Raw genomic sequence first — 103,789 nt, forward strand, 5'->3', positions numbered from 1 at the left:
GTCTGAGAAGTGTGTGTTTTTGTCAGATTATTACCTCTGTTCCTCTGAGCAACTCTTGTTGTTTCTCGTCTAGTCAAGTTTGTTCCACTCACCTCGATGTGAATAAATAGTTAAAATGTTATTTGTGTCTGCGTTTTTGGGATCCAACCTTAGCACATAAGAAGCATAAACAGTATAATAAAACATATTTAGTATTTGTTTCTGACAAGGAAAATAATGTTTTGATTTAAAAGTGAGAACAAATATGGACGATGAAGTTGATATTTGCACATTATAGCTTCCTCTTCATGTAGCTGCGTGAAAAGGAGCTAATATTTGCACAATTTATTGGCGGCAATATTTACTCCCAAATGGTGGGATGAGCCAACGGGCATGAAAAATTCTTGCCGCTCACCTCACAGGCATGAGTATATGCGTACATATGAATTATTCAAATGCTATATAAAAGCGCATGCCCAAATACAGTATATGTAAGTATTATGAAGACATCCATAATTGATTCTAATGCAGCAATGGAAAGTGACCACGGCCGGATAAGAAGGAGATAAGGACCCGAGTCTTTAATGCAATAAGCGCATTGTGTAATGTGTTTTTCCAGAAGTGGTTTAAGGGCGGGAGTTAGGGGAGGTTAGCCTGGTTTAACCCATCATTAGGGTGAGAGCGTGGCATCTAAGGGGGCACTGGGCACCTTCATGTGCAATTACACCCCAAGACCATGTCTTTAATTTCACCCTGCACATTTTTTGCGCGGCGCTTCCCAGTGAGTGACTGAGATGGGTAGTCCCCTTCTTTACTGTGTGGCTTTGCGGTCATCGTATTTTGGGACACTGCATGCGGCGAAGACATACGATAACTTCAGCTGCTATTTCTTGCTAGTGGGATCAGTTTATCTGTAACACCCCTTTCACACTGTTCGTAAAGATGACATTTTCTTCCTTTCTTCTGTGTCATTGTTCTAGATCAGGGGTCAGCAACCTTTGCTGTCAAAAGACATTTTAGGCCAAATAAATAACAAAAAAATTCTGTCTGGAGCTGCAAAACATTTGAATATTGTGTGTTATATATTGGATATAACAAAACAGTGTGTTAGTGTAATGTACTACAGCTGCACAATAAGAGAAAAATATGCAGTATTCAATACTTTGAGATTAATTTTCTTCTACCTTTCATCTAACGTTTTTGGATTTAAAAAATACTGAATTTTTTTCTTTTTGTCAAATTTCTGACATTTTTTGGCAATTTTGCCATATGGTAATTTTCTGGATTACTTATTTTGTTTTTGGACGTTTTATAGCACATTTTCTTTTCTGCCTTAAAAAAAATAAAAATAAATAAAGTGAAATAAAATGTCTGACTTTTTCCCCCCAAAGACATTTTATGGTCTTTTTTTCCTTTGTTTTTGTTTTTTGTTTTTAATTTTTTTTAAAAGACATTTTATCATTACGTTTTGAGCATTTTCTTTTCTGCTTTTTATTTTATTTTGTTCTTTTTTATTTTTTATTTTTTTTTAAAGTCAATTCTCTGACGGATTTGGCAATTTCATGGACATTTTATTGTAATTTCCTGATTTTCATCTTGGACATTTTATGATCACTTTTTGGACATTTTTGGATAAATTTTAAAAAACCTTTTCATCTACCTTTCGTCTCCCTTTTTCTGACAACTTAAAAATTTGGACTCTGACATTTTTTTTTTTTTATATTTAATTTTTTATTTTTTTTATTTCATCATGAATTCACTTAAATAATACGCCAAAGCCTTAGGTTGCAGAGCCCTGTTCTAGATAGTGAGACGAAATGTGAGGACGAATTTCTGCCTTCTGATGTCATCTCAATAGGTGTTTTTCTACCTTTTTTTCCCCATATGCAACTGTATTGAAAATCAACCAGGCACTCTGCGGCTGCCTGTAAATCCTGAAGTTTCTGTTGCTACATAGTGTACCCACAGACTTTTTCAGAGGACTGTGTGAGAAAGTAAGATGAAACCAGTGGAAAAGAGTTTTTCATCAGAAGATTAATGTAATTACAGAAGATGCTTGACTTGATGCAGCTGGTGTGTATGTTTTTTTTTTTTTTTTCTTTTTTTTTTTTTCTTTTCTTCATGTTTAATGCGGTTATGGCGTCTTTCAAATGATTCACGTTTGTGTTTTGGAGAAAGTTTTCAAACAAAGCAGTCCTTTGAAAAGATAATTTTTTCATTCAGATGAAAGATTCAGATTGGTAGTGGTGCACATATGCAAATATGAGCATGAATTCATACTGTATGTGCATGAAGATGAGGGCTGCCTGAGGTTGACGTAAACAGTTTACATTAATATCATATTCATACGGGTGTAAGTGTATGTACAGTACAGTACTGTATATAATTGCACTTCAAGGGGTGCACTTTCAAGTTGCATTAGCTCGTAGTAGTTTGCTTTTCTTTTGTCGAGTGCAACTGCAGATGCTAGCAAGTTTGTGTGCAAGAGAGAAAGTGTTTAGTATGTGAGCGCACTTATTAGCAGACTTCAATGCATTTCTGTTTCAGATCCATTAGCGCTCCTCGTATCGACGTGTTCGCCACCGCCTCCACTCATCTTTAACATGGAGGAAGAGACATGCCCAAGCACAGGTCAAAGTTTACGCACAGCTAGCTGACATTATGGCAGGTTTCACTCTGGAAAAGGCACTTTTTAAATACTGGATTTAAACAAACAAATTACTTCTCAATTTACAGATCAGGGCTTGTCTTCATTTCTGGTGGTGATTTTGTCCTAAACCCGCACCCATCCACCCCCCCCCCCCCAGCCTGTATTTTGCCATTTTGTGTTTGTTTTGTAAACAGCGGGACGTTTCTGTGGAAAGACAGTGTTTACAACCCTTCAGCCAATCGCAGAGCGGGGGGGTGGCGTGTCGCAAACGGGGCCAGGCAAATTTGCCGGCTGCGTGACGTCACTCCTGCAGCAATTTGAAAGCACGCACGGATTGTTGTTGTTTTTTTGTTTTGTTTTTTTCACTCACTCACTCACAGAATCTTACATGTGTAGCCTATCTTTTTTTGTTGTTGTCACGGCTCAGAGCTGACCGACTGAAATACAATCCGTTCACTTCCTGTTTGCTTTGGAATCAATAAAGGTGCTCGTCAGTTAGCCAGGAAATTACTCGGATGCTGCGTAAGTGAGTTGGAAACCATTTTAACACGATTAAAAACAAGGAGGAGGCCGATCATAACCTGAAAATGATCAAGCATAAAAGCTTTTATGGACATGCACGCTGTTGATTGATTGTGAGGCTCACCTGGTCACTGTTAGTACTCATCCCTCACTACACAATGTAATGTTAAAAAAAAAAAATCTGAATGAAAATGTCATTTAAATACTGTCCACATGACATAACATATACATGATACATTTCTTCGTCAATGACATCATTTCCTGGTCTGACGTTACCTGGACTTTGTCTTAGGTGGTTGCTAAGCAAATCTACGCCAACACGATAACACATTTATTGAACAGTCTACATTTTTATCATGCTGGCTATTTTTTACAACGTGCTTTAGCTTTACTGGAAGCGATTATGTTTTAATGCCAGTGTTTGTGATTATGAAAAAAAAAAAGGGCACTTGCTCTCAAACAAACAATTGAGTCCTAAAATGAGGCCTTACGTGGCGTAATTAGTGTAATGATGCTAATATTTTATTCCTGCTGTAGCTTACAGTGGATATTATTTGGTGTACTCTTTGGTGCCATAGATGGCAGAATGAAAATCCAACTAAGTAGTGATTAAAATATAAAGGAAGGTTTTAAAAGAAATCATTTAAATGTCCAACCTTTCATTGTTTTATGAAATCTAATCATTAATAATAATATAGAATTTATTAAATCATTTTTTAATCGCCAGTTTAATTATTTAATAGAATTTGAATTTATTTAGTGATGTTTTAATATTTTCTATTTATTTAAAGGCTTTTAATTTATTAAACTTAGTTCATATTTATCTAATGTTTTTTTTTCATTTATTTGATGGAATTCTTATTTATATCATGTATTTTTAATTAGCTAACAGCATTTGTATTTATTTAGTAGTATTTTTAACATTTATTTATTTGAATGGAATTATCAATTATTTAATGGAATGTTTGTTCATTGGTTTTTTTTTGTACTGTATAATTTGGCTATTTTTGGTGTTTATTTTGTATTTGATTGACATTTGTCATGAGAACAACATTTTAAATTATTAAATGTAATATTTATTTTATTTCATTATAATTCAGTGCCATTAAACAATTACACACGCTATTAAATTGCATTTTTAAGTTTTAAATTAATTAAAAATGGTCGTGAAATACATGCTTATTAAATAGGTTCATCGACTCATCGTAGTTGTTTAGGATTATATTTCAATATGTACCCAAATACTGGCTTTATTTTTTATTTCATTGACGTACCAAAAACTCTCTTGGTGAAATCTTCTCTATGCTAGAAATGAATGTATAAAGTGCGCGCGTCTTGTATGTTATGTTGATGCACATTTGCACATCCTCGAAGGAAGTGGGAGAGAACAATGTGCTTCAGGTTTGACACGCTCTCTTTGGGGACCTCCAGCAGGAAACAGTTTCTAAACAAAAGGCCTAGAAAAACAAATACAAGAGTACACCAGCACCTTTTGAACATAATCAAACAGTAGAACAGAAAGTAGAAAGTCAAGTAACCTTTTGAAGCGAGCTCTCTTGCGCCACCCTAAGGCGCAAATACTCATTACATTTCAAAGGTGTGGGAAAGGGTTAACCCAGATAAATTACAATAATATATAATTAAATGCATTATTTCTAATGTATATATTTTCCCAAATGATTTTTATTTGCTTCACTCTATTTTTGATTGGTTGCATTGCACCTCTTTTCCACTAGAGGGGAGAATGACCCCACGAGAGCTGCCTTAATGATCCCAAGTAGTCGAATATTGCCTTTTTCTGACTCTGTAAAATATTAATCATGCAGTAACAGACTATTTTAAATTATTAACAATATAATAATGTTATATGACATACATATGATATTGGATTCACTCTTTTTCCATTCTTTTATAATCAGCAGTAGAAAAATAAAATGTAGGTTGCACAAAAAGCAGCCGTTTCTCCCATGGACTTGGTTTCTACCAGTGGATTCACAAACTGTGCTGAAATATATTTAAAATGAATTATGATTATATTATTTTAATTATTGTCTCATGTTTTGCGTTTTTTTTTTTTTTTTTTTTTATTAAAGTGCTATACAAATAAAGATGAGTTCAGAAGATGCTAAAGTGCAATAATGGAGCGCTTCCTATATTTCAAAAGTGGAATTAATGTTCGATTTCGACCAGTATTCATCTGCTGGAAGCATTTTTCACATTCTCCTCTGCACTTAACTTAAAAATGACAAAAATAGAGTTAGCCTAGTGGCACCTGTAACAAATTAGTGATGTGTAATAATAATCAATATTTAAATCTAGAGTTATTAATAGCTAATACTACTCAATTTATAAAACAGGTAAAACTATTATTTTAATTTAATTTATATATGTACTGGTCCTATTAATCATAATATATCTATGCAGTGAAATAAAGCTCCCACACCAGCATTAACATGTCGTGTCTTTATAAAACATTTTGCAAAATATAGCCAAGGCTCATTCATTTAAATACGCATAAATAGCACACAAAAAAACAAAATAGTATTTTTTTGAACCTCCATTTCAAGTCAAATAAAAGTGATTGTGAAGAGTCCATATGGAGACACATTTTGTTTTATTTACGAAACATTGATTTGTGTTTCATTCATGTAGCATCAAAGTCTTTGGACTCACTTTTTTGAATGTGCTATGTACAATAAATAGTGCAGTAGAAGAAGAGTTGTTCCCATTTTGTTCACTTCAATTGTTGTGTATATCCTTTTTAGCCTTAGTCGTGATTCATACATAAATATTATGATACATTCATCTTTGTCAACTTTTGATTTCCCGAACATATGAATGTATCACTGCATGTTCCCTTTGAGGTCGTTATCAGAACTGTTGCATTTTTTACAGTTCTATCTTTAATGCTTAGAAATTGTCTATTAGTTTTGAAAACATCCATTTTCTATAATGCTTATCCTCACCAGTGTCGCAAGTGAGCTGGAGTTTATATATCCCAACCGACTTTGTGCGGGAGCTGCGGTGCACTCCGGACAAGTTGCCAGCCAATCGCAGGGCACTTGTAACGCTAAACAAACACACGTTCACATTGAGCCTACTTTTGGAATGTGGGAAGAAATCCATCTATATATTTTCTATACAAGGGATGACCAATTGGCGGCTGGTGACAAACCCTGAGTGGCCCCTGATTCATTTTCACCAATCCCAAAAATGTTGGGATGGAAATTATAAACATGTTTCATCTACTACAGTAACCCGCATACTTGCAGTTTGGCATCCGTGGATTCACCTACTTGCAGATTATTTTTTAGTATTAAAATAATAAAAATTTGTCAGTTTTTTTTCCTCTTTGTTTTTTTTTTTTTTTTTTTTTTTTGTATTTGCGTCAATTCCACTTTTTCATGAAAACTCAGAGGATTATCAGAATTTTTAAAAGATTTTTTTTAAACATTTAAAAATGTCTCAGTGCATTTCAATGAGCATGAATTATGTGCAGAACTTTGTTATTCGAGTGCCAGTACGAATTTTGGCTTTATTTAAAATGTCATTTTTGTCATATATTTGATTAGGAAGTGTCTGGTCCTATGTGGCCCCCACAGTAGCTCCAATCAAAAATAATTCGAAACTTGGGACGCTGAAAGGTGGACCACCAGGCTTCCCGTTAATAACTGTGAGAATTGCCTGTTTAGTAATCAATAAAGTAAGAATAATTCAAGCTTCCCATCCCTGTTGCATAATGCTTAGTCTCATTAGGGTTGAGGGTGTGCATCCATGACAGGTCACCAACAAATCGCAGGGCACATCGAGTCAAAACATAGACAAATGCGTATTATGGAATGTAAGAGGAATCTGTAGTACTGGGGGAAAACCCACCCAGTCAGCAGATCATGCTAACCCCACAAAGGATAGCCCGCACCATTAATTGTACAACCTCTTCCAAAGTGCATGTAAACATTCACAAGGCTTCCCAATTGTGACATGAAGGAACATGATGTGTTTTTATTGTTTTGTAACCGTAAAAATAGAAACTAAAAAGTCAGGAAGTTCAATGATTTCTCTCTTGGTGCACTTGATGTTCATGTGGCGGTCTCCGGAATGGGCGGAGCCCGCTCCAGTCTGACGGTCCAGGGGTCCGATGCGGCCGCGTAAAAGGGCGAGCGGGCCAGTACGTCGTCCCCCGCCAAGGCGAAGGCGAACATCCCTCGCTGCCGCTCTGCCGCATCCTTCTCCTCGCTGTCCTGGTACGACTTAAAGCCGTTCCCCTCCAAAACGCTCGCGGCGGGGGAGGTGTTGGGCGGGCACAGGTAGCCGGCCGTGGGCGCCGAGCGCCAGGCGGTCGGCTTGCGGCCTCGGCGTGGGCGGGAGACCCGGCAGCTCTGCCTCTTGAGGTGGCGGTGCAGGTGGTCGGAGCGTGTGAAACTCTTGTAGCAGTGCTCGCACTGGTAGGGCCGCACGCCGGTGTGGATGCGTAGGTGGTTCTTCAGATCGTAGTTGTGCACGAACTTGGAGTTGCAGTGCAGGCATATGTACGGCCGCTCACCCGTGTGCTTCCTCATGTGGATCTTAAGCTTGTCCTGTCTGCAAGATGGGATGAAGCGTAGTGTTAAAAGCGACAAGTGAAGAAATGGCAGCGTCCTCGAGATACCGAGAGTTACAATTCGGCAGAGCTGAGCAAAACAGTCGTTACATCGGCCAATCAGTGACGGAGGCCCATTTTGCGGTAACCTCATTCTGTGTGACAGGTAGCAACACGCTCTAAAAACAGTTGGGTCAAAAGTAACCCAATTGTGGATCAAAATGGACTGATCCACTTTATCAGTCAATTTGACCCAACTTTCAGTGTTGTTTTATACAAAATGAACCCCCCCAAAAAAGTTGGGTCTAATTGACTCATCGAGACGGCCTGACCCAACTTTCTTGGTTGTTTTATACAAATTATTTTTTTTAATTTTTTTTGTGTGCAAAATGACCCAGAAGGTTGGGTCAAATTGACCCAACTTGACGATCTGACCCAACTTCTTGGGTTGTTCTTAAAACATGACCCATTTTTTTTTGGCCCAAATTTGGGTCAAATTAACCCAAGTAGAAGATCCGACCAAACCGTTATTATTTATTTATTTATTTATGTATTTATTTATTTATTTTTAACAGAATGACCCCTTTCCCCCCTTTAAAAAAACGGGGGGAAAAAAACAAAACAAAACTGAAAGTTGGGTCAAATTGACCCAAGTTGTTTTATAGTAAATGACACTTTTTTTTCTTTTTTCTTTTTAAAACCTAAAAGCAGGTCAAATTGACCCAAGTAAATGATCTGACCCAACTTCTTGGGTTGTTCTTAAAAATGACCCTTTTTTTTTTTTTTTTTTACCAAATTAACCCAAGTATAGGATCCGACCAAACAGGTTTTTTTTTGTTTTGTTTTTTAAACAAAAACAAAACAAAAACAAAAAAAGAAAGAAAGAAAGTTGGGTCAAATTAACACAAGTAGAGTCAATTTTTGACCCATTGTGGGTTATTTTTGATCCAACTGTTTTTAAAGTGACAAATACTTGTGTAATATGAAAGCAACCCAGAAATGTTTGATCCATTTTTTTCTGTTTTTTCCCCCCGTCTTGTTCTTGTGTCAAAGGTATCAGCGGAAATGGGGACAACTCAGCAAATCTCCATCATTTGAGGCAGGCAGTATCAGAACACAACCATCAAAGCCAAAAGGTAAGAACAAATACTTTCTCAGCTTCCTTCACACTGGTCTTCAAAACTGATGTTAGATAACGTGGTTTTCTCCAGGTCGTTGTTCTATGTGAACGTTATCAAAACAGAATGGGAGTGACCCAAGTTGTCACACAGAATTTATTACCTCAAAAAGTGCTACGATAAAGATTATTACATATCATTCACACCAGTTTGAGTCAATGATACAAAAGCGTTACTTTTTTGCGTCGAGTCGCATGATCATGATAAGAGAGGAGAATGTCAGGTTAAGGTTGCTGGTGGAAACTGGAAAGTGTGCCTAAGCCGTGGGTGGGTGCCACATCACCCGCAGATAAAATAACAGAAGGGGCTTTCCGTACATTTGAAAAATTGACTTGAGATGATCCTTAGATTGGTGGGTTACATGTAAGGTGGGTGCTTCATTTTCCATCAAGTGTTTGGTTCACTTAACAACAGAATTCATTTTCAATCATCATAAAGGGTACTGACATATTCTGGGCACACTTTTGCCGTGAACCAGCCGAAACCAAAAGCAGATTGTCCATTGATTGGTCAACTGCGAGTTGTCCTGTTAATGTTCAAGAGCGACTCTCTTGTTCACTTGCCTGACCAGAGTTCTGCTTTCATTGCATATACCCTGCACCAGATTAGGTTTGCATACAGATCGTACCTTGGTGAACCAGACTTGAGCTGTACCACTTGGTGGAAAGGTGACTCTAGTCATAATGACACATGCACCTGTTTGTTTTTTTAAATGAGCTGGTGCTGGTAATCATGGTCCTAATGCCGTTTGATCCCGAGGTATCTAAGGTAGTGTCAGAAGCGCCTTCTCTGAAAAGCTTTTCCAAAGATGGGCACAAGTATCTACGGCCAAGTCCAAGTCAAGTCTCACATCTTTGACATACGAGTCCCAGTCAAGTCCAAGTCTTTAAGTTCCAAGTCCAAGTGAAGACCCTGACCACGAGTCCAAGTCCCTAGCCACAAGTTCGACTCGCTGGATAAAGTCTCTGGATTATGCTCCGAGTTTGCCATGCTGGTGATTGTTTGTGTTGTTGTCGCACTGGTCTATTCTACGTCATTAACGTCGGCCGTTGCTTGGGTACACGGAAAGGTCGGGAGAGAGAGAGAGGGATTTGGAGAAAGGAGAGAAAATGAGAGCAAGCAAACAACACAGACTTGTAATGCTCACGAGTCCCAAAAGAAGAGTCTGAGTCAAGTCTCGAGTCGTTAGTGGACGAGACTAGTCGAGCTACAAGCCTCAAGAAATAGCGTCGCGAGAGAGTTGTGAGTCCCCATCTCTGACCTTTTCCCTTTGTCTTTCTATATAAAATGTGCCACCGCAGAATGGGGGATGACCTGGCAATGTCTCAGCATCTGAATATCAGAAGCGCTCCACTCACCTGGTGAAGCGCACCTCGCAGATGGTACACATGTAGGGTTTCTCCCCTGTGTGGGTCCTCATGTGTCGCGGTAGCTTCCCGGCCCCTTGGATGATCTTGTTACAGATAGGACACTGCTGTGAAGACTTGGGCTTCATCTTCCTCTCTTCCTCCAGCCGCCAGGGAGGGAAGAGTGACCCAAGGTGAGACGCTGAGTTCAGGAAGCTCAGGTATGAGCGGAAGTCAGCCTCGTTCTTGACTACGCCCAGGGCGTGACCTGAGGGCGACATGGGCCCTGTGGAGCCCATGGCCCCGCACAGCCCCGAGCTGACAAACTCCTTCAGGAAGTTGCCGTGGAGAAGAGTGGGCAGCACTTCCTCTTTCATTTCCTCTTTGATGATCTCTCTCTTCACAGCCAGATCGAGGGGCCCGGGCGGGGGGACGTCAGGCATCGGGTAGGTGGCAGGGACCCTCGGGGAACCTCCGTCTGTGCGAGAGTGCTGATGCAGCCCGGGCTCCAGGAAGTGCTGTGGAAAAGCAGGGAAGTCGGCGGCCCACATTGAGGGGTAGAAGCCGGGTAACAGGGGGGAGAAGCTGGCCCTCCTGTCCAGAGCAGACATGCGGGGGTACAGGCCATCTTGGAGGAGCGACTCAATGGAGAAATCCTTCAGGGCGCGGTTCTCCAGATTCTCCTGCAACAGGACAAGAAGTTAGCTTAGTGTTAGACACAGTGGGAATGCTATTTAAAAATTTGGTGCTAGCAGTATGTTAGCATGGGTAAATATCATTCTAAGCGATTTCACTAGTCATGTTGTTATCTTGTTATATGTTTAGCATGTTAGCATTGACCATTTCCTGTATCCCAGTAGTCATTTAATGCAAGGCAAGATTGGTAAGTAATCGTTATCTTATCTTTTGACACAAGAAAATATCACTCTGAGCCTTGGCAGAGTTCTACCTGCTTTCCACGCATACTCTCAGGCGACCGTTCTTGGTAGGTGGAGGTGCTGGGTGGCGGCGACTCGTCCATCCCCAGAGGCTCCCCCCTACTCTCCGATGACCGTTCGTCGTCATCCTCCTGATCATCGTTCCTCGACCCGTCTTCCTCTTCCTCTTCTTCTTCCTCGTCTTCCTCTAGTTCTTCTTCCTCCTTCTCTTCAGACCCACCTCCTCGTCCGCCACCGCTGTCCATGATCTCCAGGCACACGTTGATGATGCAGGGAATCTCCAGCATTTGCGCTGCATTGAGGATCTCACTGACATTGGACGCCGTCACCGTCAGCGTGGAGGTGTAGGCGAACTCCAGGATGGCTGTGAGCGACTCAGGGGCCACAAAGTCAATTTCGTAGATGGCCGCGGAGGGCGTGGGGGCTGCGGTGTGGTGTTGGTGGTGCCCGTCCTCGCCGTTGGCCACCGTGAAGAGCTTCTTGAAGTAGTGGCTGCAGGCGGCCAGCACCGAGCGGTGGCTCCGGTACTCCTGGTCACGCACGATGAGGACCACGTCGCAGAGGAGACCGTCGCGACGCTGCTCATTGAGGCTGCACAGGACATCGCTGCTGTGATTGGGGAAGGGGATTCCGATGCGGTCTTCCTCTCTATGGTGGACCATCCTCCGCTCTCTGGGTAAGAACCAATAGAGCAATGTTAGTTTATTATACTGGCCAGAGGTAGATGATCCACCCTCATTAAAAATTGTACCTGAATACATGAAAGACCTAAAACTATTTCTGTGCTCAGTTTATCTTGCCCTATGTTAGCATACATGTTAAATCTTAACATTTTATCATTTTTGAAATAGTTCAGGTACCATTTCTACAAGACCAGATAATGAAAACTCACATCAGTTTACCTCAAAACTTTCATGTTAGCATGGTATGCTAACATGAAAGTTTTGTGCTTGCATGATAGCATCTTAGCATTCCCTGTTCGAAATTGTTCCTGAATACACGGCAAGATGAAATAATCAGTACTTTTGGTGACGTTTGCATACCAACTGCTAGCTTGTTAGCATTTAATTAGCATCTAATTAGAAACAGTACCTCACCTCAAGGCTACTCAAAATCAATTGACTTCAGAACCTTTTTGATATATCTTAACATGTCAACTGCTAGCATGTTAGTATGTTAGCATTTATCATGAGAAAAAGAAACTAAACGCAAAGACATCCATCCATCCATCCATTTTCTTGACCGCTTATTCCTCACAAGGGTCGCGGGGGGTGCTGGCGCCTATCTCAGCTGGCTCTGGGCAGTAGGCGGGGGACACCCTGGACTGGTTGCCAACCAATTAAACGCAAAGACATATTTTAAATTTATGTTGGCCTTAGTGCATTCTCTAACCAGGCTGCTGTCTTGCTATGTGTTATCAAACCAACTGTTAGGATGTTAGCATTTCTCCTCTTCTTGTTAAAAATAGCACCTCAATACAGAGATATGTAAAATTCATATCAATGAACCAAGCTATGTTAGCATACCAACTTGTTTTCAGCACTTCTCATTATATTAGCACTTAGAAGTTTTATGACTTTTTACAAAAAAATCCAAAATGTAAGTCCATTATAAATATTACAATGTGATTCCTTGTCTGAAAAGAGCTAATGCAATGTTAAAAACTTCCTGGTGGTAGGTCATCAATTGAGATGAAAGAATGTTTAAAAATGAGAGAAGAACCATGGTCATTTTACAAGAACAACAACAATCACGGCCATTCAACAACCACCAGTTTGTAAAAATACTCTTGAGGCTTTTTTGATGACAGTATTTGACAGTGCATATTTGAGAACCTGCTAAATGAGAGACGCAGCGGTCAGTGTACGAAAGCCTCAACATGCTCTCACGTGTCCGTACAAATACTTAGCCTTGGGCATATGTATTATGCCTAATTCTTAGGTGCTTGCATGACAATTTATTAGAGACTCTTACGCAATCCCGTTCGGCCTTCTACATGAGAGGTTTTTTTTTGTTTTTTTTTAACCGTTCAGCGTTTCCAAATATGCTTGCAGTACTGTATTTCAAAACACTAAGTAATTAATGATCTCTGAATGTTACTTGAATGTTACATCTGCAGTTGACTTGAACTGCCTTCCTGATAAAATGTCTTTTTACAACACAAAATGACAAATCATAACCATTTTGTTTATTATTTTTTGATTATTTTTGTGACTTTAAAGAATACGATGACCCATTTGATTAGCACGCGGCAACGGGAGAACCATAAAAGAGGTCAGATCATTGTCGAGATCATCACATCCTGTCACAAAATGCTCGCTCTGCACTTTTTCTTTCAACTCTCATACGAGATGAGGTGCTACCAAGTTCTGCCTCCCGCCTGTTAATCAGCAGCTCAGTTAGAGATGATGCAAAATTGTCGGGTAGAATGGGAATAAAAAATGACATAAAACTTCATGAAGATGATAGCAAGCATCACAAGTGTTGAGCTAAGTGAGCATCCAAGGATGAGTTGTTCAGATTGTTATTTGCCTTTTTGGGGTGACCCTATTCCTTATGCATGCTGTTAAGAAAAGAATAGACCACCAATCAAGGCAGGGAGACTTACTTTTTAATTTTTATGAGGCTACATGTGGTTAATTCCTTCATGCACTTGTATAACAGCAAGATTTGCTTCTTTGTTGTGAATTACTTTCACTTATTCCCTTTGTTGTTAACGTCAACACTATTTTTACCAGTTTTTATATTAATAAAAAAAAAAAGGTTTAAGAAAGACAACAGTTTGATCTGATATTACAGATTTTTTGGACAGTGATAAAGAAAATCCACTAATTTAAAAAAAAAACAAAAAAAAAAAAACATTTACAATACATTTACAATATTTGGGGTAAATAAAAAACAATAATGGTAGAAAATATAATACATTTAATAATAAGAAAATAAAATAAAAATACAAAATAAAAATAAACTAATGAATGTAAGAGTAAAATAAATAAATCCACCAAAAAATAAATAATAAGGAAACAATTCAAAAACAGAATTCAGAGTAAAATAAATAAATACGAAAAAAATATTAAATTACGAAAACATACTGTTAAGTAAAGAGCAAAATACAATAAATATTTAAAATGCAATATATAATATAAATACTTTTGAGAAGATTTCTCCAAAGACATTTTTCTGTGAACCAATACACAGTCTGCATGGAAGGAGAATTATGATTATAATAAAATATTAAAAAATAGCACATTATGTTGGCGCGTGGATCACTCCAGTCCAGATCAAATAAATCAGAGGCTTGACGAAGATGTTGATCGCTTATTTTTGCACTTGAATGACAGTGAAGAATATTCAAATTGCAGTTCAAAAGGTTTGACGCTGAACCAGATGACTTCCATTATTTCCTACTGGAGGGGAAACAATCAAAGGATCCCTCAGATCACCTGCAGCCACACACCTACGTCTTATTTTATTGTCTTGTTGCTAGGGAACGGTTGCTATGTTGACGCCATTGATCGAGTGATTAACAGGTCCATGGAGGACGTGGCTTAACCGGATACAAGCCCTCGGGCCTGTGCAAACACCCCGTGGGAAAAAGTGCAACAAAAGCACAACTGTCCAGTGACAAGACACTATATGATAGATTTATTACATTAACTGTTAACTCGGGTAACACACCTTGCCCACAAGAGTACATTGAGATTTGGAACCATATTTTCCTGACAAAAAGTCAAGGCACTTAAAGGAATCACAAACCTGTGATTTCTTACAACCAAAGTGAAGAAAGGTGATGTAAAAATGGGAATTATTTCTATATGTAATATACCATCCATCCATCCATTTTCTTAGATGTACTACCATTTTAAGAAAATTATATGGACTCGCTACTTGGGTCAATTCAAGCCAACAGTCCAAGTTGGGTCGAACTGACCCTATATATACACAACATATATAAAATAATGATTAATATGTTATAATGATGATATATTAAAATGGTTTATTACAAAAAATACAATCATTTTAATAAAATAGTTAAAAAAAACAAATTAAAACAAATTTAAATACATACATAAGATGAAATAAATAAAATACTGTAAACATAACTAATAAAAGAAAAAAAAATAAGAAAAAAAATGAAAAATAAATACTATGCTGAGAAAAACACAACACAAATGAAATAAAATGTAATAAATAGCTAATCAAAACACAAATCCACATAAAATATGTATTTAAATAAAGCAGTAAAAATAAAGTAAAAAATATATAAATAGAAAAGAAAAAATGAAAAAGTCAATATCTAATTTACTATTACTTCTACTGCTACTAATTATTTTTATTTTTATTATTATTATTATTATTATTATACAATGGTAAATAAATCAAGCAATGAAATTAATTAAACATTTGCAAAAAAACAAGTAAAATAATCTTCTCAATTAAATAAATAAAATCCCTAAAGAACTACATAAAAAAAATCTACCAAGTAAATACATAAACAGCATTATTTTTGTAAAAAAAAAAAAAAAAAAAAAAAAAAAAATAATAAGAAAATACAAATATTTTATATTTTAACTAAATAAAATCCTGAAAACAAAAAAACAAAAAATTACAAGTACGTAAATAAAAATAAAGAGGAGACAACAAAGTCATTGAGGGCCTTCATTAAAAGTGGTGCCATGAAAAGTTCCCTAACAGGTTGCACAAACAGCAGAGGAGGGGCCCCTCCCTGCAAGGCCCCCGCCAAGGCAAACAATAAAAAGACAGGACCAGCCAACCCGACTGGGAGGCGCAACCCTCTGTCATTTTGTTTGCTTCGAGTCCATCCTCATACTACCCACTGACCCCCCACCCCTCTCACCCCCCTAACCCTCCCCGTCCTGGAATGACGGTACACATGCTCCCGCTGTACGCCTGCTCTGGCTCGCAGTGGCCAGCCCCTAATTACAACGTGGAGAGGATCTAAGGAGGATGTGCCACATGGACATAGGGTGGGGTGGGGTGGGTTGGCGCGGTGGCCCTGGCTTCCCCACTGTCGACATTTCTTCAGCCACACGCCCTTGTTATGCCTTTAGCCACCAGGGCGGCGACTCGTCTTATTTAATCATCACTCTGTAATAAATATAAAACGCTCTTTGGAACTCAGATTCACTTTCTTGGCTACATCGCTATGCAGAATTCATAGGGCTTGATCACAACTGTGCCGTAAGACAGTCAAAAATATTGTTAGCCTGTTAGCATAATTGTCCACTTGACTTCTCATTGTAATCGGCAAAGGTTAAATTGAGGCAATTGTGATCTTCTGGTTTCCGTTTTGAAAATGTTCAAACATGACTTGGGCAGTTATGCTAGCAGTCTAACAAAATAGTACATGCAAAAAGAGGAAGTTGCAAACACAAGGAAGTTATGACAATATTAGACAAATATAACCTCTACATTAAAAATGCATTTTTGAACATTGATTAATAGAACTATTTGGATTTCTTTTCACAGTTATGATATGTTTGTTTGGTACTAATTGCCCAATGAAAATAATTTAAAAATATAACCTGACAAGAAGAGGCACATAGATATTATTTTAATAATTTAGTCCCTAGCTACTCTGTATTAAATTGAAAATGCATATTTATGGCTCGAAATAAATATTTTTTCTTTGCAGAGAAGTTTTGTGAATCAATGACCTAATTTTAGGAGCGACTTTCTAATTTTGAGGTTTTGTTTATTGCAGGGACCTAAAAAAGGGATTTTATTAACAATAAAAATATGACAACAATGACACCAGTTGGTTTTCTTTTTTTATACGATCAACTGTTTTAATGTCTTAAATTCACATTGTGTATAGCAGCAACTGTATTTTCTTGTTTATAAATTTTCATTTGGGCAATTTCAAACACAAATATGAATTTCAGCTTCAGCTTAGTAGTTTTGAATGCACGTGTCCTTTCGCAAAGCTATAAATAAAAAAAGATAAGATTAACTGTAATGTTAATTCTGCACCATGAAGGCGATTACTGACTTTATAGGAACTCCGCAATGTTTTAACCGCATTAATGGCCAGCTGTAGCTTGTTGCTAGCTAGCTGCCGTGAAATAGCTTAACTCGACCTCTGACTACTCGCGTATAGGTGTAGTTAGCGAGTCCAGCCCAGTTTTAGGACCGTCTTAGCAGTTCAATTATTGGAAAAACTCTGTGATTCTCAGTTTTGCTCTTCAATGTATTTTGTTGAGGCGCAAAATGCACATTTTAACTCACAAACTGTGATGCGAAATCGCTCATTTTGAACCTTGCATATGGGAATGTAGCAATGTAGGTGAATTGCTGGGATTTTTTTTTCTGCCCTCGTCATATCACATGTGTAGCCACTTGTTGCTAAGAAGAATTTATAGGGCACAATCATAGATGCTTCTTTGTACCCTTTGTAGGGTATTTTTATTGTTTTCCTTTTTGGAAGTCAATTCACAAAAAAAAAAAAAAAAAAAAAACGATTTTACACTAGTCATGCTGTCTGTGCTGTTTCCAAGGCAACTTATGGGGCTCAACTTGGGGCACAGCACAGCAGATGAAGGACGGGGACAGTCAGGTGGAAGTCGGACGTTTCTAGACATCCGCTGGGCTAATTAAGCCGCACACATTCTGTACTAATTTCACTATTGTTCTATTACTTACTGGCTCCGGTGGGGCACCACCTTACTTGCCCCAAACACAACACTCAATAGAACGTGAGCTTCTTGGTGACAATCTAACTTATTAAAGCGGCCACCAGTGTGTCACCTCCACCTCTCCCTCCTCATCACCACCACGAGGTCCTGACACTGGTCGGCCAGGCCCCGCAAATCATCTGCCCGTGTCACAAGCGGGCGCTCGTTTTGGGCTTAAATGACTAAAACGCTGTCAGGCCAATGCAGGAAATCATTCATTACGAGGCAAAAAGTTGACGGCGAGGGGCCAAACAAGCCTGTTGTTGCTCGCCCCACCTTATTAAAAGAACATTTGAGCTGCTGTGAAAGTTGTCTGTGCACAAATTGCTGTCAATCACATCCCGGTTAGCTTTAAAAGTGGACGTTTATGCCTTAATCTACAGTTTAATTGGACCGCAGGTTCACTTGTGTTTATTTGGACACATTTCTCTACACCACTTACACTATTTAAACATAAATGGTTTTATTGGATTGTGACAAAGCCAAAATGTTTTGAAATAAGCAATAGGCATGGAAATAATGATTAAGTTATCTAGTCAGACATTTCGCCTTCTTAAATAATTACACTAATAACTGTGTTTCAAACAGAATTAACCTGTAAACAGATATTAGAGAAACACCAGTCATTAGATGTACGCAGCGTACGCAGCGTGCCAATTAAAATCCTTGACTGATCATAAGGTTCATATAACATAAACCTGAAATGTGATAGAAAAGCAACATTAACAACAAAACAACATTAATTTAAACAAAAATTTCAAATTTAAATAACAAAAGAGATATAATTGTAATAATAAAAAAAATAAGAGAATAAAAATAACAAAATCAAACCCAACTCGTGAACATCTTTGCCCCCCGTCTAGGCAGCATGAACTTAAAGTAAACGCGCACGCCACACACACGTGTTCTTCACCACGCTTGTTCGCGCCAACTATCACACAAAAACACAGCAGAAAAAAAACACACAGACTCAAAAACTTTTGCGCTGCATCACCTACCTCGCTTGTCTTTTTTTTGTCCAGTCTAGTGTGAACTTCTGGCCGCCCTTTCGTGACCTCTCAGCATTTCCCCCTTTTTGAGTGCCAATCAATCGGTCTCAAGCTCCCATTCATAAAAATGCACACGAAAAGATAAGCCAGTGAGGAGAATCCAAAGGCGAAGCAGCCGTTTAGCGCAGGTTGTTGGGTCTGTGTGTTGTTAAGAGGCAAGCACGGGACTCAGGTTGTGTTTGTGTGTGTGAAAAGGAGCGCTGGGGAGAGGAAAGGGAGGGGAGGGCCGAGCAGCAGCACTGCGCTGCGGAGATGTCGCACCGCTAGTTTTTATAGCAGGGTGGGTAGCTGCAAGATAATAATACCCCATCCTCCTCCACAACACAAGTGTATGTGCACCGTGTAATAAGCCCCATGGCGCAGACACCCTCTGATTTAGGTCAGACAAAAATGAATTTTTAGTCGTGTTCGAGGGGACCAGGGGCAAAGGAGCTCCGAGGGGTTGTTTGGGGAGATGGAGGGAGGCGGCCGAAGGAGAAAAAAGAAAAAAAGAAAAAAGAGAAGGCTAGTGAGATTTGGGAAAACTATTTAGCTGGACTAGGATGTCTGACAGCATAGAGACGGAAACACAACTGTAATTTAAAAGTACTTTGTAGGAATGTTTTATGACAATGCTACACAAGATCAAAATGTCATCTTTCTTTTATCTTTATTTTAGTCAATTTTGAATGACATAAATGTGATGCAAAGGCGGTCCCTATAGACGTCTCCAACATACGAGCCGTCACTTGGCTGATTTTTATTTATTTTTATCTTGAATTATGAGCAAACATTTGAGTTTTGAATGCTAGTTTACTCTCACCCCCAGATGAAGTTTACTTTAAAACTAAACATAATACAGAAAATTAATTACATGTTGTGCATTTTACCAAGCCACATTAACTTTCTTGTGAACGTCTGCTAGCTTAATGCTAACACACAATGCAAAACACCATAGATGGGCGAACAAAACAAGCATTGCTACTGAGGTTCAACTCATATTTAGTATGTAGTATATCTGTATGGAGCGGCACGGTGGTCGAGTGGTTAGCAGTGGTTAGAATTTATTCTCAGTCCTCTTCCCATCATGTGTCTCTGCCAATGGGTCCATCTCCTCTTAACCACTCGCTCCACCAGCCTTCATCAGGACAGTTAAATTGTTATTACTGTACGATTTTATAAAATACAATACTGAGTAGTGCTATTTTTGTTTTTTAAAAATGTAACTTTTTTTTTTATTTTTTATTTTTTTATTTTTTTTTTATTTTTATTTTTTTTTGCATTTCCATTCATTTCCATAGGAAAGGACGACAGTGTTTTGAGTTACAAGAATGATAATTGAACAAATTTAATTTATAAATCAAGGTGCTATTGTATCATATGAAAGCGAGGACTGCAGATTAGGGATTAGTGTTGGGGTTTAGGCTAGCAATAGCGCTTAGCGTTTTAGTTGTAGGGTTTCGGGTAAGTGTTAGGGTTAGGAATTGGATTAGAAATTGGGGTTAGCGTTAGGAGTAAGGTTTCCACTAGAGTTCTGTTTCCGGATTGAGAATAGGATTTGGGGTTAGGTGTCGAAAAAGGAGTTAGGTGAAGGTTGGGGTTAGGGCAGATGGTAGCTTGGACACTTGATGAAACAAAACACACTCAACGTTATCGCAACAGAATGCGGTTCAACTGAAACAAAACTGTCAAGTGTGAACATGCCTGAGAGATTTCTTTGTGTCCAGTAGCACTGATACAGTGTGACCGTGGTCCAGCTGGCCGGCACAAAACAACACAAGACGAGCCCACTTCCCCTCCGCGGCAGAGCCCCACGCTCCTGCTGAGTGACACTGCTGCGGCCGGCTCACATTGGCATCCAGTATATATAAACGGAGGGTTAGCCACTAACTGCTAGCAGGCCGGCCAGACGGCCAGAAAAACAACATAAGACGGCCCGGCTATTCTCGCGCCCTAAGTGGCACCTGCGTGGAGCGCCTTCTTATGAACCCACACCCGCTTGGGGGTTTAATGGCGCCATCGACCTGTGTGTCACTTTGACGGTGGACGCGTTCACTTCCCGCAGGGCCAATCAGGATGCTGCATAACAAGAAAGCGTCCAGACTTAAATGACGGACGGCCATCGTTGTAATTATGAGGTGAGGAGCACGGGACGTGCCAGACGACAAAGTAGTGGACTGTATATTGTGTGTGATATCGCTGCTCATTTCCTGTTTGCAGCTTTGAACTCAAACACCTGGCTTTCACTGTACAGGTCACATGACTGCTGTGCCGCACAATACAAAAACAGCATCACGCTTGAGTTAGAAATCGTTTAAGTTGGTATTTTTATACCTTACTGCTGTCATACAGTTGAACCTTGATTTAACGGACTAATTGGGGGAAAGGCTTATCTGTTAAAATTGAATGCTCATTTCATCAAAGTTTTTCGTGGCCTGAAAATGCTCAGTGCAAAGAAAATACTGTAAATACTGTATAATTTAGTTAGTTTTAATTAGTTTTCAGGGCGGCTCTGTTAATTTTAGTTATTTAAAAAATGCTTAGTTTTAGTTAAAGGCCCAGTCTGCCGGTTTCACTCTGGAAAAGGCACTTTTTAAATACAGGATTTAAACAAACAAACTACTTCTCAATTTACGTATCAGGGCTTGTCTTCATTTCTGGTGGTGATTTTGTCCTAAACCCCCACCCCCCAGCCTGTATTTTGCCATTTTGTGTTTGTTTTGTAAACAGCGGCACATTTCTGTGGAAAGACAGTGTTTACACTCCTCTAGTCAATCGCAGAGCGGGGGGTGGCGTGTCGCAAACGGGGTCGGGTGAATTTGCCGGCTGCGTGACGTCACTCCCTCGGCAATTTGAAAGCACGCACAAATTTTTTTTCCACTCACTCACTCACTCACTCACTCACTCACTCACTCACTCACTCACTCACTCACTCACTCACTCACTCACAGAGGCTTACATATCTCTTGGCTGGTGCTAGATGACGTCCCTTCCGTGTGACACACATTTAATCATCCTTATTCCAGTTAATATTAAAATAAATATAGTTAAATAACATTTGAAACCAATCCCAAAGTATTCAATTAATTACCGAAGATGAAAACTAAAGACTTTTGTAAATGTAAATGTAGTTTCAGTTAATTTTATTTATTTATTTTTAAATATTTTTGTTTTGATTTTATTTCATTAACAAAAATGATTTTTGAATTTTAATTTTAGTTATTTTGTTAGTTTTAGTTAACTAAAAAAAACCTTGCTAGTGCCTGAGTAAAAAACAACAACAAAACAAAACAAAACAAAACAAAAAAAACAGATATAAATAGGTAGATAGAAAGTGCTCCTTTTGCTCCGCGTGCTGACTAACTAAGCTAACGTGCATGCTTTCCATTTCGATAGGCCAGTCGCCCCTGGTAACATGGCCGCCACATATAAACATGCATTGCTTTTAATGGGGAAAGTCGCCCCTGCCAACATGGCTTCCACATTGGCGCACTTTTTCGCCTGCTCTAGTCTACTGCCGGCGCTGACCAATGCCCCAACAACACTAAAGTAATTCAATTCTTTATCAATGCAAACAGCAGGGTTACATCATCTTTTAAAACTTGTTCTCAAAGGTCTAAAGCCGTTTGGCTCAGTGTCAAAGAGTCACACGGAAACAGGAAATGATTGGTTGCCAGAATGCCCATATATGGAAGAGCTGACGAAGCAGTCCACCAGGAAGGAAGTAAACATTTATTTGTTGTTGGACAACCCTCAACGAGAGATAAGCAGACATCACAAAAAATTCTGCTAAGTCAGCATCGAAGAGATGAACTCCACAGGTGTGTTGTAGCTTTTTCTTTGGCTTGTTTTACTAGAATTGCGTTCGCGTGTGCGCAATTGCGCATGCGCGGTTGTGTGTGTCGAATGAGTGCTAACGAGGACTAGACCTTGCCGTGGTGGGACAGCCTCCGTCTGCCTTCAGGTACCGTGTGTGTGCGCGCATGTGTGTGCGTCAGCAGGAGAGCCCCGAGGCTCCATGGCACCTCCTAATTAAAAGCAGTCAGGCTGCAGGGCAGGCCAGACACATGCCTGTCAACACACACGCACACGAGGCAGACCGCACTGCAGAGTGCTCACACGTGCGCAAGGTGTGAGCTGTAGGTCAACTATTTTGAGTCCAAGTAAGACCCCAACCCCCCAAACTACGCACTCACACACTAAATCATACAGATACATGGTTAAAAAAAATGTCTGGCTGCTACCATTACTTACTTTGGATGTGTTGTTAATTGGGACCAAGGAAACTTTAATTTGTAAGCAGGTTTACATGGAATCTATATGCAACCACGAAACAGCAAGATTCACACAGGCAAGTAGAAAATAAGCACCCTTTCAATTAAGCACAATTAAAGCGCATGCTAAACCACTAATTAGCCTACAGTGTATGTTTTTGTGAATGATACTTGTTATTAGCTAATTAGCTTACTTTTACTACTCGAGCCACAAAACGTGAAGTGAAGGGATACATGTGGAAGTTGATGATGAGCAGTCAGCAGGATATTTTGGTGTGAATATGGATCATTTTTGTTAGATTTCTATTTAATTTTCCATTTCTATGTTTTTAGGCTTAATACCTCATAGGGCACCCATTGAACTTGTCTTGTATAAATTATACCCAATGTAAATGTTATTTTTGAACAATAACTGTTTAAAATCACTTTTATTTATGTTTTATACTCCAGTGGTAAAATATGTCATGTTCGTCCCAGTGGACTTGTAGTGTTTTAATGTGCGGCACAATTGGGATAGAAACTGAAAAAAAAAAAAATCAAGAAGAAGTTGGCTTTGAGCACAGATTAAACTCCAGCTCAGATTCCAAGAAAACTTAATAAAAGAAGAAAAAAAATAATTATTGGAGTGCATGCACGAGCTTGACACCGAGACTGCAGTTCCGCTTTAGGCCAGAGATGGCAGTGTTGCTGGAAATGCTAACATGCTAACTGGCGCTGGCGGCGGCCAGGTGGGCGGATCGAGGCATGCGGCGACGGAGTGGCACGAGTGGGCCGAGCAAGGACGTCCCACACACCCGTTCACGTGCTCTACTTTCAGGTGGGTGGACTCACTTATTCACACCGCAGTTTTCTTCTATAAAGCGTTATGAAAACATGCTTGTTATTATGCCGCTTTCTTCTTCTTTTTCTTCTTCTTCTTCTTCTTCTTCTTCTTCTTCTAATTTTATGCGACAACCCAACTTGGTTCTAAGTTTAATAAACGTTACTAAAATATATGCACATAATGTGTAAAATACTAGTCGTTAACAAGAACAGACAAGTAAATGTAAATAAAAAAAAAACGAGATTAATTATAAATTAATTAATTATAATTATGAGTACATGCAATTGAAGAAACATACATTAAATTGCATTTCTGTTCATTAATAAAGATATGACATTACAAAACAAACACATTTCATGTGGTTTTAAATTCTTAAAATAAAATGTTATTAATATAAAATTAATTTAATACAGTTATTTGTATGTATGAATTTAATTTGTTGTTTAATGAATTAGTAAAAAAAAAACAATGCAGACAAGTACATGTACTTTATGAAGGCCATTAAGAATTAAGAACAAAATTAATGAAATACAGATAAAAGCATGTAGTTAATGTAACTATTGAATTAACTACTAATTAAGTTACATGAAAACAGATTGACAGCTATATTGATTACATTCAAGTAGAAAAAAATAATATTTTAAGAAAGCCATGATAAATAGAGTAAAATAAAATTTTCAAATGTTCAATTTATAGAATAAAAAAAATTGAAATAAAAAATAACAGCGCAACAAGTATAGATTGGGGGGAAAAAAAGGATTTGGGGGGGTTATTGTTATTCGCAGGATTTTTTATTTTATTTTTTGCATTTCTATTGACAGGGCAGTTGAAGTTGTTGGATGTACTTTAAGAAATTCATCAAATACAATAATATACAGACCAAAATAAAATACTATCCATCCATCATTTTCTTAACGGCTTGCTCTTCAAAAGAGTTGCCGGGGTGCTGGAGCCTATCCCAGCTGGCTTCGGGCAGGAGGCGGGGTACACCCTGAACTGGTTGCCCGCCAATCCAGGGCACAAAATAAAATAGGACACAAATGACATACAATACTTGTTGGACCTTGACAATTGCTTTCAACAGGACGGGAGAAGTAATTGCAACTTTACAGCCCAACCCAGCTGAAGTTTCCACTGAATATTACGAAAACAGTCAAAATATTCCCAGTATGCTATTGGGAAATAGTGACAAGTGACGAGGATGAGGAGATACTGTAACTACTTCTCAATCAGCCGACCTCCGGGAGCGCGAGCTCTCGCCTCCCAGTCAGCTGCTGTGTTTTTTAGTGAGGAATGCGAGTGTACACAAATCCAAGCTTTTTTTTTTTTTGGCAGGCAGGGCCTCCCACCCACCACAGCCTCTTCAAGCCTCCGCCCATATATCCTCTTTTCATCGGCTTAGTCAGCCAGCCAGCCCCACTCCGCACAAGCAACCTGGACTTCACTCTTGTACGGGGGAGGAGGAGGCCGACACGCATGCACACACACGCATAAACATAACTGTTCGAGGCATGCTAAGACACACTCGGGCTACTGTATGTCCGCACTTATATAGTGAATCATGAAAATGATTTTTGTTTTTCTTTCACCCACTTATGAGCTTCAAAGAACTGTCATTCCATTCCATCCATTCCATTCCATCAAGTGCATGCTACTAATGTCCAATTAAGGCACATAATGTCCAATTAGAGAAAAATGGACCACCTCAATGGCAGTCATGGAACTCGTAGAAGCAATATCTACCAACGTAGAGAATACAAAATTTACTGTTGGGATTTTTATGGATCGAAAGAAAGCATTTGACCATTCTATATTAATGAATAAATTAGAGAGCTATGGTATAAGAGGTTTAACATATAAATGGATGAAAAGTTATTTGGAAAATAGATATCAGTATTTGCAGTTTAACAATATACAATTAAAACACTTCAAGATTACTCATGGAGTTAAACAAGGGTCTGTGCTAGGCCCTAAACTATTTATACTGTACATAAATGATATCTGGGCGGCACGGTGACCGAGTGGTTAGCATGTCCGCCTCCCAGTTCTGAGGACTTGGGTTCGAGTCCAGACTCTGGCCTTCCTGGGTGGAGTTTGCATGTTCTCCCCGTGCCTGCGTGTATGTGTTAAAGTGCAATTGTTTACACGAGCAGGATTATACATTTTCTTTTATTGAAATGTATTAATTTACTGTATTAATAATGAAATAAGTCAAAAGTTAAAAAAAAAAAAAAAAAGGGGTAGGACTAGATAAGTTTTTAAAGTAATCAACTTTGAGAAAAAAAAACCTGTCACTTGTTGCTCGGCAGAATTCACCTCGCTAAATTATATGAATTAAAAAAAAAAGCACACTGAGAATTGTAAGTCAAATGTATCTCTATTCATTTCACTATTTCTACTCTGTATTAACTATATAAAAAAAACAACAACATTGCCATGCAAGACCTTGCCGAATCTCACAAGACTTCAACAAACCTTGTGAGGGTCTGATAACAAGGTGCCTCAATAATGGTATCAAAGGGTGAATATTTTTAGCCTTTAGCCAAAACATTTACATCAAATAACCCCACCGAGTCCGCTCCCGTTCACATTTACTGCAACACACCTGAATGATTTGCAGCGCACAGCGTGAGATGTCAGGCAGTGAGTGGATCTCGTGTCGCGGACTATTGCCAACACAGATTGTGCAAACATGAATGCAACACGCCTCTGGTGATGTTTGCCCAAGACAAAAGGCCAGCGCGGATCAGCTTGAATTCCCATCATCCCGCTGAGCTCCATCATAATGCGTGTACAGTATGTGTGTGACTGTAGAGTAGGTGCGGTTGTGTCTACCGATGATGTCCTCAAATGACCTCCACTGAGACACACCTCCACTGTTCTTCCTCTCACATGTTGTCACAAGTACGCCCACTTCATTAGTGTCATGGTTGGGTTTTGGTTTAGTTTTGGGTGTTTATGTTGTGTTTTGTCTCCCCTATAGTCTCGTCATAGTTAACCTCGTCCACCTGTTGCTATTTAGTGCCCTCTTGCTGCTGTGTTTCCCAGGTGTGTCTTGTTAGTGTCTCGTTAGTGTTGTATTTAGTCAGTGGTGTTTGCTCATGCGTCATGGTGGCATTGTCTTGTCTTGTCCAGTTGAGGTGTGCTAAGCTGTGTTGGTAGTGCCTACGTCTAGTCAAGTTTTTCAACGTCTGGTCAAGTTTTTCAATGTCTGGTCAAGTGTCTGTACGTCCAGGTCAAGTGTCTCTACGTCCAAGCCAAGTGTCTCTACGTCCAAGCCAAGTGTCTCTACCTCCAAGCCCAGTGTCTCACCTCCGGTCAAGTTTCTCTACGTCCTGTTCAAGTGTCTCTACACTTGACACTGTTGTCAAATTTTAGAATGAAATACGATGACATGCACCATCCACATATCCATGGAGCTCAGAATCTGTCTGCCTGCGCCTTGTTCAGATCACCACCTGCGCCACAACTTAGACCTGCTTATATTGTAGCTTGTCTATAATCTAGTCTACTTTTGGTCACAGAGGCGTGAATACACCGGGAGACCTATCAGTCTACCAAATTCACAAACTAGACTTGCCCTGGCACAAAAATGAAGATGCATCCATTTTTACGCTAGGCACTTTTGTTCCTGCCTACGAAAATGGGGCCCAAAAGTCGCACCAAATTGTGTGAGATGCACAAGAATTAATTAGAGTCTAGAAATGACAAGTAGAGTAAAAAGCAAAGTTAAGTTGAGTTAATAATGTTAAGTCAATAAAGGTTTGTGAGGTCGAATAACGCAACGCCAAGTAGGTACAGTTGTGCTCATGAGTTTATATATTGCTCATAAATTAAGCAGAACTGTACATGTCCAGAAGCTAATCATCACTGAATGGCACAAAACTGCTTTGAATCATCATCCAAATTCACATGCACATTTCTACTCATGTTCACTTCAAATACTGAAAATATCAAAACAATTGTCATAGTATTTTGGATATGGGCATGAAGCGTGTTTCTCACCATTCAATTATGCTCATGAGTCTACATTCCCCCTAACACAAAGCCAAAACGAGTCAAGTAATACCAAAAAAGTAAAAAAAAAAAAAAAAAAGTCAAGCCTAGGAGAGTAAATGTAAGCAAAGTAACATTAAGTAAAAAACAAACAAACAAAAAAACAAAACGTAATGTAAAATAAAGCAAAGTCAAATAATGGCAAATAAAATAAAACTTAAGTCAGTGTAAGTCACGTGAAGTAAATGTAGATACGTAAACATCCCATGTATGTTTTTTTTTCTTTTTTTTTTAAATGAGGTGCGAAAGAATTTGAATGGCAACTGGACACAGATCACACGTGATGACATCATCTATTACGATAAGCAAGCGTGTTCTTGGAAATGCAAAGAAAAAAAATAGGGAGTTTAACTTAACTTCCCGTAGGAGAGATGTAACAAGGTTACTTAATGTATTACTGTCATATTAATAATAGATATGACCAACGCACGCATACACACGCACACACACATAAAGGGCTGCTATTAGCTGACATATGCTGCATATTGTGAACCTCCATATTAAGTAAGTATGAGGCCTCCCAAACACATCTTCTACAAGTATGGCGAGCCCTCACCTTTGCACTGTTTGGACACTTTGCTCAATATATGAAACAATTAAGATTAAAACACTCAAACACATTGAAAAAGACACTGACCTTTCTCCAAATAGAGAACTCTTTGATTCACTTCCTCTGCTCAGTGCTCGTTCAGGAAGTCTGACAATTTCACTCACTCAAGTCAAGAGTGAAAGAGGAGGAGATTTCAGGGGTGTGTGCGTGCGTGAGTGTGTGAGAAAAGGTAGTGCTGTAAAAAAAAGAAAAGAAAAGAAGTTATCTTAGAAACATAACATAACAACAAAGAAGTGTTACACCCAACTAGGTCCTCCCCCTCCTCCTCCTTCAAAACCAAAACTATTTGGCAGTCTTCCACTACAAGTCCACCTGTGCTCAGGGGTAAGGGAGTGACACGCACACATACACACAAGCCAAGCCTTGAAAAAAAAAAAAAAATGCTAATGGCAGGCTGGTTACAGCTAAGGAGAAAGTGATGACTCATGAGTGCACACTGATAGTTTAATATTCTTAATATATTGCAATATGGTGATAGAGAATGAATAGTAAACAAGCAGTTAATGTTACTTTGTGGTTAAGTTAACATTCTTATCTGTCAAACAGGTGTAAAAATTAGGAATCTAATTAATTGTATAGTATTTAACTGTATACCGCAATATAATATGGGTAAAAACAAAGAACAGTAATTTACTGTATAATTCGGTAAGATTTTGTAAATTTGACAGCAAATATGTTTTGTCCTGTATCATGAAAATACTGTAAAGATTGTCAGATTTTAAACAGGCAATACAGTTAACATTCAATTATGCACTCGCCTGCAGAATGGGGATTTATTTGACAATGGTAGTTGACTGGTTAGCACATCCACCTCCCAGTGCTGAGGATGTGAGATTGAGTCCGGGCTTCAAACCTCTGGGGTGGAGTTTGCACGTTCTACCCATGCCTGTGTGGATTTCTCTGGGTGCTCCGGTCTCCTCCCACATTCCAAAGACATGCATGGCAGGTTAATTAAGTTAAGTGCACTGAATAGTCCCTAGGTGTGACTGTAAGTGTGGATGGTTGTTCGTTCAGGGTGTACCTCACCTACTGCCCAAAGCCAGCTGGAATAGGCTCCAGCACCCCCGCAACCCTTTTGATGAATAAATTGTTATTAAGAAAATGGATGGATGGATTTATGACATTCTGTATTAGGCTATTTATTTCCTGTAAATTAGAATACAAGAAACAGTTGTAAACTAGATTGCAGTGAATTGCTAGTTTCTTAAAAAAAAAAGTAAATACAGTACTTGAAATTTGGGGGTGTTTGATGTCATTTAAAAGAAGAAGAGGAAAAAATATAGAATACGCACAGAGGTGCTACATTGTGGTTGTTGGCCACCAGGGAGTCTAGTAAGGATTTTTAGGATTGTGCTGAATAAGCATGTCTAGCCTTTGTTTTTGCAGGTTACATATGTGTGCCATAACCCTTTTAAAATGGCAAAAAAGAGAGAGATCCGCAGGGTCGACATGTGTGACTCATGTTAGGAGTCTGAAGCAGACATTCACGCCAAACTGGCAGCAGGGGAGGAGAGAAAATGCTGTACGTGCAAAATTCCCATCAAGTGTCACAACAACAAATACAAGAAAACACAAGCAAGCGTTTGGGCAAAACATTAGTTACTCCTGATTCACATCATGATATCAAACAAATGATATAACTAATATGCTTATTATTGTGCTGCGCATCAAACCAAGCCGTTCCTAATAATCTGACAACAACAAATCAAGGCAGCGCCCACATGCTGCTGCCGCTTTCACACGGCCACCTGTAGAGTAGGAGTGGGAGTCGCCATCTCCATCCACCAAATGTGTCCATTTATGCCCCCCCCCCACTCCTTTTATTTATTTTATGTTGGCAGGTTGGCTCTCATCTGCCCGCCGACGCGTGTTCTTCATATAAGCAACAAAGCCAGCCAAGGATATTACCACAACTGTGCGCAGTCAAATAGTTGCCTGACGATGACAATTGCTTTCAACGCGACCCGGCAGAAGAATTGAGGCTGTTACCCATCCCCGTAGTGGGGAATTTCCAATGAAATGGAATGGGAATTACTGTACATGAGATAAAGGTGGAAAATAAAAATGAAAGTTTTGCAGCTCCTTCATCATGACTTTAAAAGTACCTCTGAATTTGGAAAACAGACATGCTTAGTCCATTTGAGGTTTGGTTAGCTAGGTTAGCTTAGCATTTAGCATGGCTTCTCCGTCTTTTTTCATCATCTAATCATAAGTATGATGACACTTGTCAATTGTAGTAGCGCATTCGCGCAGGTGATGATTACTGACTGACGTGTTTAGTAGCACTCGTAGTCATCCGAAGCGTTTGCTAGCTTGGTACGTCTGCGTAGCACAGAGTCTCCATCAACCGCTGACTACCTGCGGGAGGTAATGAGAGCCCAGCAAAGCTTTTTGGGACCATCTTGGTGTTCTTCTTCTTCTTCTACTTTCTTTTGCCGCCTCTCTTGCTGTTTGATTCTCACTTTTGCTATTCAATGTGTTTTAATGGGGTGCAAAAATGCTAATTGTGACCCACAAACTGCAAAGTGAAATGCTTTTTTTGAGCCTTGCGCTTGACACAAAATACCGCCTCTTTTACAACTCTGAGACTAACCCCGAAGACAGAAACTCGTATATTTGTAACTTGGTATACTTTGACCAGCTACCTTTTGTTGTTGCTATTTTTATTTCGTGTTGTGGAAAAAAAAGGCTGTGAAAATGATAGCAGTGTCGAGAGGGCTTCTGGTACAACTTCATCACTTCAATCCGTATTTGTGGTGTACATACACAACAGTGTGGGAAACGGTTGACTTCTGCTGTTAGTGTGACAGGGACTGTGATACTGATAATCTGAGGAGCTTCTCACGTCTTGCTTCTGTTATGGCTCTGATTTCACTTCTTTCTCTTCAGCCTCTCCACCCACTCCCTCACCAATAAACCCCCACCCACTTAAACACGATCTCCCAAAGATATTACCACCTCCATCTTGAAGAGAGAAGCACACACTCCCACTCTTTGCTTCGTCATACCCATGCGTCCGTTCCCCCTATCCCACCCGTCCTTGCCGTCCTCCACGTCCCCCCACACTCCTGCCAGGCTGTGGTGTTTTTCTTAGCCTCTCCTACACACATTTCACATAGCTCCCCTCTGCCTGAATACACAGTGTCGTCCCACACAAGCCGGGCCCAGATGACCCACTGAGAGGAAGAGAGAAGAGGGGGTGGGTGGAAGAGCTCAGGGTGGGCAACAACATCGTCAGGTGCTTTCAAGGGTGGGTGGTGGTTTGGAGGTAGATAACAGCCAACACAGGATTCAAATCATTTAAGTGGGATTTTGGATTCTCTTGCGGGCCTCTTTTATGTGACTGCATTGAGTCATTGTGTCGGCCATCTTGGGTCGGGAGAGCCATAGTGGTATTGTCAGCTAGTTCAAAACTGTGCTTCAACTCATCTTCCTTTTAGTTTGTATTAACTGTTATCAATAAGTTTTGGAAACAATTATCCTCTGGAAAAAAAATCACACAAATAAGAATAATTATTAATTTTGCCTTGTTAAATGTGTTATGTTCTGTGGTTGGATCCCAAAAACGCATACACAAATAAGATTTTAACGCTTTAACGCTAACAACAAGAATCGTGAGACACTAAGCTAACTTGGGCTGTGGAAGTACACAAAGAGACAGGGTTAATAATCCGACAAAAACACACTTCTCAGTTTGGCTTAAATAGACGGTGAATCGATCTCATTGGTTGTGGCTGGACATGTGGGTAACAGTACTGACATGGAATTATCTGGTTGGCTGTTGACCCAGTAAAGAGATTAAAGATTCTTGACATCACATAGCTCCTGACATCACATAGCTTAAAACCAAGCTTCTAGATTCCCTTAAGTCTCTGAACCCCAGTATTGGTCTGTCTTGCTAAAAATTGAAACAACATTTTACTACTATAGATGTTGTTTTCAATATAAGTATGTCGTCAGAGCAGACAGAGGAGTTTCTTTGACTTGTTTACTCCCCTCAGGATGGGGCCTGGCAATGTGGGACAATATAAAAGTATATTTAGTAGATGATAATAATCACCGTGCTCTATCAATATCCACATGATGATTATGGCCGGCAGAGAGGAGAGGGCGCTGGTCAATTGTGGCTCAGAGCGGCTAAAATAGCCACGGCGCTGGTGACAGCGAAGACTAGCGAGGCGACGGTAGTGCGCTGGCGGCGACGTGCAAACCGCGCGCTGACACAAACGATACAAATGACTGGCCTGCCGTGGCTTTCATCTCGACGGGGAAGCCGAGGCGCTGCTCAGACACAAGCGGCGGCCCGCCAAAAACACACACACAAAAAAAAAGTATCAAAACATACAGAGCCCAAAGGCCAGGAAGCATTTTATTCCAGTATCCCTGTGGCGGCTTTTACGGAGGAAGACGTTCGTCTTTTATATGACACGCTGACTTCACAAACTGTTTTTATAAGCCCGAGTTTATTTAGTGTGCGCGATAGAGCACCGCAATTTACATAACTGCAGCTTGTGATGAAATATATCAAGCGGTGATGATTTTTGTTGCCTTATAAAATAACTTTATGCTAACCTAACGAGTAATAACATCAAATGTGATCCAATTTCAAGAACTGTATTAAACATATGGCCTTTTGACCCAAATGCAGTGCTTCTCACTTATTTTTTTGCTATGTCCGGTAGGAGGAAGAAAATATTTTGCGCCCCCCAACTCTCCTCCACGACTATAAATAGTATCATTTAAATGAACTTTATTGTTTTTCCAAACCCCCATTTGTTTTTCTGTTTATTCTTTTATTTTCTGTTGTTGGTTTTTTTATTCTTGTTTTTATAAATGCAGAAAATCCCCAACTTTTAAATTCAGGTCAACATGTATCACTTGATTTTTTGAGGGCCGGTTTTTAACAACATTAATTGATGGTGTGTGACTGTGCAACATAACTAGTATATAGATGCCTTATGGACTTATACACATGCATTTTTCACTACTTTTATAGCTTTATGTAGCTATCTGTCATAAGCTCTCATAATAATCCAATGCTGTTTTTTTTTTGTTTTTTTTTTGTGCGTGTATGTGTTTGCCAGGTCAATGTGCCCACTCAGTAGGGATGAGCAGAAGAGGAGGTGGGAAGAGAAGCGAGGACAAAGGAGGATGAGCGGGATAATATCATATTGGTAATATATGACGCTAACGATAATATCACATCGCAGCTAATAGGTCATAATCGACACACTGGAAGAAAAATACTGTATCACCATCTATGATGGCTAAACGGTATAACGGTATAAAATCTATCTCAAAATTGTACCATATTTGTGTCATTGTGTACTTCGTGTGCTTCTGGGTGTACTTGTCTCCCAGGCTACGATACATTTGTCCTTGAGTCAATTTATACTTGTGTCCTTTGTCCGAGAGTAGTAGGCTACTTAGTGCCTGTTTGCGCTCTCTCTCACTGTCAAGAAATGGGAGAGAGACTTTCATAACATCACTCGCTCACACAGATCTCAAAATAAGGGGCAAAGTGTGCCTGATTGAAACTCTTTATTCGTCACTCCCTTGTTTTAATTTGACTTTAAACCTACCACAAAAACAAAAAACAAAACATACTAGCATAAACGGATGTGTAGCATAAACAGTGTATTTCAACCAATCCATATTATGTCTAACAAAAGTCTGCTACCTTAATGCTAACATTCCAAAATGCTATAGACGGCAAAGGGAAATTGTCATTTACGTCATTTTAAAACTTTAAATTGCTACAAAACAAAACAAACAGCGTATGTTCTCTCTGCTCTATGGGAACCACCAGCATTTAATATTTAAGTATGCTGCACCTCTTCCATTAGACCTCAGTGCTGCCCGACATGCAACTCTAAATTTGCAATTGCTTGTGTACTGTAAAATCCCATAAAAATGATCGCTTAAAATGTTTAAAATGTTTGTAGTGGGCCGAGTTCACTGTATTTATATTTTACATCATTATATCGATACTGTGTTGTAAGAGATACGATGCCTTCCAATATGGATGCTGTCCGACCCCAAGCGCATGTGCACGGCCCCTGCCTAGCAGCTGCCAGTGTGTAGCACTCAATCCGGCGGAGGCGCAGGCCTAATTACAGGCGCAAGGCTACAAATTTAGCCAGCATGCTAACCATAACAGAGGCGGCAGCAGGGAGGGGATGGCCCGGAAAAGTCACAGGCCGGACGGGAGCATTCATGAGAGCGGACCACAGGGACCAGGAGGGAACGGGGGGTGGGTTTGGCGGTGGTGCGACTCTATTTCAGGATGCGCCGCGCTCGTTATTTATCATCGTCTCCAACCTACAATTGACTAGCGAGCAAACCCCCGCCTCAGACATGCGCTCCCGCCCCGACTTTTATGTCCTGCCAAACTCTCAAGAATATCCAATTAAAAAAGGATGAAAAAAAAGAAGTTCACTTTACAATTTTGTAGCACACGTCTCTAACGAAGCTCACACCCAGAGTCAAATGCTTACATACACGTGCGTGGACAGTTTAGCGAGTGCGCGTGTTGGCAGTTCAACTCAAAGCTCACCCACGACTCTACCACTTCCACCCACAGTGTCCTCTATACAGCTGCTCTCGCTGAGCCAAACTCACACCTCAGCCTCATCCCTCACTCCTCTCCTCGACATGCCACCCTCCCTTCATCGATTTTTGGTTGGTTTCAAAGAGTGTTAACAAGATTGATATCGAGGTGAACATACATCCGACTCCTCTAACAGATCATAAGGCCATATACATTAAGTTAAATCTATCATCTTCTCAACATGGTGCTTTTTGTTCAGCATATTGGAAACTTAATAGCTCATTGCTATCGAATGAGGTTGTGAAAAAGGAGGTAATGACACTGATCTCTTACTTTTTGTCTAAAGCTAAAAAAGAAAAACAATTTTGTGCCAACTGGGAACTTTTGAAATTTGAACTTGGTAAATTTTTCAGGAAATTTAGTAGTGATTTAGCTAAATCCAAAAGACTTGCAGAATTAAATTTAGTTTCAAAAATCACCTGCTTGTCTACAAAAGCCATAGACACTTTAACAGAAGGGGAAAAAATTTGAACTTTCTACTCTGCAAACTAAATTAGACGAACTATACTATCAAAAAGCTAAAGGGGCATTTGTTAGGTCCAGAAAAAGATGGCTTGAGGAAGGGGAACAAAACTCACACTACTTTTTTAATTTAGAAAAACATCATGCCAATATCAATAAATTAGATAAGTTCAATGTTGATGGGATGCTTACAAAGGACCGTAATCTTATAGCTAGCTACTGCAGTCGCCTTTATGCAAACCTGTATAGTTCTAGATATTGTCAGGCATCCACTGAGGCCCTTTTGGGTCCCTTAATTGTTAAAACACTCTCGAAAGATGACATAGAACTATGTGATCAACCGATTACACCTGAGGAGGTTAAGGAAGCAGTCATTCTCTTAAAGAACAACAAGTCACCAGGAAATGATGGATTGGTTTCGGAATTTTACAAGTCATTTGAATCTGAACTGACTCCCTTCCTGTATGAAGTCTATGTAGAAAGTATTAGAAAAGGGATGCTTCCGACGACAATGACTCAAGGTCTAACAACTTTAATTCCTAAACAAAACAAAGACATTTCTCTGATTGATAATTGGCGTCCCATATCTTTGATTAATAATGATTACAAAATATATGCCCTGATATTTGCTAGAAGATTAAAAACCATACTGAATTCTATTATTGAGGAGACTCAGTCAGGGTTTATGCCCAAAAGACACATAACAAACAATATTAGGCTTGTTTGGGATGATTTGGATTATTCTGATGTAGAAGAGGATAATGGCTTTATTTTGTTTTTAGACTTCTATAAAGCATTTGATACAGTGGAGCATCAGTTCTTAATACATTCTGTAAATAAATTTGGATTTGGTAACTATTTTTGTTCTGCTATGGAAACCCTCTATAAGAACGGCAATAGTTCTATTAAATTGTCTGGTGGCACTTCTCCCCGATTTGAGATCTCTAGAGGTATAAGACAGGGCTGTCCTGCCTCCCCATACCTTTTTCTGATAGTCGCGCAAATTATGTCTTATCATATTAAAGCTAGTGCTGTTGAAGGCATCTCTCTTCTTGGAAAAGAATTAATCCTGACGCAATTGGCGGATGACTCAACACTTTTTCTGAAAAATGAAAACCAAATTCCTGTGGCCATCAAAGCTGTTCAGGAGTTCTCAAGAGCCTCAGGTTTATGTCTGAATATTAACAAATGTGAACTTATTGCTATTAAGGACTGTGACAAGTCTGAATTGTATAGCATTCCCATAAGAGCTGAAGTGAAATATTTAGGTATTGTAGTATCAAAAGATGAAAGAGTGAGATGCACCGCAAATTTTAACTCAATTATTAAAAATACACGTACTAGATTGAATCAATGGCTTTTACAAGATCTGTCGCTGAGAGGTAGGGTTTTACTCACCAAAGCAGAAGGACTCTCACGTCTCACATATGCGGCTATGGCTCTTCATGTCGATAAGGAGATTAGCAAGAGGATTGAAAAAATGCTCTTCGACTTCATTTGGAAAAACAGGATTCATTATTTGAAGAAGACAGTTGTTATGAATTCTTGTGAAGTTGGTGGATTAAACTTCTTGGATTTTTCTACCCTGATTAAAACCTTCAAGATTAATTGGATAAAACAAATCTATCAAAACCCCACTTCAATTTGGAATATTATTCCTCTCCATGTATTATCAAAGCTAGGTGGTATTGATTTTTTTCTTGCCTGCAATTTTGACATTGACAAAATTCCTGTTAAGATGTCAGCCTTTCACCGCCAGGCCTTTCTTTCATGGTCGCTCATCTACAAACATAACTTTTCCCCGCATAATTATTTGATTTGGAATAACAAGGACATTCTTTATAAGCATAAGTCTATCTTTTTGGAATATTGGTTTCAAAACAAGATTAACTGGGTAGATCGATTGTTTAATGATGCAGGGCTTTTGTTAACATATGAAGAGTTTCTTCAGAAATTTCTTATCCCGGTGACTCCTGGAGATTATGCTAAGGTGTTTGGAGCCATCCCCTCTGGTGTGTGTATGCTTTTCAAAGGCCAAAAGGCTGTTTTTGGTGCCAAAAGAGACAACTGTAGGGAGAATATGTCTGTCTGGTCGTCCTGCAAACAACAATAGACATATACGAATCTTGTTCCAGAAGGAGTTTACAACGTTACCATATGTTATTCCGTATTGGAATAAGTTTGTGGATGATATACCATGGAAGACGGTCTGGCTCATGCCAAATACATTTCTGATTACGAATAAAGTCAAAGAAATATCCTATAAGTTGATCCATAAATTCTACCCAGCAAAATCTTATATCAGTAAGAAATTTAAAAAAGTTATTGATGTTAACTGTAGCTTTTGTGACGAGTGCCCTGAAACTGTTGTACATATGTTTTGGTACTGTCCATCTGTCAATTTATTTTGGCAGCGATTGTGTGATTTCATTCACGCTAACATTGAAAAGGATGTTGTAATTGCTTGGAAGAATGTATTGTTTGGTTTTTTTGAAAATAGTATAGAGAAAAATAATTCGAACTATCTAATAAATTTATTACTTTTAATGTCCAAATATCACATTCAGTTGTAAATTCCGCGGAGGGAAGCCATACTTTACAGCCTTCTATAACGAGTTTAAACAATACATTCTCTCAATCAAGTTCTCTGACAAACAAAAAGCTTTGGAAATAGTGGAGATTTGCTCAAATTTAAATATCTTTGTATAACTAATTGTGCCCCTATCATGTAGCAAAACCTTTTGCTATTTTTTTTGTTCTCTTTTTCTGTTTGTTCTGTATTTTCTTGAATTGTTTTAATGAGTAAGTTGTATTGTTTGCAATAAAAAAAAGAAAAAAAAAGAATGGGGTTTCAGATGGCAGGAGGAAGACAAGAGTGGGAGATGATGTGTTGCTAACACGTGAAGTGGATTTCATGCGCTTGGAGTGAAAATGATGGGATGCTTATTGAACGCAAGAATAAAAGTTGTTTTTTCAATTCGCACAGACGCAGCACGACCTGATGAAATGAGTGGAGACACGTAAGGGATGACATTCAGAAAAGATGAAGGTGATGAGTCATGTGTGAACAGATTTTGACCTACTTTTACCGTGTTAGACATCGTCCTCATGTTGCCATCATAATCATCTCTCATCTCTCTGTACATTTATATATCCATCTATATGTCCTTTCGCAACGTTGTACAGTCATCTGTCCAGGTATCCTTCCGTCCACCATTTGGCCACCAGTTCGAGTCAATCAATCTTTCCATTAACATACAATCAATACAATCCATCCTTTCCTTTATATGGACGTTTCATCCATCCATTCTTCTAACCACCCGGACCACATGTACCCAAACTCCTGCCTATTCATGTTGCCCTTGGGGCTAACTAGTACTCTCTGGAACCTTTCATCAGATCATAAATAATACCAGAGTCTCCTTGTATCATTGTGTCAATATATTTCTGTCCGAGTGCACTTCAGACCTTTTGCCTTACCGTTGTAGTGTATTCCTTTCCTACAGTCCTTGTGTCCTAGTGTATTTGTGTATTTGTGTTCTATTGGTCTAGTGCAGGGGTCTGCAGCCTGCGGCTCTGAAGCCACATGTGACTCTTTAGTCCCTCTCATATGGTTCCCTGTGGATCTGTGGAAAAAAAAGTAGAAATTAATATATATATATTTTTTACATATTGTTTTGTATTTTTTAGATAAAATATTCTTCAAATGCCAAGAGTCCAAATTTTTAAGTTATCAGAAAATGTTTTTAAAAAATTACCTAAAAATGTCCAAACAGGACGGAAAGCAGAAATTTACATGTCCATGAAATTGAGGCAGAAAATTACCATATTTTTTTGTGGGGGTTGCCAAAAAGTCAGAAAATGTGTTTAAAAAAAAAAAAAAAAAAAAAAAAAAAAGCAGAAATAAAATTCAACACGTAACTATAAAATGTCCAAAAACGAAAACAAAAACAAAGAAATTTCGGGGAAAAAAATTGGACATTTTACGTTAATAAAATGTCCCAAAATTGCCAAGAATGTCAGAAATTTTCTGGTAAAAAAGGCAGAAAAAAAGGAGAACAAAAAACAGTCATAAAATTTCAAAAATAGGAAGAATAGAGGCTGAAAATTACCATAATATGTCCATACAATTGCCAAAAATGTCAGAAATTTAATAGCAAGGCATAAAAGTCTGAATATACTTGTCTATAGTGATACCTTGGTTTAATTGTGCTCATGTCTTTCAACCGTCATATACTTGTGTCCTGTCGACCTAGTGCACTAGTTTACTTGTGTCCACAAGTACCCAAATCCCTATATCTTCCAGACTTGTTCATGTTTCCAGTACTGGACAACCATAATGAAAAATTCCTCAGATGCGATCTGATGTGTCGCAAGGTCATCTGTGACAAGTAAGTGATCCGACCTAAGCAGAAACCCAAATGCACCCGTATAAGTCGCTGCGATGGCCAAAGTAACCCCGGTGCTCACCTTTCATAAGCGACGCCCACCGCCGGTTGGAGCTCCACCGTGTCAGTGGTGCATTGTGGGGAATGAGGAGGAGTGGGCGGGTGGGCGGTCAACCTCTGTTGACCTTTCAGCTAAACTGGCTCGGGGCTGCGTGTATGTCTCCCGATGCCTATCGATTGCCCTCAACCTCCAAACTTTATTTATTTATTTTTTAAAGGGCCCCATACTGTACACACCTTCTGGGCTTCTTGTACTTTTACACAGCTGGCCTCCAGCTCATTCAATTCCATATGCAGTGGTACACTATAAATCCGAGTGGTTTTAATGAGGAACAGCTATATGCTTATTAGCATAAAGCTCTTGCCCACACACTGTAGCAATTTAATCCAAATGTCGACATTTTCAATATTACATGATATTGTGTTATGTTTGAGTTAAATAATGAATCCATATCATCGAGCTGATGAAACTTATATCATCATTTGTAAGTAGGAAAGCTGTACTTGTGTGTATTAAGTAAGAATACGTAAAAAAAAAAAGAAAAGAAAAAAAACTAAAAAAAAACAAACTAAAAATCTAATTCTCAATACTACATTTTTTTTTCAGACCGATACTAGTAGGAGTACTCAACTGTAATGGTCATCGATACCGATACCAATTACCGAGGCCAATAGTATTCTTGATATATAAAATTTCCTTCAAAAAACAATGTCAAATAATTTTAAATGAAGACCTATATAGCATTTTCCTCAATACTGCATGAAATGAATACTAATACTGGTATACTGGTATCGACCACCATCGCAAATACTGATATCTTGAAATAAGGTTGGGTATTGGTCCCATACTTACACCTGGTATCAGTACTCGCCCATCTCTAAATTGTATTTGTTTTTGTTTTTTTGTTTTTTTTTAATAATATTTGATAGTACTTTTTTTTTTTTTTTCCAGACTGATACCAGTACGAGTACTCAACTCTTGACTAGTCACTGATAACAATGCCAAATATAAATGGTACTCGGATGTAAAATTCACCAAAAAACAAAAGCAGATAATTTTAAAGAAACACACATATATCCCAATACAGCATTTTCCCTTAAAAGTTGCGACACATTGCAAATCTTTATTGATTCTGTGTCATTACTGAATACTGACACATCTTCACATCACATCTGAATATTGACATCTTAAAAATCCATACAGGTAACCTAGACTCGACAGACACTTATTTGATGACATCAGACAATACTTGAAGTCATTGTATTTTCTCTTGTATTAATTTCTTCCTTTAAATTCAAAATGTTTTTGATATTTTTTGATACAGTCACTAAATAATGTGGACATGTGACAATGTTACGATTTGAATGAAGAATATGACGGCTCATAATTCAGAATTGTCTAATCCAATTCATGTAACTTTGGTTTTTGTTCCTTCTACTGTTCAGCCAATGATACAAAAGCACCTCAACACTTTGCATCTTTCCAAGCATTACACACGCACTGTGTTGATATTAAGCATTGGTCGTAAGTCGATGACTGTTCCGTCCCCCCCCACCCTTTTCCATGTCCTCATCCCTCCACCCGTCCGCCTCTGATTCCTTTCCTGGCCGCCTGAGAAGCAGAGGCGTAGCTCGAGGCGCTGACCTCGCCCCCGAGACCCCCAGGGGGGACGCTGACCATTACTTGTCTTCCGGGTGTCTCGCTGTTATCCCACCTCGGACGGAAATAGAATAGAGCCGGTCGTCCTCGCTGCCTATTAGCGCTGTCACCGAGACTGCTGGACATGACAGGAGGTTTAACATACAGGAACTAATGATCTGTTCAAGTCTTCAACAGTGACATCATTGCCACTTATGCTACATGACGACATGATGGGAGGGGAACAGGGAGGAGGTTCAGGAGGTGCAACATGTGATGATAAAGACGTTAGTAAGACATCCGAAAAGCCGGATATTATTAGTGTGAAGTGAGTGCAGGTTCATGTCGGTAACTACAGGAACTACAGGTTGGTGTACCTCGTGAGGCCATTACTGGCGTGAGAACCAAGGTGGTAAAATAAACAGCCATTTGTACACAAATTATCTAATTAGTGTGACGTTCTGCTCGACAGACATTTACAGCAGTGTGATACAAATACTGTACACTTGCATGCCTGCACTTGCGCTGAGCATGCGGTCATTGCTGTTTTACAGGCTTTTTTTTTTTTTTTTTTTTTTTAATGTTTGCAGTAGCCAAACAGCCGTTTATTTTGGCGGAACCAAATAAGAAGCTAGTAGTTAGAAGGAAGAGGAGACCAAAAAAAGAACAAAACTAAAAAGGTTTTTTTAATTACCATCGAAAGTGGACTTTGATTTTGGACGTTTGTTTGTCATGGTAAACTTGAAAGGTGATGTAATTGTGGTGTGAGTGTTTTGCAACTTTAATCTTGCTTGTTTCTCACAAAGACATAATGAGTAATTTGGGCCTTTATCTTACACTGTAAAAATTATAAAACTGCCTTGAATTAAAAAAAAAAATAAAATAGATGTCCAAGTCAGATATCACATCTAAAATATTTGACTTCACACAATCTAAATTGAGTGATTGATCATTTTATGTTGATGTAAACAATAATTCTTCATTTGAACCAACCTTTTGGCTTGATTCAAATTATTACAACTAAAGTAAGGACCACCGTGTTAAGTAGGGAATTTTTCCCTTTCCCAACATTTTTCAAGTAATTTATAACTTTTTGCTCAGACTTACACTTATTTACCGATGAAAAACCACACATTATTCTCACAAAGTCTTCTTCTAACTTTTTCTGATAAAAAAACAAACAAACAGTTTTCTCCTTTGAAAATACAACCTTTTCTTGAATAAAAATGCTTTTATTAGATTTCCATAGTAAACCGTTCCATTAATAAACTCATTAAAATAAGAGTGGTAGTGTACGACCTCCACATTCAGCATCTTCTGTCCAAAAAGTGAAGCCAATCAAAACAGTTTAAGCATTCGTCCCATCCGCTCCACATTATGCATTGCAAATGGCGGGTGTACGTGAGGGGGGGGGTGTTTAGGGGCGTTCGGGGGGTGCAAGTAATGAAGCTCATGCAGCGTGCGAAGGCCAATTAAAGCTTGTGTGTGGTGGCCACCACCGCGCTGTGCTTGGGCTCCCTCCAGGCTAAAAGACACAAGCTGGTAAACACCTTCTCACACACGCGCACACATGAGATCCAAAAATTTTGATTGACACTCTAGATTTTTCTGCCTCATTTAGCAACATGGTAATGGCAAAAAATTAGGAACAGCTCTCAATATGTGGCAGTGCAGTTCAGCTAGTTGAGGTTGGATGGGTAAAATCGACTAAAACCGTTCAACGTACGTCATCTATGTTAGCCAAATAAACGGCTCCCTTAAATACATGCCTCCTTTTATGTGATCAGGAAAAAGAATGCATGTGAAAAAAAAACATTCAGAAATATTATTGTTTATTCGCAGCATTAAAGCGTTAATGCCGAGCCCTTTGGCACTTTGTTGCTAACCAAAACAGCAGCACCTAAACAGATGGGTTAGCATGCAGCCATTGCATAAACATTTTTTTTTTAAAGATGATCATATATGTTATGCACAGTGTGTTTTTAAAATAAATTAGCATATCAGAAAGAATGCTTATAAGTTATCTATTTAAAAAAAAACATTATTTCTAAAAAAAAGTATGATTGTCTAAATTTAAAACTTGTGAATTGTTGATTGATTTGACATGTTCTGGATTTTTCAAGAATGCTTACTTTACCTGTTTCATAATTTTTTAAAACGTTTTTCACAAGTCAAGTTTTACTTTTTGAAAATAGTATGACTTTCTTGAGATTTTTTTTTCCAAAGGATATATATATATATATTTGCCTGCATCTTGCATCATTGCACCACCTATGTTACCAATTAGACCTGTTTTTACCGAGTCTAAAATGGATTCTAATTCCTTTAAACAAATCGCCAGAAGCACCGGGACTCGCACAGCTCGATAGAGAGAGAGAGAGAGAGAGAGAGAGAGAGAGAGACTTCAATTTTCTAAAACCAGTTCATTCAAATACATTCTCGAGCATTTTGTTTAATGTTTTTATTTGTTTTATTTTCACAACAGTGCATTTCTGCCAATCATACCTGATGATCTTTGAAAAATGGAAAACTGGATGAAGGACAACGTGAAGGTAGAATGAGGAGGCGTGGCAAGGGTCCACCTGCGTCAGCCGTTGCACGGGGTCATCGTGGGGGAGGTGAAAATTAAAGCACGCGGGCGACGTCTTGCACCTGCAACCCCCGCCGCCCACCCTTGCTACCTTGCCCTCAGTGGGATCACTGACTTCTATGTGTGTCTATGTAAGGAGGAACACACATGCAGGTGAGTCACAGGTGGAGCTGCTGTCGCTGCATATTTGTGGCCTACCATCATTTGGGTGGTGAGAGGAGACCGATCGTATACAAACCATTCTGTTGGGAGTGTGCGTCTGTGCTTGTGTGTGTAAATTAAAGGGCCAACGCCACTTTTTTGGGGGGTTGAAGATGTCATTTTATGTGCATGGCTATCATCAGACTTTTCCTCTTTGTCATCACTGGTATCCTTCTGTGGTGATGTGACACCAAAAAAAGAAGAAAAAGCCAAACACACTTGGAAATGAGTTCATGCCATGGAAGCTAACTGTTGGGACTCCCCCTCCCAAAATATGACTTCATTCTCCAAAATGTTGACTTTATTCTTCTAAGGCAGTGCTGTCCAAATGATGGCCTTGGGGCCATTTGTCGCCTCGCCTGACATCCATTTGTAAGTGGCCCATAGCCTTTACTAAAAATGGCATCTGCTACTAATATATTTGTTTAATATTGTAGAGCTTTTGTAAATTTGCAATGATGCAAATGATAATTAAGATGATGGAGCTAAACAAGTAATATTTCTCTTCAAAATTGTCATCTTACGACAGACTGCTCCTATTTCTGAATGTGGGATTTGGCTACTGTTCTGTGCAGGGGTGGATTTTTTGGAGGGTTACAGGGTGTTGACCCCCCGTGACATTTTTTAAATCCTTAACTATTTGCCTTACAGAAAGCTGTTTACTTAGAAGTTTAAAAAAAAACACTAATATCTAATTATGTAAACAATGTGCAATTGCTTGATTGACTGGTTGTAGACTATTTGACAAATTAAAGTAAAAGAAATGTCAAAGTGGCCCTTGCATGCTTCGACTATTCTGTATGTGGCCCTCAGAGGAAAAAGTTTGGACAGGTATTTTTAGGGATTTTTGTTCTTCCTAAAAAAAAACAAACAATAAAAACAAACAAAAAAAGAATTTATTCTTTTAAGTTACAATTTATTTATTTTTTATCAGAAACGTGACTTTTCTTTTATTCAAATGTTACTTAAAGCATTGCCTGTAAAAATTGAGATGATGACGATAGATCTTTGTATTATTTTCTTTTGGAAAATTCCATTTTACAAAATGATTTAACAGCATTATATTGCAAATTGCAAATTGTTGAGTCATCCTTTGAGTCGTTTCATCACAGTTCACAGTTATTGGTCAAAGTGATTTTTTTTTGTTTTTTTTTGTGTGTGTGCTTCTAAAATTAGCCCTTGCCAAATTAAAATGCATATGGCGGATGAAAATATCCTAAATGTTTTTTTCTGTTTTTTTTTTTTTTTTTGTCTATGCTGCAACCATGTGCGTGCATGTTAGTCGCCTGTATACGCGTCCTATCGCAAGCCATGTGACTCAGCGTGGCTTTCGGCGGCCACATCATCGGGATGTCCTGGCGCGTAGACCATAATCATCTCCTGACATTAAAGGCCACTCTCTAGTTTTTCTCTAGTGTGTAATAAAGGGGGACTTCCATCAAAACAGCTTATAACTTTCTACAAATCACGAGCTTCCGTGTTGGTGTTTATTCCCACTTTGCTGTGTGAAGGCGACTCGGACGACATTCTGACAAACTTCTGCTCATTTTTGGCTTCATCAAGTCACTCAGTGTTGGCCCAAGGTAATCGTTACTGTAATTTTAAAGTAGTTATGATATGCGCTACTGTAAATGGATATCAAGACTGACATGTTGATTGAAAAGATGACAGGACAGTCCAGCTAGAAATTAAGTTGTCAAGCACCTCAGTAAACTCGTTGACTGGTTACCGAGTTTAATGCTTGCTGTTGCGTACGACTGACATGAAGAGCGCCCAATGTATTAAATGAACAGTAACGAAAAGGCCGATCAATGATGGTAGGGTCAAACAATAAATGACCTTTATTTGCCAGGGTCCAATCTTTTTGAAACTGGGAGTTACTTTCTGGGTACTGATTAATGCCATTGGCTACACACGCCTGAAATAACAAATTTGCTCAAATTACAATTAGTGTTAATATTAAAGGCCCGGTCTGCCGTTTTCACTCAGGAAAAGGCTATTTTTAAATACAGGATTTAAACAGGCAAACTTCTTCTCAGTTTACAGATCTGGGCTTCTCTTAATGTCTGGTGGTGATTTAATGATTTCGATATAAACTGCCCATTGACTGCATGACCAGTCACAACATTACAGTAGATTCCTACTAAAAATTACAATTTATTGTCAACAGACTCCTCAAGTAATCCTTGTTTCTGTTTATAATAACATTATGACATTAAGACAGCAACACTGCATGAACAATGCCTGAAAAGCCAGCCAATGACAAAAAGCACAAAGCCATACATGACTGTGATGGAATTTCTCCCAACATTGGTCAGTGGTAACGCTCCAAACGAGTGGGATGAGGATGAAGAAAGGACGAGCGAGACAGATAAAAAATGGGGGAAAGTGAGAGAGCGAGCCAGTGAAGGTCATCGTTATAGACGGGACTCTGAGAAAGTCTCCAAATAAAGCACCCAGAGGGGGGAGGAAAGAGAGGGAGGGTGTAATCTCTGCCAGAGAGGAGCAGAGGGTGGGGAGGGTTTTGGACCTTGCTTCACACACGCACGCACAAACAAGTCGGCCATGCCAGGCGGTTAGGTGGGAGGATGTAAGGGAGAGGGCTACACCCTCGAGCTGCAGCTTTGTTGTGTGACACATAGACAGCCCACCCTTGCATTCCCACCCCTAAATTTGGCCTTGAATACAATTGCAGGTTTGAGGGCGACAAATCGGACCCGACCACGTGGGCGGTACCGACTCGGCCTACGACTGGCCCAAAGAGAAATGACTCCACGATGGAGGAGGAGGGGAGGTACGGTTATTTTATTATTTTTTTGTTTTAAACTTTATCAAGAAAGTCAAAAAATACACAACCACTGCATGGTACCTACTCGGCGCTACTTGATACAGTTTAATACATGCTGATTGACGTGTAGGCTTACTTGAAGAGTGACTTTCATTTCATTCAAAAATGAAAGCATGCAAGGGCCGCTTTGAAATTCTTTGACTTTAATTTAATAAACACACTGAAATTAATCAGTCTAGAAATTATAGATCGTTCTTATTTTCTACTTATTAAAAAAAATTCTATATACCAGCTCTCTGTTCAAGGTGATCAGGCAAATAGTTAAGGATTTTCAAGATTTTGGGGTGATGACTGAAATTAATCACAAATGAATGCATCAAGGTACAATATTCATCTTTTGTAATACAATATTTATAATATTTTGGAATACTGTGCATGCATTATCATAAAAATAGCCCATGGCTGCACTTTCACTAGGCCGGACCGCCTCGTAAAATGTGCAAACTTTTTTTCGATGGTGAGATGCGTCTTTCATTGTGGCTTTTGCGGAGATTTTTTATTTTTTTTTTTTTTAATAGCAGAAAAGTGTGCGGCTGCAACTATACAATTTTTTTTCGTGACCTCTATGGCTGCACACATTTCTCTCCCCACCACTTCATACTGGCTATGACATGTGTGCTCACGCACGCACACACAGTGTTTATTCTGAGTGCGCATCCCACCCCGATGACCGCTTTGGGCTCTAAGTCATTCTCCACTTAATTTACTGTCCTCCACCACTGGTCCACTGCTGTGTAATTACTATGCAGAACACATACACGCGCACACATACACAGGTGCATGGAAACACAATTATACACTCATAATGATACCCATTGCACACTTACATGCACTCATACACATGCAGAAAAGATAACAAGAGCACTAAAGATGAATTGATAGGACAACAAGAGGGTTGGTGTATACAAGGTTTGATATCTTTTCTTTACTTGACATGCAACCCACACATGCTTCATTAGGGGACAAAAATATTCCAATCAGGTTAATATTTAATTTTCATTCCTATAAACAAAACAGAACACAAAAAACCCCAACTCAAATTCTTTGACAAGTCTATTTAACAGGCAATATAATATTTATACATACACATAATTTAGCCTGTGATTGGCGGGCACCCCAGAGACGTCAAGAAGTGAGGACCCGCTCGCCCATTAGGTAATTTAGGCAGATGCTAAGTGCGTCGTGGACTCCAGGGGGCGCCAAAAATCGAGTAAAAATTTACCTGTCGTGTAATTTAATTTGAAATAATTTTACTATTAACTCTTAATTCCAAATCAAAAGGAAAGAAAAGCAAATTGGAATGAATATAACCAATTCTAAGGAAGAAGAGCAACATGAATGAATTTGAAATCAGCTTTCCGGACCTTGTGGCAGAGCGGTCAAACTTACGAACTGTGTGCCAAGCTGCGTTGAATTAAATTAAGTGCTCAGGTTAGTTACTGCAATTATGATCAGAGGTGGTCACTTCCGTCTCTCTGTCCGGTCTGTCGTTGACACATTTTCGGCAATTTATAAAGCGCTCGCTTAAAGGGCATCCGTCAACAATGGGACCAATACAGAGATGGAAGGGCTCGTCTCTGAAAATAAGTAGACAAAAGAAAACCGCGTACTTGAATCTTGATCTGGAAATGAAATCCAAATCAAATCTTCTGACGTTGAAGTGGGAAGTTGTGAGTATTTATAAAAACTTGACAATTTTAAGTCAAGCATACTTGTAGATAGCTAGCATAGATTAATTATAGACAGTATTTTTGGCCCCAAAAAAATTAATAATAATTTTTAGTAGTGATGTGCAGGTCTATTTCAAGGTATCAGTACTCGTGATGGTGTCTGATACGAGTATCTTGTGGCTATTTTAACTATATCTACCGTAACTAGAAATTAGAAGAGCAGAAAAATTATTACTTTCATGAAATGTAAATGACAGAAAATAGCAAATATTGTGAGTTTTTCTGCAAATAAAGTTTTTTTTTTTCTTTTTAAGTCAGCTGATATGTGTGGGAACTGTATAACATTTCCTTTGTCACGTGTTGAAGGTCACCTCTCCCACCCTGTATCCTTCCTCCCATGCTCTCTTCCTGTAGTCCTCCCTGCACCTGATATCATTTTCACCCCCCACCCCAAGAGCCTCAACTCCCCCATGCACGTATCCGCCATCACAAACCCCCCCATCTTTCCAGCCTCCCTCCTGTTTGCCGGTTGAACTTCCCTCTGTGTTCCATCTGCCCCTTTGCCACCTCTCCCACTGCCTCGCAGCAGACCCACCTACTCAACGGGTGCTCGAGCGCACACGCAGGCAAGGCATCGCCACTGTGGTGCACTAACTCAGCGGGAGGGGGCTGTCGGACTGTCGGGTGTCAAGAGCTTTGGGCCTGCAACTTCCAAGGAGCAGATAAAGTGTGGACGTAAAGCTCATATTAGGGATGTTGTGTTCATATTGGTCATGTGATCGCATCACTATCTTGTGTTGTGTTTTAGACTTAGGCGAGTTGTAAATGAGTCCCCTTACCATGTTGCATTACTATATGTAACATAGAGGGTTTTTTTTGTTTTTGTTTTTTTTAACAGCAACAAACTGGTTACAGTTGCCTCAAACATACTCCACAATTTCGTGTGCATGTGTGTCCTAGCTAACCAAAACAGCAGCATCTACCGAGATGTTAGCATTTTCTAGGACATGGGTCGGCAATTTTTACTATCAAAAAGCCATTTTAGGCCAAATAACCAAAAATTAGTCTGGAGCCACAAAATATTTGAAGATAGTGATGAAGGAAACGGCGTGTTAATGTTAGTTTAATTTACTGAGGGACCAAGACAGTGCTAATTTGAGCTACACCATAACATAAAAATATGCAGCATCCAATACTTTAAGATTCATTTTCTACTACCATTAATCTTGAGTTTTGAGATTTTTTTTTGTAATTATTCAGACTTCGTATTTTTAGACTTTTCTGCCCTTCCTATCAAATTTCTTACATTTTTGACAATTTTAAAAAGTATATTATGCTAATTTTCTGCCTTTTTTTTTGCTATCACTATTGTCGCTTTTTTGGGGGGGCAATTTTGTGGACTCTTATGGTAATCTTCAGGATTCCTTCTTGTTTTTGGACATCTTATAGTTACTTTTTGAACATTTTCTTTCCTGCCTTTTCTTAAAATCAATTTTCACACCTTTTTGGCAATGTTGCGGACATTTTATGGTAATTTTTCAGGATTTCTCTTTTTGGGGGGGACATTTTACAATTACTTTTTAAACATTTTCCTTTTTTTTTTAGATTTGATCAACTTGTACCCTAACAAAAAATCATTTGAATTTACTTAATTAGACCATGTCACGTGGTAAAATGTGTCAATTTGGGGGAGAGTGAGAAATTTGATCAGTTTACCACATTTTAATAACGTGCAAATGATATAAATATACATTTAAATATTATTATTATTTGTCATTATTATTATTATTATTATTAGCAGTAGAAGTAGTTGTAGTAGTAGTAGTAGCAGTAGTAGTAGAAGAAGTCGTGGTAGCAGGAGCTTTACTGCTTTATGTATAGCAGCACGTTTCACCAAATTCTAAATACAGTGACGTAAAGGGATTGCTGTTTGCCTTTGATGGAGGTTTGTGTTCGCATTAATTGTGAATTTTGAGCATATTGTACACGTTTGTGATAGATTGTTGAAGTGTTACCTAATGTTGTGGCTGGTGGGATTATCAATTAAATTATTTGTATTATTTTTTGAAGGACATTGCCCCCCCCCCCCCAAACTACCCCCACCCCCCACCCCCTTGTACAGTTTATGATGTTTCGGTTGCATGTGTGTGAGATTTATTATGTTTTTGTTTTGGGTTTTTTTCCACATGAAGCTGCTCTGTCGTGCCACATGTTTTGTAATGATGATGATATAATGAGCTGACACCCACTGGAGTATGTTGTATTGTATTCGATACAGTGCGCTATCTCTCAGCTTGTGTGCTGCCCCCACCTACTGGCTGCGAATCTAACATTGTTTTTGTTACTCAACAACATGGCTCCGGGCCCATTTGTCTGTGGGCAGTCGCTGCCCACACAGACACACGCCACAGTCAAACTGCATTGCAACACTGCAACATGAGGCCTAATGAACTATTTTGTTACATATACATATTTTTTTGTGCGTATGTATGTGAGAATAGGAAAAAAAGGCAGATGACAGTGTTGTGTGGGAAGAGGCTGTGACCTCAGGAGCGGCGTGCAGTCTCAAGTTCATGTTTGTGGTCTTGCCTTTTATAACGCACGAAGTTGCAGCCACAGGCACACGGAAATATCATCGCTGCTAATTGGTGCCTTGGTGGTACAATCCCTCGGCCTGAGGAGCAATGAAAAATAGCTACTTCTATGTCATGCATGTTTGTTTACTATGAAGGGCGGCACAAGTGGTATAAGCACAAATGCCTTCTTCACAGTTTTGAGGTTGGAGGTTTGAATCCGAGATAGGGTCTTGCATGGTTTCCCCATGCTTGTTTGGGTTCTTCGGCACGCCGACATTCCAAAAATGTATGTAGGTTCATTGAAAACGCTAAATTCTCCATAGGTGTGAATGCACAGTTACAAATGAGTTGCTTTTAGACTTTATGTGAAAAGACTCACCTTATACAAGCAGTAATGAATGTAGGTCAAGGCCAAGATGTCACCACATTATCGTTTCTGTTCATGTTTAAGAGCAATTAACTAATTTTTACACGTGTTACAGAGCTAAGTGCTTATATGCAGCATCGTTGGTTCTTTTGAGCAAGCTCCATTTCTCATAGGGTCCACAAGGGGTCATGATTACATATTTTAGTGCTTCTGAAGTGTGTACACTACAGCATCTTTTCTATTATGATTCACTTTACCATTTAATTATGTACACCTACATAATCCAAAGACCTTTCTCTAAAATTAGACATGTACAATACAGTATTGGATGTCTGCAAAAGTGTATAAAATAACAACTAAGTGTTGATTTCATATTAGTAATATCATACAAGTAGTAAATGTCAACCACAATACATTATTTTTCCCTCACAATGGTGTATTTAATTTAACCTATTATCTCTGCTTATTTTTTAATCATGTACAGAACAAAAGCATCAATGAAACACTTTTGTTTTTGCTTCCATTTCCATGAGTGGAACTATAAATAAATAAATAAATAAATAAATAAAAATCTAACATTTTTTTTGTCCATGTATTCAAAAGGTTTATTTGTCTTAAATGTTGCTCACAAATCTGTCTAAATCTGTTAGTGAGCACTTCTCCTTTGCCAAAATAATCTATTGACCCCGCGTGTGGCATATCAAGAGGTTGATTAGGCAGCATAATTATTGCACACGTGTGCCTCAGGTCAAATATAAACGGCGACTCTAAAATGGTCAGTTTTCATGAATTGGGAGGGTTGCTGGGATTTTTGTTAGGCGTTCGCCCGTCAAGATTCTGGCGTTGTCCATTGACTACATTTCCCATGATGCACACTCTCCGGCTTGCACGTGTCAACACTGCCAGCAAACCGGACCAGACGTCACATTCCTGCATTCCCTTTTTCCTCTCCGGTTTTTCTACGTTGTCATTAACACCATAGCTAACCCGCTCCCCTTTTTTATACACTTATTTCCTTTTTTTTAAAACAAAAACACTCATGGCGCGGAATGTTTGACACGAGAAGGAGGTGAACCCGGGTTTTAGAGACACATTCTCAATTCGGGTGAGCATTAATCTCATTATAAGCCGGTGTATGTGTCTGTTGTTTAGTCCGGCGCTTACAAGCACACATAACAAAGCTGACGTGTTAAATGTCATCTTCTTGGAGTCTTCTTATGCTATGACATTTACTGTCAGGCTAATAGTGTGATTTTAAATCCATAATGTGCGCTCTTGTTGTCTTGCGGTCGTTAGCATTAGCCGGCTGGTTAGCCGCAAAGTTGGCGTCAGGTCAGCAATGCTGTGTTCCTCCCGTGTGTTGACTCAGTTGGTGGATTTTACCTTCGTCTGTGCCTCGACTTGGCGGTTTTGTTAACGTTATAGTTTTGTTGTTATTGTTGTTGTTGTTGTAAAGGTGTTGTGGGATGCTAAAGCTCGTGGCTAACGGATGTAGCTTTTCTGGCAATATGGGCGTGGTTATGGTACAGTAGAGACAATGATACTGACGGGTTTGTTTTGATGGGAATTGCCCCCCCCCCCCCCCCCCCCCCCCCCCCCCCTTTTTTTGCTCAGTGACTTTATTTGACAGTAGCAGGACTGGACGAACATTTCTTAAGATTAAATGGTGTGCTCGCAATCCGTCACCTAACTTGAATAAACCATCTCATCATCTGCCTAAAAGTATGGCTTCACATGCTTGTAACATTCCTTGGATTCTTGTCACAAGGAATGACTATAGCAGGCAAATGCAAAAAGTGTAAGTGCCACTGCATGCCACATTACATTAAATGAATTATTAGTTCACTAGATGGCTCTTAAAACTCATTCACTCCCAGCCATTTTCCATGAAGCAACCTCTTCGCTCCTGGCTGTTTTACTGTATTTTGACTGATTTTGCAAGACCCCAAAAATATTGTGTTATATTGCTATAAAAAACAGTATATTTCTTTTTCCATTTTTCAGCAATTAGCAATAGAATATAGCTAAATTTAATCATTATTCACAAATCAATTTAGAAATGTGAATAAAACAACCGATTTATTTTTTTTAACAGAATTTTGTATTATTTTCCTCTAAATTGTCAAAATTTAAATGCTATTCTTCGTTATAAAATGTAGAAAGTCGATCATATTAACTCCATCACTCATCATTACTTAAATGGATAGTTCGGATTTTTTGACATGAATCCCTATTTCATCCTCACCTTCAGTGTGTGCGATCATCACTGATTTACCCTGCTCTGACGGCGTTCTGTGACACGAGTTTTGGTCCGGTGTTGGACGATGGGAAATTGTCCAGCAAGTTGGCTGGGGTCACCTAAATAAAGTGTTTTTCTTTTAAAAACAATTTGTGTTCAAAAGAGTGATACATTTGGCATTTTATGCTAAGTTGTTGCTCTGTGGGAAGGGCACCTAAACGAAATGGACAGTTGAAGTCAACCCGTCAGTTTTATTTTTGCCTTTTTCACTTCCCATAAAGGACCTAACTTTGCCGCCTTTTTCCTGTTCTGGAATGTTGTAAGACCCAACCAATACAGAATTTTTTATGCTGATGCAGATTCTGATGTTTGACACAATAAAATTCTGATAGCTGATTAATTAAAAAATATAATAAATTAACTTATTTTAAAGGCTCCTTAATTTAAAAATGTATAATGAATAAAATAGCTTATTTTTTGGTTCTTTAATATTGAACAACAATGAAGAAATGAATTACAGGCAGAACATTTTACTGTGATTTTCTTTTTTCTTTTATTGTGATATGTTAATTTGTTAAAAAAAAAAAAAGTAGGGGGGGGGGGGGGGGGGGCAGCAATCTGGTAGGCTCGCATTTTTTTAAAACATTTATTTTTTACCTCTTTTCCGTGGCACAAAGACATCAAACCAGCAATTTTAAGCAATATTTTAGTTAGTTTTGGAGGTAGTATCAGAGCTGTAACACTAGCGTGACGGAGCCTACATGCAAGGGAATACCGTCAAGTTTTGACAAGGGTGCGACATTTAACACCCTGACACTCACTTATCCCATCTTGTGTACCGCTCTCTCAGGTATTTTATTGGCACCTAATCATCATGTAATTATCTGATTGAATGATGTTGTGTCGCTGTTTGACATGGTTTGCGGCAATAACCACCTTCACTGCATTTTGTGTGAAATGCAAAGTCGGATAAATCCCAGGTTTCTATTGCAGCTCAAACTAATGTGGGATCTTTGTGTGAAAGAGCTTAGGGAGGCCACCACTGAAAACAATGATGCATTTAGCTTAGCATAGCTCCACGCTCATTGTTGTGGTCTTATTGTAGCTTAGCTTTTGTCTGTGGCATTATTTGTTTTGTCATTATATGACCAAACCATGACCACTACTGGCACTTGCTTGCTTTGATAAAGGCTAAACTTACCACTTTATAAAAGACATCAGTTTGATACAGCTTTTGTGTTTTGATTGTGGGTGTGTGCTACATGGCAAAAATAGTTGTACTGACAGTGCTCTGTGCCACTCGGAGACAAAAGACTATTGTGTACACAAACATATGCAAGCATCCCCATACACAAGCAAGTCTGCCCCCTTTTTACTCCCATGTGGCATACGCAATGCAGGCTACTCTTTACCCCCTCATGTATTCAGTCCAGTTGAAGGAAACCAAGAGCAAAAATAGCTCATCGAGAATGAAATTGGAATCCACAAGCAAAGAGAGGCAGAAGTTGACCAAAAACAACATGGAGAAGATCAATCCAACAAGAATTTTTGGCAAATGATGTGGAGGAACTTAATTGACAGCACATCACCACGCCTGTCCCATTTTTAACGTGGCTTTTAAACTAGTACGTTAAGCAAGAAATCAACGCAATAAAAGCGTCATAATATCTTAATTTACTAACTCAGTTAGATACAGGCTGTTACTGTCAGCAAACAGCGACAACCCTCGTTGTGACCCTGCTCTCGGAAATAGAGTAGCCTACGACAAATTCGGTGTAAACCTGCTGTGTGAGATTAAGACAGCCAGTCTGTAGTAGACCAGATTAGATGTATTAAGATGCCTTCACTGGATGTGGTGGGAACCCTGACTTGCATTCCCACTGTTTTAGCTCCTGGCTTATGCTTCTTTATGTCTGCTTGTTATGTAACCATCGGCATCTTAAGGCTACCAGACAAGTGGCGGTGTTGTTTTAGGGTATACAGCTAAAAGAAAAACACACAGTTTGGGATAAATATTGCAAATTGGATTTCATGGTCAGGTCAATATCAATTGGCAGCATTTTGTCCTGTGGCAGTTTTTGTAGCCTACAAGTAAAGGACATATGACTAGGCTGTATATACAGTTATTAAAAATATCAACTCTATGCAAAAATAATGCGGAGGCTACTCATTTAGCATTAATGTGTAGGCCTCACATACTAGGATTAAGATGCTGGTTTATTCTGAATTATTCGGTGTTTAAGCAATTAACATTTTGATATGTTCAAATCTGCAGGGTTATGAAAGAATCTGACTGGCTGATTTTTTTTGGGGGGTGGGCCCTTCTGAGGGCCTAATTTAAGATTTTTTTGAGTTTTGAGTAATTGTTTTGTGTTGTGTGTCTATATTGAATTACGAGCCAGCTTCAGATCTGTGGTCGATCGAATGTAGTGAAAAAACAGAGGTGCTGCTGGTGCAATCTGCTATGCACTTTTAACCAGCAATGCACTTTTAACCATTTACTGAATGCACAAATACGAAATGAAAACACTTGTGAGTGAGTCAGACATTCCGTGGACCTGTAACGCGAGACTTTTTGGCTTCTGTAAATTAACCCTGTACTCTGTTTTTAATACAAACACTGTCATTGACTTGAAGTGTTGTCAAAAATATACTCTTTGTCACTCCTAGGCCACTAGCCACTAGCCAGACAAATGCCGTGGACTCCCCAGCGAGTGATCAGGCATCAGTAGAGAGCACGCCGCATGCTCCATGGGGATAAATCCTCTTTGCATGGCCACTGATCAAAGCTGTGATGTAAAGGTGCTTAGCGGCGAGGGCCGGGGGGTCAGGTGATGGCACACAACAACCCTGACAGGAGGGTGGGCGGAGTGGCGGTGAAATGAGGCGGAAAAACTACCAGAGAGGCAAGTGAGGATGTTGACAGTAGCAGAGGGGTACATGATGGTTTTGATGTAACATTCAGAACTGTCAAGGCTGTTGTGAAAAGATGGTGCGTGTATGGATGCTCGTCGATAGCAGTAATGTGATGCGTTGTTTTCAGATCTTGAGGTGAGAGCTTTGCCGTTGTTATTTTTTACAGGAAATATATGATATCCTCCTGCTGTTGACTCTGCTCTCGTATTACCACTTAGGTCACTTTCCTCCCCACCTATCTCTCCTCGCCACCCACCCGCCGCCGCCGCCTCGGTTGTCATGGAAAGCTCATCAGTAGCGTCGGCGTCATCCGAAGCCGGCAGTACGCGCTCGCAGGAGATCGAGGAGCTGGAGCGCTTCATCGACAGCTACGTGCTGGAGTACCAGGTGCAAGGGCTGCTGGGAGACAAGGTCGACGGTGACTTGGACCTGGAAGATGGTGGGAAGGTGCCACAGGTTAGCACATTATTTCATCAATGAATGGCAGTGGCACTTTATAAGCAGCAGTGCCCTATTTTAAAATCCACAAAAGGCCAAGGCATTTGGAGATGAGGGTTTAACAACAACAATAAATGAACAAGTGAGAGGTTCAAGTGTGTATATAATTGCATTTCTTCTAACTACATTTAAATTTAAGATAGCTTGCATGTGATCAAGTTACAATATGATTTCTTCATAAAACACCGCATGTTTACGGTATGCTTTGCTTTTCGTTATGATGAGACTTCTGAAGTTAGATAACTGAATGAAACGGAGCATGTGTCAGAACAACTTTCCTGGCAGGAGCAGCTCCACGTTAGGAAGGTGTTTGCCAAACGATATTGTTGCCGTGTGCCTTTTTATAGGTACTGCTTAGGGGTGTGCACAAATGACGATTTGATACGGTTTTGGATACCTGGGGTGGGGAACACTTTTTAAGGACGTTCAATTTGAAAGTGGAACAATTTGGTTCGGGTCGACTCGGTGTGATTTCGATTTGATTCAATATATGGTATGGCTCACGAAGAGGATTTGATGCAATTCTTTTGTCGTTATTTTACATAATTTGAATGAACCTGTCAGTACGTACTGTAAATGTGACCTTCTGAGATTTACCTCTCTCCAAATATTTAAAAGTGGAACGATTCGATTCGGCTCGATTTTCAATTAAAAAAAATAAAAGATAAAAAAATAATCAGATTCCAATAGCCTTTTGTTAAACAGTAGTAAGAAAGGTTAGAAAAATAACATTTTACTAATGTAATACTTAGTGTTCCTATGTCATAGGGAATATTTCTGGTTCCATGGTCACTTCATTCATAAAAACAAAACACAAAATGCCAAAGAAAAAGCAAAAAGGATTTAAAAAAAAAACATTAATTAATTAATTAATTTATTGATTTATTTATTTTGGTGTAGTTAATATATGTACGGTAATATACCAGCACTTGAGTAATTGGTGTAATTCTCTTCCAGTGGACGGACAACTGCAATGACTACAAAGATGGCAGCTGGACGTCGTCACAGGGGAGGAATTCCTCCAAGCCAGTAAGTGTGAGTTCTGTAGGGTGGGAGTTGGCCTTCTCGCCCAGCAGGATTCAACAGAAACATTCTCTTCCCATCCCTGTGCAGGATGATTGGGAGCACAGCAGTAACGGCAGTTCAGGGTCCAGGCCCAGCTCTGGGTCTAGACCGGGTTCCGGCTCTCGATCTGGCAGCAGGGGTCGAAACAACCAGTTCAAAGGATCCGCCAAGGTGCTAACTCAAATTATGTCTTGTCTGTGTTTTTAAGCTACAGTATGTCACATCTTGATGATGTAAGTTGTGTTTTTCCCCTTTCTGTTGTTTGCATTTTAGAATGGAAACAAAGATGTCTCCTTTGACATCCTAGGCACAGACATTTGGGCGGCTAACACAATGGACTCGCGCGGGTACGTGGATTGTTTTGCTTAATTCATATTCTACAAATGCCCCCCAAAATGTGAAAATTTGCCGAATAAGTCTGTCCACCAATTTTGTGCTCTTTATATATAAAATAATTGCAGCTTAACTGGAATTTTAAAAAGGTGCTGGTGTATTTATTTTTATTATGTCAAGTTTTGTTTTAAAGGGGGCTTTCACATGCCATTGATATTACCTAGGTTGAAGTATTGTAGCTTGTCAAGCCAGTGTCGTTTATGCAGAAGAGCAACAAGGGAGAAAAATAGGTGGAAGTCTTATTCGACAGGCAGTATGTACTACGTAGTAGTTACATTATATACTGTGCACCCCCGCAGACTTGTGGTTCGTCCTACGCGGGATCACATACCTGTGGATTCTTTGACCCCCCCCCCCCCCCTTATTTTTTAAATTATTATTTTGGGGGGGAGGTTGTCCCCCCAATTTCGCCTGTTTCTTCATGTACAACATAGATTAATTTTGGGGTCATTGTTTTTATGTTTTTTGTTTTTTTTCCCCCACTATACTGTATATATTTTTTCTCATGTATTTCTGTGGGTTGCAGGGGTACAGGTTGGGATGTCCAGCCAGAGAAGTTAGACTTAAGTCATTTCCACAGGAAACACACAAGAGCTATGCCAAAGCACCTGCCGCACATCGACCGAGAGGGGTATGATCCGCCATTTTGTGCTCAAATATTTGCCGTTTGTTTTGTATTGCCATTTCCATCGTGATGTAATCTCTGTGGTGTTAATTCATTGTCCTTTTTTCCCCTGTTTTCAGGATGTGCAAAAACAAGTTTGAGGAAGACGACTGCTTAGACTTGAATGACATAGAGAAGTTCCTGCCCCATCTGTGCTCCGTGAGTTACAGACCTATTTATTGTTTTGTTTTTTGTTAGAAAATATATAAACATTTAATTAATTATTGTAGCCATACAGCAGGTTCTCTTGACATATTTCTTGACACCATGGAGGAAAAATACTAACCTCCAGTTGTAGAGAGGCTGGCTATAAATAAACCTCTGGTGACACCTGGTGGCTCCTTGCTGAACTGTGGTGAACAGTACACGTGTCCAAAATGCACCACTGCCTCCTGGTGGTTCTCTGTGTGTACAACATAAGGTCCATTTAACATAGGTATTTTTTTCACAATTCTTTTTCACAACGGTGCCCATGTGCTCAATAACATGTTTGTGACATGATTTCATAAAAAATAGTTAGAGTACACTCTGAAAATCAGCCCCGTTTTAGCTGCCAGCCATGGCACATACAAGTGAGCCAGCCAATGAGACTGATGTACTAATGGCAAATTTGGCTTTTGTTACTAGAACCTGAACAAGAGATATTTATGCACAGCTTTCATCATTACTACTGGCAGCAAGACAGTATTAATGCACAGAAAGTCAACACAATAGGGAATGGGCAATTAGGGTGCCAGTTCAAGCTATTTAAGTCATGCCAGAGTGAGTATAATTTGTAACACTGGCCAAACTATGGGGAAAAAAAGTGGTTTAGCGTCCGAAAGATATGGTACCTATAATTGTCAAAATCAGAGAAACTGAGTTTGTTGCCCATGCGCTTCTGCACTTCCTGTGAGTGGATTTTCAAGCTAATGTCTTCCTGAAGTAATGTCTTCCTGAAGATAGTGTCAACAAGTGAGCCAAATGTGTAAAACTGCTTTTGCAGATGTGTTACTACTATCATCAAACAGCTAGCATTGTGTTTTCCAAAGGTGATTTGTTTTTGGCTATGGTGTCTTCAGTAGACTCCGTTCACCAATGTCACCCTCTCTTCCTTTCTCGCTGTCCAAGCCAGAATGTCTTCCACTCGCTCCCCTTTCCTTCCCCTCTCAGCCTCTGTGTCATCGTTGTCTTTATGCACTGTGGCATTTTGAGCCAAGACTGGCCCGCTCGCACTGTTAAGGATGGCTTCCTCATTGTATAGATCACGAGCCAAGAATTCTATTTCCAGTTATTCATGTCGGACCGACAAGAAAGATGGGGCTGACCTCACGTGTGCGTAGAATTGGGTATGCCAACATTAGACCATGGGACTCTTGGTCTTCCCTTCCTTCAATGATCTATAGTAACTAACAATTTTTGCTTTGTCCCATAAATTTCAGTTATGTCATACTAAAAGCAGTAATACATGTACAGGTATATGACAGCATAATGGCTTAGAGCAAGACCTACCTAGTTGTTCCTAGACCATATGAAACCCTGTTGCCTGGAAGTTTCACACAAAGCCACACCAAGGAAAATATAACCTGCAATTCCAAATGACCACACAGACCTACTGCTGTAAAATTTTTTGGTGCCTTAAGCAGTTTTGTTGCACGGCCCTGTCAGGGAGAAGATTACAATGCCATAAAAGAATGAAAGGCAGCAGAGAGGGAAGGTTAAGTGAGAGCAGTCATTGAGGACATATCCGCTCTCTGGCCCGGGAACAAAGCGGCAGCCCGGAGCTGAGATGTGTCGCAGACTGCCTGGCCCCTGTGCCTGGACGTGTACGTGCAGTCGAGCAGGACTTGGGTCGGGAAATGGACCAAGGGAGGGTGGGGGGTGCTTGGGCTGGACTCTTTGTGGCAGTGTGTCTGCCAGCTGTCAACTACATTCCACTGTTCATTCTTTTCCACTTCTACCGTTTCTTTCATGTTTCCACCAATCTGACTTGATCTCCCATCGCGCTTGATATTTGACATCTCCTCCTTCTCCATGCGTCTCATCCTCCCTCCCTGTGCTCCACTTGACATCCTTCGCGGTTCCCCACATCCTTCAAATGTTGATGGGCAGCGGAACAACATTCAGGGAGGCGGGGGGGTCACGGTGACCGGTAGCCCCCCACCCTGTGGTCTCTTCCTGCTATTGTCCATGCTCTTGATCTTGCACTATGTTAACTATGCGCTGGTCACTTCTGCAGTACGACCCTTTGGTCTTTTCCCACCTTAGTCATCGACAAGATTTTGCATCTCATCACTATCCAATCAAAAGTCTGCATCTCCACATTTTGATTTTTTTTTTTTTTTTTTTTTTTTTTTTTTTTTTTTTTTTTAAATGTAACAAAAATACTTTTTTCTTTCCAGTGGAAAAAGGCATTTCCCCAAATATGAGGATGCATGCCTTTCATCAGACAATGAGCTTATCAACTACTAGAGAAGTCATGTGACTTTGTCAGAATATTCAGAATAGTCATAATTCGTTCTTCCTCGTAATGTTACTTTTTCTGAAACAAAAATGTATTTTATTAATTTTTTTTTTAAACAAATATGATGTTTTTCACAAGATTTTTCCCCTCTGGGGATAATACTGTTTTTTTTTTCTGAGCAAAGTATGACTTGTTGTAAATAAACTTTTTTTTTTCTAATAGCATTACTGTAGTAATATTACTTTTCCAAACATACTGCTTTACAACTTTTTCTCATACTATTGCATTTTCTGAACAAAATGTGACTTTATTCTTGTAACTTTACTCCCTTTTTATATCTAGTAATAATTCTACTTTTACTCTTTTTACAACTTTTTAAAAACATTAATTATTCAATAATATTACTACTTTTTTTCAGTCAAATATCTCTATTCGTCTTACTTTATTCTAGTTATCTTGTTTCTTTGTCTTTTTCTGAAGAAACTGCAAAAGCCAAAAGAACAATGCATTACTTTCAAGCCTGATTTCCATATAGTCGACTCCCTGGAATAATTGGACACGCTCAACCAGTCGTTTGACGATTTAGCGCATTTGTGGCTTCTTTGTGATTTTGACTAAGATCTCACACAGTTGGTTATGATTTAGTCAAGCACTGTATTGACCTTTAACACCTTCCAGTGACTTTTTTATAAGCCCTCAGCAAAGATGAAGACTCCAATAATGTCCAGTCGTCCACGAAAAAAAGTTCTTGAGTCTCTCTCTTTGACACCAATTGCTACTTTCCTAATAGCCAGGATTTGGCAATGTCTTGGGGAGTTACAGAAGAGTACAAAAAAGTAAATATGTGATTTTTGGAACAAATAGATAAGGGTGACGAAGTGAATCTGTAAATAGTAAACCATGACAAAGTGAGAGTTTATTGTACTCAAATTTTTGATCCTTGACCTGTCACAGACATTAAGACACCTGGGAATAGTTTTTTGTTTTTTGTTTTTTTTTAACAGTTTTTAGTCAGTTGTTTTCACATAAATGCAACATTAATGTAAACCAGAGTGCACAAGCACAGAGCTTTGATGCATCCGAGTTGATGAGCAGGCTGTCGGTGTAATATAGCACAGTGTGCATGTATGATTGAAGTCTGACTGGGAGCGGTGGCAAGAACAGAGGGTGAGCATATGAAACCTGCCTCCGTAGCAGTGGTTGTCACATGATTACATTTCTTTAGGGTACTGCAGTACCCCACCGACACTTTGATACCACAATGGCTCCATTTCCTCCTTTATCCAGACCACTGGCTGCTTTGGTGTAGCTGTCGATCTGTCACTCTGCTGTGGCGCTGGCCTCAGATCACGTCTATTTAATGAGATGTGGATGTCAGGATCTCGCATCTTTTCGCCTCCCATCACCAACCACCCACTGTACCTGACTGCGATGGCTGCAAATCTTCCCTTTCTGTACTGTAGGCGAGCGTCATTTACAGAGTTAGATCAAAAGGGCCCAGAGTAGCGATCATCAAACACCAAGCAAATCCGACACCGTGGGGAATTCTATACTACAGGGATTTTTACAAGAAAACGCGGAGAAATTCTCCATGTTGACGTAAAACCTAACATGTCTGAGTTTGACTTTCCGTTGATGGCAACAGCGGTAGACTCTCAGCGCAGATTTTCTGATTACTCTTAAGTGCAGCTCGTCAAGTTGTCGTTGATCAAATAATAGATTTTTAATAGCATTTCTCATACCATGAAAAAATGAGTGATTGAAGTGAAGCTATAACTATGCCTAGATTCCCCAAGGCTATTAGGGCCATGCTTGAAAAGTTAAAAGTTTTATGAGATGAAAAGCTGTGTTTTTCAAGATGATAAATATATATATTTTTTCCAGATAATCTTTTTTCTTTTTTTGGTTGTTGTTGTTGAAGTTGTATTTGTTCTATGCTCTAAGTGCGCACTGTTTTGTTCTGACCGTTCGGAAACTCAACGCGTTGTTCGAATTTGCCGTTTGGAAATTCAGAGTACACCAGTAACAGAGTGCCAGTGCGCACAGTCAGCACGCCGACTGGGGATACTGCCAGTGCGTTGGGCAGTAAGGTATGGAAACGGTGCTAGCAGGATGTTAGGGTTGTGGCCTGACGGACGATCTAAACGTTGGCTTTCACCATTCGTGTAATCAAGTTGGCAAGTTATGAACTTTATTTTTGGAAGTGTGTGCTTTAGTGGCGCTAGGTCTCTGACTTTTCTTAAGGTGGTGGTTGTTAGGCTGACTAACGTTAATGTCAGCTAGCTGTGTGGGCTATCGAGTTGATAACTACTGAGCCGGTATGTAAACAAAACACAAGTAGTTGTCTTGCCTTTGCATTCCTTATTCACTCCGGCAACAAACTGCCATATACTTTCCCCGTACACATGTACACAAAATGTGTAATCACTTATTAGTTTTCTATTTTAGTATGCTATTTGTAATAAATACTCGTAATAAATCTGAAGATGACAGTTTGTCACTTTCCTAAAGAATCAACAAGGCATCCAATATTCTGTGACTACTGTAAATTTGTATTTGTTTTTTATCCGCAGGCACAGTTTAAACATATAAAACTGTCACCACCAAACACGTCTTTATTTAAACACAACACTGGTATTATTTTTAAATGGCCCTTTGTGCATGCAGATGTGATTTTATGGGGAGCAGCTCATTTGTAGATTGAAACGAATATCATTCTTCCATGTGGGAATGTGGGGAAAAAATGTACTTTAGTGTCCCTCCCTCTAGCTCGCTGCCTTAAATTTACAATCTCTCATGTTGTCATTCCTGCTCCCCCCAACCTTCAGTGCTCTCAACAACCTGTCCTGTAACGCCACTCCTGAGGCACTTTTATATTTATCGCTTTTGGCCGCGTTCCCCAGCAACATAAATAAGCTGAGCGAGATAGTGAAACAATGGAGTGCTCCGAAATGATGCCAGAATTGTTGTTCCACTTGAAGGCACGGGAAAGACAATGCGCTTCACTTATTGCGCTCTTGCGAGAAAGTCCATATAACAGTTAGTCTCGTTTCTGTTCACATTCCCCACTTCCTTCCTTGGTCTTCATACCTCATTCTTGAGCAAAGCAGCATCCATTCTAATGGAATGATTAACAATAGTAATGAGATCATGACCTTTCTACATAGCCCTGGGATATTTCAGTACAGCTGGGTTCAAGCAAGGCTGTTTATCTACTGTACATTGTTTCCTTTGCACTATGTGGCTCCACAAAACGTGCTGTCCCGCTAGCATCGGGGGGCTGGCTGTCTGATTTTTCTAGGAATTCTCGTGGCTAGGTCAACATCCTCTCATTGAGACTCCATGCCTGCGCATTATACCGCAACACATGATTCGTTGGCTGTAGTTTTGACTAGGATAGTGGGATACACACACACACACACACACACACACGTTTACATACAGGTGAAAGTCTGAGCAATAACACCTGCATGCAAGGGCATTTCGGTTTGTAAAGTCTTAACCCTCGATACTCACTTCTTCTGTCCCGTTGTGTTGAAAGAAATTCTCACTCTCAGTCAGATCCTGCCGCCGATGTTTTCTAATTACCGGTATCAGATTGCGGGATGCCATGTCAGTATATAAATGTGCACACAGTTGCGTCAGTATCCCGCTTCACTGGGTTTCTGTGCAGAAAGGCAAAGGAAGGGTAAGGCATACTTTTTTATACTGCACATGCTAATTAGATAGCTAATAAAGTATCTGAGTTGCATCTCTGCTGCACCCCCAGAGGCCAGAATGCGCTGACTCTGCACTCGCCCCACTCATCAAGGCCCTCTGAATGACAATGATGATGTGGCAGTCATTTTTGACCTCCAGAAAAAGCATCCTTGCATTGGCCATTGCTTTTGAGAGCCGCTACCATAAAAATGACAAGGTCGAGGTAGTCCATAAAGTCCAGGGCTAAGATGTGGGTTGATGATCAGAGCACAGACCTACTCATATCTAAACTGTCATGTTAGCCAGAGGACAAGGATAAGACCAGCAGTAGTTTTATTGAGGCTTTCCTCAGTTGCTGAATTGGCCACAAGTACTATACGTGGAAGGCTCCAGTCGACAGCACTGGTTACAGGCTGATGCGTAACCATGGTACCCGCTCACATTGATGCAAAGTGTTGCTGTGAGTGCTCCGTTTGATTGGCAGCGCTGATGTTTCATGGATTACCGGTGTATATATACAGTATATAATTAAGTTTATGTCATAATCATGTATAATGTTTTACTCCAAAGTATATTTCCTAAGAAAATAGCACAACTATGTGATTAGATTAAACGTTACAAGGGCTGTTTATGTACAGTTTGCATGGTCTCTCTGTTACTGAATGGGTTTCCATCTCTTGTGTCCAAACATGAATTCTGGGTCCACTAATCTATACAATTCAATTAACACAGTTCAGACAGTCCAATGACTGCAGGAGCTGAGACTGAAAAGCAGGGCAATGACAGTGTAGTCAAACTGTAAACATCTTCACATTTACTAAGGATAATCCTATCCTTGTTGCTTGGTTGGTACCATGATTAACATGTATGTAGATCACCAAGTGACTTTATAAAGAATGTCAGGCAATGAAAGAGTAGTCAAACTATCAACTATATTTACTTGCCAGGCACGACATGCTACTGTAAACACATTAACAGATCCAGAGGATCATGCTTGTTCCCGAGAATGGTAATTAACATGCAGATTGCCAATGACTTCATGAAAAGTGCCTAAAGAGACAGATAATGACTGTAAAATCCAACTATAAATTACATTCTATGACATTCATTCACTGACATATACTTGCCAGATGATATGTGCTACTGTAAATGAGTCAACCGGTCCTGAGGATGATTGTTGACACGTGGCTCACTTAATCACCTCATAAACAGTAACTAAAAATCCAGCCAATGACGATACAGTCCAACTATGAATTACATTTTCTGCAACGCAAACATGTTTCCAGGTCTTGTGGCTAAATTATTTTTGCTGGGTTTAAATGATCGCCCAATAACTCCACAAACGGGAACTAAAAAGTCAATTTGCCAGGCGCTCTGTGCTACTGGAAACATTAACAGGTCCCGAGGGTATTACTTGCATTGTGTAATAAGTGATATGAAGTTCGCCCAGTGACGGCATGGCTGTATTTAGCTACCCCTGCTTTACAATGGCTGGTAAAAGCATACCAAACTAAACCATATTGGTTATTTTGCAGTACTGTAGTTATTTTGGCACCCTTAACAATCTTTGCAGGTAAAAAAATGCAAACTGTGTATTGTGCCAAACTGAACTGTAAGACGTATTTCTAATAGAACAAATAAATTAAGTACTTCCCATTCAATTGAAAGCAAACCCAAGGGCAAAAAAACTTCGATTATTTCCTATATAGCAAGCATGTTTCCAATGCACATTTACTTGTATAGAAATGTTCCACACAGTGATCGAGTGCACATTGCTGGTCTTGACATCAGCTGTCTCTATGATTTGTTCCTAACAGGTCTTCCCACCCCTTCCTAATGAGGCTGAGATCGCACACACCAAAAAGCTCTTCCGACGCAAGAGGAACGACCGACGGTAATGACGCATGAAGTCCACACACACTCCTGGGAAGGTTTTAATGCGATGAAGTCAGATGTCAGGCAGCCAATCGTTTGGCCTTAACAGCTCTCGTCTGCCAAATAACGTCCACCCAGGAATGCAGACTGCAGACATATAATAAAACAGACACATTTAAGTTAAGTTTAAGTTTTTTTTTTTGTTTTTTTGTTTTTTATGTTAAAACATGCTTCATTTTGATTCAGTTCTGTAAGTTCGTGCTGGCACATCTGCTCTTATTGTATACACAATGAAATCTGATTTGCGACTTCATTGAGAGGAGCTTCTTGAGAGCGGAGGACGGGCCGGTGGGAACCTGATTCTTTTGCTGCCTGCCCTGATGTCACTGGAAAATTGTTCTTGGGTTGCTACGCAACCGGGAAAGGGAAAATATTTGTGTTGTATTTTTGGTAAGGCAAATGAAATTTAGCTCAGTAGAAAATGGACAACGCAAAATACAGCAAATAATTGGCACTGTTCCGCGCTATTTGTGTGCATGGCAATGTTTTTGTACATCGGCAGAAAAATAAAGGAGGAAAATAACAGAAGTGCACTAATAACACACACACAAATACCAAGCACACTTTTATCCATGCTATTGTGCATTTGGTGTGGCGGCCGCCTCGAAGAACTCTTTGTTTTTACTGTCTTATTTTTAATTAACACATTGACTCATTAGCATAGTCCTGACTGTCAAGACACTTATATCAGGTCTTCTGGCTAGGAATCGCATCTTGGCCAAATTCTTTTGCAGGCTCGTGTCAAAGCAACCAGGCTAATTCATGGTCAAAAAGTACTTCAACCACACAAAACCAAAGCCTTTTCTTCATGTTTGAGTCAAAGCAAGGGAGAAATATCGTCTAGAACCGCATATCATGTGACAAAACACGTTAAAAAGTGAAACTCCAGAATTCTTACACTTACTGTACGTATATCTATCAATGACAAACTTTCAGGCAAGTACGCAATGTATAGTTTTATGTTTTAATTTAACATTTTCTTTATATGTTTGCAAATAATCTAAGATGTTAAAAAGTGAAGTCCCAGAACTCTTCAAACTTTGACAACAATTTTATTGTTGCAATTAACTTCGTTTAATACTTGTATGATGATAATAATAATAATTATGTTCAATTTTACGGTACTTTTAACATCGCCTTGATGGTAAATCAAGGTTTTATGTTGGTGGCCATTTGCCCCAAGCATGGATACTTTCTATTTCCATGATTTCTTATTTGGGCAAAATGTATTCCAGATCCAAACAAATCAGTGTGATAAGCATCAACAACAACCTTGGAGGTTTCACTGTGGTGTTTCTTTGCTTCGAGGAGAATCACCCTCTGCAGGTCATTGGAGTTAATGCAAGTGTTAAGTACTCCCTCTACATGCTGTACATTCTAAAAGAAATGGTGAACAGGCATTTTTCTAAAATGTATATGATTAAAATACACACAGGAGCAACCTGTAAAAAAGTGAAATAGCAAGCGTACCATAAGGCACAACATTTTCTAGTAAGAGGAGTGAAGGGGAGGCACTACATGTGTTTTTACTTTAGAAGGCACATCAAGCAGGGCTGAAATTACTTGTGATTTACTGGAATGCGCTGCTAGCAGAGAAGGGGCAATGTACGACTCAATGTACTTCCTTTCCTTCCCTTGTTGTGTTTCCTTTGCATGTCTGCACTCGTCTTTGCACATTTTTTATTTGTCCTTGCATTGAGACGGTGCATTAAGAAGTTTTCTGGATTTTGAATCGCCAATAATTGTCAGTGTTGCCTGAAAGATCCTGTAACATAAGGCTCTTCTACACCGAGATGTTATCAGATTGCCCCTTCAGATGTATCTGCATATTGCCCCAATTGTTTGTGCTTTCAATTACATCACAGCAGCCCGATTGTGTAGTGTCACGGATAGGGATCGGCACCGAGCCCCAGTACTAAACTGGCCCCGGGCCTGAATTATTAAAGACCGGCGTAAGATCCGCCTTTAGCGGTTCTCTTACTAGTCCAGGATCAAATTAGTCAAATTGATTTTGACTTTGTACTCCACATTTTGTGTATGTTCCTTTCATACAGAACAGCGACACAGAAAAAAAGACATCAAAAGTCATCTTTACAGACAGTGTGAAAGGGGGCTTTACACACTAGCATCATCAGACCTCGGGATCTGATTCGCCCTCCAAAGATCGACATTCCCTTGCAACAGCAAATTGTTGCTTTTTACAGGTGGCATATTAGGAACCTTTACACACATTTGTATTCCAGTCTGGCTTTGATAAGACCAGCAAGTGTGGAAAATCCCACTTGGCCCATTCTGTGCCTATGCCGATTATACAGAACAGTGACACAGAGAAAAAAAAAAAAAAAAGCGGAAAAACGTTTGTCTTTTACAGGCAATGGGAAAGGGGCTTTACACTAGACGTCGTCTGGCCACTTTTACAGCTCTGATACTACCCCCAAAGGTGGAAAATTTGACTGCATCCGGCAATTTTGTGTCGGTTCCGTTTACACAAGACAGCGACACAGAGAGAAAAAAATACAGATAATTGCCTGCTTTACTGGCTTTTAAGGTGGAAATTTAAAAGTCAGCTTAACCCCCCCAACCCCCCACCGCCATTGTGTGTCAGTGCTGTTTCATTGATCAGCGACCGAATAAAATGAAGGAAAATGATGCCTTTCGCAAGACGTGCCAAATGGGCTGAAAACATAGGCGACTTTTCGGCTCTGATAGATGTCAGGCCATGTTGACTTTGTCCTCCCCATTATGTGCTTGTGCCATTCATGCATAATAGTGACACAGAATAAAAGTGGGAATTAAATGTCTGCTTTTACAGGGTGTCTGAAATAAGATGACAGCTTTTATGGTACTTATTCATGTACAGTATCAGTAACTAATTATGATTGTCCAGTTCATTTATATTTTAATTTTGGATGATGTCATCTTCATAATCCCAACTAAGATCCTCTAATATTGAGGCTGAACCACTAAGGCTGAGTAAGGCAATCCTCGCACTCCATTAAAGCACAGTGTGTGCTGTAGTGGTCAGTTTGAAGCTATGTGTTGTATTATTGACTGTCTGCCTGCAAAGCTCCCGTCACCCTGCCCCACCCAGTCCAATCAATTTGTCTGGGTCAACCAATGGTAACCAATAAAGCAGCAACCCTGATCGATCACCAATATCCCACGGGCATATATCCATGATTCAATTCATCTCTTCAGTCGCCATGGCAACCTTACTTCCTCTAGTTCTCTGCATGTTGTTCATATGACATAGTTATCAACCTGTAGTTTTGTTTGTCCTCTTTTTGCCTCCTTACTTGCCTCCTACAAAAAATCCTGCTCTTTTCAAATTATTCTTCACACTTAATGCACTCCTCATCTATGCATCTCTCCATCCTTCCATTCACCCACACTGTGGCGCACCCCTCCTCTCCTGCTTCTAGAGCGGTAGATCACAGCGGCCGATTAACCATACTTCTGCCCACTGGGCCTGGGGGGACGCGGCACGTCTACGCCAGGTTAGTCTTGGTACAGGGGACACAAAATAACGCCAGTGTCCAGTAAAAAGCATGCATCATCATCTTAACATTTCCCTTTTGTTTGTTTTTTTTGTTTTTTTTAAAGGAAAACGTGTTGCAATATTACATTCAAATTTTGAGTTGCATGTCTTTCATTGGACAGTGGCGTTAAATGCTTTTTCATGTGCTGTATCCTGACTGAAACCTGACACTGGAAGGCTGATCAAACATTGGTAAATTTTCAAAAATACTAAATTGACATTTTTTGAAAATGTCGACAATGACAGTGGAGTTTGGTCATTTGTTTACTTGACAATGGTTCTTGAGCCTGAAAACGTGAAATAAGTGTGTAGACAAAAAAGTTTGGGAAATTAATAGCATGTCCACCAGCATGTCAGTGCTGAAAATCCTCAATTTTGGTCGACATTGTCAGAGTGATCATCATTTTTGCATTTTCCGAGGAGGACCTGTTGCTCAGTATAAATTTTGTTTAACACTGACAAAATTGGTTATCTCTATATTTATTGCTAGTTATAAGAGCCACATGAAACTGGAATTAAAAAAAAAAATCTGAGAGACATGTTAGTCTTGTGGATGCTTACAGGCATATTTCAGTTAATGTGAGAAATTTAGCGTGTAAAAGAAAGATGTTCATAAGACAAACCAACAAGCACAGTTTTGATTGGGAAGTATCTGATGGGGAGGTTATGTTTAGCTGGATTACGTAAAAACGACTGAAATGATTTTTATAAAACTATAAAGGTAGAGTTGTTTTGGGGCCAATAAACCAAAGGTCTCGTAAAGTTTTGCTTCAGATCAGTTCACGCTTGTGGGGGGAAAAAATGGCTATCTTTTGCTATGTTCTCTGTGAATAATGCATACATCTTAATGGCATTCATGCATTTGAGTTTCCAATTTGGTACTGATCCAATTTAGGATTGTTGTGGACTTGGAGGAGGCTTTTTTATCTTGATGAGCTGCAGCAAGAAAAACCAATCAGCTTAGACAACATCAAACAAGTTAATTATGATGACTATATTGATGCTACAAAACACATTATGCAGAAAATACTTCTATTTAATTAGTTGATGGCTTCAGAGACAACTGAGTTTGCGTGTAGGCGACTTTGGAAGCTCGTCAGCGGCCTCAGTTGTTACGTTTTGGTCGCAAATTCTCCGACAGGGATGTGACTGATGGACGGTCGGTGCGAGCAACCCCGCCACCGAGCCCAGCCATCATTAAATATGATTAACGTTTTATTACCGTCTCATTTTCACCCCCTCGCCTGCGGCGCTTTGGGGAAAGGTTTACGAGATGTGAGCCTCTACTAACAGCTGTCGTAAAGATCAAATTAATCATTAGCGTGAGCGAGATACTGTCCTGCTCAACTTTCATGACGTCTCCTATGAGCGGCACGTGGCTCCACGATGTATTCTAATACCTCGACCTCTTTAGTCCCATTAAATAAGATTTCACCATTTCTGTCGGTCAGCATTAAGACTGATTGGGATTAGTCACGTAAAACCCCGGTGGGAATATTGCGGCCTTGAAAAGCGGCTTTGTAGCCGTCTCTTCGTTGAAGGTGGTGAAGAAAATCACGGCCGCCCTCCACTCAGCTTAACGAACATCAGTCTCGGAAAGATACTGAATATTTGAGGCAGTTGTTTGCTCACCACCAGATGAACTGTCTCCCAACCTCCCCGGGAGAGTGGAGCCGAGGTGCCAGAAAGGACGCACACCCAATGAACGCATACAAAGCGGCCTATAAATATAATGCATTTGCAGTTACTAGCACTGGAGCTTTTATGGAGAGGAGAAATACTTTAAGTAAGCAAATTTCTGAAAACACAAGTCTGTTTGATGTCTGATAAGAAAGTTAGGCTCTCCTTTGAATATTCACCTCCTTACCTTTTAGACTTTTTGTCCTTTATTGCAGGCTTTTCAGTTAAAAACAGAGTACATAGTGCCCTCTGTTTAAGATGAAGTTGTGTTCCTTTGGTGCAGCCGGTCTTCTCCGGGTTCTCCGGTCTCCTCTCACATTCCAAAGACATGCATGGCAGGTTAATTGGGCGCTCCAAATTGTCCCTGGGTGTGCTTGTGTGTGTGGATGGTTGTTCGTCTCTGTGTGCCCAGCGATTGGCTGGCAGCCAGTTCAGGGTGTACCCTGCCTACTGTCCATAGCCAGCTGGGATAGACTCCAGCACCCCCCGCGACCCTTGTGAGGAGCAAGCGGTTCAGAAAATGGATGGATAGATTTTCTGTTTTTCATTTGCAAGGAGATTAGCTTCTATTCATTTTTTCTTTTTGGATATATTTTTCAACGGGTACAAAAAGCTGTGGTCATTTAAGTCAAGGCTAAGGGCCAGGCTTTTGTGAGGAACGATGAAACTGACGCGGAGTCATTGATCTTGTAACGTCTGTAAGGTTCCACGGCCTTCTGTGTTGTTCATCATCAGTACAGCCACCCACAAGAGTGCGTTCTCTTTTTAAAAGGCAATTTCAAGCAAGCCTCTTTTATGTTGAGTATTTGAGTGGCTTCAGCTAGACTGGGACCAGCTTTGTTCCTTTTCACATGAGTTTAATCAAAATGTAAGAAAAAGTGAAATGCAGATGTCACTGAAAGAGTACAGTGCTTGTGTTTATTGTGAAGCAAACGTTCCGTTTATAACACTTGTTTGAAGGTTTAACATACATGCTAATTTCCGCGGCCCAGTTTTAGTTGTTGAATATTGTTAGCATTAAGATATGGACTTTTGTGGGGTGAAAGTATAAGGTTTGACTGAACAGTTTGGTGTTTAAATATACATTGTTTAATTTGCTATTATTTTAATGTGGATTGGTGTGTAATGCTTCCCCCTCGATAAACGTTGCTCCATCAATAATATTTATTTTAATTCCTTTCTTTTTGGTTGAAACCAAAAAGCAACAAAGCTGCTCCCAGTCTGACTCGAGACATTCAACTACTCGCTCAACACAAAATTGGGTTGCTTCAAATTGCCTTAAAAAAAAAAGAGAAACACACACTAAAGCAACACACAGCCTTTTGGGAGGCTCTGAAGGCCAGCCGTGGAACTTTACAAAAGTTGTTTTGAGATCAATGTCTGTGGCGTTGGTTGGACCTTCTTGGCTACTACTAACTACCGGTACTATTATATTAGTCTTCGCAAAAAGTTAATTCATTTTGCTTAACATAAGAGACATAATTCATACCAACACTGTGACTCCAAAAATTTAAATTATGTGATAGTTAACATGAGGATTTTGTGACTGCTTCCAACTGAAATACAAAGAAAAAATTCTGTACATTTCTGGTTTAAGATATAAAGGCTTATTGTAACAAAGTCAGACTCTATGCAAAACAAAATAGAAGTGGTTGAGTAAAACCAATAGCTGGTTGCTTATGGTTGTGTGTTCATGCTTAGGCTGAGGTAGATAATAGGTTAGCTTCTCGGTGCCGGCGTGGTTAATCTCCTGAACCATATGTCAGCGGCTTGTCAAAGCACACAGAGTGCACAGCAGTAGGACAGAACTATGTGGGACAAGAAACCTCACCGTGCATCTACATGTAAGCGGCCTAACTAACTGTAAATTTTGGGATAGTGGTGGTTTAGGGGTAGTTGATGTCATGATGCTACATTACAAACAAGCTAACCATAACAGTACCTCTCATTCCAGGAGACAACAGCGGGCTCAGGGAGGAAGTAAGAACCAGTCACCATCACCGCAACACCAGTGGGATCAGCAGTCACCCAGCCCAACGGAAGCAGGAGACAACAAAAACAACAGCCGGTCGCCTCGTCAGTATCAAGGCGGACATGTGCAACGACAGGGCGGGCCGACGCACGGATACAGCCAGAACCGACGCTGGCACCCAAATCAGAAAGGTCCAGGACAACAGAACCCTGCTGGTTCTGACAGAGGGCAACCTCTGAGAGCAACCAAAGAGACAGAGAATGTAAAAGTGACAAGCGACAAGCACACGCGACAGATGGAGGAGCCTCGGGACTGCAAGAGTCCCACTGACTCTCCCAAGGCTGAGTCAGACACAAACGCCTTGTCAGACGTGACGGCCGGCAAAGAAAGCCCCGGCTCCTCAGACCAGTGCCCATCCAGGGAGCCCCAAATCAGCTTGCTGCAGTCGTCCAAGGAGAGACTGCAGAGAAGACTAAAGGACAAGGTACGAGAAAGCTGCTTACTTCCTGTCCTTCACTATTACGTCAATCAAGACTGCGTGCGTGTGTGCATGTTTGCAGGCTACTTTATCACACACACACCCCCACACACTTCGGTGCTTTAGTCATTTATCCACTTTTTTGATTTGACTCAACTGTAGCGTGACTCAGCTGTGTCTCTGATGCTTGGCAGAAAAGCCACAATTCATGAACGTTAATCTTCAATGACGCCCCTTGAACTGCTGCTTTCCACAATTTACCTTAAAACCATAAAGTTTAATCATATATATATATATATATACATAATATATATAATATATATATATATAAATATATATAATATATATATATATATATATATATATATATATACATATATAATATATATATATATACATAATATATATAATATATATATATACATAATATATATAATATATATATATAATATATATAATATATATATATATAATATATATATATATATATATATAATATATATATATATATATATATATATTATATATATATATTATATATATATATATATATATATATATATATATATATAATTGAACCAAAGGCTTCCTGTGTTGAGTTTGTATGTTTCTCTGTGCTTGCGTAGTTTTATTATAAGATTCCATAAACATTCATGGTAGAATGCTTGAAAAACTCAAAACTATCCATAGGTGTGAATGTGGGTTTCATTGCTTGTAACCGACCGGTCTGAGTGCAGATAATAGGAGTTACTCAGCTCTAATCTTTGCCCAGGAGGAGGCGATGACAGAGATATCGAGTGCACCCAGTATGGACCGCCTTCTGAGGCTGCTCAACAGCATGAGGAGCAACAGCAGCGGTGTTGAAGAGCAGCTGGCCTCCTTCATGGAGGAGGCACAGAGCTCAGCGCGCTCCGAGGAAACTCTGACCCAAGTTGTGGGCACCATCTACGACAAGGCCGTGTCGGACCGGAGTTTCGCCGCTACCGCCGCCAAGCTGTGTGACAAAATGGCGCTCTTTATGGTGGACGGGACCAAGTTCAGGTCCCTGCTTCTCAACTTGTTGCAGGTAATCCTCAGGTGCTTTCTCTCAGAGAGCCAGTTAAAGTCGAACATCAGAACCATAACAAAGATCCAAAATTTATTAAAAAAAAAAAAATGTATTTAACAGTAACTCAGGAAAAAAAAAACATTACAGGCTGTGTAAAAGACGGCTGTTCATACTAATGAATTGCAACATTTTTAGGGCCTCTTTTATTCAGACAACCTGCAAAATTTCTGCCTCTAAGCATAACAAAAAGACCGGGAAAGGATCTGCTTTAGCCTTTTCGACACAAAATCTAATGCTGGTGGAATAAGGCTGCAACTGTGTGTACTTTCATACAATTGAACAGCATTGCACAGTCAGATAATAAAGTGGCATCTGCGCTAACATCTGGTAGCATAGAAGACACAATCAACTATTCATTTCACACATTCAACCAAATTCTTACCGATTATTGAAGTGTGTATGGCCATATCTTGGAAAGGCATGATCTGTGCCTTCATGGATTTACATTAAGATTAAAATAAATATGACTTGACTTAAACATCTTTGTGTGGCTGAGTTTAAAGCAATAAAAACTTAAGAATGGTTCTCAATGCTAAACCAAAGGCAAGGGATTGAAATTCCTCGATGTGTCCAGTACAATGACATTGTGCACGTCCTTTTGAAGATTTTCAAAGAAACACAAAAAGTGCACACTTGGTGCTGAAAATATGTTTAAAACACAACGTAACAAAGGTGCAGTGGGGTGTAAGTGGAGGGCGACTTGGCGTAGAGGCGGGATAACATTTGGACCCTTAAATGTCACGTGAAGACAGCGTGGACATGTTCGTCTCAGTCGACCACTTCAGGACACTTTTGCGCCCTGGGTGACTTGTCTGACTCGCTGGAGAGTGGAGAGAGCTGATGGGCTGAAGAGACCGAGGGAGGAGTGGTGGTCTTGTATTGACGCAGTGGCCCGTGACGTCGCGGATGAGGAGAGACGATCGCATGGGGGAAGCACAGAGATCATGAGGGCTGAGGAAGGCCACCGGGGACCAGATATCATGGTACTTTCTTTGATGAAACGACGAGAGCGCAACTTTGAAAGTTAACGCTTGAATTGAGGAGGAAGGAAGGGTGAGGGTGAATGATGATGGCCATATCTTTAACCAGTGACTCACTCCAGCAAATCGTACTGGGAATTGATTAGTTGATTGTGAAGAATTAGGTCAATTCTCGTTTAATTATGACTTGAAGCGACAGATCTCAACAAGTTTTCCGTCTGAAAAAGAACATGACATAAGGTATGGGAAGCCGAGCTCCATTTACGTGTGAGGTGGAGCCTATTCCATCTGCCTTTTGGCAAAAGGTGTGCACTACATCCTGGACTGGTCGCCCGTGAATTTCAGGGCAAATAAATACAGAGAACAATCACACTCACGTTCACACCGTCACTAAGTGGAAACTGAACTGAGTGCACCACCATGTACAGTGGCTCCATGCTGCTCAAATATTTGAACAAAATAAATGCAATATTTTCTCCATAGTCAATCAAGAGAATGTACATTCCCAATTGCAGCGCACCTAAAATGCTGATTGGTGGCAAGTGACTGGACTAAAGTTTGAACATCTGTGTCCATGCAACTTTCAATTGTAAACGTTTTTGTGATTGGCTGGCAACCAGTCCAGGGTCTAGTCTGCCTTTTGCCTCAAGTCAGCTGGGATAGGCAAATGAGGTGTATCAATTCTAAATAATTATTTAACACCAAACTAAATTAGCTTCCTTTGGCAACATGTTTCAGAAAGAGCACAAAAACATGATTAGATGACTTTTTCGTCAAATAACCTGGGATAAGTTTCACCAAAAAAAAAAAAGCAAATTGATGGTTACCTGACTAGTGAACTACAAACATTCTAGGAAATACTGTACTTTCTTTCCATTCTTCTTTTAATTTTCTTGTCTTCCTCATTCCCCGTTTGTTGTTGACATTTTGCTTCATAATACCGTACTGTAAATGTCACACATGGACTCAGTAAGGCCCTATTTAATGATATTATTTCAAGGTACCCATGTGTCAATTATCGCATGACCATTCTGCTTTTTACTAGCCAAGACGTCGATTGTTACATGTCCTTTTTCCAACCAACTTTACCACCTTTGCTTGAATTAATGCTCTGCCATATGCATACAGGTTATTTGAGGAAAATGTCAGATGTCAGTGCAGGAACTCTTCAAAGTTTTACTTTTAACTCCAGACGCAACATCTGTATAAAACTGCGCTTCAGCTAGTATTAACCCAAACACTGTCATGGTTCACTAGCCGTGACTTGTACGGTGCATTAACATTAGAAATTCAGAAAATGTTTTTCAGGATTTTAGCTGTAAGGCCGTAAGTTTAATGCGTACACCACCTACAAAAATGTGGCTTTTACTGCTGCTGATAAATGTACCATTCCTAATATCCACCTACCAGATAGAGCGGTGGTGTCCAAATTTTCATTTAAGGACCTCATTCGGTAAAATACAAGCGGTAAACCAATCCATCAAGCAATTTTATATTGTTGCCTTATCTATTTATCTATGAAAAATCTGTTACATTACAGCTGTATGCTCAAAGTGATAAGACAAAATAGTTGAGGATTTTGGGGAGTGCCCATGGCCCACTACCGTAGATCTACCCCTGCACTGAGCAGATCTCCACATTCAGAACCAAAACAAGGGCAGTCTGTAGTAAGACGGCATGCATTAAAGCAGTGTTTACTTTAGGAACATTAATGTGACATTTACAAATCAGACAGGAGCAGAAACTGCTGACGAAATGGAATTATCTTTACTCAGCATTAGGAAGAGAAAAATGGTTACTATTTGCATTGTAAACAAATAAATGGTTGAACAGATGGAAATAAATGTTACTTTGTGTGTTTCCACATCTAACAAAACTCTATAGAAGTAGTTTGGACACCCCTGAGATGGTGAATCATTACTCATATCTCTCCCCCTGCCATTACCAATCCACAGAAGGACTTTGCCCGCCGCGAGGAGCTGCAGCGGTCGGACGTGGAGGCGTGGTTGGGCTTCATCACCTTCCTGTGCGAGGTGTTTGGAACCATGAGGAGCAGTTCCGGGGAGCCCTTTCGGGTCTTAGTGTGTCCCATCTACACTTGCCTGCGAGAGGTGTGTATTGTTGCACATAACTGCCATGACGTGCAAGGTTTTGAGATTATGAACAGAGTGCTACTGTAGCGCAGCGGCATAAGAATACAGGGCACAAGAGGATGAGCTCAGTTACCGCAGTACTTACTGTTTGTGTTTGAATTTTGTTATTAATGGACAAGTTTTCATACAAATTTATAATAATTATGACTTTGCTACTGCAGATGATGATTGATTATGATTCCGTGTACAAAATGGGTATAGTATAACACTACCGTTTGGTCACAAGTATATGGTTGCCAACCAGTCAGTGGCTAGCATGAGAAGCTAGCCAGTCTATATTGTCATTTAACGCTCTCTCTTGTCAAACAGCACAAACTCAAAATCAAAATCATTTGCAAAAAGCTACTCGGCATACTTAGTAGATACTTAGTAGATCATCTTATCTAACCATTGCCAAAAGCAGGAAGTGGAAACTTTCCAAGATATGGCTATTTCTGCTCGTCCACATCACTGCCCTTACAGACGCTCATTAATGCTGGACAAACATACACGGTATCTACTTGGAAAAATAAGTATTTCAGAGTATTTTTGCCGGATTATGACATACCACTATCCACTACAAATTTCTCCGCCCATGACTGGAGGCTAGGCTAAGCTCGGGTTCAGGGTCACTTTCAAGCTACAGTCGGACTTCCCTGTCTGGAACACGGTCATGTCAATGCCAAAAATTAAACAGAGCTGCAATGAGCTTTGCATTGTGCACACTAGCTTTAACTCCTCATTAGCAGCACATACCTGATTGCTTATTGAAGACAATGTGGAGGGCGAGGCAGTGTTGTGTTTGCAGATGTGTCCACTGCATGTGCCGTATACCCTGATCCCCACACTAATGTAATCGATGCTGATGTTTGGGGGCTTGTGTGTGCTTCGTAGTTTGCATGGTCATGGTAACAAAATCCGTATTTGATAATGGCCCAGCAATATGTGGAGCAGGCTAAACATTAGCTCATTTGCATGAAATAGGAGCACCATTTCTAGACAAGTTAATTTCAGCAAGCCAGAAAATACTCTTTACGTGTTCTGTAATTCTCGATCCTTGATGATGAATTTTGACAAAAGGTTGCTACAGTATGTGGGAATTTGTAGTTTGTTTAATCTCACCTTTAAAAATGTCCCATTTATAGTCAACCATCCCCGTCCACATGATTCTAATACGACGAAAGCACTGAAGGACATATTGCACCATGCAAGTTTAGTTTCCTGTTTTCCGCCCTGACCCAGTCTAGACGCTAGACACCGCAGTGGCTTTTTCGTTAGTGGTGCAACCCGCCAGGACGCAATCACTTCCAGGAGAGCGCACGACCCAGGGTTTAATTGTCAGCAGCAGGCCACGCCGCCTTGCACATGCTCATCTCTGTATCCATGGAAACCATGCATAGTCACCACAGCAGAGTGACCGCTGTTCAGAAGGTGACCTATGGGGTATTGAAAGAAGGAAGCGGGGAGGAGGGAGAAAGAGAAGAGGTGAGGGGAAGCTGCGGGGAGAGACTGCGGTCAGGTTAGAATTTGCTTTACAGGAAGTTAACTGGCAACGAGACAGGTAGAAGAACATGAATTGACTTCAATGTGCAGCACAAGCTATAATAAATCTTTTATTGTACGATCAATTTTCTCCATTGGAAATAATAGAAAATTAGTTAATCAGTTCAGTGAAAAGCATTTACTGTACAGGCATTACTATTAATGACACTATTATAAGTGCAAAAAGAAAATTAATAATAAAACAATGAATTATATACCAGTATACTATTATTACTTAGGGCTGGGTAATAGGCCCTATTTGGGTTTTAATGTTTCTTTTTTTTTTTTTTTTTTCAATTTAGGTAAATAAAACATGCTAAACACGGTTTTACTTTTGTTTTGTTTTGTTTTGTTTTGTTTTTCCCTGTTTTGGTATTTGCGTTATTTCTCCTGGTACCAAGAAGACATTTTCCGCAGCATTAACTTACATTATTAACTCCCACAGATATAATAGAAATTAGTTTTTGTTTTCTTTACAGACAATCTTAAATAAGTGGTTCCTTTTGGAAAATGTCCTTTTTACCCCTCTATGGCTCGGTGCTACACTTTGAATACATAAAATCTATTTAAGGTGGAGCTCACTAGAAATTTGACAAATAATGGGCTGTGGTAAGGGAACGGGACTTTGCAGGATTTGGTGAAAACGTATGTAAACTAGGGATGTCCGGATCCCGATCAAGTTCCGATCACGTCATTTTCAGCTGATGATCGGGGTTTGTGCACTTCTGATGGCACCCCCCAAAATTATTGGGATGGTTTTGTTCAAATTAAAAAAAAAAAAAAAAAAAAAAAAAAAAAAAAAAAAAATGGAAGCACTCTTTTTCACCTCAATACTTTGCCGAGGAATCGGATCGGGACTCGGTATCAGCAGATCCTCAAAATCAGGTGACTCGGACTTGGGTGCAAAAAAAAATGTGATCAGGACATCCCTAATGTAAACAGGCAATTTTATTTTTCAACTAGTTTAACATTATGAAATCAGCCATTGAACTTCATTATGTGCCTGATCCATGCCTGTTGTCAAAAATTTAACGCTGCACCACTTCCAGCTGTCTTGCTTGCTTGGATGTCGAGTGTTAGAGTTGATGCAGGTGAGCTTGGCAAATTATTTGCAGCTTGGAAGCACATACCTCTGGTGAAAAAATTCAATCATGTTGTTAAATCACTGCTTTTGCAGTTTATAATTGTGTACCTTCTCTTTGACAATGGTCAGAGCAATTTACTCTGCGGTTACCTTCCACCAGACTCCTCTCTTGTCATATGTGACTGAAACATGTGCAAAACTGTTCCACGTAGAAAAAAAAAAGTTTTTTTTCTGCTTCTGTGGTTATCATTGCATTTCCCCCCATTGTTCACACAAGTATGCCCTTATGCGATGGAATCACGAAAAAAAAACAACAAACCAACTGACATTTAAAGTCAACCACACAAAAGTGTTGTTAGCCACATTAGCGTCAGTTTGCATTCAAACACCTGCCCACCCCCCACACTCCTGTTTCATTGTCACCCCCGGGGGAAATATCCGCTTATTGGCCGCTAAGTGCTCCACTATGACCACCAAGCGGGTGGCAAGTGCTCATCCATTTAGTGCAGGTGCCGCACAGTGGGTTTGTTGACGCTTTTTCATTAACGGCGGCACCTGCAGGAAGATACTACCGGGAGCAATGTGAATAAATTAAGCGCCACTCTTGTACTAGTTGCATATGATGACGATGAAATGCCAAGTGCCAGTTAACATCATAGCAATCCTCATAAAGCATGCGTGTCATTTGTAAATGCAGCCTTAATTGTCTCTTTTTAGAGAATGTTTGAAGAAAATCTAAACAATACGTTTCCCTGTTAAATTATATACATTTTTCCTCGGAGCGTAAACAGGAGAACATCACTAAGAAAGGGATATTTGTCTGTGAATTATTCATCAAGTATCAGCATGTTGCCGCAGCAAAAACACGGCACAGAAACAACTTCCTCTTGCGGTCGGCTTAAATACAAGCTTGATTAATTGATGCATAGCCTCTTGTTGTGTAGGCGAGATGAGGAAAAAACATACAACGGATTTGTTTTGCTTTTTTAGATGCATGTCCTGTAGCAGGAAACTTGTTTCTGCAAAACAAAAAAAACAAAAACAAAAAACTCATCTTTTATTGAAGCTGGTGACGTGTGTGTTGCCTACTGAAGTATCACTACATCAGTGACCACACTACTTCCTTTTCCACTGCATGACTCTACTACTCATTGAACCTTTTCCATTGGGGGGGGGGGGTTAATACCCAGGTAAGATTTTGCGTGGCCTCCTGGTCGCTAGCAGATATGATGCATCTTTGTAACTGAGGATATATGGCTAGAAATGACAAAACTAAACACACATGCTAAAATTAGTATACCATGGGCTTGCCAGTCTCCTCTTTGCCGCTGCGCTGTGTTCTGTAGTTGCCCTCAATCTCCTCTCAGATGAATTTGTCCTCTTTTTTTCTGAGGGGGAAAAAGTTCTGTTGTTTTTATCGTAACTCGTTCCGGCCGGTGCATTTAATTAGCAACGTGACGAGTGTCTGTAAAGAAAAGTTGTGGGACTACTGGTGTCGCAATAGATATACAGCCTTGAGATATGAGTGACCTGACTTACAAGTTTCTCAAAATACTAACTTTTTTCAGCTTTTTTTTTTTTCTCTGACTGAACAAAAATTAGTAGAATTAGTAAAATGAGTAGAAGTTCGGCAGATCATGAATAATTCTTCAAAAAAAAAAAAGGCTTCAAGCTTTTTAATGCCACTCCCACTGAGAATTACACATTGTGTATTAAAAAAAAAAATATGTGTGTATATATATCTATATATATATATATATATATATATATATATATATATATATATATATATATATATATATATATATACATACACACACACACACACACACACACACACACACACACACACAACTTTGCGTTCTGCTAGCTAACACACAATGCCAAACGCCATGGACGATTTCCTGCTTGGCTGCTATGCAAGCGCTTCAAAGCACTTCCTGTATCATGGTGAAGTAGCCCCAAGTTTGCCTCTTGCCCGTTCTTGTGCACTGAATATGAGCATTTACCCAATTTGACCTATTTGGTCGTAAAATGATCAATTAATTAATTACAAATAATGTATCTTTGTTTATTCATATATGCCTGTGGTGTAAAGCGACAGGCAGAACAGTCAATACGCTTCCTTGAGATTGCCGATAATGTACCATGTATCCACTTTATGTGACATTTTCTAATGTAAAATATGTGCCTTGGCCCAATAATTGTGGGGTCAATCTGCATTTTAGTCCTGCATGTGTGTACCTAATGAAGTGTCAATTGTCTGCTTTTAGTCTGGTACACTTCAGTGGAGTGGATGTGATGGAGAGGCTAATACTTGACGATAAAGGTGGGATCGCTGGTCCCCATGCCAGAAATAGTGTTGCTATGCAACTATTGGAAGCCCATTTGAAGTCTTCCAACTTCCAACTTCGTGCGTGTGTTGTTAATATAACGATGAAACATGTTTGCGTCTCAGCTGGAAATTGGTGCATCGCATCAAGGCGTTCTTTGACAAAGCAATCAGTGACAACATGTCATGTGTTCATCAAACACGCTGACGTTTGATACGTGACGACGACAGAATCGCTGACATGAATATGGATGTTCTTCACTCACGTTTGTAGGAAATCACAGCTGTCCTACTTTTCATTTTGTTGATCAAATGTCGTTTGAATGCAGGAGGATGGATTGGTGTGGGAGGGGGAAACTAACTAAACGAGAATCACAAGAGATTTCCAAGGTTTTCCTAGTTTGGTTATATCATAGCAAGCAGGCACAGAGCTCCGAGCGTGTCAAGAGATGCTCTGAAACTTTATTTTCCACATAAAACAAACCCAAATTAAAAAAAATCAGAATGTTTCACAGAAGAATTGATGAATGAGTTAAACGTTTGTGCAAGATTCCCCCAGAGAACTCATTAGGTGATCATCCCGGCTATGTGGGATCATCATGCTGTCACAGTGACCATCCACATATGGCGAGTTGACGCCTACAGGTGTGACATGGCAGTTGGGATATAATTGTGCTTACCTTATAATCTGCGTTTCCATGACATTACTTTTCAAGATGATTTTTTTTTCTCACCTTTCAAACCCGTTCCCAGTTGTGACTTGTTGTTTTGTCCCCCACAACCCCCACCTAAAAATACCCTAAGTATTAAGAATTCCAGACACACTTTGCACACCTGCTTTCTTGTCTCACTAAACTAAGCCTGCCTCATGCAAGTGTATGACTATGTGCCATATACGCCGCCTAACATATTGCTGGGCCGATGGCAAGTTCGGTTTTCAACACCAAGTTCTCCGAGCGACCAAATATTGTGCCATCAGATGCTAACGCTGTTAGCAAACACGAAGCTGTAATACTACGACTTTATTCATGCAACATTTCAACACTTTTTCTCAAATGTATTTTCACTATTAACTTTGTTAGAAACAAAAGTCCTTGAAATGGATCTTATTTTTGCACACTGTACTTTACATTTGCATCTTGTTTCAATACCTCCTTGTCTTCCTCACCTTGCTGGATGTCACCGCAATGTCGGCACGCTTGCATCAGCCTTAATCTAAATTGGCACTGAGTCTGTTCTTGTTCCTTGTAGCTGCTGCAGTCCAAAGACGTCAAGGAGGATGCCGTGCTGTGCTGCTCCATGGAGGTGAGACACAAACACACACCCAGTTGCATGCCACAATTTATTCTACTGGACCACTTAGAGGGGAGACATTTTCTTTTATGCCGTCCTACCAGGAGTAGTAGTCGTATTTAACACAGTTATTGTATAATACATAAAGTCCTTTCTATGCATTTTATTCTTGCAGTTTGTTTTGGGGGGTTTTCGCGCATGTTCAAATGTGCTTGCAATATGATGTGGTTTAACTTGTGTTGCATTTGTTATTCCAACGGTGTACCAGTTTGTTTTTCCTTGTAAGTCTCCTGAAGAATAAAATAGCGTAGGTTTAGCCGAATTATAGATGAAATTTCTTTTTTACCACATGAGTTTTAAAAACAGGCGCACAATGACAGTAACAAGGTCAATCTGTGCATAGTTTGTTCCATTTTAAATGGACCTATTGGGGGGAAAAAAACAAAGAAAAACTGACTGATCATCTTGCTATTAGTTTTTAATCTAACAAAATAATTCAATTTTAGGCTAATCAAAAATACGAAATACAAAAAACAGGCCACTGACTGAGTTTGAATTTAATATTTAATTGGTCATGTTTATGTGACCTGAAAGTTTGGTAACTTACGTAGTCACAATTAGTCAGGGCCATGATACATGAAATGATCCATGACATAAACCCGACCAATTAAATATTAAAATCAAATTATTATCACCATGATATTATAACTAGCTTCATGATTACCAATGGGTATTATTATCACACTTAATTTAATGCTAAAATTATCAGTTAAAAAGGCATACAGTACTGTATTAAAGTGAGAATACAAGAGAAGTTATAATGTTATGTGGAAAAAAGTTGCATTACAAAAATAAATGTTGTAAAGCTATGAGGGAATAGGGTTGTAATATAATGGAAACAAAGCTGGAATGTTCAACCAAAATAAGTACTATTACATGAGTCCTAATGATGCACGAATAAAGTAGTATGAGAAGAAAAAAAAAACATCTTTGCATTCTTTTTCAATATGATTGAACAGATAGTAGGTGTAAACAGCAGTGGAGTCATTTCCCTCTTTGAGTCATGTTTTGTTTCTCGAAGCAATCAATACTGCTGATGAATCATTTGAGGGATTGTGGTTGTGGTCCTGATGGATTGTGGGGACGAACAAGCTAATGGTTGGATCCCCGCCAAATTTCAGGAGCACGTACACCTGACAAATTCAAAATTACATTGATTTCAGTCCTTTGGTCGATTTTTCCATTTTGTTTCTTTAACAGAGCCTAAAATTGAAAGTGAAAAATCTTTTTTTTTTTTTTTTTTTTTTTTTTTTTTAAATCCTCGTTTTTTTGCAGTGTGTTTTTGGCCCTAAGAAACAAATACAGTGGTACTGTGATGTACGTTGTTCCATGACCAAGCTCATAAATCAAATATCGATTCACTGGGGAGAGTCAGAAATAAAACATGATACACCTGTCTTTTGTTGTCTGGTAGTAACCAAGTCAAGTTAGGACATTTCAAACTCTCTTGATCAAATTGGTAGGTACAATAATGACAGTCTAATTTTTCATTTGGCGAATAAATGTGGTGGATGTGGCAGTGGGACATTTCGATGAGGATAAATAAATGTTGGCAGTATGTTCACTGACTCATTGATTTCCCCTCATCAAGGGAGGCTGATTATAGCATCAACAACCTGGTCCAGCCCAATTTAATGCTTAAATGTTAAAATCCAGCTTATAAATGAGTTACCACATTGAAATCTTTCTAAACTCTTTGAAAAGAAATTACCATTCCACACTTTCAGTGACCTTCTCTGCATCCATTTGTAATAATGAATTATTAGTAATAGCTTTCATATGTTCCAAAAGCTCTGTCTGCTTGTTGTAACTACTACTACTACTACTTTGATCTTTGTTAATATGTAACTAAAAATAGATTATTTTTTTTAACCCTATTGCCAAACGTTTACTCAAAATCTTGAGATCAGAACGAAATAAACTTGTATGCTTCGGATTTTCATACGTATTGGCTGGTTTAATTTGTTTCAGTAGCAGTTATCACTCCACTGTTGAGAAGAGGTGGAATATTTACATTGTGTAATGCTTTGTGAAAAATTTCCAAGATTGCCGTAAATCATTTGGAAGTTAATCGTCTGCTCTTTTTCCTCAATCAAAAGCATTTTCGATTGTTTATTTTGAGTATTAGGTATGTCTAATTTATCTTTGAAAATATTTATAACTTGTAGCTCATTCAAATTTGTTGACCGGTACAGGTCTTTTCTAATTTTCTCTAACTGCATTATAGATTGCCATGGCGTCTGATACATTATTTCCATTCCGGTTTAGTTTCTCGTTGATGTATTAGCCCTGCTAACACTTGTCAATATGTGTCACCTTGATCATAAAATGTTTGGTGTAGTCTGAACAAAGTGGCAGCTACTCGAGATGCAGATGAATTTTTATACTCTTCTTGCACAGTTCAAACTCTGCTTCCTTTTCTGGTTTATTTCCCTCATAAACAATATTTTGGAAGAGATTTTACAGTTTTTTTCCTCTCAATTATAATCTCTTCTCGTGACATTTCTTTGGCTTTGAACTTGTAAAACTAATAATGTGTCCTAATAACGGCTCTGAAAGCCTTCCACTTACGCGCCACAGACTGTTGAGTGTGTTTTGACAAACTCATTTATCCACATTCCTATAAATTCGTCATCTCATAATATTTTTTATGTTGAAAATGCCTCTTAGATGGGTCTTTTGCCATTTTTTATCTATATTACAAACAGCATGCCGCCTGTTCAGAACCACAATCGAGTCATAAAAACAATCCTGAGCTTGTCTTGTACATGAAAGGAAATTAGAAAATTGTTGAGCATGTTTAATAGGTACCCGAGTGACAATAGCATGCCTTAATCTCTCTCCAAATATCAATCAGATAAAATGATTGTATTTTTTAACAATTAGTTTTAGAACTATTCTACTCCTGTTATATATAATTGGTTGAGAAATAAAATAATCTGCCACTATTTTTTGTTTGTTCATTGAAATGGAAAAGACGGAATGTGACGCAGATCGAAAGGTGCTAGACGCCGTCTCCCACTTTTTTCACGTTCCCGCAGCTGCAGAGCGCCGGGCGCCTCTTGGAGGAGCAGCTGCCCGAGATGATGACAGAGCTGCTTGCGGCCGTGCGTGACAAGATGCTGAGCCCGGCCGAGTCGCCCCTGACCCGCTCACTCCTAATGGAGGTAGTAGAGCTACACGCGCACCGCTGGAGCCCCCTGGAAGCTGTCACCACGCAGTATTACAACCGCACCATCCATAAACTCACCACGGCTTAGACACGCCATTTCTTCCTAGAAATTATGGTTTTATATTGGGCCACTAGGGGCAGTATAGGACGGCAGCAGCAGCTTGTCCGTTGGGATATAGAGAGATGTTAAAAATGGGGTGGGGGCTATGTCTTCATTGTCATCCGCCCCCTCCTCTCATTCCATCCTCCAGCCCTCGTGGCTGATAAAAGACAGAAAATGGAGGCAGGGCGCAGACGCGGTGCTGTCTGTCTGCGCCGTCTGCCCTCCCCTCCGCAGGGACCCCCGGGTCAGGAGGTCTCGCCGCGGGACTCCTGCACGCCTACAGCAACCCCCATAACCTCCCCACCCCCCACCCTTTGTCTCCCTCTCTTAGCAGGAAGCCTTTTTTTTTTTCTTTTTTTTTTGTAGGGATGAGACAGCGGGCCTGCTGGGCCAGGCTGGGCTCGGGATAAGGATCAGGCTGGCTCGAGTGGGGTGGCAGATGGCGGCCTGAGCCCTTGTGAGACATACACACAAACACACAATCAACACTTGCGCACGCATGCACGGCTCCCCAGTAGAAAAGAGGAAACGAAGGGGGGTCGTCGGCATTAGAGGAGCATTAAAAAAACACACACAGTGCTGTTAAACCTTTTGTTTTTGTCTCCCAAGCCGTGCACATCCACATTCATAATTACTGTTTTGTTTTGTTTTTTAAATTATATATTTATTATAACCGTTTGATTTTAATCTTATTCTTGCAAGGAGTATTAGTGCCACACCGAAAAGGAATAGATGCTAACATTATGAGAATAAAGTTGCAATGATGTGAGAATTTAATAATTGTGATTAAATACATTGCAAGAAAGTTGCAATGCTATGTGAAGAAGGACGTTAGATTACGACAAAATTGTTATCATAGGAGAATGGATTAGTAATAAGAGAAACGAGTTGTAAAGCTACAAAGTAAATGTTATGTTCCGTGGAAAAAAATGTCATCATTGTGGTGTTTTGAGAATGAAGTCGTAAACTTCTGAAAAAGTTGCTATGTTACATGAATGAAGACAAAAGACTACGACAAAAAAAGTTATGACGGGAGAACCAAGTCATAGTAGTGGTGATGATACAAGAAAAAGGACATAGAGAATAATTGTAATTTATGATAATGAAGTTGTATGTAAATAAAGTTGTACGATAGTAGAAAATCGTTGTGGTATCGTAATACTTTAATAGTCAAAATGTTAGGTGAACAAAGTTGTAATATTGATAGCAAACGTAATAATAGGAGAGCATTATTACGAGAAAGTAGTTGTGAAGTTGGGATAATTACTTTTGAATATGAAGTAGTAGTGTTATAAAAATGAAGCCGTAATATGAGAAAGACGCAACGTTACATGAATGATGAGTAACGTTAAAGATGTAGTCCAAAACATCTGTTTTGGGACATTTCTGGGCGGAGACTCAGTTTTCCTTCCAACCAAGCCGTAGACAAAAGCGACTATCAGTGACATATGCAAATTTCACTGTGTGAACCCTTACTCCTGATTGGTGGCCTGGTTTCATGCTCGTTCCTGGTTGGCTGCTGTCCTTGGCTTCATCAAGCATCAGTTTTGAATGTTGTGTTTACATACAGCAACGGAAAAACGTCGGATAGCACCTATAAAACAAACAATAATAGGATAATAATTAAGTTGGAAGGTTGTGCAAATTAAGAACAAGTTGTAAACTGACAAAATAGTTGTAATGTTATGAGAGTAATGGCTGTAAGGTACGTGAATTGTAATATGAGAAAAATTTTCTGAGAAAAGTTGTAATATTACAGGAAACATGAGAATAAAGTCTGTAACACAAAATCACAAGAAGAGAAATTTTCACAAATTTATTTGTAATATTAATTTGCTGTGTCATGAATAGGAAGACGGTATTAAAACCAAAATGTCTCCCTGCGATGTACGCTATAATATTATGAGAAAGGCCCAATAAAGTTGACGTTATGTGAACAAAGTTGTAATATTATGACAAAAAAAATTGCAATGTTGCGCAAAGTTGTAAATGACAAAAAAGTAAGTTAGAATTTTACAAGAGTAAAATTGTAATATTATGAGAAACAATGTTATACAACTACCATTGTGATGTTGCGTGAAAATGTATCCACTATTCTCGCATGATTCTTTTCCCCTTTTCATTGTGCCACTAATACTCCTCAGCATACATTCTCAGTTTTTGTTTTCTGGACTTTCCACATGTACATGTACACTAGGCCTTATTGCACACGTTTGAGTGGTTGTGAGACGGTTTGCTTGAAACAAACAAGCCGGATGAATTGAAAACATCCCTGCGGTCATAGGAAACTATTGTTGAGCTCAAAAAAGGAAAAGAAGGTGGGGATGGCAAATGAAGTGTAGCTGACATTTACTTGCAGCATCCTTTGCCGTGAATATTTGCTGTGTGTTCAAGATTGACACGATTTGATCATTTTTATTGTGTTTAAGGAATAATGGCATTTATTAACCTGTGTATTTTGAAGACCACATAGCCAAAAAAAATCTCTATACGTGTATATCTGTGAAGGCTTACATGCGCTGTGATCGGTCATGTAGCACCTGTAAATGGGCTCTCTGTAATCTGTGTTCAGTATATTTGCAAGTATTTACAAAAAAATGAAAAGGTTAACGAAAGAAATGTTATGGGAAAATATTTCTAACAGGACTTAGCTTTTGTGAATATACCCAAACGCTATTCAGGGGCTGCATTCTTCGAAGGACCTTCGTGAAATGGGGACGGTCGTGACCATGACGTCAGGATGCTAGTTGGCTGCACGTTAGCATGACTAGCGCGACATATTTGAAACTGAAGTCTTAAGGTTGCAAGAAGAAACATGTCGAACGTGAAAACCCAATATCTGTGTATGTTGGTGCCGCTACATTTAAAAGGGGAAGTCAACCCAAAAATGTTCTTTGCAATAAAATATTCTATGCAACCCCACTAGTCTGAACACGATATTATGATTAATATTGTGTTTGTGGAATATGAGTTAAGCAGCAAAATCCACCAATTTTTATCAATCTCAGGGGGTGGCCATTTTGCCACTTGATGTCGACTGAAAATGACATCACAGTTGGCGCAGGTAACAGCCAATCATGGTACACCTACAATTCTGAAGCTGAGCTGTGATTGGGTGTTACCTGAAACCTGGGCAACTATGATGTCACTTTCAGTCAACAGCAAGTAGCGAACAGTGGACTTTGCTATTTAATATATATTCTATAAACGCGATATTTATCAGAATGCCGTGTTTAGATTAGTGGCGGTGCATATATTATTGTAAAGAATCGTTTTCGGGTGACTTCCCTTTTAAGCATTTTTTTTTTTATGACTAAGAGGCGGCATTCTGCTAAAAAAAAAAAAAAAATACGAGTTATAATGTGATGACACAAAGATGTTGTCAAGCTACATGTTCATCAGAATGTATTGTTAGTTCTAATGAAAGCATGAAGTCTTTTCAAGAAAAAGTTGTAATATTAGAATTAAATCAAATTATGAAGAAAGAAATTCGAAAGGCTTTGAAATTGCCTCAACATTACAAGAACTTTAAGAAATGGTAATACAGCAACGAAAGTTGCAGCACTACGAAATAGTCATAATATTCCACGAATAAGTTTGTGATGTTGCAGAAAAAACGTGTGAATAAAATTGTACGGTAATCTGAGAAAAGTCAGAAAGCTACAACATAGTTGTAATATTGCAAAAATAAAGTGGTGATACTACAGGGTAAAAGGAAAACTTCATGAATTAAGTTGTAATGTTATAGAATAGTCACAGAGCTTTGAAAGTGCAAAACATTACAATAAAAAAAAATTTACAGAACGTTTTTCTACCACAAGTTGGAACATTGCAACATATAATAGAGTTGTAATGTGACAAGAATGATGTTTCTTCTACAAAATTCACAATGTATAGTAATACAAAATAGTCAATATTACATCAACATTGAATTATTACAGGAAAAAAAAAAAAGTATAAAAGTTACAAGAAATAAAGTTGGAGCATTACAAGAAAAGAACATTTCAAAGCTACAAAATAGTTGTCTATATATGATTAAAAAATGAAATGTTGTCATATTATGACACGTTAAGCTGCGAAACAGTCATAGTCCAAGAGTTGTGCTGTAAAATTACAGCAAAAATGTCATAAGGTTATGAGAATTAACTCGTGATATTGCATGAAAAAATGTTGTAACGTTTCAAGAATAGTCAAGATGCTCCAAGAAAAAAGTTGGAACATTACAACCAAATGGTTGTAATATTAATGTTACAGAGAAAATACGGTAGTAAGATTATGCAAATTAAGTTGTAAAATTACTTTGAATTTGGACACCTTTCGCATTCCGATCAGTCATTGTCCTTCAGAAAAATTTAAGCTTGGAATCACGACACAGTGACACAAAAGGGATGTACCGGTACCAAAACCGACAAATGACCTTTTTTAAACGTTATTTTTAGTGCCTTATAGTCAATTGAAGAGCGACGAGTAGCCCAAAAGCCAAATAAATCGGCCTTATAGCTAGATTTAGCCTTTAGCTTAGCATGTGACGTCAAGTACCCTTGCACCCCTAATACAACAGTGTACATCATGCTTGTGCTTACACATAGCGTGTTTTTTAATATTATTATTATTTCCTCTGTCTTGCATCAAGAATTCAGATCATGTGTAATAGAAACATTATCACTTGAATGATGATGTCATGATGATGATGATGATAACTTGTTTTTCCGTCTTGTTTTATTTCTAGCTTTCTATTTAAGTGAAGCTCATTTATAAATGTGTGTGGGGGGGGGGGGGGGGGGGGGACTTGTGAAACAGTTGTGATGTCTAGCTTGCAGGCAAGTGTGTAAGTGGTGGGGTTACTGTGGTTTAGTTACTGATGCAAGTTTTTGTTATGCAAAAAAATTAAAAGGGGGCTTGGGCGCGCCCTCCTTGTCTGTGCCCGTGGACCCCAACCCAGTTTGCATATTGTCATGAATATTAAAACGGGGGGCTCCACTCGGGTGTTTGTTTTGCTTTTTCTTCCAGAATTTATGGAAAATAAAAACAGAACAAAAAAGATGTGGTGGAAAAAAAAAATCTTTTGTGTGCGTGTAGTTCTTGGAAGACAAAACGGCAGACGCACACATTGTTTCCAGGGTCATTAGCTGCAGAAGCGCAGCACCACAGTGGGTCCTTACGATAACAATGCAAGCCTCATTTACATGCCGGCCGTTATGGTGTCGCACGTTAGCCACACGACACTTCTGAGTTGTAATTCCGAGTGTGTCCTTGGACTTTATTACATTTGGTAGTCCTAGAAGCATGCCTGTGATTCTAGGCCAGGGGTCTGCAACCTTTGGCTGTGGAGCCATGTGGCTCTTTCGTACTTTGTCCTGTGGCTCCCTGTGGATCTCTTACAAAAAAATAAAAAATAAATAGTATAAATTATATTTCTTTTATAAATATTTTTTTTTTCATATTTATTTTTTACATACTTATTTTTATTTTATTTAGATAAAATATTCTTCAAATGAATTGAGTCCAAAATTTTAAGTTGCCAATAAAAGGTAGGTGAAAAAGTTTTAAAACTGACCTACAGATGTCCGTAAAGAAAGAGGAAACACAAAAACTCACCATAAAATGGCAATGAAATTGCCAGAAATGTCTAAAGAAAGAACGTTCAAAAAGTATCCATGTCCAAAAACAAAGAGAACAAAAGCTGAAAAAATGTTTTGGAATTTCAAAAAAGTCAGAAAATTTATTTAAAAAAAAAAGGCAAAAAAAGAAAACCTTCAAAAAGTAACTATAAAATGTCCCAAATCAAAACAAGGAATGCAGAAAATTACCATAGAATGTACACAAAATTGTAAAAAAAAATAAAAAATAAAAATACCATTTCCAAACTCAAGATCTTTATTGGTTTTAAGAATATAATTTGTTAAATTTGTGAGATCAAAGATGCTGACGAGTAGGAAAATGATTGGAGACAGTTCGTTGGCACCCAAAGAAGCACCTTCAAACTTCGGGGATTATCATGCTATGTACAACAAGATCTTTATCGGGTTTAAGGGATTTATGATGTGTAGGTTAATGAGATCAAAGGCTGGACTATCCAAGATATGATTCTAGGCATTACTCAGACTTCCAAAAAAAGCTCCTTCAAACATAAGGGATTATGTTGGCGTCAAATCCTTATTGGATTTATGGGATACTGTGTATATGATGTGTAGTTCAGTTCCACTGAGTCCAATCCTTTTAAATAACCTCCTTTCAGACTTTAAGGATTGACAGAACCTTATTGATTTTAAGCAAAAAAAGGTCAGGGAGGTATGCACATGCAACCAGGCAGCACCTCGCATTTGCTTCCAGCTCATTCCACTTGCCAAAGTAAGAACCTTATAGATTTGGAATGCTTTATGATTCTCCCATGCTTGAGGAATCTGGGGGTCAAAGGTCATCTCTGTTACATGGACTGTCAAGAGTTCCTTTCCTGCTGAAACGTTCGTATGTTATTGTCGAGGATCTGAGTTTTATCGCTGAAATGAATTCTGTTCAAAATAAAATTTAAGAAAATAGTCATAAAATTAAAAGATTAAAGTTGTAGTAGCAAGAGCAAGATTCTAATTGATTTTAAGTAGGGTGTCCGGCATCGCATTACTTCAATAGTTAACTCTTGATTAATTAAAGTTTATATCTGTTCTGCTCTAAACGTACAAGTAAATATACAATAACATTTTGTTCTAAGTTTTCGTAATCTTAACGTAAAAGTGGAAAAATGTTAAACTAATGGAAATATGGCTGCAGTTTTTACTCATTGATACAGTAATTTCATAATTCAGAAAATTGAGTTAAAATTAAAAAGATGTACTGTACAGTAGAAAACAAAAACAAAAAAACTGTGATATTGATTTATGTTGAGGTGATTTTTCTTCCACTAAATGGCATAATTGCATTTGTCAGACATTGGTGACAGCTCCGTTCATTTTTCTTTTCATATTGAGCTGTCTATTCTTTAACTCTTTCAATCCCACGCATTTTCTGACAAGGTAACTCCAGAATCCCACCAGATTTCGCATATTTTCACCCATTTTCACTGCTTATTAGAATATTGTGTGCTATGACTAAATAGACATGGTTTGCACGTTTTTAAAACAACTTGAACCCAGTCTCCACAAATATATGCATCATTATTAAATTTGTCACTGCTAAATTTATGCGTTGCCGCTGGAATTCCCTCAGTACAGGATTTCCAAATTAAGAGATTGAAATTAGAATTTGTACGGTGAAAGTCATTTTTTTTTGGGGGGGGGGGGTTCCAATTTTGTAACATATGGATACAAATATTTGACAAGAATGAAGTCCGATTTTTAGGACAAATGATTAACAATAACAAAAAAGTCAATTTTTTTTTTACTTGAAAAAAAAGTTTTACAAAAAGTCGTAATTTCTATATGAAAAAAAAGACATTACGCAAAAATAAGTCTAGTCTTGTGAAAAGTAATATTACATCAATGACGTGATTTTTTTGTAAATGGTGTTAAAACAAATCTTTTTACAAGACTCAATATTGAGGTTTTAGGACAAAAAAAAATTTAAAAAAGACAACTTCACAAGAAGAAAGAGATTTTTTTTTTACCTTTTACATTACTAACAACCTAATCAGAAAAAAACTGAAGTAATATTAATGACAAAAAGTCTCAATTTTGAGGAAAAAAAAAAAAAAAACACCTCAATTTATGAGAAGAGAATGTTAGAATTTTACGAAAATAAAATTGCAACAATCAGGGAGAGAAATGTGACCATTTTACATGTTCATCACTTCTCCTGAAATGGAGGACGAAAAATCACGAGCTCATTTCAGGCCTGAAGAGCCAAATGAACGCCTTTCGAGATTTGACGTCGTACTGCAGCGCTTGAAAGCCCTCCATGCAGCGCACGAGGCATCGTGAGCGAACGAGCGTGAGTCTCCATTTACAGCTTGATTTACTGACTCAGGAGTTCCTGCGCCCCAAAAGGGCCGCTGAGACACTTCATTCAGGAAGCGTAAAGGTCGTGATATCATTTCCTGCGCTGCCAGTCCAGGAAACGGCGACACAGCTTTCCAGTTTCCGCTCGGGCTGACATCGGCTTCGAAACGTTTCCCCCCCCGTCGAAAAATTTTTCTTTTTGAAAAATGTGTGAGCGGCCTTTGCATCACTGCCTCAATAATTTTTGAAACAGCATTTACTGTTTCGTAAGAAAGTCGTCATCTAACCGTCTTGATTGCTGTGTTGCGGCAACATCCCGCTCCTGTGTATAGAATACACAGGCGGCTAAACAAGTGGATGTTCCAGGACGATGATTTGGAAGTAACAAGTGCCTGCCACTGAGATGCAGAGGTCAAGAGGTCGAGCTGGAAGTGGCTGGGAGCTCACAGTTATTGATTTCTCTCCGAGATGAGTGTTTCCGCAGCACAACATCTGGGTGAGAAGCTTCTTCGGCTTTTGAACTCGACTCTCTCTTCCACAATGTGTGGCCTCTGTGACCTCCACACAGGCAAACAGTTTTTTTCTTTCTATGCAGTGCACTGAACTGCATCGCGGAACAGGAACGTGAGGGTGTCAAGACCGCTGACCATCTTCAAAATTGTTTGATCAACCAAGACATGGTTAGTACACAACAAATCCCAGAATGTGTAATGTGTATGAAATTATTGTTATGATTTTTATTTTATTTTTTTTAACTCATTCACTCCCACCCGGCTATGTTACTGGATTTTGACTGATTTTTCAAGGCCCGCAGGATATTGTGTTTTATTGCTATAAAGACAACAAAAGAACCAACAAAAGAAAGATTAGAATCTCTTCTTTCAAAAGGAAAAAAAAGTATATTTTTATCTGTTTCCGTTTTGCAGCAGTTAACATTTGAATATAGCTAAGTTTCATTATTATTCAGAAATCTGTTGAAAAAAAAACTGGAGAAAAGAGCTTGTTGCAACATGGCCCTGGTGGATCTTTTATACTCTGCTGCCACCTGCTGGCCGTATTTTGTAATAACTTTGTTACTTGAAGCAATATTTTCAGATCAGAGGCTGCATCAAAGCCCTCTTATGCTTTAGCATTAAAAAAAACTAAAATGTTTTTGGGACCATAGCAATATTTAAAGAACGTTTTTATACGTTTTTGGGAGCAAATGAGTGAATTGGACTTGATCGTGCCCGCTTCCTTTCATCTCAGTCATGCTTCAGAATCATGAATACGACACGTTGACCGTCTATTGGTCACACACGTGACGTCCTTATCGCTAGCATGTGCGCCCGAGCGTCGGCTCGGCTGACTCGTGCTCTTTCCATGTCGCCGCTGCCAATGCTAACGGATGGAATGTGTCGCTGAGGGATAAGAGGGGAACAACGCAAGGAATGAGGAAGTAAGTGGGAAGCGGTCGGGACTTCCTTTGCGTTCCTGCTCCTCTTAGCTGGAATTCTAGTGAGGTGTGTGTGTGTGTGTGTCTTTGCTAAGCTCAACTGATCACTAAAGCAGAAATCAACACGCGCGCTATAATTAGCTTTGGGAAAGGGGCCCAGTTAGCGAGTGTTGCATGCGGAGGTCGCTGCAAGTGTCCGTGGACAAGCGGCGGGAAGTGCCACCTGATGTCTTTGTTGCCGGGCTCCCGCCAAGCGACTGTCAGGCTCGACCCTGTTGCCAGGCAACCTGTATCTTCTTTTTATTTTTTTTTCCCCCCCCAACATGCTAAAAAAGCAGTCAGGAAACAAGTTAACCCCGGGGGAGGCTTTGAACGGCGTCGTTAGGAAAACATCTGTATGCGTTCGCTCACTTTTAACGGGCCCGGCGGCTCAAAGGTGTGTTCCCTGTATAAACACGCTTCAAAGAGGTCGGCCGGCGGATCGAATGGACTCGTGGACAAGGTGCTACTTTGTCCAGGGAGAATCCACACCCCGTACATGAATAACTAACCCAACCCAGCTTCTTATTTTTCGTGGGGAGGACTTCACAGGGAATCTTCGCTTTCAAACAAAGTTCTGTTGCTACGGCAGCAACCTAACAACTCAACGAATTTATATGTAACTAACGCCCACACACGTCTAAACATGACATTCTGCTTAATATTGTCTTATTGAATTATGTATTAAGAGCAGCCACTTTGCCACTAACTGTCAACTGAAAATGACATCAGAGTCGCAGAGCTCAGGCAACAACCAATCACGGACGGGTCAGCTTCAGAAAACAGCAAGTGACAAAATGGCCGCCCTCTGAGATGGGTAATAATAGGTGGATTGTGCTGCTGGACGGAAAATAATTGAGAAGCACTGTCTTAAGCTAAGGTCGTCCTCCAAACTTTGCCTCTTCTGATGAAGCGTTGAATTTTCATGATCGTGTAGCCACCCGTGTGCCTCCATGACAACAATAACAAGCTTAATTATACTAAGTCTGTTACACACTCATGTATACACACACACAGTATGCGCATGGATTTAAATAACTACTTTTTTTTTTCTTTTTTTTTTCATTTCGCTGCGGGTTGAGCGCAAGTATAATATATATGGTAATTATAGTGTGCGTGGGCTGGTAGCATCTTGCACCTCTTTCTCGTCCTTCATTAGATCTATTTCCCCCCCAGCGTGGTGTCATGTCTTTGTGTGCGCGCGCGTGCGCGTCGACTCGTACGGCTGCAGTTGAGACGCGAGGCAGCAGACAAAAGGAGCATTGAGGCGCCCTCGCGGTCACCCCGAGGCCGCGGCGGCGATGGCGGCGGTGGCGGCAACAATGGCGACATTGTTTGATGTCAGCGCCTCGGGATTGGGCCTCCGGCTCGGAATATTAAACATGCCAACACAAAAGGGCCAATTTAGCCATTGGGGCATATTGCGCTTGAAATGTGATTTTAGTTTGCTCTGATGAGTGTGGTACGCAAACGTACCAAAAACAACCTAGCTTTCTATGAAATTTTCTAGATAGGTGACACTTTTGGGGGGTTTTTTGTTTGTTTTTTAACTGGATGGATATATCTATCAGCGGCACGGTGGTTGAGTGGTTAGCACGTCCACCTCCCAGTACTAAGGACTCAGGTTCGAGTCCAGGCTCCGGCCTTCCTGGGTGGAGTTTGCATGTTCTCCCCGTGCCTGCGTGGGTCTTCTCCGGGTACTCTTTTATTCTTGCAATACTTTCAATTTTATTGTATTTTCACTATATTCGGACTTCACGTTCATTCTTCTTTTAACTTTATTCTCATAATTGTTCAACTTCATTCTTGTTAAAATACAAGTTTCTTCAAATAATGTTTTGACTATTAATTTACTAAAATAATAATAATAAAATCCCACGATTTAGATGCCTATTTTCTACTAAGTGTTTGTTGGAATCACTTTGCATTGGTGACATTTTGGAAAACAACTTTTGGGAGATGAAACGCTGCAAAGCTCTTTAGGCTTTTAATATTGTCATTGTCATGCTGAAAATGAAATGGGGGGACATCAAACATGTGGCACTAATGAGTTGCTAATTGTTTTGAGAACGTCTCGCATTGAGCAACATGAAGTCAACGTCAAAGCGTCCAATCAGCTTATTGACAAACCTGTTAGACAATCCGATCAAGCCAAATTGATTTTCCTCTTGAAGCTGATTTGCGATGGACTCGTCATAATTTTCACGCCTCTCCGCGACGGATTGATTCCGTTATTGATCGTTCATTACGGCCGCCCGCCGTGTGTGTTTTTGCCTCTTTTATGACGACTCAATCGTTGCTTTGACTTTGACGTCGGTGACGGTCGAGAAGGAAGATTAGCGGAGAGATGAACCCCGGCGCACTTTCATCAACCTTGCACTTTTCGTCGGCTGCGTACGTGACTGTAATTAAAACGGCTGCTTGTCTTAAAGTGGCCAATGCAAACAGGCTGGTGTGAGAACGAGCACGCAGGTGCAAGCAAATTGCACCGAGCGGCCATGTTTATTTTTGTGTCAACGCGCCTGGTAAAGGAAACGTTACAAGACCGACGTGTGATTGAGTGTTTGTAGAATTTTTATTTATTTTTTTTTCAAAAAAGCCTTTTAAAGAAAGTTGACTGGCAGCTGACCTTAGAGGAAATACAAATGCTGACCACACTGTTTGCTTAAAGCCTTAAAATACGCTACTTGGGCACAAAATTAGGTACACCTGCACAGACTTGACACAAAAAAGTACACCTCCACTTGACTTACAAGTTTTTCCAGATATTTTTTTTTTTTTCAAATGGTGGCAGCAAACGTCAGCAATTCTTCCAACAAGAGGCAAAGACAAAAATTAAACAGTGAAAATTTCGCATTGCGTGTTTATTTCAACCAAATAACTTTGGAAAGTTTACTCGCCTAATGCTAACACACAATGAAAAAGACCAAAGACCAGCTAACAAAGCTACATTTTCTTTGAACATAAGACACATGTAGACAGAAAATATACAATAACAATTGTCATAGGCTTGCTTATTTTTTTTGTCTTCTCTGAAAAATGGCTTATATTACTGAAATACCTAACTGAATCTAAATGAAGCTAGTCTCGGAAAAATACGGACTACTGTCCCCACAATGTTGCTTTTTTTTTTTTTTTGGTCATAACTTAACCACTTCTATCTCGTAAAAGTAATATTTTGATTTTGTTTAGAAAAGTGGTGAAGTTGTTTGTGTAATAGCGCAACTTTATTCTTGTCATAATTTCATTTTACTTTTGTGCTGTTTTTTTCCCCCTTTTTTGCAGGGGTGTGTGACATAATTTGTAAAATTACTGTGTAATAATTTGTGTAAAATTACCTAAAATAATAATAATTACCTAAAAATAATTCTGATTATGACTTTAAAATTCATATATTTTGTGTTTGGTTTGGAATAATTTAGTTTTAAATCTATTTAAATTATCAAATCTATTTACATAAAAAAAAAAAAACATTTTCATAATTCATTGAGTTTATTCAAAATTTAGCAGTAATGCATTTATTAATAATGCATATATATGTGTGGAGACTGGGGTCAAGTAAAATTTTTGCACATTTAAAACGTGCAGAATTTCACATTACTTCATGTTAAAGATTAAATTTCTCTTATGAAAAGAAAAATTCACTGAACTGTCACCAACATCTTAAAAAAATGTAATTATGCCATCTAGTGGCAGAAAAATTACCAACGCAAATCAATATCACACTTGTTTTTATCCATTACATCTTTTTAATATATATATATATATATATATATATATATATATATATATATATATATATATATATTGTTTTTCATCGTTCCTGATTCTTTTTTCACCTTTTGTCTCGCGTCTTCTTCACACATAACGTGTAAGTGCAAAGAGTGTCAGACGTGTGTGCATGGGTTTGCATGTCTGTCGCCTTGAATTTTCAGACACCCCAAAGCCCCCACGCACAATACACCCCCCCATGCTGCCTTTGACCTCAGCCCCCATGCACAAAAAGTTAACCTTTCACATGATGAGAAGGTCACACAGACTCTTGAAGGGGGAGGTCAAGGAGAGGCTGCCGACAAGGACGAGGCAATGGGATGATATCGCATTTGGAGACTGACAATTTACATCTTCTTACAATGTAAACAAAAAAAAAAAAAAGTGGTTATGTTTGGATGTTATAGTTGCAAACCTGTTACAAACTGAACTTCCTCAGAGCAAGTGATCTGTGACAGAAAAAATACCACACACACATTGCCAGATGGGCTCGTGTCCCCCCCATTGCCAAACAAATTAAGTTTGGCCCCCCTGGCTCCCAGATTAATATTCAGGCAAAGTACTGCCTCAATATAATTGAATCATAATAACATGAATGTACAACGGGGGCTACTTTAGATGCAGCCATCATGTGCACGTGCACGCACACATGCACATGCGTGCGTCATGCTTTGGTTGCCAGTTCTGTATGCTGTCATAAATAAATAAAGCGAATGGCTGTTTTTCTGCAGATCACCCGATTTTTTTAAATGTCACATTTGGTACTCCTGCACTCATAATAATACTCAATTTCCCTCTAGATTTCTCACAAAGTTCCTACTGTGCCTGAAAAAAAGATATATATATATATATATATATATATATATATATATATATATATATATATATATATATATATATATATATATATATAAAATCTATTTATATTCACCATATTTAAAAAAAAAAGTAAAAAAAAAAAAATTTTCACTGAATTTCAGACCAATCTATTCTAAAAGGAAAATTTGGAATTGCACCACATGGGTCCGCTGTTTTTAAGCCCAAATGTTACAAAGTTGTGATTTCTCATGAAGAAAAAGTCAAGATTGACAAAAAATTCTCTGTTAGCTAAACAAATATTATATTTTGACAAATGGCTACTATTATTTGCCTATTAAGTTTCAAAGTGATGATCAATACTAACACAGTTCTATTGACT

General features: G+C 39.3%; 2 protein-coding genes and 1 long non-coding RNA gene across 6 annotated transcripts; 2 read left to right on the forward strand and 1 right to left on the reverse strand.

Moving 5' to 3' along the window:
* Positions 1-5,599: 5,599 nt before the first annotated feature.
* zbtb7c (zinc finger and BTB domain containing 7C) lies at positions 5,600-28,856 on the reverse strand. Of its 2 annotated transcripts, none has more exons than XM_077498063.1 (4): positions 28,706-28,856; positions 11,204-11,864; positions 10,267-10,937; positions 5,600-7,732 (listed from the first exon to the last, which is right to left on the reverse strand). In XM_077498063.1, exons 2-4 carry the CDS (start codon positions 11,852-11,854, stop codon positions 7,231-7,233), a joined length of 1,824 nt encoding a protein of 607 aa, XP_077354189.1. In that variant the 5' UTR covers positions 11,855-11,864; positions 28,706-28,856; the 3' UTR covers positions 5,600-7,230. The 2 variants fall into 2 exon arrangements, with proteins under 2 accessions (XP_077354189.1, XP_077354188.1); XM_077498062.1 differs by lacking the exon at positions 28,706-28,856 and adding an exon at positions 18,886-19,166.
* On the forward strand, positions 23,871-45,391 carry LOC144002651 (uncharacterized). Its single transcript, XR_013278782.1, has 3 exons — positions 23,871-24,006; positions 33,763-33,852; positions 44,323-45,391. It is a non-coding gene; the product is annotated as an uncharacterized LOC144002651 (long non-coding RNA).
* Positions 45,392-52,830: 7,439 nt separating this feature from the next.
* Positions 52,831-94,180, forward strand: ctif (CBP80/20-dependent translation initiation factor). Of its 3 annotated transcripts, none has more exons than XM_077497249.1 (13): positions 52,831-53,194; positions 57,463-57,700; positions 58,700-58,777; positions 58,856-58,978; positions 59,081-59,154; positions 59,727-59,831; positions 59,945-60,023; positions 67,824-67,900; positions 75,114-75,615; positions 76,382-76,675; positions 79,653-79,808; positions 86,039-86,092; positions 89,182-94,180. In XM_077497249.1, the coding sequence occupies exons 2-13, from the start codon at positions 57,524-57,526 to the stop codon at positions 89,398-89,400; spliced, it is 1,938 nt and encodes a 645-aa protein (XP_077353375.1). In that variant the 5' UTR covers positions 52,831-53,194; positions 57,463-57,523; the 3' UTR covers positions 89,401-94,180. The 3 variants fall into 3 exon arrangements, with proteins under 3 accessions (XP_077353375.1, XP_077353373.1, XP_077353374.1); XM_077497247.1 differs by lacking the exon at positions 52,831-53,194 and adding an exon at positions 55,730-57,379; XM_077497248.1 differs by lacking the exon at positions 52,831-53,194 and adding an exon at positions 55,732-57,379 and having other exon boundaries at positions 58,700-58,771.
* The last annotated feature ends 9,609 nt before the right edge of the window (positions 94,181-103,789 follow it).

Source organism: Festucalex cinctus, chromosome 15 (assembly GCF_051991245.1).
Source record: "Festucalex cinctus isolate MCC-2025b chromosome 15, RoL_Fcin_1.0, whole genome shotgun sequence".
NCBI lineage: Eukaryota > Metazoa > Chordata > Actinopteri > Syngnathiformes > Syngnathidae > Festucalex > Festucalex cinctus.

What these genes read in the sequence shown, in the direction of transcription:
- zbtb7c (XM_077498063.1), bottom strand. Translation starts at nt 11,854, where the DNA reads ATGGTCCACCATAGAGAGGAAGACCGCATCGGAATCCCCTTCCCCAAT. An exon ending in AGAGTATGCGTGGAAAGCAG is followed by an intron (nt 10,938 to 11,203) that starts GTAGAACTCTGC and finishes GTCCTGTTGCAG; the next exon opens with GAGAATCTGGAGAACCGCGC. An exon ending in TGCGAGGTGCGCTTCACCAG is followed by an intron (nt 7,733 to 10,266) that starts GTGAGTGGAGCG and finishes CCCATCTTGCAG; the next exon opens with ACAGGACAAGCTTAAGATCC.
- ctif (XM_077497247.1), top strand. Translation starts at nt 57,318, where the DNA reads ATGGTGCGTGTATGGATGCTCGTCGATAGCAGTAATGTGATGCGTTGT. An exon ending in AGTTCAAAGGATCCGCCAAG is followed by an intron (nt 58,979 to 59,080) that starts GTGCTAACTCAA and finishes TTTGCATTTTAG; the next exon opens with AATGGAAACAAAGATGTCTC. An exon ending in TGCTTCTCAACTTGTTGCAG is followed by an intron (nt 76,676 to 79,652) that starts GTAATCCTCAGG and finishes ACCAATCCACAG; the next exon opens with AAGGACTTTGCCCGCCGCGA.